This window comes from Agelaius phoeniceus, chromosome 1 (assembly GCF_051311805.1).
Source record: "Agelaius phoeniceus isolate bAgePho1 chromosome 1, bAgePho1.hap1, whole genome shotgun sequence".
NCBI classification, from domain to species: Eukaryota; Metazoa; Chordata; class Aves; order Passeriformes; family Icteridae; genus Agelaius; species Agelaius phoeniceus.
In genome coordinates this window covers 79,335,019-79,453,330 of record NC_135265.1, presented here as the reverse complement: position 1 = coordinate 79,453,330, position 118,312 = coordinate 79,335,019, and the positions used below count along the sequence as shown (strand labels likewise).

The 118,312-nt window shown below is 39.6% G+C and overlaps 2 protein-coding genes across 3 annotated transcripts; both read right to left on the bottom strand.

The window, feature by feature from the left end:
- Positions 1–43,692: 43,692 nt before the first annotated feature.
- Positions 43,693–51,881, bottom strand: ZNF622 (zinc finger protein 622). Its single transcript, XM_054630008.2, has 8 exons — positions 51,775–51,881; positions 51,277–51,475; positions 48,974–49,582; positions 47,291–47,551; positions 46,426–46,588; positions 45,502–45,614; positions 44,504–44,647; positions 43,693–43,919 (listed from the first exon to the last, which is right to left on the bottom strand). The coding sequence occupies exons 3-8, from the start codon at positions 49,578–49,580 to the stop codon at positions 43,792–43,794; spliced, it is 1,416 nt and encodes a 471-aa protein (XP_054485983.2). The 5' UTR covers positions 49,581–49,582; positions 51,277–51,475; positions 51,775–51,881; the 3' UTR covers positions 43,693–43,791.
- An 869-nt stretch (positions 51,882–52,750) lies between these two features.
- RETREG1 (reticulophagy regulator 1) lies at positions 52,751–117,034 on the bottom strand. 2 transcript variants are annotated; one of them, XM_054633686.2, is made up of 9 exons: positions 116,706–117,034; positions 102,826–102,932; positions 101,067–101,097; positions 66,269–66,395; positions 64,337–64,421; positions 63,009–63,146; positions 61,113–61,177; positions 59,865–59,991; positions 52,751–56,983 (listed from the first exon to the last, which is right to left on the bottom strand). In XM_054633686.2, exons 1-9 carry the CDS (start codon positions 116,933–116,935, stop codon positions 56,472–56,474), a joined length of 1,422 nt encoding a protein of 473 aa, XP_054489661.2. In that variant the 5' UTR covers positions 116,936–117,034; the 3' UTR covers positions 52,751–56,471. The 2 variants fall into 2 exon arrangements, with proteins under 2 accessions (XP_054489661.2, XP_077038153.1); XM_077182038.1 differs by lacking the exons at positions 101,067–101,097; positions 102,826–102,932; positions 116,706–117,034 and adding an exon at positions 76,032–76,206.
- Positions 117,035–118,312: the final 1,278 nt, after the last annotated feature.

The following is a 118,312-nucleotide window of genomic DNA, read 5'->3' as shown; positions in this document are numbered from 1 at the left end:
TTATTTTTTCCTTTAATTCATTACATCACCTCATTTTCAAAATTAAATCTGCTAAAAGCATAATGATCAAATACCTTCTAAAAAAATCCTCAGCAGTTGGAAATTCTTTAAAGTTTGGCTGGGGCTGCTGAAAGAAAGTAGGTGTGAATTTCAGCAGCAAGTATGACACCAGTGCACATTTGATCTCGTGAAGATGACAGCAACTGTCTGTGCAGGGAAGGAGAGAGAAATAAAACCTTTAAAAAAAAAAAAAAAAAAACAAACCAAAAACAATTGCCAAGCCATATGCTTTTCCATAGCCACATTTAGATCCAAAGAGTGATGAAATCACACGCCTTCCTCATTGGCCACTTATCTGTAGTCTCAAGATGAGGGAGTACCTGATGAGCTCAGCCAGTGCCTTCACTGGCTGTGTTGTGATCGTAGTGGCTTTCTTGGTGTAGATATTTTATCAGAAGACTGAAGCAGCACACAGAACCAAAGCAGCACTCCTCAGCCCACGATCTCACGGCATCGCGTGGCTCTCGAGCTCTTCAGAGAGGCTTGCAGAGTATATTCCAAACACCTGGTCCAACCTTTCGGCCTGGCTGGAGACAAGCTCAGCAATGTGCTGTTGGCAGAAAAGCATCAGACCCATATTGCAGGAGAGTGACATTCAAACCAGTTGGGGCAAAGTGCTGTTAAAGCAATTTCAGTCCCCCTAGAGTCTGCATCTATTATGGAGGCCATGCAACAGATATATTAAGGACAAAAAACAACAATGCTATTTACAGTATTGCTCTAAAAAATGCATATGCAGAGGTTGACTTCTCAAGAAGTATCATTATAACTTTTCTCATCAGCCACTAATTCTGATTGTCATGAAACTCTCTTTTTCTGGCAGCTCTACATCAGCCAAGTCAGTGGTGGCCATTTAGCTTGGCGTTAGAGCAAGATGCTTCAATCCTAAAATTACATTTGTTCACAAGGTGGTTGTTAAGTAGGTAAATAACATGGATTTGTCCAGATTTGGTAATGTAAAGCCAAAAATAATGGCACATTGACAGAGACATTTTAATGAGCCGCAGATGCTGTGGAGTTAGGAAATTCTCTACATATAATTTTTTTCATAGCAATGTAATACCTGAAGGAGTTGGCAGAGAGGCTAAGCAAAAGTGAAGACAGAACTAATCAAATAGATTAATTCTAAAGAAGGAAGTGGTAATCACAAAAAATGATGGGGGAAAAAAAGGAAGTGTCAGAACAAACAGATGAATCAAAAATACTGGATAGAAGAGAATTAAAGCAAAACCAGAAGGAGAAGACAGTGGAACTAAAGGAGTAAAATGAGAAATGAATGCTAAAAAGTTACTCAACCATATCTGAGTAATACAGCATGCCCTTGCCATTTGCTGTATGTGGAGGTTTATGACATTTTTCTTTCTCTTCCTTTTGTTTGTCAGCAAAAGTTCAGCAAGTGACATGGCTTTTGGAAAGGCTATAAAAAGAAGATAAAAATGTCAACACAGAAATGGAATGACTTCTTTGTGACAGAAAAAGAAAGAAAAATGCGACTGTAGAGAATAATAAAGTGCTTTAAGAAGGTCAGACTTTTCTACCTAATCGTGCCTGAAATAAATGTATAACATGACTCTTAAAAGGAAATACATCTGACATGAATCAGAATAATTTTTTTTTCACACATATGTAATTATCTTGGAGAGCTGATTGTGAGTGGGTATTTCACAGACATGAGTTTTTAATACATCACCTATTTGCCTGTCTACCAACAGCTACTAGCACACTGGCTAAAACAGAATTACAAAGGCTATCGATCCCTGTGCTTCAGAGAGCATTGGAGTTGTTTGGCATGCTGAGGGTGGGAGGAGATGCCAACAAAAGAGCAGAAGGGGTGGAGAACATTCTGTAACACAGCCTCCAACCAAAGCAGCGTTCAGCCTTCTGCTGAGCGAGAGAGGAGGACCGGAGCCAAAATCAAAGATTGAAACAGAAAGAAGAAAAATTTAAAGCAAGAAAGGATAATTCACTTCATAACAGCAGTAGTGTAGGTGGTTGGGAGAAAGTAAAAAAAAAGAGAAGCTGAAACCCGGAATAATTAATTTGTGATTAACACTAGAACTTACGGGATTTATATTGAAGCACATTTTGCTATAGATTTCTTGAAGAACCTTGAGCAAGTGATCTCAAGTGGGCTGAACGGAGGATCTGGTTGCCTAAAGACAGGCAGCTCTTTGCACTCCCAGACGTGCCGTGTCCAACAGCCTCCAGAGGACTGTGGCTGTCACTTCTGCCATCTCTTTTGGGAACAGTAGGACACACATTCAGACCAGCTTTAGACTCCCAGATGCAGGAACATCTCCCTTAGATTGGTTTTTTCTCTACATAAAACTGAAACAATAATGTTCACTTTCTGTTTTCTTGTTCCTACCTCTTCCACTTCAATATGCGACATTTTACTGGCAGAAAATGTGGCAGATTCAGGCCACATTTGTACAGTCTTGATCTTGGCAGAAGTATCTAGGTATTATAACAAGACAAATAATAAGGAACAGTGATATGGATAAAAATAACACTGAAGTAATAATAAGACTGTGGGACAGTGAAATGAATTGCATTTCCAGCAGGCAATGGAACAGGCAGGAGATGTACAACCCCTGAGGGAGCAGGTACATTCTTTTCTCCACAACACTGGCTCAGCACTGTGCAATATTTTCCTCCAAATAAAATAATGGAAGCTCATACCAATTCTTTTACCTGAGGAGAATCAGCTGTAGGTTGAACATCCAGGAACAAAAAAAAAAATGAGGAAGGTATTTGAATGAATGGGGGAGAAATGTTCAGGGAATAAACAGAATAGGGGGTATTATTTGGTTGTTGTTTGGTTTTTGTGGGTTTTTTGTTTGTTTGTTTTAATTGTATATCAAGATGAATACTTTATGCAAATCTTTATTTGCATAAAGTATTCATCTTGATACAGAAGAGATTACACTGGAATAAGGTGTGCAGGTAACAAACTACTCAGGGGATTATAGGAATGGAAGCACTGTGTTACCACATGCTGAAAAGCCAAACACTGCTCTTCTTTTTTTTCTCAAAAGATTTCCGTAACACATTGACCTGTACCATAAATAGAGGAACAAAACAGCTCAATAATGAGTTTCTTCCTTTTGGCTGCTTCCTGTACCTCTGAGGAAAACATGATGATACAGTCCTAAAATATTAATAAGGGAGCAAAGGGAGTAATTGCCAGTGTATTGCATTCAAAACAAAATACTAATGAGACAGTAGAAAGTTAAATCTACTTAGATAATAATACAGGCACATCATTCTATTTGCTGAATACCACATGTATACCCCTTTCACAATGACACTCAGATTGGTGGAGATCACCTGTAAACAAAAATGAGGTATTTTGTCTCTAAGAAGATGTTTAATTTTAAATAAATTTTGCATGTTTAATGCAACATGCACTTCCAAGTAATAAGGCAGTTTGCCACATTTCCATGTCCAGCTTTATTATACTAAAAGATCCCTGCAGATGGTTAATAGCCCTGCTAGTGACAGTGGATTATTTGCTGGTTCACTGAGCGTGCCTGATTTTTGTTATGAGCACACACACATCCTGTGGTGGAAGATTTTACAGTTATGTCAACTAATTCAAATCTCATGCAGGCAGAAATCACTTGTCCAATGAAAATCTTTATTTTCACACTGCTCTCTTGCATTTTTGGAAATGCATACCTAGTTTCCTATCCAACCCAGTATTGCTCAACACTGATACATCCCTATATAGGCAGAAGCATCCATTCTCAGCAGAAGACTGAGGCATTTCTCAAACTTCTGTACTTGTTGGGGCTCTGAGTGCATTTCCCCATCATGGAGGAAACATGGAAATTTTTGGAAATATGAAAACATCCCTTTCCTTCTGCGGCTGGGGATGCTGGGGAAGCCGCAGCCCCTTTTTGTGGGAGCTGCTTTTAAGATGAGCCTCTGCTGTTGGCCCTGACGTGAGCCACAGCTCCCACCATGCCTGGCCAGCGCCAGCCTCACCCCAGGGCTGTGGCTGCTCCAGTGCCCAAGGGATGCCCTGACAGCAGATCCTACCATCACACACCTGGGGACCTCTCAGAACTCCTGGAACAGGTGCCCTGACAGATCTCTGTTGGGCTTTTTGTTTGCATTGTTTAAGAAATGGTGGTTGGCATTCTTTTCCTTTCCTTCCCTAATTATGTCAGCATGCTTTCAGATGCTTACATGGATGATGACATGAAAGTTCTGATTTTTCATTAAAATACATTTTTCTTCTTGAAATGCTATAAAACCATCCACAATTGCTATGTTTTTCTGCTGAAATTCCTGTCTTAATTGCTAGTATACTGTTTTTTATCAAAGGTGCTGATTTTTTTTTTAAACTTTTGAAACTACCTATGATTAATTTTTCTCAACCATGATCTTCCTGGGACATATAATCTCCCTTTTGATCTTTAACTGTTCTAAACATTTTCTCTTATACTGGTTGATGAGGACAGAAAAAAGGTTTAGCATGTATTCCAGAATGAGGTAATCTTTGTTTGCAAATAAATTTAGTTACTTGGTTTATTTTGGAAATAGATCAGCTGTCACGAATTCTAGAGGGCGGCATCAGTGAGTTCAGTTAATTGAAACAGAAATGACAGAATGTCAATTAGCTTTTCCATTAGATGTTATATGAGCAAAAGCTACTGTACAAGGCCAAAGTTAATTTATTTTAGTATCAGCTGGTCAGATCCTTTTATATATGTTTAAAAAAAAAAAAAACTTAAAAAAAAAAAAAAACAAAAAACATTTTCTTTGTATTTCCTTGTCTATAAGAGTCAGAATGACTGTAATATGCAGTACAGGCATCTATAATATGCAGTACAAACATCGAACCTTGAGAAGTAGTGGCAAGACATCAAAAATAATGTAACAGCTTCCCAAATCCTGATAGTTGTCCTTTACTCCATTCAATATGCCTCCAGCCTATGTCTGACAATTTGGAAAACTGCAAACTGACCAATGTTTGCAGCAAGGCAGTGAAATGCAGCATATTCTATGGAAACACCTTCTGGGGGATCCCACCATGAGCTGAACTCTGGCGTGGTCAGCTCCTCAGTACACACACAGGGCAGGGTGAGAACTTCACAACAGAAACTTTGTGATGGTGGGGAACTGGAGCTTGTCATAATTATACTGTGGTGTCAAAACTCAAGTCTAAATACCCATTAAGTGAGAATGGAAATTTTTCTTGATAAACCAAACCACAAAGGGCAACTAAATAGTTATTTTGCTGACATACTTTACTGGTATTTACGTGGTGAAAGGAAAAGGACATCCACTCGGGTCTGAGATGTTCATTCCTGGTTGAAGAGCACTGCTTTGGTTATTTCTCACACCACAGGTAGGTCTGTTTTGTCTACAAGGGATTAGTCTCAATTAAAAATTAAAAATACAAGCCCCTGTTATTTGAACAAAGGACCAAGTCCTCCACCCTTGATGCAGCAGCAGTTGTTTCAGCCTGTGTGATCCCAGCCACAGGACGTGCCACAGTTAAGATGAATCAGCACAACTTACAGAATTACCTAATCTAGCATTTTCTGAGAAACTGTGGCAGAAAAAATGCAAGCTGACAGATTTTGCTCTGGCTGGACTGAGAGTTTTCCAGCTCTGCCAGAAGTGACCTGAGGAAGTTGTCAGTTATCTGTTATTAAACTCCTAAAAAAGAGACCAGCTCCTCCAGATATGAGACTTTCCCTCCTAAAAATTCCAAAACATTAGTGAGATTCAATAGAAGAGCTGGAGATAGACATTATCATTTCAAAGTTGCAGCTTGAACGTGTTTTTCTATGAAATAATTTCTTGTCCTCTTTATCTTTCTACCCACCAGCCCCCCCAAAAATTTAAAAAAAAAGAAGAAAATGCTGTCTCATGAGATTGCAAGATTGCCCATGTGTATTGGGAGTCAAAGTTCTCCTTCTTGTGATAAATTTGCAGGAAAATATGTAAAAGTCACTACGGGCCACATTGGATTAGATTAGGAAGGTGTTACATCACTGAAGAGGACCTAGTTCTTACAAAATCCACTGTATTTGCTAATTAAATGATCTTATTTCAGGAAGGCTTGTTTTGGGAAGTTATATAAACCAGAAGTTACATCTTTTGTGCTTCTTAAAGGGGAAACAGCATTTTCTTACTCCATTCTCACTGGTCCCAGATTCCTACCAGATGAATGAGATGTTGGCTAAGTTGGTTATTTAGGGATTTTTTTAGTTCATTTTCTTCCCCTGAAGACCCTTGCAAAAATGCTAGGTAATGCAGGACTGTGTTATCTGGTGTGGGAAAGGAAAAGAAAATGGTTGGTGGAAGCTCATGAGTGTTAAATCAAGGTCTGAAATCTGTAGTAAAGGAAATGAGAGATTTTCTGTACCTTGTTAGGAGGTGATTCCTGGAGGTGGGAGTTGCGCGGGGGTTTATGCAACTCAAGGATAGTTTTTAGGAAAGTTTCTCTATTTATGGCTGTGATACTTTGCAAGCAAGGTAGGACAAGGCAGGAACAGAAAAGGAAACCATGGAAATTCCTACAGTGCAGTAAAATCCAGGGCTGGCCTGTGGCAAGGATCACTGTCTTTCATTGCCATGACATCCCAACACAACAAGTACACAAAGGGTTGAGCACAAATCCATGGGGTACCTGCTTCCTTTGCTGCACACTCTGTTCACTACAGGAAGGCATGTCAGTGATGAGTGCTCTCACTGCCAAATGTAGCTTCACACTTAGAGCTTGCAAGGCCACTGAGCTCGCTGCAAACTTGAACCTGAACACTCAGTTGAATAAAATCTCCTGGAGAGATGAAGGCATGTGTTACTGACATGTGACCCTTTTGAAGAATGGCTGCAGGAAAAGGATAAACTGTGGGATTGTCTTGCAACCAGTTTGAATAGTCTCCAACTGTTAAAACTGCAAAATATAACTTGCCTGAGTTATTCTGGACAGTGTGGAGGCACTGGAGCAGGAGTGGCTTCAGCCTTGGTGGCAGACATTTCAGTGAAAATTTTAAGTTTGCTCATCTGAAATCTGTGTCCTCTGGATGCAAGCTATAATTGCATTCACACTGAGCTTGCAGATATGCCATAGGACCTGTAGGAAATCTGTGCCTTTTTAGGGTAGCATCTGGAGATGTGGAGATCAGACAGGGTACCTAAGGGCATTCAAAGTGGCACGAAATGTGTATGCAACTACATAAAAGCTTAACCAGTCACCTCAGAAATAGGACTGGGGCAAAGTCAGACTGCATTTAAGTGCATCTCAGCCTCTCACTTTTTCTCTAGACTTCTGAAGAACTAAAGCTTTACCACTCCCACTTCTGTTTTGTCACAATTCCTCTTCTACCTCCGTCATTTGGAGTGGTGATGGTGGAGAAAGAGATACATGGAAAATGCTAACTTGGATGAACAGATCCTGGATACAGTTTCAACATTTTCCTAGATTAGGCCTACTGCTAATCATGAATATAAAATTAGTGAATTTGACCCTTGTTCTCCTGGTAACAAACTCTTCTTTCTGGAACAATTGCTTAGAACAGCAAGCAATTACTTTCTTCTGTACATTTGATTACTAATTTCTTATGAGAACAATAAAAAACAAGTAACTTCTGTTCCAGTCCTCACATTATAATTTTATTCCTGCTGCCAAAGCATCCCTGGCTGCTGCTTTGTATATTTGATGTGCAGCTGTGGTAGGAAGCCACAAATAGCATGGCATCTTGAAGAGCTCTGCTGCCAAGGGTGAAAGGATCCTGCGGGGCATCTCTCCTCAAGGATCCATCCTATTTGGAAAATAGCAAGTCATGTTGTGGTGTGGAAGATGCAGAATCAACTAAAAAAGTGTTCTTTTTCCAGCCTTCTCCATTGCAGGAAAGAAAGTGGCTTTTGGCCAGCACACTCTAAAGAAATGGGTACCCTTTCTCACTGGCTTGAAAGGCTGCCACCAGCTGCTGTGCCTGTGTTACATATTTATGGAGGCATGGCACAGGAGGGAAGTATTTTACTGTAGATGGCTGTTTGGGTTTTTTTCACCTGCTGGAGTAGATGAGGGATACTTACAAAGCAATCAATCTGTAGGATGCCTCAGGATCAACTAAATGCTTTTTTTCATCATTTATGGTAAGCATGTGCCTTTTACACTCAAGAGAGGAAGGGGAGCATCCTGAAATTGTGCACACTATAAACTAATAAATTGCACACAGTATAAACTATATAACAGTATAAACATCCTGAAATTGTGCACAGTATAAACTAACCTTTTATTGAATTAAAATGCATGAATATGCATGGGTGGCTGTGTCTGTCTTCAGGTGAAATAGGGCAGTCTTTATAAAGCTTCCATGACTGGCTGTGAATTTTTCAAACTCTGCATGTCCCAGAGACTCCTAGCTCTTTTTAGCCAAATGCTGGAAACAGCACTACTTGAAAGATAAACCTGGGTGCTTAATTAAAATCTGAATAAAGATATTTGAATATGTTACCTTAAATTTCATCCCTGTATCTATTTTGTTCTCATAGATGCTTTTCCTGATAGCATCACCTCTTTTGAAATTGGTCTGTCCTTTATTTATAATACACATTCCCAGCTGTCTCTTGATAATATTGCAATGAATCATTCAGAGAGTGGGGTGAGTTAGATGATCTTGTCCAAAGTAAAAAGTAATAGTCGATGATTTTTATATTTTTATGTCTGGATCATGTTCCTCTGAATCATAGGGAAAAGGAGTTTTACCATCTTTAATAAGAAATGTTCCCTTGCAAAGCATACCCAATTTGCAATGTTACACAGATGATGCACATATGAGAAGTTACCAGCTAACATTAATTAGCATTTTAAAGCTGTACGTCCTGGGAGCAAAGTTCAGCAGTCTACCTAACTGATCTTTCTGCCTATCTTCTCATGCCCATATACATTCACTAGCAACTTTGATATCAAACAAACAAAAATAAAACATGCATCCATTCTTGTCCAATTGAATGCCGTTATTGAATTTTTATCAAATTTGACATTGTGTTCTGAATAAACATGAAACTGCAGCATAAAAAATCCCTAGGGGATTCTGAGGCAAGAAGATGAACAGAAGCGTGTGGTAACTTCAGATGTTCATAGGAACATAGGTCTCACCAAGCCAGAAAAGATCACGAGTCTAAATGATGAAATGTCCTGCCTCCTGCAATGGTCTGTAATCAACTTTAAAAGAGAGTTCACATGGCCTATTTCCATGCTGAGTAAAGCTTACCTGAAATTTATGCTTCAAATCCTAGTTGCAGGGGTGTTCAGCTTGTGCCCTAAAGCATTTGATTTGCTTTCCTAAACCATTCTAGTATGAGTTTGCTCTTCTTATTGCCCCCACACACTGCTCCTTTAATCTCATCTTTGATACTTAGGAGAGACGTCAATCCAAAAAATGAGATTCCTTTAGCTAAGTTTTTCCATATTATTTCCCCATATTTTTTTTTTCTTTTCATTAATACACTGGTTTTGCTATAGGACATGAAAAATTTTAATGACATAGAGCTTAATTTCTGTACTTTATCTCAAGGGATCTTCATTGTAATCTGTATCACTACTATTACTGCCTTAAGTAATAACTAAAAGAGGTCATGTTCTAGGTTAATAGCCTGCAGCTGCAATAGAGAGAAGTCTGCAGTACTAAATGCAGCTATCCAAATAAACTAGATGTAGCTAAAAGTGCTATCCAATGATAGGAAGTATTTTCACACAGATGTTGACATTAATCTGAAGTGCCAGTTCATTTCACTCTGCTTGAGTTTATTGTATTTGCAGCTACACTGAAAAAAAGAAATAGGCTTTGGAAACAAGTTGACCAAATAATTCTTTCAAGCTGAGGAGTTTCTGAAGGTGTCCAGCTGGAGAGAAAGGTGTCCAAAGCAATAATTTACAGGGGGTTTCAGTCATCTTGCCAGTCTTCACTTCAGATACTTTTATACTCACTGTCGAAACTGACTTTGTGAAGACTTCTTCACCTGTGTTTGATGGAAAATAAATCACAAATCCTACATTGACTTCAACAATACTTTCAGATTTTTAATAGGGACATTGACAGTGTTATGTTCAGTACTTGCAGAGTTCAGTAGCCAGCTTCAAGTCCCTTTCCTGTCAAACCTAATAGTCAAATTTCTGCATACTCAGCTATTCTCAGCTAGGAGGGGGCTTACAGTGAGAACTTGATGGATACAAGAGATTGTCCTCCTATATCTAACATCCTCAGTCCAAACAGTCTCACAATCCCTAGCTTGCACCTCCACAATTCATTACTAAGACTCAAATACTGTTTGCAGCCAGCTGACAAGTCTGTCTTGCTCTTTTTATTTCCTTACAGAAATTATTTAAGAGACACAAAAATATTATTGTCTTTCACCAAAAAAATATATCGAAAATGATCCCAATTTTGAAATTGGCATTATCCCCTTTGGCAAATGTTGGTAAGGAGCAAACACTACAAGAGCCTGTTTTTGTGGCATGCTGAGTAATCAAGCAAGCAAGGATGGAGACACAATAGATGAGATTTTATTCAAGTACGCATGAGCATTCCCATTGTCTGAGAAGCTCAGAAATGCTGCAGAGAGAATAAGATATCAAGAGTATCATTTTCCTGGGCAAAGCACATACAATTGCATACAATAGTGGATTAAAATCATTTTATCTGGCACAGAAATTAACACATATGGCATTGTAAATTCCCCTTGCCCCCAAGATCCTAGTGTAATCTTATTTATGTGAGTACATTCTGGTTGTACAAATTAGTCTGTCAATCTCCAGGACTTTCACCATATGGAAAGAATCACTTAGAACTACAGATGTTGCACAGAGCACAGATGATGAGCACAGCAGAGTGCACAGTTTGAAAGTTAAAGGTACAATGGTGGCATTTTCAAAGTACCCTCTGTTTGGTATGCCTCAGTCCATGGATAAATGAAACTCAGTGTGGCTCCATGGACCTTCTCCGTCCTCAGACAGCTGATTGACTTACCACCATTAATTAGCTTGGTTAGTGGAGTGGTCAGTGCCAAGGAGAGGATGGCACCTTTATGTCCTAGGACACATCTTCAACTGGCTGATGAAATTTCAGAGCTGTTAAAAATCACTTTTGACAATTTATGGATAATAGGTGGCATTTCATCCAATGGGAAGAGTAAACATGTTGAACACTTCAACAAGACAAGAAGAAAACGTAACCAATCAGCAAAGCTTCTGTTTCTGGAAACAGAAGTAGTGGAACAAGTAATTATCAAACTATCTGCAGGATAACACACAGAGAGTAAAAAACCATGTAACTTTGTGGGTGTTTGAGAATGGATTATATCAGAATAATCTACTTTTATTCTATAATGGATAACAGATGCTGCATACAAAGGAAAAGCAATTGCTATTGTATTATTTTACTTTAGAAAGGCTGTTGATGGTGGTGGTCATGACATTCATCTTAGCAAATTAGAGCACATGATGTAGATGAGTCTAGAAGAGAGCAGTCACAACCCACATCAGAAAGAGAGACAAAGAGATTGCTGGGGTGCACAGACAGTGTGGGTGTTTGTTTGGAGTGGGTTCTACAAAGGTCCAGCAGTGTTCAAGTGGTACTCTGCAGCAAGATACTGCAAATCAATTCTCTGGAAAATCTTTCCTGGTAAGGTTGAGAATAAAGATTCTAAAGGCTTCTCAGGCTAATGACATTCTCCTTAACTGAGTTTTTAAATAACAAACTAGGGAAAAAAAAGCATGCTGAAAGTATACAGGTAAGACACTGACTATGGTAATCTCTCAAAATCCATTTGGAGTATCTGCTTTGATACTCACAGATGTGAACAAATACATCTCAGACACTCTTCAAGGTTCATTAACTCAATGCTCTGACTAACCATAAAAACAAGACAAATATAAACCAATGTGAAGTCCCTGCACATGCCTCTGTTTCAGTTTTCCAATTTCTATGAGCTGTTTAAGGTCTCTTTAAGAGTTTCTAGAGCTGACACCTTCTAATGCACTCATGGATTTTCCAAGGCTCTCATCAACCCATTTGCAGTCTTAAGCTGACACCAAGCAGCATTACTGAAATCTACAGTGTAGTCATGTGTAAAAAAGTATTTCTTTTTGCTTAATTTTAAACCTTTTGCCAATACTTTCACTGAAATAATTAAAACCTTCTCATACAGAGTGAGTAATAGAAGCATGACTTACCTCAGGCAGAGGCACTGGAGTTACTGTTACTTACCCAGACTGGCAAGGAGAGATCATCCTTCGTGTTGTTTTTGTTCAACCTTTCTAGAAACCCAAGTGCACACATGATGGCAAATGTCTCAGTATCAGCTAAAATTAGCCCTAAGTTTTCAATCTCACTGTTTGCATTTCTTAGTTTTGTGTCTCACAGTTCTTGGTCCAGTGTTTGTTCAGATGAAGGAGTTACTGTTCTATGGTGCAGCTCCCTTCCTGCCTGCACTCCTGGGTCTTTGCAAAGGAAATCAGACATACAGGACAGGAAAGATATCACCCATGGCTCATCCTGATAGGGAATGGGGTTACTCCTGAGGAGTTCACCTTGTATACCTGCCCCACATTGTCAGCACCAGCCTTTGTGAGGTGATGTAAGCACTACTTGCCACATGAGACAGCACAGTCTTTATGGCTGGAAGCCTTCTATCAGCTACAGAGACCCGTACCTACAGTGTAGCCAGAGCCATAGCTTTTGCTCACAACACATAGGTTTGCCACATCTACCAGGATCTCTTCGCATGTTTTGTGCCTTGGCTTCATTGTACATCTAGATTAAACCATTGTGTCTCACAATGGCACAAATACTTCTGTACATCCCCTGGGAATGCCCTGTTTCACAATGCTGAGCTGGTGCACAAAGAGTGACTGTGCAGCTGCACATTATCATGTCTTGCAAGTAATTTCAGCAGAGCTATACAATGGACTTTGGGCCGAGCCTCAGCCCAGTGTTTTGCTGCTGTGCCAGACTACGTGAGGCAGACATTCAATCAGTAATGCTTTGCCAGAAGCTGATATCACTCAATGTACTTTCATAAACCTTGAATTATGACAATACATGGCAGATGTAGGATTGGTCCTCTTTATATTTGCCATAACTTTTAGCTAAGTGCTAACAAGCCACCATCATAATATCAAAATTTTACATTCCAGAAATTCTTTCCTGCTTGTAGGAATATGGTGTTATAATAATTATAAAATATGCAATAATGCATAATAATATTTATTTCTTTTTAAAAAGCTAAATTTTGCCACTACTTAAATGAGTAGATGCTTGTCTAGCAGTGGTCCTCTTTGGCTTTATTTTTATGATTTTTTGTTAATACTGACAGAAAAAAAATATGACTCAACAAGCTTAGGAATATAAGATCACCTGGATCACTATAATTGGTAAGAAACCTAAGTTTATTGGAAAAACTAAAATCAGGATTTGGTATTGATATAGAATTTCTCCAAGCTAATATACACTGACAATTTCAATGCTACTGACATTAAGAAAAATTACATCTTTCATTGTTGCTGCATCCTTAGACACTAGTTTTGTGAAAGGGTCCTTTATAGGTAGAAGAGGTTTTTCTACACACGTGTAACATGGCTGGGTGGAGTGCTGAAGATCCTGTGGTGTTGGATGGACACCCAACTCTTAGGCATTATGCCATAAAACCAGGTATTTCAGCCTAGCAGCATGAAATCATTAAAAAGACATTACATTACATTACATTACATTAGTTCAATTGTTTTGGGTCAGCTCTCCTTGTTAATCATCATCTGAGTAAACCAGGACTATCCATGTAAGAGTCTGCAGGATCTGCTTTACACAGCTCCTGCAGGACTAACCCTTTGAAGACTGCTGTTGTCAAATGGTGTTCCGAGACAACATGGAATAATTCAGGGGGAAATTATGGATGAATGCCAGATGACATAAACATGAAGTATCAATGTTTTTTTATTTCAGTATTTGGACCATGTGTTAATTGCAAAAAGATGTGTAAAACTGGTGAAAATATGGAAAATGCAGTCTGATGGGCTATTCTGTACACTGATAAAATCTATATAGAACTAAGATATGTGTCTCCGTTTAATCTTCTAATTGCCAAAGACAGTTCATAGACCCTATCCAATTCTCTTCACTCCTCTCCCAAAATTCATGGGCTGAAAAATTTGGCATGCTTTCTCTTCTGTCAGTTAGAGAAAGACTTGTGGAACTTTCATGTTATGACTAGCAATATAATCTCACGTTACACCAAGCTACAACAGTTATTAATGCTAGAAGAATGTTCTACTGTCAAATTTTGTCCTAATTGAACTACAAATGTTGGTATGTCAAAGTGCAAGGATGAGTTCTCCCCATTTGACACATTTGTATCAGAAGACTTGGATTTAAAAGCTACCATTCTGGCCTGGCAGTATTTTACACAGGCATCAAGGACTGAGGTAAGCTGGATCTGTACTCTGCATTCATAAGTCTTTCACCTGGGAAGTTTTCTCCCAGTTTTAGGATAACTGGAAATTAATATGGTAATGAAGATAAAATCAGCTATCTAAGTCCAACCAGAGCAGAACAAGGTGCAAAGCAGGCAATATCTGTAGCAAAATCAAAAAAATTCTTTTTCTTCTCCATTTATTATTATCTCTTAATTATCTCATTGGAAAAGATCTTCTCACATCTGCAGGATTTTTTTCTTTAAACCCCTGTACCACTGACCCTTTGAAATCCGTGGTTGTTAAATATGGTTTCAGATGAGTATGAAGGATTTGCCTGGGCAAACACCAGGGGCTTTTTAATAAAAAACACCCCAAACCTTGCATCTCACTCATCTTGTGATAAAGTTCTAAGACCTGCTTCCACCTTGTCTAGTGCTGCTTCTACAGCATGACCCACAAGTCTTTCTTTTCTCTGGAACTTGCTGCTTCCTTTAATACGCTTTTGTAGTCAATATAGTGAAGAAATGGCCAGTCTGAAGGCAGTGAGCCCCAGGAGATCATAAAGCATTCAGACAGTGCTGTTTGGGAAGGTGTAGAGAAGTGGCATCTGAGCTCATGAAACCATCCACATGAGAAATAGTTCTCAGTAGTCCTTGTGGATAGGCTCTATCCAGTTCTTTTTGTCTCCCTTTAAAGCTGCTGACAGTAATTTTGACCTCTCACAGGCTCCTACACTTTTCATTTTCACTCCAAGAACCAGGTGATTTAGTGTCTGGAACACATAGTCTTGCAGTCTTAGATCCTTCCCATTCTGCCTCCCTTGATGGGCCCTCAAGCACAATTCACTTGCTCAAATGATATGGAAACCAAGGGACTGTTTTGGAATCCTAACTATGACTCTGTCAACCTGGCCTGGGATTCTCACTGAGTCACTGAATGGCTGAGGTTGGAAGGGTCCTCTGCAGGTCCTTTGATCACATCCCTGTTGCTCAAGCAAGTGACACACAGAGCTGGCTGCCCAGGACTATGTCCAGACAGCTTTTGAGTATCTCCAAGGATGGAGACTCCAGAACCTTCCAGTGCTTGGTCACCTTCACAGTGAAAAAGTGTTTCTTGATTTTAGAGTGAAACTCCTGTATTTTAGTAGATGCCCATTGCCTCTGGATCTCTCTCTGGGCACCACTGAAGAGAGCCTGGCTCTGTCCTCTGTGCGCCCTCCCTCTGGGTACTTACCACATTGATAAAATCCCCCTGAGCCTTCTCTTTTCCAGGCTGAACAGCCATAGCTCTCTCATCTTTTCCTTCTAGAGAGATAGTCCAGTCCCTCTGTCATATTTGTGGCCCTTCATTAGATTCTCCCCAGTATGTTTAGGGCTTCTTGCACTGGGGATCCACAGACCTGGAAGAGCCCACAAGGTAAGGCCTTCCCAGTGCTAAGCAGAGGGGCAATCACTTCCCTGCTGGCAGCACTTTTCCTGATGCAGTCCAGAATACCATTAGCTGCCCCAGTGGCAAGGACACACTGCTGGCTTGTGTTCAACCCAGGTCCTGTTCTGCAAAGCATCTTTTCAGACAGGCATCCCCTAGCATGCATTGGTGCCTGGGGCTGCTCTTTCCCAGATACAGGACTTTACACTTCCCCTTGCTGAACTTCATGATGTTTCCATCAACCCATTTCTCCAGCCTGCTCAGATCCCTCTGGATGGCAACACAGCCCTCTGGGTGTGTCAGCCACTCTTCCCAGTTTGTGTCATCAACAAACTGGCTGAGGGTGCACTCTTGAGAGCATGCCCTTCTGGGTACTCTTCACCTTATCCAGAGATGATAAAAGAAGATGAAAGATATCAGAGTCCTTGAAACTGCGTGCCGTTCCCTGGCGTACATGTAATTTTGCAGCTGCTTTGATCAGTAGTTATCCTTCCTCATATTACAGCTCATTCAATCCTGACCATGGTTCTTCAAATGGAGAAAGAAATTGAGTACTCTTTTATTACATTCTTTCATTCCCATCCAGTTTATTTAAAATGCAAAAAATACTTTTATCTACAAAAGCACAGACAGGAATCTATATTGATGTATCTGTCTAAAAACTCAGTATGTAAACATGCTCTCTGAAACATACAGGAGTAACTTCTAAAAGCTTAAGAGACGGTGTCAGGGCCTCTGCTAAAGCACTTTAATTTCAGCATGCAAGATTAGAAGAATAACTGTAGTGATGGTGAAAATTAGTAAATCATATGACTATTCCTATGTATTTGCTATATGTCACCCTGCTTAATTCAGTCTAAGAGCAACATAAATACTTCTGTTAAGCACAGTTTAGCAGATGTCCAATATTTTTTCTCAGAGCAATGCTTTGTAGAGGGGCTGTGTGTTCCAGAAAGGAAAATCAATATTATTAGTTTAAGATCTGTAACTCTCTCTGCTTCCTGGCTTTAAATTGTCACAATTTACTGAAGAAATGAAAGCATGTGGGGCTTCCTCAGCTTTTCTTCCAAGTTTTCCTCACCCAGAGGGAGAGACCATCATCGTGATCAGTTTACCCACATCCCAAGACATGGCATCATCCTTCCAGGAAGCAAACAATTTCACATTAATTATGACTGATCCCATAATTCAGATAATAAAATCTCAAGTACTTTTCTGCAACTACTCCAAGACCAATAGGAGGAAGTAGGAAACAGTGTAATGGACAACTCTCTCTGGATGTGACCTCTGATGGAGCTGGTCACTCAAAGCTGTCCTCAAAGGTGGCTTTTTCATGGTTAGCAATGGGTGAAACACCCCCATAGGGAAACCAGTCACTTTGAGAGGATGAGTCTAAATTAATCTAGCTTGTAAGCATTAATTATAAATAATTTGCTCTGGTCAAACCATGGTTTTACTGGTGCCTTTTGTTAAATCTACTAGAATACTGAGTTGATTAGTGCAGCATAGAGAGGAAGCAATATGCCTGGTTTTGTTTGTAAAATAAATGCTTTCCAAAGCTCCGTATGTGAATCCTGGAAAAGAATGGTTTTGATTTTCCCTTGAGAAATGGGCTGATGCATTTTTGTCAATAGGCATCCATTTCAAATATAAACCAAATTCATTATGTCCTTGCTGAATGGTTTCAGAGCCATATACCCTGGCACCAACAATACTGTCAGCTTTCTCTTATATTAAATTCACACTTGAGGAGCTGTAGATGATGAATTTTAGATTTTGTTAATCTTTGATGCTGCTTTCAGGTTTTGAGCAAACTAATGCAAAATCTGCTAGCCAAAAAAATGAATAAAGAGTCTGTAAATAAGGATCTGAGCCTTGAGGTCGTACAGTGAAACATTTAAAAAAGTTACCTTTTTTTATATATGTATTTCAGAAATCCTGTAAGAGAGATGATATTAGGATCGATTAAATAAGCCAAGTAGAGATCAAGACAACTAAGGTATTGAAGTAAAATTCAGTTATAACTGTAAATTTTAGAAAAACTGTGTCTTTCTCTAGTCTGGTATGTATTGATCTTAGGAGGTAAGGCGAGAGGCAGACAATTTTAGTGCTATGCATGTTTTTACAATATCATGAACATTTAAAGATGATATGCCCATTCAAGATGCAAACATAATTGCTTTACACAGTGGCCTTGAGCTCTGCATTTAGTTTTATGGAGAGAGCATCAGAATGAAAATCAACAAACAGAGGCTTATGATACAAGTAGGAACTAGCATGGGAAGCACAGCATTTCTGGAAGGAGACAGAAAAGCAAAGAAGGGGCAATTCTGGAGAAAAAAAAAAAAATGCTCAAGTCCAGTTCAGAAAAAGATATTTCAGAGAACAACTGGCATCCTGTTTAATTTTTTTTCTAGTGAGTATTGGCATGGCACTACTAGTCTGTACACAGCCTTTCTAGCTCAGCTCATACAAATACTCTCTCTTGAGTATTTCACTAGGATGTGAAAACAGATAATTCCATTCACCAAGTCAAACAGAAAGACACATTGAGAACATATGGTTACTTTAGGTCCTGCTCAGCAATGTGTTTCTGTGTCCATTCTCAACACATGCCACAAGCTCTCCCAAACATGTACTATATGACTTCAGCTCATCTGTCCACAAGAGATTTTTTTAGAATTAAGCATTGCAATTCATTACTGGGGAACAAACTTCCCATCCTTGCCTCAACATAGGAACATAGCTGGATCTCAAGCAGGTTCTACCTAGATGTTTTACTTTCCTCCTTAGGCTTCTTTCTTTTCCTAGAGCTGTTCTCTGTTCCTGATTTACTGGATCCAGAATTTAGGCAGAGTACACTTTAAAGTCATTATGATGAATGGCAAAAAAATGGTAGGCTTCAGATTGCCAATTAAGTCTAAATTGGAAAGCCTTATAATAGCCACTATTTAATATGGCTTGTACAAGAGAAGATAAAAATAATTATGACAACATCACTGCAGCATGATTGTGTAGAGAGTTATGATTTGTTTCAGTTTTGAGGAAATTAGACTCAGTGGGAGAAGAAAAAAGCATCAGGCATAAGAACCAGCTGTAGCACTAAAACATAGACAATAATATTAAATCCTGATTTAAAAAATATCCTGAAGTATGTGGGGAAATGTTCCTTTGTCATTCAGTAAGGGAGAGTTCTACATCTTCATTTGTATATCAGGAACTCCTCTGAAACTATCCATTTTGAACCTGAAATAGGCAGAGTGGAATCTTCACATGATGCTCTGGACATCAGTCTGTATCTTTCCTTTTACCATACTCAGTCCAAGGTATGTTGCTACCTCCAGAGTCACAAATCCAACATGTATCTACCTATTTTAGCCCTGACAACACAGAACCTGGCTCCTCACCAGGGTGTCAGAAATATCTGCAAGTATTGCTGGAAGATACAATGATTATTTGTGTAACACATTAAAATGGAAAACATTGCAATTCACTCAGTAGAATGTAAAAAGTACATAGAGGAGACTTTCCTCAAAACACCAGATTCAGGTAACCCCAAGCTAACCCCAAGCACTGAAGAATGTCTTAAATGTGGTAGCAGCCAGGTTCTCTATACACCACAGGTGTAAATATGCAGAGAGTAGAATCAGGTAGTCGTGTACATGCTGCACTTACAAATCCAATAGAAGTCCTTCCCACACCCAATAAGGAAAAAGTTGCAGGGGAAAAGAAACCACAAAAGAAAAAACCACAACAGGTTTCTGTACACTGAGATGGCCCCAAGCAGCACCAAATGTAGGGAACTTTCAAATTCATTTTCACACTTGAGTGCTCAGGTTTGTCACTGGTATTTTTATATTTAGACATCAAAAAGATGAAAGAATTTCCTGTCACTGAAATAATTCTAGCTCATGGATGTTTGAGGTACTCCTAAGAAGCAGTGACATATGGATACCCTGGACTAAACTGGTGAAATGCAGCATTCCAGGATCAGCCATCACCACTGCACAGTGATAAAGAGTACAAACACATTGTAGCTCCTGCTGGGCATTTTACAACATGATCACTCACTCCCTCTTCTCAGCCTGTCTAGAGACAGACATGGAGCAGTATCAGGACAATACTAACACAACAGTTGGCTCTTGTTTTGTGGTTTTCTCCCTCTCCACATTTTAGCAATATGTGGCTGTTTCTATTATTTCCTGATCTGAGTCTTGTGTGTGTGTGGAGATTTTGCTAATGGCTAATTGTAGTCATGAAATTCTAGAAGGGAATCCATTTCAGCATGAAACACACTGTATATCCTGCATTTATTCTTAATCAGGAAGCTCAGCTTCTAAGGAAGTGTGCTGATACATCTCCTTTATTTTTATGTCTGGCACCTTAAAAAAAAAGAAAAAAAAAAAGAAAAGATTGGCAACACCACAATCTTTACTAGATTGAGGATTTAACTCCTTCAGAGCCTTGTGTTAAGAGAGGATGAATGAGTCTGAATAGGAGAGGCATCCTCATCCTTCATGCTGTACTTGTGGAGAAATCTGGTAGCTCTCTGGAGGTGGAATTTCAGAGCGATGTTATTCCTGATTTCAAATGCTAGCAGGAATTTGAAAATGCAGATAGCACCAGCCCACTCAAAACTGAAAGCCTGTATTGAAAGATTTTGTAATGTGCCAGCTAGATTCCTGATCACAGGAACGTCAGTTGCCACACTGAATTTGATCCAATCTCTACATCTCTTGGGGTAGAGTGATGCACATGAGAGAGATGCACATGAACTGAGAAAACCCATTTAACTGCCTTCTCAAGTCATTGAATCTTAAGAATTTCACCAAAACTATGCCATCATATCCCAGTCTGGAGGCATCTGCTGAGAGGAGTGTTTCAATACCAGCAGATGTTGTTATGGATGATGATATTGCGTGTCATTGTTGCCTGGTAAATAACTTAAAAACAAGTGAAGAAATAGCCAAGCATGTACAAAAATGTACCCTGCATCCAGAGTTAAAACAAACACTTAACTCATCCTGATCACAAAGAATGTTTCATCAGAGTGAATTTCTTAAGGTTACTCTATTGCTTATCAAGTAACCAGTTACCAAAGAGGGGCCAAGAGGTAAAAATGTAAATTAGACTAGAGGGTCACAAATATTAGGCTGAAAAACCTGAAGAGTCTTGTGTATGTTTCTCAGAGAGGAAAATTCTCATTCCATAAAATCATGTACAGTAGCAGGCAAAACGGTTTTCAGAAAAAGGTACTAATAATATATGCTAATTTTTAAGACTTTCTTTAATAAATTATGGAAAATGATCCTTTCAAAGCTTGCATACACTACATTTAAATTCCAAGCAAAATGGTTTGGGACCAGTAACTTTCTGCAGAATGATGGAGACAACTCAGAAAATGGCCTAGTTTGGTCTATAGTTCAAACTGTAAATCAGACCTGGAATGTGTATGGGAATACATATGAAACTCTACATGTACACAGAACTGTATATAGTGCTGACCCAGAGATGCAAGCTGACTGAAAACCTCTAGGGACTGAAAAGGGGGAGCTGGAACATAGAGTGTTCCAGTGGAGCCACTCCCTCAGCTGACAAAATGCATGAAGGACACCAAGGCTCTGTCTGCCCCAGAAAGACCTGACACAACTTATTACCCTGAGATCTTTCAACACTTAGAAGAAAATATTGGGAGATGTAGGAACCAACAGCTACTTCCCTTCCACTCAATTATGGCAGGAGAATATCTGAGCTGTTCCCTTCTGACTACCCAACAGTGCCATTTCCACTGGGTGATTTGTCACGCTCCAGTAAAGCAGTAACCTTGGCTGACAATGATGAAGATTGTCACCAGCTTTTCTCAAGGCACAGATTTTGGGGTGGTAGGCAGGGGGAACATATAGACTGGACAAGTACCTGCACACAGTACAAACTGTTCTCATAGCTGCTTCTTAAAGACAAACACAGCTCAAGATAATCTATGCTTTGGCTGATAGTCTCAGTAGTATTTATGGGAATTGCTGTGTAAAGTTACACATGGTGTTCCTTGCCAAAGGATCAATTTAATGTTCTGCCCTGAAGGTGCATCAGTTGTCTGAATAGTTTCCTCTTTATGGATTTAGGCAATATGAGACTGCATTTTCAGATACTCCTGGCTGGGATCCAATCCACAATTCACAAATAACATTGCTTCAGAGAAGGAAATGAAGGAGATGGGGAGGAACGGGGGTACAGACCTTGATAGTCTGTGTCAGACAGACTGAATCACTCTTCTATTACCTGCATTGGAGGGATTGTATAAAGCAAAGATTGGTTTAAGAAATGGCTGTGAATCACTGAGCTCTGTTTCTAAGTAACCAAGAAGCTTACATTTTTGTGATGTTCATTGACCTTTTCAAATTCTTCTTTAGAAACATGATTGTGTTTACTACTCACCAGATTAGCACTTGTCAAAGTGACTCTAGTTTGGTATTGGAGCAGGCTCCTTTCTTCTCCCTATCCTACCCTTTCCAGGTATTGGTTTAATTCCTTAGTATTTTGGATCTGTTAATGTATTTGTAACTTCTTCCTCAGGATCTGGAATGCTGGTTTTTACAACTGCTCTACCTGAGGTGGTGCCAAGTTTGCATGTCCCCACTGAAGCCAATTTACCATCTTCAGTTTTCCCCTGTAAGTCTTTATTTAGCTAAGGTTGGGATATCCACTCTGATTTCCAACATTTGCACACAAAGCTGAAACAAGAACAACAAGAACAACAAAATTATTGGCAAATTAATAAAAGGAGGAGATATGCTGTTATGTGCAAGATAGTGGCAGGAATGGGAGACAATTAAGAGCTGCTAGACCATAAACAAGTCCAACTAGGTGTTCTTAGAGGAAGACATGATTTTATCAGACTTGTTTATTCTTTCAGATAGAAATAATTTCTGCAGATTATTTCACTGGAATTTGTTAGGAATTCTGCTAGAAACCTGTCTAATTTCTCACTGTTCTCTTGCCCAGCTTCTGTCAGCCTCTTTGTCAGTAGGCATGGGAAGAATGGAAATGCCTGATTCTCAGTGTCCTGTGATCCAGAGTAAATTTTGTGTCCACGAATCTAGCTTTCCTCTCACAAAAGGAGAAGCAGCATTTAATGAAGGGATATTGATGATGTTCGCCTCTGCACAGGACCACTCAGATTCTCTGTAACTCAGATCCCCATCAGATGCAGAAAGTAATTCTCTCAGCTCAGTTCCCCACTGTCTCATGTCTAGCTCTTCAAAATGTGGGGAAAAAAGAAGAATTGGATGCCTTTGGCTTAGAAAGATGGGAATTCACAGCCAACCCACTCAAGAATTTTGTATTAGTAAGGGAGAAAAAAAGAAAAAAAAAATCCAACATGCCAGCTGTTGCGAAGTGGCATGGGGAAAAATGAAACCTTAAGACATGTTTGTGAGATGCAATTCAGCTATCTGTAATATATACTACACACTGCCTGACATGGTGTCAAGGTTTTAAGGAGTCCTCTGAAAATGCAACATGATGCTTTTCTGTTTTCCTAATTCTTTTCTCACCATGTTTCATAGCAGATCAGGTGTCATAGCAGATCAGTTACTTAACTTTATCCACAGTATTTGCTCCCTTGCATCTACTTACTTCTGTGTTGATGTTGCTTCACTAAGAAAAGGCGCCTTGCAGATGAACACGTGCATATTTCTTCTCTGAGTAACTGTTGTTTCCACCAGAGCAGTATATCCACCTTCTGGAAACTGAATTGTTTCCACTTTCTGGAAACTGAACTGTCATTAGATTTAATCTTATGGCACTTAATCCGCACTATGGCTTCTGGGAGGAAAGAAACAGCTGTAGGGTGGAAAGGAGAGTACAATGATAAATAAAAATACTTATAAACTCAAGGTCTACCTTCAGCCAGATGAGCACAAAGCAGAAAGAAAGTGTTCTTCTTTCAGAAAATAAATTACAGAATCCTCTCTTTGAATGTGTTTGTTACATGTATCTGCCATCAACTGGAATTAGCAGAATGGGAAGAGTTACATAAATTCTGTGTACTGATTGCACAGCAGCCCAGAAGCCACTGGGGTGGAAAAGCTGGCAGGGGGTGTGGGTGGAGCGTGGGGAAATGTGGTAAAGGAGAAAAAGAACTAGAAAAGTTATTCTTGATTAAAAAGTGTTCCTATCTGCTGTTGGAGGCTTCATTTCTGGCCTGTTGTTACTGAATTTCATGAATGTAAATGTGTACTTCCACATGTTGCTGAGTGTCCTGTCTGTCAGTCCAAAGGTTCCCTGGTTCCCTCAGGGATGATGGGCAGTCTCAGGGAGACTGCAATACTTCGGTGCTAATCTCTTTAGTAAGTAATAAGCTCTACTCAAGACATTTGAAACCTATCTCTGAAACTGCCAATAATTTAGTGATTCACTAACTTGGCCACATTGTCAGTGATAGTTCCATCCTCTAAAGCATCTGATAATGTCTTCAGGGTGAGCAAACGCTTTCAGGTTTGTTTCAACTAGCAGCACTACTGCATGCAGAAATGCTTTCTGGGCTATTTTCCTATTCCCAGCCATCTGTTACAATGGCATCCAGGCAGCTTGGAAATCCTTCAGTTTGTTTCATTGATGCATACATGCCAATGTAATACTAATAACACACAGGCAGGCTGTCAAAATCCTTCAAGGGCCACTTCTGTTGAAAGTCTTAAGGAAAAGACTGCCAACCACCTGCTTTATTTCTCTGTAAGGCACTTTGGTACCATGGTGATGAATGCACACAGAGGATTAAACATTGCTTTGTTATCAGATGAGAAATCAGAATTCTTTAAAGAAGGGAAAATGAAAGTTCCATATTATTAAAACACTTATAAAGTGCAAGAACATCTTTTTATTGCACAGTCTGACTATGAAGCCCATTTACTCTTATTCCTTGTTTTATTTGCCAGATTAACTTCTCTAAAATCTATAGTTGCAGTAAAAAACTCACAAAACTCCTGCCAACACTCCTCTGCATGAGCAGGATATCAAGAACAATGATAACAGGAAAAGCATTTAATAAAAGTATCAGTCAAAGAGTACTTTTTATGTACTGTGTCAGTGAAATAAAATAAAACCTGTGCAGGTTAGGAACACTAAACAGTGGAAACACCTCTGTGTTTCCAGCCAAACCAGAAAGCCTGCACAGAGCCCTTTATTCAAAGAGAGTCAGCTCTCATCACCTGGACATGAAAGACAATGGGTGGTCTGTGCTGGTTGTTTGTTAATTGTAGGACTGATAAAGATGCTCTCTCTTCACTCTCCTGCACACCTCGCGTCTGGTCAGGATTTTTAGAAATTTTTCCAGGAAGACCATTGTCACTGATGAGATTTGGATTCCAGCTCATATTAGTGTCCTGCACCAAATCCATTGGTAAAGGGGAACTTCAAGAACGGGAGGAAGAAGGTGGTGGTAGTGGGTTTCTGACTGAAAACAAGCAGCTGGGTTTGTGGTGGCTGAGAGGGCAGCATGGACACCAAGGGCACCAAGGCAGTGAAGTTTGACACCAAGGGAGGGTACTTAAAGGTACCAGAATGAGACCCCAGCTGTGCAGGAATGCTGGCACCAAATGGTAGGAAGGGTTGGATGGTAAGCTTAAGATAAGGTCTGCTGTTAAGAATGAGACTGTAGTCCAAGACCTCTATCCTGACCTTTTCAGAATACTTCTAACTTCTTGTGAGAAACCATGGGAGCAAGTAGACGTCCTGAGTTCCAGTAGGTGGATGAGTCTTTGGGTACAAAGGAGGGATTTATACCTGCTAAGACCAGGAGACAGGAATAATCTGTAAAGACTGGATGCAATATATGTTAACTGAAGCCAATACTTAAAAATGGTAATGTTCAAATGAGAACAAGAATGGCCATAGAGTAATTTGGGACAGCTGTAAACACGAAACTAAGAGGGCAAAATGAGAACTAGAGGAGCATTTTGGGATGGATGCTTATGCTGACAGCAAGAATGTTATGTAAATACTCAAAGGCAGGAAGGAGTAGGAATTGTGAGATGGTTGGATAACCAAGGTGCAGAAAGGATATTCAGGAATAAAAAAATAATAGCAGAGTACCTCAATTAGATCTTTTATTTTCTTTTTGCTGATGAAGATGATGGGGAGACATCTGCTCCCAGCCCAGTGGAAATGTGGCTGTGCAACATATCCCATAGCTTGGCCAGCAATGCTGCAACATCACAGCAGCACATACACAGTGCTGCCTGCCAGGGTTGGTCCCATCCCAAAGTACAGCTCAGAGGATGTTCTGGGAACCAGACTTGTGACTGTCCCTCCCACCCCTGGTAAGAAGGACTCTGCTTTATAAAATAAGTTTCTCGGAGCACAGGATGAACACAACCAGCTGGGAAAGAACCAGCAAAGCTTCCATAATTAATAAGCTTCCATAAAAAGAAGCTTTCCAAGGAAAACCCTCCAGTCCAGCCTTCTGGACATCTGTGTCTAAATGTGTCAATAAGCACATGAATATAGGAGATCCAGTAAGTCTCATTCACCTTTGAAACAATTCAAATATTGTTTCATAATGTTCTATGTGGATGGTACTCATGGGTGTCCTGAAGAAAAGTTCCTTCCTTGGATTTAAAGGCTAGAAAGCAGATGGTTGGCTTAATGGTGACTTCTTAGGATGTGGACTACTGCAGGGCTCACCTAAGAAATGGTCCTAAGATCAGGAGATTTCAATGTCTTAATGAATTCCCTGGAAAAGGAACACTGAAATCTCCACAATGGTGGATGTAGTCGTAATCTTTCCAGCAGCAAAATGCCCACCTGATGTCAAGGAACTTGTAAAAATGTGTGTCTGTGTGGTGGAAGTGGGAACAGATGAGCTCCAGGATCAGAAAATATATCTTATGCATTTTGGAGGGAAAAAATCTAATCCTACATGTACATGATGCTGAAATTAGAACCTGCAGTTATAACTCAAGAGGGGTTTTGGAGTTACCACTAACAGCTCACTGAAACTGTTTTTCACTGACTGCTGCACATTTTGCCAGCAAGATGTGGGGAATCATCACGAAAGAACAAGACTTTTGGCCCTAAAAAGACTTTGCACAAACACAATGATCTTACGTACTGTCTACAGGCCTGTTCATTGCATCTAAAGAAAGGGAGTAAAGCTGGAGAAGGTTTAGTAAAAAGTCAAGTCAATAAGAACCTGCCTTTGTAAGAAAGCATTGACAGAGCTGTGGCTTCACATTCTCTGAAAAAAATTCCTTTGCCAGGTTTTTTCTCCTGGGAAGCTGAGAAGCCTCAGAGAAAAGGGAAACAATTCTTATCTCATTTGCTTCTCCTGTGTTGTGCTTGTCTGGAATGTGTTTGGAGATTGTTTACCCAAAGATGATTGCCTGATTGGATTCTGGTGTGAGTTGTTTCACTCTTTGGCCAGTCAGTGCCAAGCTGCGTCGGGATTCTGGAAAGAGTAATGAGTTTTCATTATTATCTTTTTAGCATTCAGTAAGTATCTTTTCTGTATTCTTTAGTATAGTATAGTATTCTTTAATGTAATATAGTACAATAAAGTAATAAATTAGCCTTCTGAGAACATGGAGTCAGATGCATCATTCCCGCCTTTGTTGGGGCATCCCTGCTAATACAATACAGAGCCTGGACCTTCAGTTTGGAGATGTGGAAGTTATTCCCAGGTAACCTCTGGAACTCACTACAGGCAGCTTTTGGAGGCATACAGTAGACTCAAGGACAAACTCATTGACCATGGAGAGATGCTAAAGGAAATAAGCAGGAACGCATCTTCAGTGCTGCTATTAAAAGAGGCATGACTGCCCAGGATAGATGAGGAGGGATAATTGAAAATGGCCAAGTTTAGACTCCTGATAGTGTCTCCTTTTGCCTTTGCAGGCTCTATGGGCCATTTGTTCAAGTGGATTTTCCTCAGCACTGTGGCTGCTACTGGAAACAGGATATTAGACTAAATGCCTTTTCGTATGACCTGGTACAGATATTCTCATGCTCCTAGAGAGCTGGAAAATCAGGAAAAAACATGTAAGAGCCAGGTAAGACAGACTGGAACAAATCCAAGGGTTTCTTTCTGAGGATTCCCAGAAAGAAATGCTGTGGTTTACTGCTCTTAGAAGAGGAGCTGAAGAAAAAATCAGCAGAGGAGAATGTAGACTGTTTGTTTGTGAGACACTAATTCTACAGCCAACCTCATTGAGTAAAGCCAGGTTGGAGGGCAGACCCCAAAAAACCAGCAGTGGATAAAACAATTGCCCCAGCTTTATGAAGACACCTGCAAAGAGTCAAACTCAACTTGACCACAGTTAGACAATGGAGGATGTTACACCTGAATCCTCTGCCTAAGGCCATCATCATTATTCAGCTGCTTCTACTTCAGACTTTGGACACTGAGGTAAGGTGCTGAGGAAGGGAAGGTCACTCACAGGTCTGGTCTGCATTACAGAGTGTGAACTAAATGACTGCCTTTGCTGGAGTCTAAAACAGTAAGCAGGAGTCTAAAACAAGACACAGCAGGAAGCAAAACAGGGGCTGTAGTCTAGCACTAGCAGCTGGCCTTAGAAAACCAGCCTTAGAAGCCTCAAAAAAATTGTCCTTGGAAATGTAACCTGATTATAGGATACAACCTAAACTTCTGGGCTGGGGGAAGGGAAATCTGTGCTGAGCAGCTACAGGGGAATTCACTTTCTTGAAAACAAAACAAGAAAAGTATATGAAGTACACTTAAGAAGATGAAGTCAAAGACAACTGGAGTCTAGTGATGCTCAAGGCTTGTGGGACACTAGGGAAGGAAGGCTGGTGAGGATCTGGCAATGCTAATATGGGAGTAGGATAAGGCAAAATGAGTCAAACTCATATACAAAGACTGCATGTTTATACTAACAACTGCTCAGCTTTTTTGTGGTACCCATGGAGCAGTGCTGCCAGAGTTCAAAGACTTGAGGCTTTTAAAAGGTTTTCCATTAGTTCTGTTCTCTCCTTCAATGTCTTGTGGAGTCTGTCCTTACCTTACAGATGATGCCATTTCCAGTTATAAACTTTGGGACTGAGGAGGAAAGCTGGAAAAACTAATACAGTCAGCTGTTAGAGCTTTGGGAGGGCATGGGGGTAGGGAGAGAAGAGAACAGGGTCTGTTCCTTAGCTGCTCCTTAAAGCTGAAGATTCATGGACTGTTTCAGCACCAGGAAAACATCAGTATCTTCACAGAATCATAAAATACCAGGTTGGAAGGGATCTCAAGGATCATCTGGTCCAAACTTTCTTGGCAAAAGCAGAGTCAAGACAGCCCAGCAACCTGTCCAGCTGGATCTTAAAAGTGTCCAGTCCTGGGGAATCCACTGCTTTCCTGGGGGAATTATTCCAATGGTTGATTGTTCTCATCATGAAAAATGTTTGTGTCCAACTGGAATCTCCCAGGAGTGACTTGTACCCATTATCTCTTGTGTTTTCCATATGACTACTTGTAAAAAGAGAGTCTCAATCTTCTTTGTAGCCACCCTGTAAATACAGGAATATGGTGATAAAGTCTCCCCTGAGCCTTCTTTCCTCAGGGCTAAACAAACCCAACTCAGCCTTTCCTCACATGGCACACATGGCCCTTCTCTGGACCCTCTCCATGCTGTCCACAGCTTATTGCATAGTGAGGACCAAAACCAAGCAGTATTCCAAGTGTGGCCTGACAAGCACTGAGTAGAGTAGGACAATGACTTCTTTATTTCTGCTGGAGGTGTCCTTGTTGATGCAACCCAGCATCCTGTGGGCTTGCTTTGCTTCAGCAGCACACTGCTCACTCATGCTGAACTTGTTCACCAGGACCCCCAGGTCCATTTGCACTGAGCTGCTCCCTAGCCAGGTCCCAGCCTGTGCTGCACTCCTGGATTATGTTCTCCCAGGTGCAAGATCTTACTCTTGCCCTTGTTGAACATCATAAGGGTCTTATCAGGCCACTCTTTCAGCCTATCCAGGTCTTCCTGCAGTGTGGCTCTCTGGAAGTGTTCACTTCTCCTCTCAGTTTGATTTCATTGTCAGACTTCATCAGAAAATGCTTGATCCCATCTTCCAGATCACTTTTGAAGATATTAAACACTCTTGGGCCCAATATTGATCCCAATATGGGATCAATCTCCATGTGTGCCAGGTTGCCAGTCTGAAGAGAAGCTCTTTCCCACCCCCCTCTGTGAGCAGCCCATCAGAGCGTTCCCCACCACACAGCCCAGCACAGGAGGTGGCCGTGGGAAACTGTACTGAAAACTTTGGAAAAATCCAGGTAGACACATCCACCACTTAACCCACATCAACAGAGGAGGTTACTTGGGTAACCTGCAAGTCCAGCTCTGCAGTTATGTGTGCAGACAGATTAGTCCATTAAGACAAAAGCATGGAGTTCTTCCCACTAAAAGCAATCAAAACCTGAATTTTGGATGCATCATTCAAGCTGCAATACCAAAGCATGTTCAAGTGGATTCTAATAAGAAAATTATTATCTTTGGGCAGCAGGGAGTGAGGGACAGTTAATAAAAGCTCTTACTTCTCTGCAGAGAAGCTTAAAAAAAAAATTCATATGCTCCCTAGAAGTCCATACTGAGGAAGCATATGAGGGTTGGGTTTGCCACTTTTTGCGGTAGGGGAGAGTTTGTTACTCCACACAGAAGAGACTGAGGTAAGACTCATAATTCCTATGAAAACCTGCTTCTGTGGCACTGGAGCCTCTTCTGTTCTTCATGGCTCTTTTCTTCAGTGTGTTGTAAAAGGAAAGAAGTTAATCCAACTATGCATGAAAATATTTTAAAGGGTTCTTGCAACTTTCTCCTAATTTACAAAATGGGATTTGGGGGTGGAGAAAGTGCTACAGAGCTGCTATTGCCAGTACACACCTTGAGCCCACTGCCACCAAGACAGGGAACTGCACCAGGCACACCTTTGGTCTGTGCAATATCAATGTTTATTAGTCTCCACAGTGATGTGAGGAAGATGAAAGCAATTTTTTGTAGTCTCTCTTTTGAAAGGATTGAATCTCTTCCAGTACTGCAGTGATGTTTTTCAAAACATACAAAGTTCAAGGATGAATTAGTACATTAAGACAAGAGCATGGAGTTCTTCCCATTAAAAAGGAAAACAATCAAAACCTAAAGTTTGGACTCATCATTTAAGATGCATTACCAATGCACTTTAAAGTGGACTATAGCAAGAAAAATTATATTCCTCACCCTTGCAGTGACACACCTCCAATTGCATGGTGGACTTGTAAAAAACAGACTTTCCACAGAAATCCACATCACACTTTGTGAGGCTGATTCTTTCAGGTAATTTAGCCCCATTGATCAATAACCATCTCTCTTTCCACTCCTCATTATCTGTTACTCTCCCAGGGATGTTTATCTGCCAAAGCAGACATCAGTGAGCAAAATACTGCTGAAATGCTGCAAAATGTCTTGGACTTTTTTTCTTGAATTCAGCCCAGACCACAGAGGAGGAAATGTTTCAGTGGAGTTGAGGGGACTTCCTGTAGATACTAAGGACAACCAAGTCCTGTGCTGAATGGAGTAATTTCTCCAGTACTTCTTGGTTTCCACTCCCCAGAAAGAGTCCCCATACTGTCCTACATCTCTAGGAATGATGCAGAGGAAAAGCTTAGGCAGTAGACAAAGTTCTATAGCTGAGTATGGAGCTATGGAGCCTTCTTATCTGCTGAGGTAATGGAAGGTACCATCAATAATAGCAAGTGCTGTACAAATGAAGTGGCACTGGCAAAAGGGAACACCTGAGCATTCAGTCGACAATATTCTGCTTATTCTATTCAGATACTTAGCACAATTCCCATTCACAAATAATACATGCTTATCAGCTGGATCAGCATCACTATTGATATTCTGCATACTGCTCCTCCATTCAGTCATTAACTTCTTTAGGGTTGTTTAACCAAGCTAAGAATATGCAAAAAAGATTTTGATTAACAGGGCTATCTTTTCAATGCAGCCCATTTTAAGGTTCATGTTAACTTAAAGAATGTGGCTCCAAGTGAAATAAAAAGTCCAGGTCATGAATACTGTAAATAGAGCTCGGTATGCTGATGAGTTTGCTCCTGCCATTAGGAGCCAAATAAAACCCAGGCCTAGGTAAATTAGCATATGCTGTACTACTGAGCTATCTACATCTCACACAGTGACACTATGGACCCCCATTTAATCAGAGAAGATGACTATTAAAGGAGATAAAAAAGTGAAAAGGGAAGCTGTGAGCTGGCATCAAATTTAGAAGAAGTTGGGAGGCTGGCAAGGTGTGCTGGACAGAGGCTGCCATTTTCTTTAAGATTACACAGAATTTATGACTATTGAATTAGAACCACAAGGCCTGGTTTGTTATTTCTCTGACCCTGCATGCAGGTCTGCTCGGAATGCAAAGGCTAACCCTTGTTTTCTCTTGGCTGGAAACCCTGGCGGCTTGCCACGGAGCTGGGGCTGAAGTGTGGCTGTGGATGGGCCATGGGGCAGAAGTGGAGTGGGGCAGATGGAGACATGGTGCCTGAAAGCAGGAGAGTGCAGGGGCAGCAGTGGGGAGAGAGCTTCATGGCTGTGGAAGGTTCCACAGAGCAGGTGCCAGAGGGAACACAGGAGCCACCTAAGGCATGTTCCTCCAGGTCCCAGCAGGAAGACTCCACACTTCCCACCCATATGGTGCCTGAGCTAACATTAGAAGCATTCAGCTTGAGTGAAGTACCAGCTCAGGGAAAGGTAACAAGGCTGCTCCTAACAAATGTGAAACTCTTCATCCACATGCCCCCACATGCCATCTGCCCAGTTCATCACCCAAGCAAGGGAAAGCTGGAAGAACTTCCAGGATGAATAGCCTAGTGAAAGCAGAGGGAACAGAGGGCAGACTGTGTCTTCAGGAGTCCTGCCAGCACTATTTGCCATGGTGCCTGTATTTTCTGGAACACCCATAGTGACACTATTTATCGAAGACTGGTTTTCTGCTATGGTGGCAAATAGTTCGGTCTGTAAGTGGAGCTACAACAGGTAGTGCAAATGGACAGAAATCCTGGCTGTGTCTCTCTGCTAGGCAGAAATGCAATTGCCTTAGGTGAATAAAGGTGAAGTGGTCTTAACTGCAGTGCACAGACTTGTTATTTTCTGGCTGTGATTGTTTCTTTGCAACTTTTGCTCCATTCTTTTTTTTTTTTAACCTGCTTACCTCAGGGCTCTGAGGGAAAAATTTCCCTTCTTAAAATATTTGCTCATGACTGTCTTAGGTTGAAAATGGTGTGTGTATTCTACTCCTATCTGATGGGCCAGTTATCTTCTGTTAATTGGGCAGCTTTCTTTATCTCTTCCACAACCCATCCTCCCTTTGGAGAGATATCTTCTGTTAATGGGCCATTGAGTCTCACTGCATGACTGATAAAACTACATCACCCTCTTGTGAGAAGTTCCGCCCAGAGGGAGGAGCCAAGCATTCTTAACTGGTTATAATCAGAGATTTAGAAGACCACAGCAGCCTTTTCCACTGGATTCTTAGAGGAGCCAGCCTTTTCCCACCGGATTCTGAGGAAAACCAGGTCCATCTACACCACCACTTCAGAGGAAGACTACACCCTTCTACAGGACCACTGCTTCAACAGAACCACATCTGCCACTCCAGGAAGACTGCTGCCAGCACCCTCACCAACAGTGTCATCAGGTTGTATTCTGACTCTGCTGACTGTCAGTGTTGTTTTGTATTACTGCATTGTGGTTTTTTTGTTGGTTTTTTTGGGGTTTTTTTTTGTTTGTTTGTTTGTTTTGGTTTTTTGTTTGTTTTTTTTTTCTGGTTGTTTTTGTTTTTTCTTCCCTAATAAAGAACTGTTTTTCCAGCTCCCATATCTTTGCCTGAGAGCCCCCTTAACTATGAAATTATAACATTTCAGAGGGAGGGTTTTACATTTTTCATTTCAGTAGAGGCTGCTGCCTTCTGTAGCAGACACCTGTCTTTTCAAACCACGACAATGACTCAGTGCTGTCTCCAAGCACAGGTTCAGGGAAGTCAGTTCTGTTCTTTTCTCCTTTCAGCACCAAGAACTGAGACCAAACAGATTGAGTATTATGCCACAGCCTCCACTGGACTGTCAATGCACATGCCAGCTGGGAAGCAGAGGCGGGATCTCCTATGCAAGAACCTTAATTCCACAGGATGCATCAGGTTTTCTCCAGGGCTATAGGAGACAGCATTTCCCCTCTCAGGCAGACACTGCAGTGTAAGGGGCTCTGATGAATCTGGATTGTGGTGAAAGCTGTCAAGGTACAGCACAGGAGCCCTTACACTCCCAGTAGCTGGAGCCAGTTGCTTCCAGTCAGCTGGCTGAGGTTCACACTGTGGTGGTTTCCTTCTGGAGGCAACTTCTCCCTGCATCAGAAATAGTTTTGCTTTTTAATGGATGTACTACAGCAACTGTATCACTAGAAGTAATTGCCTGCCCTGTCCTCTTGTGGCTAGTATGGGCTACATTTCACTCCAAGGCAATTTGTGCTTGCTACTGAATGTGGACAACAGTTTGCATTTCTGATCAGGCTGGTGTGCTATCTGTAAAGTTCTACACCTCTGGTGAAGACTATAACAAACTCGTGGTGTAAGACAGCAAGTTCTGTCTCCAAAGACAGAAGAAACCACATCCAATGGTTTGTCCTGTTTGATTCTGAATCTGCTGGATCTTTGCAAAGATGAGTGTTTTCCACATCCAATGGTTTATCCTGTTTGATTCTGAATCTGATGGGTCCTTGCAAAGATGAGTGTTTTCCACAAGTGACTGGATAGGAGACATTGCTGGAAGGAAGCTTAGAGATCACTGCCCAGGGGGCTGATCTGATGACTGAATCAGCAGCATTTTCTGTATTTTAGTCTCAAAATTCAGGACAAGCAGACATCAGACAGCAGGAAGAGGAAAGCAATGAGGTTAACACATCCCACATTAGCCAAAGAAACTGAACAACTAAAATCATGTTTGTAAATAATGCAAATTATGTTATGCCAAAACCTCAGCTGGATTCAGAGCCCTTACAAAAAGCTGTTTTGCGGGAGAACATCCCCAATGTTGTGTGGCTCTCCATAGAAGAGACCTTGGTGACTACTGCAAGATTTCCTTTTCCTTCTGTCTGAATCTTCCTTGCTGTAACCTTGATCTGTATTTGTACTCCAGATAGGGCACATCACAGAGAAAGATGAACAGATGTGTAGGAATGCTGAGGCATTTTGCAATATCATCACCTTGGCCAAGGAGGAAGATGGCCTTTCAAAACCTGCTGGGTACTCATTCACAAATTGATTCTGTTGCATTAATGAAGGAATTCCTGTTCAGTCTTCAATGGATCCAAAAAATCATAAATTGTAGCACATTACAGAGAAAAAAGCAAAAGCTCTGTGTACATGACTAAAAATAAAATGAGAGGCAAAAATGTTAAAATGGAACTAAATCAAATAAATTACATCTACCCGAGAACCAGTCACCTATTCCATATCTGGAAAATGCTGAAATGGCTATACTTCATATTTTTCTGAAGCATTTGGCTAGTTTATAAGAACAGCTCACCTACTTCTTCAATGGACTTTTAAAACATTAAGTAACTACTCTGCAAATACTATCCTCTAAAAGTCCATTGAGATTCCTTTATTGCAGGCTGCAAACTTTTACACATTCAGTATGCAGAGGTCTTGGACTGCACAAACCCTTTTCCCCTTATCATACTACTTTATTCTTTTCCTCCAAACCCTTTAAGCTGTGCTGCTGATTTCATTTTTTGCTCGGATAACCTTGACAGTTGCTGGTAGGTGACTAATGAATTAAAACAGGGAAGCTCAAGGTGCATATATTCAGAATTGTCAAGAGTTTGCCTCTGAGATAATATCTAATAGGAATGCATGCCTTGGTCACACAAGAAGACCCCACAAGCACTTAAGATATAACTGGTACATAGTAAAACCCTGGGAAGCAAAGATTTATTAAAGGTGTAAGGTCTGGAATGCTAAGGAGGGAAGAAAGCCCATAAAATGCTCTCATAATGATTTTACACAAAAACACTGAGAAGGATCTGATTAAATACATCAAGGCAACCAGCTATGACATTTTTTTGTGTGTGTGTGAAGGTTTGAAAGGCCTATGGTAAAACTGCTCATAAGAGCTACTGACCATATGGGCAGATGGGGCACAGTTTACCTGGATGCTCCTGATACATGACTTAATGCATTTGTATGACCTTCAGTCCAAGGCATGGCTTCTTCTTGCACTTTCCACTGGACATCAAACCATCCCCTAGCCAGTCAGAAGGGGATTATGTCCCCACAACCAGTGAGCCAGTAAAATATTAGACAGAATAAGAGAGGATTTATTTATTTATTCTCTCTGCTTGACTGATTTGCTGTTAATATCTGCTGCTGTCACAGATAGGCATATAAATGGGCTTGGAAGTTCAGGAGCCTTCATACTGGAATGCCTTGCTTAGGTGAGCATGGGAGCTGTGATCTGCTCCTGCTGACACAAACTGCAGGAAGAAAAAAATGTAAAACTTTATTTTGCTGTCAGAGTTCCTTTGGTTGTTTGCTAGAGTTACCAAGCAGCTTCTTTTGCTTTACTCAGAGGTCAAATTCCTAATTGAAAGCTGATGTAAAGGAACAAAGCACGGATTTGGGGCTACTCTACTGAGCAGAGCTCCCAGCCAGCTTGAGACGACTCAGGAACAAGAGGAACAGCAGCAAAACAAGGACACAGTGCAAGGGTATCTAACCATGGAAAGAACAGGTGGATTTCCAAATGATTCAATGCTTCGTGACCTTCTGAGTCTGGGAGATCTCACAGCTGGGACATGATAAATGTTTAAGGTGGGCTGACTGCAGTTTCTGGCACTGATTCCTGACCCTGAGTAACTTCAGAGCGCACGTACAGCTTTGGCTGTAATCCTGCCCAAAGTACCTCAGCTATTCTTAATGGCTGTGCTGGGATTGCTTCCTGGAGCCATGCCACAGTACAGAAAAAAAAAATGGATGATTCATGGGGCCAAAAGACCAAGTCATTTAATATAAAACTTCAAAGGCATCTGGCTGATTTCTATATTTAGCTGCTTAGTAATGAGAATTTGAACAGCTGGCCTATTAATTAAGAAGAGGGCACCCTCCTGCAAGCACTTAAACCTTTAAGTCAGTCCTGGTCAGCTATCTGAAAAGCATCTGCCCTCAGGAGAGGACTCTCTGCTTCAGATTACAACTCAACACAAGGGGGAAGGCAAGATGTTGCATTAGATCCTGCTGATTAATTCCTGATAGCTCTTTGCTAGAGAACTGTGTGGGCACAGCAGAGCCACCTAATCCTCTCTTGTGCTCTGTAAATGGCTATGAAACTGTGCCATGATTGTACTGCTCCTCTCCTCTTCTGTAAAAGGCCATTCTTCTGTCAGGAACTGTGTTGCAGGAAGAACCACGATGGCTTTAGGTGGAAAAGAGTCAAGGACAAACCTAAGCACAATGTGTTCTCTCATGCAGCTATGTTAGGCATAGCTGAGTTCAACAGACAAGGAAGGAAACCAGGACAGACTCTATGATGAATTATGGGGCTTCTACTGACACCTGTTGGCAAAACTCTCAAATATCCAAGGGTGATGGACACAGCTCCACACCTCACAGGTCACTCTTCCCTTCTCTGTGGGTCAATGAACCTTCCACTGGCAGGAAAGCAGAGGCAACTGCCACATCTTGTACTGAAGATGAAGAAAGACAATGCCATTTACTAGTCATTTACTTGGATGTGGATCAATTATTAGAGCAAAAGTAAGTCTGGGTTTATTGCTGGTCTATGGCCATTTTAAGGTAATATCAGTTGGTAATGCTCAGCACTTAGTGGGAAAAACCCCTTGAAACAATTCTTCATTTTGAAATGCCATATTTTGAAAGCCTGCACAGTATAGTTTAGTTAAAATATGGCAACTTGAATGGCAGGATCTACTGAAACACTGTGATTGCAAGGAATTAAGTAAACTAGGTATGACTGCTCCTATGAAAGATGTCAGAAAATATCTGGATTTTGGAAAAATTCAGTGAATATTTTATCAAGATTTCACTGTATATATCATGAACAAACACAAAGCTGCCCCACCTGTTAAGGCACTAATGTTAGTGCAGCAGAACAGGGAAAGACCAAATGCAGATCTTGCCTAGGAAAGCCAGGCTGCTTTCATGTCTGTAAAGTGCAGAAATTTAAGGGTGGAAAGCTACCCAAGCCAGAAAAAGAGAAGCCAACATATCTGTAGATGACTGTATAAACCTTGCAAACCATTAACAGGCATTGGCAAGGGTAGGAAATGTGAAATTGTTTTTGCATGGGAGGATTTGGTTGAGGTGCAGCAATGCAAGGCAAATTGGCCCTGAGGTTTAAAAGCATGCCCTCTTTTCTAGCTTAAAAGAAACACAAATAACAGAGGAAGCTGAGGCAGAGACAGCATACTCTGGCTTCAGCTGGTGTTGAGGGCTGCACCTCCATGTGCTGCAGGGCCTGATGTGAGTGTGCTGCAGAGGCCAAAGGCTCTGGAGCACTGCAGCCCATGTGACAGAGGGAGAATGCTCAGGAAGACTCCTTCCACCTCAGCTTGCTGGAAAATATCACCAAAGCTGGGTAACAAGTTATCCTGCTGCACTGCTCTTACACATCTGAAGTCCTTGGTTTACCCATTTGTTGCAGAAATGCAACTTCTGTTGGTCTTGTGACTATTTACTGAGCCACTCAGTTTTGCAAACTTCTCTCTGGGTCTTCCTGGCATGCTTTAAATATTAAAGTTCTCATTGAGCTGGCAGCATAAACAAAGAAGTGTTCCAAGGAGAAGTGTATATTGCTACAAATTTCATTTTGTAAAACATCATGTTATTCTTTGTGGCCTCTTGAGCTCATACAAAATGTAAAGATTTTCCTTTTCCCCTTCTGTAATCAATAGCATTTGCTGCTGCTAAGTCTGTTATTTGGCTTATTGATTGCCAGTCATTCCTACCCAGACCTGTTTCCTGAAGATCCTTCAGGAAAGGAATATTAAGATATGAGGTTACCTGAGTGAACATGCAGCTCCTCTGAGTCCTGGTACACATTCCCTTTTGCTTATTAACATGATGCAGGAGGAGCAAGCCTCTTACTTCCACATGAAACATTATGGAATTTATCACTGTAAATTGCTGGCAAATATTGAATATATAAATACAGTAAAGTAAAAAACAAATAAGGTTCCAAGACAACAAATATAAGAAATAACAATAAATATGTCTCAATGTTAGACAGCTCTTTTCCTTGCATCAGAGAACTGTATGAAGACATACATGCTTGGTAATGTCATTATTAAAAAACCTGCTTACAGATCGCTTTTGCTTTTGGGAAGAGTCATCTAACTTTACACTGGGAAGAACTTTCAGAGTGATTGTGATTCTCTTCCTGGCCCAGCTAGAATTTATCACTCTGCCTTTTAGTCTGGTACAATAGATGTGCAGAAATCCTTAACACAAAACCAGTTACAGGTGTCCTGCCACCACTTCTACAGCTCCTGAAATGCCTGGCTGCTGCATCTTACACAGTTTGGAATGCAGTGGGAGACAACAGAAATTTCCTTTGGGTCAGAAGTGCCTTTAGATGGCCATTTTAAACATCCAAGCTCTGCCAGCTGCTGAGGATTTGATGATAATCTGGTGACTGCTATTCTGCAACTGCAGCATGGTAGACTGTTGGATTAAAGCAATTAAACATTAAGACTCAAGGAGTTAAAGATGTATTTTTAATTTTCAGTCAGATGTGTCCTATAGCTTATTTATAACCTTCCATCCATTGTGGTCATGATAGTATAAACCCACTTTAGTCCCTGCAGTGCAGTGTCCCACCAGCAGCACTGAGCTGACAGTGTGGAGGAGGATGACCAAGGCCCATTAGCACAGGATGCCACAGTTTTAATAGATCAAAACTTTTAAGAGCTGCAGTGGAGAATCTCCCTGAGATGCCTCCCCCAGCCGTCAGCTGGGTAACAGTCCAACACCTTCACATGTCAGGCCATTTACACTGAAGAAATCAATCAGGGATCAGCAGTGGACTCTTAAAGGGGCTGCTTACTTTAAATACTTGTTAACTTGCAGCTTCAGCATAATTAGCTGTTAATTTGTGTTACATTTCTGAGTCCCCTGTGTCTCTGCCACACTAAATCCATATGCTTCTCTCTCATTCTTAGCTCCCTCCTTCCAGATGACAGGTACATGCTTTTCCCTCTAATAGCATTTTGTTGTTTTTAGGTAATTAAAGTGTACAAAACAGAAGTACTACTTCCAAAAGGAGATGTCAGATGTACAGACGTGCTCCACCAGCTTCACCAGTTCTTTCATTCTTCTGCTTCATTCTGCAGAATCAGATGCAGCACAGGAATCACTTCAATACCCAGGTGTTAATGGACAGGCAGGGAGAACCCCAACCTTGTCCAAAATGAGGTACCTTTGCTATGCTTATTACCAGCCTTCCTACCATGAATGCCCTCCCTGAGAAGGGGTGATCTCCTGCTCTGGGAACAGCATGGCCACTGAATTACAATCATACCAGGACATTCTTGCTCCAGAGTACCCACTGTAGTCTGACACAGTCTCAAAAAATCTACTGATCGTAGGAGCCAGAAAATGCAAGGTTAGAGCAGGGGAGCACAGGCTGGATCATAGCTGGAAACACAGCTCCCTGATAGGAACAAATGTAATTTGGAATTCTCTTTGGAAACAAAAAATTGCCCTCAGCTATCCTTTGTACAGGGAGGTAAAAGACTAAACACTGAGAAGTGAGTTTAATAAAAATACTCTCAAATACTTTGACATAGCTGGAATTACCTACAAGTTGTGCAGATTGTAGCATTGTTGCTGACAATCCCCATGTACTTGCTCCAGCCATCCTGTGCCAGCAATGCTCTCCCAGGACCTACATAAAGATATTAATAGCAATTCATCTCACAGAAGCCTGGTAGTGGTGAGCTTTGCAGTCTCACCCTACCTCTGTGCTGCATGAACGCACTCTTACTCGGCTTTATTTATTTTCATAGTAAACACAACTCCAGGAAAAGCTTTCCTACGCCCTCTGCTGGTTTTCCAAGACAGCCATTTTCACCCGAGTATTACAACTCTTCCTGTAAAATACCAGTAGGTTCCCATACCTCTCTTCCATTTTCTTCTGACTAAACTTCTTTAAGATGTATAGGACAGACTCATAGGTGCAAATTATACCAATTACTTCCTCCTGCTTCCCTGTGACCTGCAAAATGGCTACCAATTTTCATAATTACTTACCAGCATTTTTTCTGAACTAGACTGTTCAGGAAATTCAGGCAATCCCCATCTCCTCATAAACAGCAGGCTTCCCTGAGCAAGTCAGCACAGAGGACAGGAGCTGCCTTTGGCTCCCTTTCATGCTGAGGAGAGTGGCAAACTCCATGCACCTTCAGCCTGAACCTTATGGCCACAAAGTAAGTTGTCAGTGGATCAATTATCTCCTTGTATTTCTGCCTTCACTGCCAAGCCTCCTTAAACACCTAACCACTAAGATAGAAGCAATTGTACTAGGTTATTCTCAAAACTCTTCCAGAATGATTCTTTAGTCTTTAGTGTAAGTTTTGTATATTCCATGAATGTTTACCAAAAGCTCAAGACTGCATACTGCTCTGATTCTCACTGGTGATTTAATTCTGGTATTCAAAGCCAGCTCTGCAGGTTTCAATACTCACTCAGGTTAGTAAGTCTTAACACTTCTACTTCTGTATTTTTGTGTATTTATGTATTAAGACAATCTAACTTACCCATAAACCTAAGACCCTTTGATAGTAATTCTCGAAAGAAAAAGACACGACCAGCTCCCAATGGCCAGATGGTGAGACTTGTCAAATACAAGCAGGGTATATCCTCAGTGCCAGAAATCCATACATAATCACAGGCTGGGCCAGGTCATGACTGTAATATGGGATATGGTGCCTGATGATTCACACAGCTTGAGTCACAGAGCTGAGACCAGGTGTCTTACCTCTGACTTTGAGAGTGAATAACCCAGAGCGAACTCTCTACAATAAATTCAAATGTGCACCAGATCCAGCTAGGGATATACAATGGCACTAACTCTATCTTGTCAGGAAAAAGGAGATACTCATTAATCAATCCAACTTTAGTTTAAGGTTTTGGATGTGAACACAGCCTTTCTCGAAAATTCTCTCTGCTTCCGTTTTCCTTTCACTCTAATTTAGTCCTTTCTAAATGCATTAGCCAGTTTACTTACTAAATGTTGTGCAAACCTGTAGCCTCCATTACTGCTCAAGCTCTTTGTTCTTGGTAAATCCAGGAACAGCAAAAAAAATTTCCAAGGCAGTAGAATTTTCACTAAAGAAACAAAAAACCACTAATGAGCAAAACATCACAGACAAATCCACAAAACCAAAACCCCCACACAGCATGCACCTCCACTACGAAATTATCACTTTCCTAGGAATCCCATAAATACACTGCTCTCTCAGAAGTGCTGACACAATGATGGTGCTGCTTCTTCAGAACTTACCTCTTAGGGAGACTAGGGAACTACTTTAAGTCAAAATACAGCATTAACAGACAAATCTCTCTCTGTTATTCTCAGTGATATCACACACACACCATTCACAAGAAAGAAAGAAAGAAAACTTTTATCAAAACCACACAGTGAAAGCCACTCCTTGGGAACCCAGAGCAATCCTAAATGCAGCAGGGACACCTGGCTGTAGCCAGCTGCCTTCCCAATGAACTGATAGGCAAGGAAACAGCCATGTTTCTGTGGCACATGCTCAGTGTCCAGCACACTACAGCTCGGGGCATCAGGAGCCAGCTCATGACTTTGAAGGTGCCTGCCTCCTTAAAGGAAGGTCAAAACTGGTAAAGTCATGGAAATATTTAACATCTCCACCAGCAGGACCATCACAGCACTTCTGCCTCAGCTCTAACATGCAGGTTTTCTCTGCACCAGCCTGCAACAGTTCACCTGCTTAAGTGGGAGAGCCTACCTGTTCCACCCAATACATGTCTTAGGTCACTGCATGATGATAACCAAACACCAGTACTGAGTGGGAACAACAAACACTGTCATCCATAGTATCTTCAGAGTTTCAAGCAGGAAATGCAAAATTTTGACTGACATTCATCTAAATGTTAGGATAATGTTGAGCAGTTTTCAGGAAATGAAAATTCATTACATGCAATGTAAAACAACTATGCTGCAGATTATTACTCCAGCCCTGAGCTGGAGCATTAGGCAGGTAAAGTCAGCTTCTGAGGACAGTATTAATCCTGGAGTTATGTTTTCCATCAGTGCATTTCTTTAAAGAATTATTACTTAACCTTCCATGAAACTTTGCTCTCAAATTTTCACCTCAATAGTGCCAGCTAGAACTCCAAAATGCCCAGCTGATATGTCTGGCATGACAACTGAAAACATTCAATACACTCCATCTTAAGCATTTAGATCTAGGATCTTCTCTTGGCTTCAACCAGTTAGTAGAACTGGAAACAGAAGATATTCAGACAAATGACAATGTCAACTGGCCCCTAGAAATGGGCTGCACAAAGATGGGCAGCAAGACTATGCATGTACCTTCAGTCATAGCCATGACTACTCTGCCACATGTCCCACTGAAGATATTTTATTTATAAGTTAAGCCCAGCATTATTTCAGAAGAGACAAGTTCTCTGCCGTTCTTCTTTTTACAGAGGAAGACACACCAGCAAACACATCAGCATTTGATAGGTACCAAGTCCATTTTAATAGGAGAATCCACGACCCAGAAACCATTAAATCCCCCTTCCCATAACCAGCTGTAGGGAGTTCTCTTTGGAACTCAGAATCTGACTTGCATCCGGAAATGCATCTGCTTTGTAGCATTGTTACTCATTCCTGTCTTCAGCATCCATTTTGCCTTCATCCTCTGCAGGTATTGCATGTCACGCTGCTGGGCAGAGATGGCCCCTGCAGGGAGAGAGAAGGAAGAGAGATGGATCAATGTCTGCCACCTTACTTACAACTTGTATGCAAACCAGCTGACCTGCCCACGTACTTCAGCAGTTACCTACAGGTTTTCCAGCCCATACTGGTATATTTCTTTCCCCTTTTCTCTGGAGAAAGCCCAGTTCCCTCTACAAATACCCATGACTGTGATTAAGGCAAAAGGTTGTTTTGCATTCCAAGCGCGATTCTTGTATTTCAAAAGTGGATATAGACCACAACTCTGTTCCCCTACTGGAAAAGCATTCTGTCAAAGCATGACTTATATTATTAAATAGCAAGAGTAGTGACTTGGACAGGCAGAAACCAAGAAATCTCAGAAGTCACCAAGTATCACAAAGAATGGAATGAAAAGCTTACACAGAAGCTGCACTGGAGTTTAGAAACAAACTTCCTGTATCTGCTTGGATGTCAGGAATCAAAATGAATTGAGTGGAAGACAAACTACTGCATAAACCCCACATTTAAAGCAAAGTCAGCCTCTGGAACTGTAGAGTGATGCCATCCCAGAGCCTCCTCCTCTGCAAAGCCCCCCCACTGTCACTCACCTGCCTGCCCTGTCCAGCCCAGGGCTCGGTACTGCTGCAGCACCCGGCCCACGGCTTTCCTGTTCTTCACAACAGCCACGTCTCTTGTCACACCAAAACGCTGCCTGTAGTACCTCATCAAGGAACGGTGACCCACCCTGGCACCTGCTCACAGGAGGGGACATCTTATTGGTCATCATGAAACAGCTTCTGAAATGGAGTACTCAAGCACATTGTGAGAACTATGGAAAACCCTTCTGCTGAGAAATGGTATTAAAGGGTCCAGAACCTTAAAAATTTTAGGATTATTAGGGAACCTAATGTAATTACTGTAAGAGTTTGAAGAAAAAATACATAATGTACTGCTATTCAAGAGGGCCTTAGCTCAGATAATAAACACATGGTTATCAGAAAAGAAAATCTTAATTAGTGCAATGAGCAGAGAGGCAATGCTGTTTCAAGTAAACAGTGAAGCCACTTGCTGACATTCAGGAAAACTTGTGCAACTGAAGAGTTGGCAGCACTTTTCAGAATTAAAGGGCTGAGGTCCCCTCATACAAAACCACCAAACAAAAAAAGAAGTGAGAGTGCCAAATGCCAAACTAGAGAAAGGCTTTTTAATAATTTAATTTACTGAACTAGTTTACTGAGTTAGGTCGGAGCTGGCTCTCTACAAAAAACTCCTACATTAGATAAGTTAAGTTATAGCCTCTCCAAGCTGCACTCAAACAAATATGGAAACTCTTTTTGGAGTAAACCATAAGAGTCACATGATAATGAAGATGTAAAATGGGCAAAGCAACCCACTGCCCCAGTCCAATATCCATCAGTGCTGGAGAAGCTGAACTACTTGGCAATGAAAATAATGGAAGGTGAGGACATATCCCCAAAGATACTTAAATGCTAAACTACCTTCTCCCTTCCCAGAGGAAAACACAACAATGGCCTGTGCTGCAGGTACTGGAGGCAGATACGGGAAGTGCAGAGAAAGTGAGCGGTGACACAAACCCTGTGCCCACCTGAAGGAAGGATTAGCTCCATGGTGTCATCATCATAATCCAACTCTTTCTCTGCTGAGTGCTTTCCAAGACCCTCCACATCTTTCCCATCCTCGTGATCAGGATAACTGCTCCTGTGGAAGAGCACAATACATGGTTTAAACACGGGGAGCAGCCACAACTATCCAGACCCACTCTACAAAAGAACCACGATGCACAGCTACAGCAAGGCACAAACATTGTCACGTTTCACCTGCCTTACTCTGAGAGTTCCTAACAGCAGAACTTGGTCCTGAACAGAGCCTGGAGACAAGGAACCCTTTTCCTCCCCCCTGTTCTGCACCTCAGCACAGTTCTGCTGCTGCACACTTAACAGTGACTTATGGTGAAAAGCCACCACAGTGCAGATCACCAGTTCTGCACAGCTGCTGAACAAGTGCTCCCAGAAGCTGCACCTGTCACCATAATATGAGGTATTTCTGACCAAAATGAACACAGCTTAGGATTTGTTGCAGGAAGTTCAACAAGAGGCCTCTAAATCACAGCAGTCCTGATCAACTCCAGCTACACAATGAAACTTATGTAAGAAACCCGCAGTAGATCTTAAGTCCACAATCTGTTTAAAAGGTAGTGGGAAAGTTATGACCTTTTTATGGCCTTTGCTGGTGTGCTGAAATCTCAATTCAGTAACAGCAAACATACAAAACAGAATTCAAAATGAAACTTTTGAATTTTGATGTAGGACTGGTAATCATGGTCACAGAAGAAGACAACCAATCTTGTTGTTACCATTATCTAAAAGAGTGGGGAACCAACAATGCAAAATAAGTACTGGAACCTGAAACACCATCAAATTTTAAGAATTAATAATAGTTTCTAATGTAATATTTAACTGTTCTTTTGTCTGTTCCCACCTGTGTCCCACTCAAAGACAAATGACCTCACCTAAAATCATAGAAATCTGCAAATTCCAGGGCAGCATCTCCATCTGTGAAGAGTTTGCAGTGGCTTTTATCATTCATGTGAGCCTGGACCGCTTCCGTAGAGTAGAAGGATTTCCCCTTTTCATTGCACCAGATGCAGATTTTCCCAACACCAACTTTCTCTCCTGCAGAAAACATTGGCATTTCTAATGGTCTGAACAAAATCTCCCTAGCCAGTAATTAACACTTCTGTGACAAAGCCTTTCCAGCTTGCAGGCAGAGAGATTTGAGAGGAGCCTCAAGACCTTAATTTCCAGGACAGCCCTGCTGTTCCTATGCCTTGACCATATGGCCCCCCCCAGAGACAAGTCTGGCCATTTAAAGATTTCTTGTGACAAGGTATGGGTCATTCAGAATTCTCAATAACAAACTTCACACTTCCAATACATTTTTCTATCCAATACTCCAAAATTATTTTATTCTCATCATTATTTTTAGACTTGAAGGATGACAGAGTTTTTCCTTTTAGCTCTCTCACAAGCATTGTAAACCAAAGAGAGAAATACTTGTGACTCACTGGTAGGACAACACAGTTCATATGCACACTTTAGCAACAGAATTCTGTCCCAAATTTCACGTTATCTAAACAACTTTCTCAAAATCAGAAAACTATGTGAGACCTGCTGGGTACATGACCATTTTTGCTCATCAAAATTTTCTCTCATTCTCCCTGGAAAGCCTGTGGTCCTGCTCATGATCAAAATACTGACAGCACTCAGACAAAAAAGCAACCCAAACCAAAACATTTGGTGTCATATCCAAACAAAAATAAGCACTATCAGAATATAATTATTCTTACAAAAAGATTAGAGAACATTCAGTCATACCAAGATACTTGATTAGTCCTCTGAGATCCACAAGGTACTCTATGTCTGGAATGAAGAAGCTGTGGATTTTTGTCATATGTGCCACATTTTTTGTGAGAGATCTTGAGTGATGGGAACAGAACAAGCAGTCTGTGACTGGTATGGCCCCAACAGCAGGAATGCTTTCAGCCTCTGCCTGCTGTTCCTCTTCTTCTTCTTCCTCCACACTTTCCATCTCTTCATCAGAGCCAATGTCTTCATCAGAATCCATATCTTCCCAGTCTTTTAAAGGAAGTTGAAAAAGAAAGTACTTATTTTATACTTTTCCCAAGCAAAATAAGTCTCAAATAAGTTAGAAAAAGCCATCGTAGAACACATTGCATTTTTTGTTCTTACAGCTAAGTGCCACACTGTCACTTCCAGGTGCAAGAATTTACCACCACCAGTAAAAGATATTTCTTTTCAAGATGCACAGCAAAGCACAAGGTCACTCATAAAAACCACTGGCAGATCTGATACTTCCTCCCTCCATTTTCTCAACTATTAACACTTTACTCCTGTTTCTAGGCCTTAAATTTAATTCACCACAGTGCAAGAACACAAGCATGGCTCATTGAAAACAAGACAACTCTGGTGACATCAGGAAAATACTCATTTCCAGCAGTTGGGAAAACACACTCCTGTTCACACACTTAAAAGAACAGTTAACATTCAGAAACCTACTAAGATTTTTGCAATACAATCTATGACTAACACATTAACACCAGACAGGGGCAAGCTGGCTTCTTCTTTAGCTGTTACAATGTATGTTCAATGTTTCTTGTCACCCAGAGCAGATTCACTGAACTGCAACTGAAATTTCAAGAGCACAAAACTGCTGTAACAGATGCAGTAACGTAACACGGGGGTTTCAGAAATGAAGTTCTACCTCATTCATTCCTGTCCCCTTACTACAGCTCAATCATCCCATTCAGCTGTTCTGATAGATGTGTTTGGAGCTGCACTGTCAACTACAGCACTGAAAGCATCCAGGTTAAAAATAACTCTTTTCTGGAATTCTGAAGCTCTGATCTTTTCAGCTGTCTGCTTTCCAGGCTGACCTCCAACACAGACCTGTATTCATAGGAAAAGGCCACTAGGGTGGCAACTCTTTAACCCATTTTAACACAGACATCAAAATGCTGATAGGTGACGTTACACTGTCAGGCTAAAGAGCAAATTTTCTCCTCCAGTCTTGGTCGGCAGAGGGCAACAAAACCAACTATAGCCCCACCTCCCTTCAACAGATCAGGAAATGAGTTGGGACAATAGCAAATAATCATAACTGGATTCCTGTAATTTATTTTTTCAGAAGTAGTTTTAAGGTAACCTGTTACATTAGCATTCTTTAAAGGAAACTTCCTTTGACATTTTATGTGGGAAATAGTGCTCTATTACATGGATATACTGGTGACTATTTATAGTCAATTTTTACATGCATTGGTGTCTGTCTGTAAGTTGAACAGCTGGCAGTTCAGACACTAACACAGAGTCCTTGGCTGCAAACATGGGCCAACTTTAACTCCTTTGTTAAACTGAAAATTTAAACAACAGCAAGACCTTCTGTGATGAAAAAAGCTGCACTGATACAGAAGTAGAAGAAAACTTTTGCTCAAACCATAGCTCACTCCAAGATATTTTCTGTCAGTTTGTTTACTACCTTACCTTCCTCATTATCCCCTTCTTCCTCTGCTTGTTGCTTGGCCAGTTTCCTTGCTTGCTGTTCAAACCACTGCAGCCGTGGAGGAATTTCTGGTCGTTCTCTGCTCTGGGACAAGCTGGCACTTTCCCTGGACACTGGAGAGCCACTCGCATTACTGGGAGGTAGAGGTGTCTTCTTTGGAGATGAAGATGGCTGGGCTCTGATGGCTTGCTGAATAGCTGTGTTCATTTCATCCTTATTTACACTCTCTGGGGCCAGCCCCTTTTCCAGATTCTTCTCATTTAATATTTTCACCTTCTTGCTGACAGCTTGGACAGCTTTCTTCTCCAGCTCCAGGTGCTTCTTGGACTTGAGGTGATTCTCATAGGCATTGAAGGTGGAGAACCTCTTGCTGCACACTGTGCAGTAAGTGGCAGTGATTTTGTTCTGCTCCTCTGCTACTGCTCTCTGTGCCAGGACTCTCTCTTGGAAATTCTCAGCAGTAACAGGAGGCATGTCAGCAACCTTACGCTTCAGGTTGTACCTGTGCCAGTCGGTTTTGTAATGGGCACGCTGAATGTCACCATCCTTGAAAGCCACACGGCAAGTGATGCAAGTGTAGGTGGCCATTACTAGAAAATGGAAAAAAAATAAAATTATGTTAAAAAAAATTAAGTAACAGACACAAAAAAGCCCCAACACCTTCATCTTGACAACCTTCTCTTAAGGCAATGTTCTTGCACAGAATTAAATTTATTAAACACCAGCATCAGCAATGAGTGCAGTATTCATGGGCAGCAGCAAGAGAGGAAACTTATAAATAAAAGACTTTGAGACCTTGAGTTTACTTGTAGCACAACAGCAGTTGAGCATCCCAGCTCTGGATGCAGAACCTGCTGTGCCTGTTGGGATTGGGATGCATGAGAGGGCCCCCAGTCACAGCACCAGTATTTCAAAAGTTCCACACTTTTCAATGAAGATCAGTGACTAGAGGTTCTGAACAAGCTCATCTTCTGCCAGCTGTAAGACTTTGAGGAGACGAGTGATTCCTCAGAAACAAGGTTAAAAAGGGAAAACCTGCTGACAGGCCTATTTCGTATCTTCCACAGCTTTAATAAATGGCCAAGAAAAAAAAAATGGTACTGCCTTTAAAAATAAAGCCTTCTTAGCTGCTTTGGAGCAGCATGTGTAGTGCTGACAACACTTTACTCTGCAGAGCTGTTCACCTGGAGATGGAGTCAGTCATGGCTAGATCTAGTCATGACCACTAACAAACCCTGGTCTCCCTTCACTTCCCACCATCCAGCCAATCCATGTTACTAGGGCTGGGACAGGACAACTGCAGAGCAGTGACCTCCCACTCATGCTGTCCTTTCCAAATCCATACATTTCCTTCCTTCTCAGTGCTTAATGAAACTTTTCTTTTTTTTTTTTTTTTTTAACTAAGTTGATGCAATCTCTTGAATGCTGCAAAAGCAAAGAGCAAAAAAAGTGTCATCTGGAGATCACAGAAAGCACCTTCATTGTTTAACTGATTTAGAAAAACTATGGCTTAATCTGGAGAAAAAAGAAATAATACATCAGGATGAGGGGGTCTGAAAGCAGGGAGAGGAAGAGCAGCCCCTCCCTGAAGTTACTAACAGGGAGAAGCAGTGGTAGAAGTCAAAACACGTTATGAAATGCTCATTTCCTGGAACCACTGGGATCCTTACTTATTATTGCTTGTCCTATCTACAGTGTGATAGTGACAGGGGGGATGCAGCAAATGAAGGCCATATCATCTGGAGTACTATAAGCATCTACTCAGTATAACAGCAGCTTTTCTTTTTTTGTTTCAGAGAAAAACGTGGTCTCTGCCCACTGAGAGATCCACTGAGTATTCTCTGAGGCGTTCCCCTGCCACCTGCAGAGCTCCCTGCCCTTCTCCCCGCCCAGGCACCAACCTTTGCCATGAAACACTGACTCAGAGTCACGCTGGCTGTTAGTGACACAGTGCTTGCAGCACCCTGAGGCAGAACACTCTGCTCTGGTCCGTGACGAACAGACAGAAACTACAGAGACAGAAGCTACATGCTACATTACCACGGGGCTATTTAAAAACACTCAACCTCCTCCCGCTCCGCCCCACCCAAAAGAAAGCAGCTCAGAGGTTTGTAACTAAGAGAAGCTAAAGCCATAAACCTTCACCTCTGACTATTACGTGGAGATGCGTTTACACCACAAGCTGCACAAAACAGAAATCCCGTGTAGTTACACAACACCTTCCCACGACCCGCCTGCATTTCCCTCCCGTTTTAAGCCCCAGGACCGAAGTCCCGAGTCCTACCTTGTGTGGGGCTCAGGAAAACCAAACCCGGGGCACTCGCAGCACAGCCGAGCCCTTCCAGGCAAACCGCGATCTCCCTGAGGGTCTTTAGTACGGCTGATTTTCAGCTGCCTTCGGTGTGATTTAAACTGAGGCCGTGTCCCTAATCCTGGCACAAGGCAGGCGTTTATTACACGGACAACAAAAATTCGGGCAAAACCTAGAGATAAATAAATAATAAGAAAAAATAAACCCAAAAACCAAAAAACCCCCAAGAGATAAGGCGGGGTGCAGGCGGCAGCCGGAAGCCACCAGGCCAGGCGTGGAGCAGGCCGGGATCACAGGGAGCCGGCATCCCAAGGGAGCGCATCCGGCTCGGCCGGGCCACGCCGCCTGCCCCCTGCCCCAGCTATCCTCGCTGGCGCGGGCCGGGCCGGGCCGGTCCATCCAATTCAATTCCATTCCATCCCATTCCATCCCATCCCGCCCCATCCCGTCCCTCATTCCCGGGACACGCACCTCCGGCCGGCAGAGCTGGCGGTGCCGGGCGCGGGGCGGGGCGCGCGGGCAGGAAGCGGCCGCGCGGCGTCCGGCGGGAGCGGCCCGCGCGCGCCCCCTGGTGACCGGAGGGCGCGGGGCACGGGCGGCGCCCGGAAGGGACCCGGCGGCGGCGGCGGGAGCGGGAGCGGCGCCTCACGGGCCGTGCCTGCCCGTGGTGGGGGTGTGTTCGCCTTCGGTTGGTTGGGTTTGGTTTTGTTTCGTTTCTTTTTGGTTTGTTTGTTTTATTGTTTGCACGGAATCCGTTAGTTTGGGAAAGATGTCTCCGATCATCGAGTCCAACCTGTGGCCGAACAGCGCCGTGTCAACTCATGTCACTCTTGCGCCGAGAATGACACAGGAACATGCGGGAGGCGGAATTGTAGAAAGAGCAAAAGGAAAGCTTTATTCAAGAGAACCGTGTGGTTTCTATAGAGTGATACGATAGATTATATTTGATTGGCTAACTTATAAAAACACCTTCCTCATACACCGTCTTTGAGAAGAACAGAAAGACGAAGTAGAAAAACACCACCTGCAGATTGTTTATACTTAACAAGTTATCACATCCTTACAACACCCCAAAAATTCTCACAAGCTTCTGTAAGAAACGGTAGCCATTTCTCTCTCTCTGTCCCATGGCATCCACAAACTAGCCCATGGCACTAAATGCCACGCCCCGTCCTTCCTGAAACACCTCCAGGGACGGTGACTCCGCCACTCCCTGAGCAGCCCATTCCAGTACCTTATCACCCTTTCCGTGAAGAAAATCTTCCCGATGTCCAACCTAAACCTCCCCGGTTGCAGCTTACGACTGTCTTCTTGTCCTGTCACTGGGGGAAGAGGCCGAGCCCCACCTGGCTAGAACCTCCTTTCAGGAAGTTGTAGTGATAAGGTCACCCCGTTTGTTGTTATAGGGTTTATTTCCATTTCTTGGAGCAAAGACACAATGAGATGATTTAAGATAAAAACTAACACATATTTATTAAAACAATCAATATAATAGTTCCATGTTTACAAAACAGTGATCAGGCAGGTAAAGTGCTGCAGAATACTTAAATACGGACATTTTGTAATTCTCCAGTTTCTGGTTGCCCGCGTGGGGGTTACTCACAGACTGCGACGCTGCTCATGTGCTGAGAACAGACGTGGAGACTACAGGGATTTATTTGTTCAGAAGGCTGGGACAGCCTGGAAAAAGTGCAGAATGAACACAGAACAAGTAGAACGAGTATCTCTTCAGATCCTGTTACTTTGGGTTACAATTATTTAACCTCCTCTGCATAGAATAGTATTTTTTTTCCACTAACAAACAGAAGAATAGTCAGTAGGGGCGTGGTACGTATGCATGGAAACCCCCTGTGCTGGGAACGGGTGGCTTTGCACTGGATTTGACACACTAAAGGCCACCAATCTGATGGTGATGCTGTCACTCATGTACTGACACAAGGGGAAATTTTCTGAGTACAAAAGAGTGACCTGCATCCCTGCCCTGACATATGTCCTTTTCTTAAATCAGGATGCATGAAGAAGCCACTGCAAGGCACAGGAGGGTGAGCCCTTTGCTGCCAGGTACGAGCACACACACACAACAGAAGCAGCACCGATCCCAGGGCAGGATCACACACTCTTACCCCATGGCACTGGCTCACACTATGCCCTCTATGCTGCCTGTGTGCCTTCTGACTGGAAATGACATGCAGGGAAGCTTTCCATGGAAAAGCTGTATGTTTCAAAGCTATGTATTGCCTTATACCCCCTTGCCTGTCTTCCTGCCCTGGCATTCCATTTGAAGGATGGGAAGGTGACAAGAGTGCTCAGTAGAAAAGACACTGTAGACCATTGTGACAGGCATTTTTAAGGAACTGTTATTTCTTGGCTGCTGCTATAATACAGTAAAATGTAGTTTTCTCAAGGGATTTCCAGCTGAGGGCGGTGTGGAGAGGATCCACAAAGGAGAGAAACATTTTCTTTGTGTTTTGCTGGCGAACTGCTGCCAGTGGAATGTATTGTGTCCACGCAAAGTGTTTCTTACATGTGGTTGTGTGGAAGAGAAGAGATAATTTCTTGCAGAAAATTAGATATCTTTTTTACTACCTGAGGAAGAATATTAAATGTTACAGAATTACATCCTTCCCATTACACAGTATTTAGGGGCTTGAATGTAATTGACTATCATGACAGCAGGAAAAAAAATTAGAATTTTTTTTCTCTAAAGACTCTCAGATAAGCAACTATGTCCTTAACTTTAAAGATTTACTCCTTCAAGTTTTGGTTGGTTTTTTCTTTCTGAAAAAAAAAAATAAATGAGAGTCTTACTGGAGAAAAATCAATGTATTTACCTATCTTGAAACCAGAAAATGGGTAATTTACAAAAAGTCTGAGAAACTCCTCCAACTGCTTTTCTTTCTGATCTAATCTATTATTCTAGAAGAGTGCCCCTGTGTTACATACTTTCATAACCACAAGTATTTTCCATAAAACAACAATAAAGTGCACGCTGTTACAATGCCACCATTGACAGCCAGCTAGCCTGTCCTGCCAATCTGCTCCAGAACAGCCTGTGAAGGACTGCTCCCTCCCTGCTGCCTCTCCTGTCCCACAGCCTGTTTCCCCTTCTGGCACCAGTAACCCTGGACAAGGGAGCACACAGTTGTTTGGCATCCTACAAAGCTTCATCAGCAACTTGGATTTGTACTCTTTTAACTCTACCGATTATCCTAAACGTGCGACAAGGATGAGGCTTTTAAGTCTTCTGAGAACTTTTTAAACTCACTGATTTTCCAACAAAAGCATTTTTAAATTTTGGTTGGGTATTTGATCTCTTGCTTAATTTGTTTTTGCCAAATGAGAGGAACAACCTGGTGAAAGCTAAAGAAGAAACTTAGCAACTAATGCTGTGGATGTGATGTGGGCCATGTTTTCTAATGATTTCCAGAAACTCAGGTGTTGAGATATTGTAATTTGAAAGCTGCGTCTTGTGGGATCTATATCCAGCATCCACTTATTTCATAATGTATTTGATAATGAAGGCACAGGCTTACCCTTGTACTGGTGAAGGACAGCAAACACAGTCAATATGCATTACTGACACAAAAAGCACAAGCAACAATAAAGCTAGTGTCAAAACATCTCGGCATCCTTCCTTTTGCTGAACTCTTTTTGGCTATCTGCCTATTCTTCCACCTCAAAAGGAAAAAAAATACAAAATATAGTTAATTTCAAACACAGGTTTACCTACACATATATGTTAGTGGAAGATTTTTATCATCTGTTGCTGTACTTTTTGAGGGTCCTAGATGACAGTATTTACCTCTTCAAATGCCAGCAAATGGAAATTTACTTGAGTAGTAGTAGCAGCTGACATGGTCCCTCAACTTTGCTAATGGTTTACATCACATTAAAAAAACTAGCTTTATTTCTTCCTATTTCTTGGATTACTATTGCTTGGTATTGCAATGCAGTTTTGTCACAGGTGAACAAAAAAGCCCTAGAAAAATAAGTTATCTGCTTGAGATCCCATGCCACTCACTCAGCAAGTGTGGACTTTAAACTGGCAATTAATTTAAACAAGTCCTTTTTTTGTTTTAAATTATATGCCAAGAAGAAGATTCTGAGTGTCTTCTCTAGCAACTGACCTCACCAAATGCTTCTAAGTATATTAAAATCATCACATTGCAACACAACTTTTGTTGCAAGTGGAAGCAGCTATCATGGGAAAAAAAGCCAAACCAAAACCTACAGAATCTCAAATTAAGGAAGTGGCACCTAAAAAGCCTTTTTGCTTTGTTTTTTTTAATCTCTAATCTCTACTCCAAACAATAACTACCCTCACCTGCTCCCAAACAGGTTATTCAGTTTACACAATATTACCTTTTAAACATAAAGACTTATTGGCTGACTTCACATGGGCAATACTGCCAAGGACTAGACTCCATCAAGGAACACGGTGGTCAGTCATATAACATGCCACTTCACAACTCTACAAGCCTATAACAGCAAAAAACTTGGAAATGCATTACCATATCCAAAATAATTCAAAGGTTTTAAGTATGAAATCTAGGGGGTTTTATAGTGTTGCACACATAATTAAACTTGAGTTGTGCCAGTTCATGTGTTTCATATACAGTAGGTGCACTACACATAATGCTAACTGCAGGGATCCATACTTTTTGGTAGGATTGAAGGAGGTGAGATGCAGTTAATCTCACCATAGCCCTCTGATAACTTGCCCTCACAATATGAGTCATTAATTGTATTACATGATTGGAAAACTAGAGTAAATAAACTGCCAATATTGGAAATTTGGCTCAGGACCCCAAAATAGATGGTTGGCAAAAAGGTAAAAGAAACCTTGCCCCCAACTATTTTGAACAACTGACTTTCACCACGCATCTGCAACCAAACAGTGGATAGAGAATTCATCTCCATGCTATTACATTGAGGTATAACTACCAGAAACATTAAACTATCAGTATTAGCTGATACTTATCCAGTTAATTCACTTTGCATAAGGGAAATTATTACAACACATCTAAAGGGATAGTTAAAGCTTACAGCTCAGAATTTTCTTCTTTTTTTTTTCCTTTTTTTTTTTTGTTTGTTTTGTAGTATTTGATGGGGTTTTTTTTTGTGTTTTATGTTTAGTTTCTTCTGTGTTGCCAGCCATAACTTCAAGGTTAATGACTTCCAAGCAGATTTGAAAGGAAGCCTGAAGACTTTTTCTTTTCCTGGGATTCTGTTTCTTGACCTTGTGAAAGTCCCAATTCTTTCTCAATCTGCTCTAGCTCAGACTGGTCAAGCAGTTCAAAATCATCAGCTTCCTCTGTGTCTGTCTCCTCGCTCAAGCTGGGCGCTGCCTGTGAGGGAGCTTGCTGTAGGGACTGTAGCTGGTCTTTGATGGCAGCAGACACTGCAGCCGTGATGACATCGCCAGCAATTCCACTCATTAAATTAAAGGTTTGGTCACTGGTCAAAGGCAAGGACAGCCCTGCAGTGGATGGTCTCTCTTTACCCTGTCTGGAAGCGTGATCCACCTTGACATCAGTTTGCTCTTTCCTTCGTTTTTGCTGGGTGGGCAAACCGATGCTGGAGTCATCGTCATCGTTTGTGCCGGCACCATTGTCTAAAGTGGGAAACTCTAAAAGATCTCGAGCGAAAGCTTCTTCATGATCACTAGGTCGGTCAAAATCTATTACAGGGTTAACAGAAGAAAACAGTGTTAGCACTCACAAAAGTTTTCCCAAAAAGGCAGCCAGATGTAACAATGCGAGTAGCAAGTGTTCCTCTGAATACATTTACTAATCCCTACTCCAGTAGTTCTCTACTGGAAGGAGATTTGTGTGACATCTAAAACAAAATCGTTTTGAGGTCATAATTCTAGTGCCACAAATCAGCTGGTATCAACCTAACTATTTGAACAAAATAACTTTTTAAAGCTAACTAGCTAACTTTTTTAGGTATGTATCTGTTATGAAACAACCCATACAAATCCTAAGCACAGCTATTTCAAAATATGCCAACCACATGAAGTCCTAAAATTTATTTCTCTTCACAATATATACAAACTACAAATATGTAAACATGGAAGGATGTGTTACAAACTTTTAACATGCATATGGAGTAATAAAAAGAATGTTTATCTGTTTAAAGAAAAAAGATATAAAACCAATGTAAAGACTAATTTCTTTTTCCTTTATTGGCCAATGCTTGTATTAAAAAGGAAACAGAAAATGGAAATTCTGCAGATGATCAGAATTTTTTCATGTCAAGAGGATAAAAAGCAAGATGTAATCAACATTAGATTTGAATGGCTGCATTAGTGAATGACACAATATTTGTTATTAGAAATGTGTAAAACATACCATGGAATACATGGCTTGTGGAAGAGGCCTAAATCAGCACAAGTGAATACTTTCATCAAGTATTTGAATGAGAAGGTAAAAAGCTTGAACTTACTTTCTATGAAAACAAGCAATAGAAGCTTGTTGTAGGAGCATTCATAAGGGTTAAGGAAAAAAATTCTAAAAATGACTCATAGGTCATTTTCTCCATTTTCTTTAGGAAAGACAGGCTGGGAAGGTGAGGAGGAAGGGTTGTACTGCATGCAGAGTGGTGGCTTGAATGCACAGAGCTTTGACAGGAGATGAGCCAGTCCTTGAATGCATCCCATTAGGTCTTGTACTTCTGTGTGTGTCCCATTTGCTGAAATGCTCCATGGAGAAGAAGAGCTGATGTTATTTTTCACTTAGCAAGGCTATGAATAGAGTTTCCCACATGATCCTTACAGCCAAGCGGATGAGCAAACAGGGTAAGGGAACTGTAAGGTGGGTGGAAAAGTGGCGAGACTGCTGGGGTCAAAGGCTTCATCAGTGACACAAGGTGCAGCTGGAGGCTGGTTATTGGTGTCTGTCACAGGGACTGGAACCAGCACTGTTCAAGGGTTTTATTAATGACTTGGATGACAGGCTGGAGTGCACTCTGCAAGTTCATGGGCAGAAAGGAATTGCTGCGGGACAGGTGTATTTGATATTCTGGAGGTGAGGATGCCTTCAGAGGGACCTCAATAGGCTGGAGAAAGGAACAGGCTGAAAAGGAACATCATGACATTCAACAAAACCAAATGTGAAGTCTTGCATCTAGGATGAAATACCCTGTGCAGCAGTACAGGCCAAGGGCAACAAGAAAAGCAGCTTTCCAGAAAAAGATCTGTGGGCAGCAGGTCAGTGGTATGCCCTTGCAGCAAGGAAGGCCAACCACACACTGAGCCATAGTAGCAAAATTGAAGGCAGAAAGTCAGTGGAAGGGATTTTCCTCCTCTATTCAGCAACTGAGAGTACCCAATGAAGTACTTTGCCTGGTTTTGACCTCTCCACTCCTAGACAGACAATGGCATACAGGACTGAACCCCCTGGAGGGCCAGCATGATTATTTAGGGGGCTAGAGAAAGGATGTATGTAGATGCTGAGAGAAGGGGCCTTGTTTGGCCCAAGAGAAGGTGGCAAAGAGGGATCAGTTTAACTACTGAATGGGAAGGTAGAGAGAAGATGGGCCTGACTCTTCTAGAAAGTGCACAGTGAAAGGATCAGAGTAAATTGACACAAACTGGAACATCGGATATTTTGACTCAGTGTAAGAAAAAAACTTCTTCATCGTGAGGGTAAGCAAATATTGAAAAAGGCTTTCCAGGGAAGTTGCTGAATCTCTACCACTAGAGATGTTCAGAATTCAAGAGGTCACAGCCCTGAGAAACTTCATAAAGCTTTAATGAAGAGCTTTGAACCTGCTTTAGATAGGAAGATAGATGAGATGAATGACAATTGCTTTTTACAACTTATGGTTCTGTGATCATACAATGCTATTTACAACTTAAAATATTAGGAAAATAACTGAAATTATTAATTTGGCCTGTAGTATCATCCTGCTTGTCATTTACAGGGAGCTTTTCCTAGGAGAAATGCAAGATGAGCAGAGCAACAGATCCACAGGTGAGATAACACCAAACTACTGCTGTTCTTAATCTTTATTCCAGCAAAGTGTTTACTGATAAAAAGTAAGAATTTTTTTCTGGTCAAGATCAAGCCAAGTGCTTGAGAATCTTTTCCTAGTCTAAGTCTTCATAGGCTCATTGCTGGCTGTCTTCATGTCTAGTAGTAAAACTTGATAATACTTTCTTTAATTGGCTGTTTAACAAGTCAGTGTATTCACTGTTTCTTTCTCAGCTTTTATTTGCTTAGCTTACCCACAAAGGCATTAGTAGTAATTTTAAAAGGTTTACTTGCTTGAAAGGTTTGGTGGAAGAGAGTGCTACATCTAGCACTTATTGAATGTGTTGGTTTTACCCAGTACTACTTATTTATTTAGACACTTGCTGATGTATTTTAACATTTTTAAGATGAGGACAGTTCTTACACAAGATGTATCCAAAACTACACAAAACACTAAGATTAACCTTAAATTAGTTTCAGAGAGAAAAGTAACAACGCCAAAACCTGTCCTCAAATTGTCTAATAATTTTGAGGTACCTTGCACATCTGGAGTCCAGTGATGATATAGATGAAGCTGTTACATACCATCAGATGTGTCTGTCTGTGGAGAATACCCCTCAGATAAGTTAAAGGTCCCATTATCGGTCCAGGATACTTCTGAGACATCTGTGTCAGACACTGACAGCTCTTTGGCAACAATTGCAGGACTAACCTACACAGAAAATAGTCCCATACATGGTATTATTATATTTTAAAAAAATCACACTGCAGAAAGCCAATGCTTAGAGACTGAAAAAAACCCCTCTTGTATGTCATAGCAACATAAATCACCTCCTATTTTAGCCTTAATTGAAGAAACATGAAAATACTATACAATGCTTATAAGTGAAACATGCCTCTTTGTAATAACTAAAGGCTGTATTATACTAAAGAAGCATAGAAAATTCCAGTTACTGTAATAAAAGCAAAATGGGCCTGCAAATACCAAATGTGCATAATGTAACAAAATGAGTAAACTTGGACCAGAAAAAACAGCCCAATATCTATAAGACCATCAAAAATTAGCTGAACAAAAAACCTATTATCCGTTACCAATTTATTGAACAGTATTTACTTATGTCAGATACAAATTTTTATCCCATGGGATATTTTTTTCCCAACACAAAATCACCTCCAAAGCAATCCCTGTCAAAGTCAGGCTTTATATACCACGGATCAAATACTACATAATAATTCCTATTAAAATTATTTTTAAAATACCAACTGGTATTTTGATTATAGCAGAAAAACCTTTGCCATACAGTCATTTAGAATACTAGAAGAAAAATGGGAAATTTGAGTGTTCTCATACATATCTAGAAAGATTTTATATACCTATTTGCACCATCATTGAAAATAATTAGACAAGGGATTACAAAAATATCTGACAAATTACATAGAACCACAACAGTTTCCTATTAATGTTTCCCTTTTGTATTTTAATTTGATAAAAATCAACTGCAATTTCAGTGTTGGAAATAAAAGTAACCACCTTTGCTTTTAAATATTAACACAATCATTCTACAGCCAATACAAAATAAACACATTCTTAGCTCAGTAGGCCAATGAAACCATTACCTTGAAGGCCAGGAGTCACAAATGCAGTAGGTTGGTTAGTATAAGGCTAAAGGTGGAGACTATGAATCACTTCTAAAGCATACTGCTTAGTTCAGGAACACAGCCTCCTGGGGAGGGCAAAGTCTTCCACAGAAGAACAGAGACAGCAATCTAGATAGCCTCCCATTATCTATATAGATTCTAAAAGCAAGACAGGGCTGACTGAAAAAAAGTCACCTTAGGACACAGAGCTGATATGTCTAATTCACTGTCATCTTCTGTGGCTTTTGTTTTTGCTGTTTCTGAAAGAAAAAAGATATATTTTTTTATCCTACTCATGACAATGGATTTCCAGGTTCAGTGTGTGTTCTCTGTCACACAGCTTGTGTACACAATAACTCTCCACCTGCTGACACAGTGCACCATTTATGTGCTATGCTACCAGGGAAACAAGCCTGACTGAGAGACTGGCTGCTTATCAAAATACAGCAACCACAGTGGGGGAAAGAATGTTATTCTGAATACATTCCAGTAGATCTATTTACCTGCACTGTACTTCCTTCTGGAGTCTCTGTTGCTCACTAGAAAGTCATCTGCCCTGGCAAATAGATATCTCTCTTTTAGACTACACTGCTGGTAAAATGCACAGGTGTAACATGTTGGTAGAACAGGCTGTGTAGTTATCCAACCACATTACTTTTACATGAGAACGTGCAATTTTCTTGATAATTGCATGTAATCTTGATTTACAAACCCCTTCTTCTACCAACACCCAGCTACCCTGCATTCACAGTCATATGCAAATATGCATACAAAGCATCCTCTGAAGTCTGGTAGAATGTTGCTCTTTACAGATAAGCAGAGATAAAAATTTTGCCTCCTCTGTCTGAGAATCTTTTAAACCAATATAAAATGAAAAACACAGCCAAAGTGCCCTTGGTTGCTTCTTCCTGCAACTTGCTCTTTCCTCTCTTGTGCCAACACAAGGTTTGTGAGCCCATGCGGTGAACCCAAGAAGCAAAGCAAGGTAGGGAACTTGTCAGTGTTAAATTAAACTGGAGGATGAAATGCAGTTAAGGATGCATCTAACCTCAACCATTTTCCCAGTGCTGGCTTATGAAGTTTATGAAACTATAGTCTGATCTTTGTCTCTGCCAGTTTCACTTAAAAACTTAACAGGCAGAATAATGCATGAAAGAAAATTTCCAATGCATTATTCCTTATTTTCAATTACTATCACATTAAATGTAAGAGAAGGGGAAAAGACACACGGTGGTTCTCCTTGGGTCTAGGAACAGCACATTGTATAATGAATTGTATAATGGTTACAAGAAATGCACGTTTTAAAGCAGATATTAAGTCTACTGATGTAGCACTAATTTAAAAGGGTAGAATACCTGCAAAGTAGTGTGACTACACTGCACAGGTTTAATTACCAAAACTGGAGCATGCAGAAGAAACAAACTAACACTGTTCATATACAGATTTTCCTTGAAATAGGTTTATTGCTTAAAATCTAAAAGTTCCCAGTATTAGAAAGATATTGGGCGAGATAGGCAAGATTTTGTTTAAAAATGATTCCTCCCCTTTCCACATAGAAATTTGGATTAATTTGTAGCTGCTATCCTGTGGCAATTCTTACATGCTTTTGGAATATTTGGAGAAGAAAACAGTTTTTTTTTTGCTGGAAGGAGTGAAACCAAGGCAGATTTAGATAAAGGAACAGAGTTTTGTCTCTTACTGAAAATTCTGTTGTGTACTTATTTTGAGACTCTTGAGTGACTCTCTCTGCTAGGAAAGTTTGCCTTATCTGAAGAGAGATAAGCATTGCAAGCTTACAGCAAGTATTTTTTTTTTCTGAAAACTTATAAGCAGTACATCTAATCACATAAAAAGAGCTTGCCTTGTTTCTTTCCATGAAGTAATAATTTCTTTATTATCAAACCCAGATATTTGACATACATTGTTACTCCTTATAAAGCTAATAACAGTAGCCAGGTTCAAAGCAAGAAATATCTCTACAGCTGGCTTCTCAGGACAAACCAAACTTTCTGCAAGGTGAATGAAATGCTCTGCATACAGAAACACAATAATATTATATAATAATATATGGGACTATAATTAACTACTCACCAGATCTCTCTTTTTTCTTCTGGTTGATATATTCCACTATTCCAAAATCTACTTTCATCAAAACAGCCTTTATTTTGCTGCACAGTTTCTGTCCAAATTCATTGCACTTAAGGAAGGGACATAAAAAGGCACACAATACTGTGATAAAAATGAAGACAGAGAAAAAAATGGTATTGAAATATTGCTGTACAAGAAGCTACTAAAAATTTAAACAATGCCTTTGCATAAGATAACTAGTAACTTTACATAATACAGTTAGTTTTACATAAAAATGCATTGTGGAATGCCCATGTCAGACACTTTTAAGGTAAAATCCAGTTTTGAGAAGCCATTCTTACTTATTACAGAAAATATCATTATATTCATACCAATTGACATATTTTTGACTATCAGTAAGACACAATTTATGGTCATTATAACATCTATCATTACCTTAACTTAGTCTGATTTTGATATATCAACTTTGACAGAAGTGACTATGCAACATTGTGCCAGAATCAACACACTGAAAACACTTGTAAACTGACTTCTGAATGACAAAAAACTGCAAACAAATTCTTTCTTATATCTAACCTAAATTGACCCTCCTTCAGTTTAAAACCATCAACTCTTGTGCTATTGCAGCAGGCACTGCTCAGATGTTTGTCCCCAGCTTTCTTGAAAGCCCCCCTTAGGAACTGAAAGGCCTCTCCCCAGAGTGTTCTCTTCTCCAGGCTAAACATCCCCAGCTTGCTCACTTTTCACAGGACAGGTGCTAGGGCCCTCTGATAATCTCCATGTCCCCTCCTTTGGACTCAACAGGTCCATGTCCTTCCTGTGCTGGGGACCCCCAGGACTGCAGGTGGGGTGTCACTAGAGCAGAGTAGGGGGGCAGAATCCCCTCCCTCCCTCCCCTGCTGGCTACACTGCTTTGGCTGCAGCCCAGGACACAGTTGGATTTCTGAGCTGTGAGTGCTCATGGCTGGGTCATGTCCAGCCATTCCAGCACCCCCAAATCCTTCTGGGCAGGGCTGCTCTGGATTTGTTCATCCTCCAGCCTGGGTTCATACCAGGGTTTACCCTGATCCAGGAGCAGCACCTTGCACTTGGTCTAGCTAAACGTCATGAGGTTCTCATGGGCCCACTTCTTGAGCTTGTCGAGGTCCCTCTGGATGCTATCCTGTCCCTCAGACTTGTCAACTGCACCACAGAGATTGGTGTCTTCTGCAAACTTGCACGAGTGTGTAAACAGGTATATAGACAAATAAATAAACAGTCCCTACACAGAGACCAAATAATGAACAGTACACACATACACAAATCAGGACTGGAAAAGAGACCATACTTACACAAGACATAGGAGAGGACAACTCCAGGAATGTAACTTCCCAAGACAGTGAAAAATGTACATATGCTGCAGACTAGTAGGCAAAACTGGCAAAAACATTAAAATACACCATTAATACTTTCACTGAAATGACTTGATCATTTTGCAAAAGGAAGATGTTGCATGCTAATGAAATCTAGAATGCAGTGCAAAATTGAAGATTGTTTTTTAAAACTGGGAATTACCTTTAACACTTCTGGTGAAAATAAGCATCAAACAGTCAATTTTGGCTAATTAGGGATGCATCCCCTCTTCTACCATAAAAACATGCTATTTTTATTCATTTACTGTAAAGCTTTAACAAGCTCATGTTTATTGATAATATCACTAGAAATTATACCTTCATTGCATGAAAATAGGCTGGACAATTTATATGCAGGAAAAAGCCCAACTCACTAATTGCAATATTACAGTGCATGCTTGCTGCATGTTTACAAAAGCAAAACATCCTTCCTCCAGCTACAGCTCTCTCCCCTGTTGTGTTACTTTGTGAAACTGTTTTCTCTCATATGCTGGCAAGCAATCTCTTGATGCTTGTTGGCTGCTCTAATACCTCTGTTGACGACACGGCTGAGCCAAAATTTCACCATAAAATTTGAGATTTGGCCTTTGTGGTGACTGAGAAATAACAGTGCATTTTTCACCACTGCACAGTGCTCAACTGATCTGTTGAAAGTTTGCAGAAAGGATCCATTTGCTTTTGGAGCTGAATTCAATAAAATGGTTAATTCAAAGAAATTTTGCACACAGCATTACTGTCTAATTTGCTTCTAATTATACCAGTAAAATAATGGCATGGCTTAGAGAATGAGGTCAGGGAAAAGAAGGAAAAACGTGCTATCAACATTATAATTTCTAAATTAGTATTAGATATCTCTTAACATACAGTTACAGTCATGTCACCACAATACTGCTACCACATTTCTTTACTTCACTATGAACTTCTTTTAAATATAACTTTATTGTCTAGACATACAACTGCTCTTTATATAATTTAGTAATTTTTTCTCCATAATTTTCATTCTTCTATAACTTTCTTTTTTTTTCATCCAGCTGCTCCTCTGTATTTTCAATCTTAACTGCTAATATTTGAGTGTGGTACTACATACTTTCTATTTGCTAATTCTGAATGGCTTGTTTTTAGGAAAGACCTTCTGGCAACTAAGAGATTAAAAGAGGAGAAGAAATCCTGTAGTCTTCTTTTAACTTGTATTTAGCAATACAAATATAAAAATTTCATCTATTGTTATCATAATATAAATTTACTTATTTATATTTCTCTTTGGGAAAAAAACCCCTGCTTCACGTTTTACTAGAACTAAATAATGGTATCCTTCCAACCTGGAGGAAAAAAAAGCCTTACTTTTGCTTGCCTCTTCATGAGCTGGGTTCTCCAGCTCAGTCTTTCTAGTAAAAAAAGGGAAAATCACCAACTGTTAGTGTATAGATGAAAAATTGCCACAATAAAGTATGAGAAACTCTCTTCATGCAGCTGTTTCTGGAAACTACATTTATTTGAGTTAAAAAAAGTTTATGTTTAAGAACATGCCTATTTACTTTTTTGCTTTTTCAAGTTCTTAATAAATTGTAGTTAAACTGTGGTGTTTTAAATTTCCTTTAAAAAGTTCATGGAATAACTGGTGAAGTTCTAATAGCTGTAAAGGGATGGACTGTATTGCTATAAAGTTTACTGTGAACAGCTTTTCCCACTGACTACCTACCCATGTTCTTCACAGAAAAAAAAAATAGCAGAAACTCATGACTATGTGTCAGAAGGTACAGTTTTCTCTTTTGTTTTTTGCTTGTTCATTTGTTTTTTTTTTCTAAGTCTATCTCACCTTTTTATTAAATCATATAGATTTATTAACCATTAATCTTACTGGGGAGTGCTTACCTTGCCAGGGTTTTGTTCCTTAAAGTGGGACATTTCTTGAAGAAATACAAATAAACTCATCAGCGTTTCTGAAATGCACTGATTTATTCTGAGTCTGTAGTCTTGACTGGAATCGGTGACTTTCCAGCTGAGTAAAACAAAAAAAACAAAAATACCTGACTTTGGTTACAGCTCATATGGAAGTTGAAACTGGTTGAAAACATCATGTAAAATGGTTGTTGCTATGCTAGAGACACCTGTGCTTGTTTCTTTGTATTTTATATTGAGCTAATTGGATCTTTTTAACTAAAAAAATATTAATCTGTCCAGTAGTAGCAGTTTTCAGTCCGTAAAAAATTATTCATTCTTGTCATATGAAGACATTGAGTTGAAGGCACAGTTGTCATCCAAATGAAGCAACTGATCCCAAACCTCTTTTTAAATACTATTTTTTCTTTTAAAAAATACCACAGTACTTTTTATTGCCACAAGATGGCCACACATATTAATAAATTTCATTTTATATATTTAATCCTTGTGCTTTTTCTTTTCTATTTTTTTTACTTTGTTCTGCAAACTATGATGATGAAATTGCTACTCAACCTAGAGAAAAAGAAACTGCTCTTGGAGTCTTGATGTTTACATTAATTTTCCTATTGAATTTACGTTTTTCTATTATACTGAAAGGACTGTTTCTAAAGCTATCTTATGACTGTTCAGTGCTTTTAATAAAATAACAATCCCCCCCCCCCAAAAAACCTGTACCAAAGAATTTTTGGAAAACCATGGGACAGCGGCATATGTGTCTATCACATTTGGGGGCTGATCAGTTTATCCCATATCGAGCTTAAATGGTCACATCATATACCTTTGTGGAGTAAACAGAGCGTCTACAACAAAGCTGGTTTATGAAACAACAAATAATAATAAAGACATGCACAGGCTAGTCAGTGTCAAGTCAAACTGGTACAAAGAATGGACAACCCACCGTGCAAACACTGAGAATCTGAAGTCAATTCTACACCAGCTTTTACTAAGTTACTTTTCACATAACACACCGCTGAGTACACACAGCTTTGATCACAGCGAATGCAAGCCAGCCATGAGCAACTCTGGTCATTTCACAGAGATAAATAACCCATTACATGACTAATGCATTAACAGTAAACATTTTGTCCCAGGTAGATCGAATTACAAGATAAATAATCTACATGATGAAAAAATGGCTGTACACGGGTCGGTGCACAGCCATCGGGGGACACACAGACGGTCAGGTCAAACTCCCGACTCCTATCAGCTGCACACGGTCGCTTTTGTAAAAAGGCACGATTTCGGTCAAAAATGCTCCGCGGAGAGCCTTCCCTGCCTCCCGGCTGTCCTCGTTCGCCACGAGGTGGTGGCACAGCCGCGGGGACCAGCCAGGGACGGGAGGGGCGGAGGGGACACGGCGGGGACAGGACCGCACTGCCCGGGCACCGCCACCTGCATGGAACTGCGGCTTCAGCCCCGGGGTAAAGCTCATTAAAGTCCGAACCTCAAAACTGGTGCCCTATTCCTGACTGCATTATAGTATTTATAGTCTTGTAGTGGTGAGATTTCCTCTTACATTACAAAATAGGCAGGGTGAGGGGTTTTTCCTCCCTTTTGAGGAAAACAAACATTGAACTATTTAAACAGCACACCTGAAATGCATAGGATAAGAGCCCTGTGTCTTGGACTAGGTGACTTTGGCGATTTCCCAACCATGCAAGGCATTGAATGCAGATATTTGTCTGTGACAGAGGATGCAAATAAAACCATAACATAACTCATAGAGATCACTGCAGGAACCCAGCTGGATGGATGAGCAATGTTACACAGAACTGTCTGCATCCCACCCACAGTAGAGATTTCATTTTCCATCATCTGTGATAATTAGTGGCTTCAGGAAAGTACTATACAAGCATTTTGGCCTACAGGAACTGCAATTCTTATGGATAGGCTACTTCCCCTAAAGAAACACTGCTTCCAACTTCTGTAAACCATTTTATAGCATTAATAATAAGTACTTTAAGAGCTGCCTATTTATTCCATTACTGAAAGCTACTATGATGACAGTGCTCTGAATAATAAAATCCTTTCACAGACTTTTATTCCTACCCTTTATTTGAAATTGTTGACAATCAAAGTAGAACTTTGTGGAAGCACAAAGAAAAAATGAACAGGCCTGATGCCTGCTATCAAATTAGACCTTTGAAATACCTGCGACAACTGTAAATACCTAGGACAACTGTAGATACTCAGTTTAATAATTTAAAGCTGATAGTAAAAACAGAGGGGGGAAATACAAAAGCAGAAAGTACAATAAAAATGCAAACTATACCACTAATATAAAGACAATATAGATTAAAGAGAAGAAGCTATAACAAGTCAATCATAACTAGTAACAATTCAAAAACAAAAATGCAAATTATGACAAAAAAGTGCACATTTGCAGGGAAAGTTCTCTGCAGTAGCCTTGCTTGGTGATAGTGATGCTTTCTTTAGCCAAGTTTTTGAAAGCATGAGCTGCAGTGCAGATAAAATATCTTGCCATATGCTTTGGCCCTGTGGTCCACATGTGGTGCATAGACAAGAAGACAAGCAAGGGGAGTGGATGAGTGGATGGTATAGGTGAAATTTGCTTCAAAACTTTGCAAACACACTACTGAACTCCACAAAAGAGTACTTGGCAGTCGCTTCTAGGCCACAAGAAATCGTAAGACAACACAATTTTCTATTTTACAAGGAACACCAGGGACTATTTGGAAGCCTTACTCTGATCTTAGGCAATTAGAGGTGTAAGAAAGTCAGCTTGCTGATCTTCGGTGTGACCACCAGATGCACATGCTGCCTCCAATTGTTCACACCTCCCAACAACCACCAGCCTTAGTGATATCTATCTTTCCTGTCTTTTTACCCTGAGCTGACTCAAATAGTAGTGTTACACACAGTCCAGAGGTTGGAACAAAGGGGAAGCAACAGATCCTGGTGAAGGGGGAGTGAAAAAGAAAGGAGGTACATCATATAGTTGAATGTACAATGTATAATGTATGTACACAAAGACAGAGGGGTTATGTCATGGCCCTGTAAAAACAAAGGTAACTATGAAGCCTGCATTAGATCAAAAGGAAACAAGCACACAGTGATGCATACTCCAGAGAATTTAATTTTCCAATGGTCACATTTAAAGATAAAAAGGGAAAAAGAAGACACGTGAAGTGATGTAGATGATGAATGTGGAGTGCCTGACTATGACATAAGTCAACCAAGAATATAAATCTATTTCAGCATAATATTAGTACATTACTTAAATGTGAACCCTATACTTGCTGCCAAAACAGCTCTGGGGACTGCTGCCCAGGTGCTCCTTTGGGGATAATCAGCCAACTCTGAATACTTTCAAAGGCTTTTGTGGGTAATTTAGAAAGAATAATAGTTTATGCTCCCATCACTTATTATTAGTTTGATATGCAGTGCTACACTTCCATTCTAAAACTACCATCAATAGGGTTGAGGGTGTTCAGAAAAAATAAATTACTCACATCCTTCTGACTGCCTATTGCATCATTTCTATAACTGAGCAAATATATAAACTGTTGCCTAGTAATTGTTAAAAAAACCTACCCAAAACACTCTACCACCCAGACGCTCCCACTGATCACAGTCACAAACCCTGGCCAGAAGAGACAGTGGCATTATGTTTGCTAAAAATGACTGATGGTGTCATGCTCCCATTTCATAGCTAGACATCTGTTCAAGCAAAGCCCCATCACATTTCTCTCAGAAAGGTCAGCAGATCTCATGTTACTGGTTTAAAGATCTCTTCGTGATGTGCTGGATTGTTTTGAATTTTGTGCACACACTTTTCTATGTATCTTCATGCAGATATGCTACTCAGAACTGCAGCAGTGACAAGAGAACACCATGATGTGGTGGATCAGAAGGACTGCACCCACATAAACATAGAGTTTGTAATTATAGAGCTTCTAAACCCTCCTGATTTCCCAGCTGTAACCACATACATTTGAAGCCTGTGCACTCTGTAATTTTCGGGTAACTTGGAATGTAGTAGTCAAGGTGGAAGAATCAAAAGTTACATTCCCAAAGATATGTACATCAAAATATAGGTAATATGGCTATTTGGTAATTTTTAAAAAGGTAATATATAGAACCTGTAGGATGGTGCAACTGTAAGGGATCTGGATATCAAAGGACAAACAGGCAACCAGGAGTTCATAATGAAACTCAAAGGAAATCCAGGCTGCAAACTGTTGGCAAACCCCAGTCAAGCAGGTCTACCTTTTCAGAGCTTTCACAGGTTTCTGCTGTAAGAAAGAAGTCACTGCAGTGCAAAAGGGAGTTATTATAATGGTACAGTTTTTCTCTGAAGCAATCACTTTATACCTGAAGACTTACACAAAAAAATTAGGTTTTAAAATTTTTCTTCTAAATTATTAAGGTACAGAGATAAGGGATTTAAAATAGTATCTAGACTAAAAAGTTTTGTGTAAATTTTTTATTTTACATAGCAATTTCAGGAGGACATATACTGAAAATGAAAATAAACACCCCTTTTTCTTTCCAAAATATAAAATAGTGATAAAAGGAAATTTCACAGTTAAGTATATTAAAGTACAAATGGCAAAAGCTCTAAAAGCTACTATTGAACTTTGTTGGACACAATGCACTATTGATTAGCCTTATGGACACAAAATGTAACACATTTGTGAATGTTATGTGCACTATGTGGAAAGACAGAATGGCCAGCACTACTAAACTCACAGCACAGCATCCTAATGACCCATGTGGCTAATTTTAAAGGTGACTAGGTAGAACTGGGCTCTATCCTGTGCCACTTTTGGATCCTATGCAATCATTAAGTATACTAAAATAATTGTATTTGTGTCATGTGGCCATGACCAAGTTAACAAGACCTGCAATTTAAATGAATCACTGGGATACCATGTAAAATTGTCCTTGCATCAAAGACTTCCACAAAAAAAAAAAAAAAAAAAAAAAACCCAAAACCAAACCAAACAAAAAAAAAACAAAAAAAACCAAAAAAACAAAAAACAAAAAAACCCCCACCAAACCAAACCAAACCAAAAACAAACAAAACCAGGATGCATCTACAAATACACTCCATTCTTAGACTTTGGGGAGAATTTTCATCTTCCACCTTTTTGCTCCAAATATTGCAGTTTTTCTAACAGAAACCTCTTCAGCTTGTAGATATCCATATGCACCCTATTTCCCATTGCCAATCCACAGGTGCTGCACAGATTTAGGCTCACTAACATGTGGTACTGTGGCTTACATCCTTTAACAGATCACACTTGACCATCCCTTCAATGTTGAGGCTTTGGGACTCTTTGAATCTCTACAATATAGAGACAGATCTTGTTTTTAAATGGAAGCTGGAAAATGTAGTTATCCCCCTCAAAGAGTAGCTAACATTTCCCATCCAAAAATCACCTTTAATTATCACACCTCCAGTACTTCAAATACATTGTTTATAAGAACTAAATGAATTGTGTTATACTGTGTAACATTGCTTTTCAAACTCTTGAAGTCTTTTCTTCCCAGCCTCGTCTATTTGCATCTGACACTTCAATTTTGTGCTTTTTATTAACAGTGCATCTGTCCACTTTGCTGTTCCTGTTTTGGTTTTTTTCCCAAGGGAAGGTGGGGAATAAAAAACTGAAAAAAAAATCTTATTTCACAGCTTTCCCCCTTTTATTTCTGACCAAGATGATGTTTTGTAATATTACTGTACAAGAAATATGTTTAAATCATCAGCATTTGATGAGGCTGGATGAGCCTTTCCCACTGGACTGCATAGCAGAATGGTGGGGCCATGTGACAGATAAGCAACCTTTCATCCCTAACTCTATATACTCCTTGCACAGAGAGTTAAACCAAAGCTGTAATTATATTTTCTTCTCTTCAACTGACATGGGAACATTTTACCACTGATGTCCTGCTAAACAATATCAATCCAATAAATTAAAGTAGTTTTTTTTGCTTATTGTACTAGTTGAGAATAAAGTTTTCTGAAAATGAAAGCAAACTTACTTTTATAAAAATACACTGAAGTGTTCTGCAAAGAGACAGGGGGAATTCATCTTATCCAACAATTTGCTTAAATGAAAAAAACAACCCATTACTAACAAGATTTTATTCTGGAGGGCATGTGTTCATCTCTTCTATTCAGGTATAATACATCAGTCATCTTAGGAAGTCTTAATAAGGAGCTGCATTGTATTTCTTCAGCTGACCAAAAACAAACTGGTTAATTCCAGCTTTTTTCGAAGGTGATTCCAGTATACGAGTTCCTCAATACAGCAGACAGTATTAAATGTTGTCACTTTTTGCTGGATGTCCTGCTAAGACAAACAAAATATAGTCCAGCTAAACTGGGGCATTTCAGGGCTTAGCTCCTGTGGGCAGACTCTGGTGAGCAGACTGGCAGCTCCTACAGGAAACCCTTCCTCTGACCTGTACTCCTCCTGCCCAGCCCCCCTGAGGAGAACACCAGCGACTACTGCAGCTCCAGGTCATTCAAAGCATCATCTGACAGTCAAGTGCCATTAGTCCAAATTCATGACTTCTGCCATTAAGATTTTTTTAAACGTCTCTTTGCATGAGAATGGAGTGTTATGTAAATACAATTACTGAGTTGCTTTCTCTTTAGCAAAGACTATAATGCTGTTTACTATGTGCTGTTGCCCTTTTTACCAAGATGGTCCAAGGGCTGGGATCTTTCAGGTCATGTTCCCATTTGTAACTGTTACAAACACAAAAGAGATATTTTAGTTCAGAAAAATAAGGAAACTCCTTACTAAGCAACAAGATCATCATAAAGTTCCCTTTGCAGACCTTTAAACAGGTCTGCCCAGCTGTTGGAAGCAATTCTTTTGGAATTATTTTTCTCTTGCAAAGACAACTCTTTTAGTGCTTTTTCACAAAATCAATTTATTTTCCTCCTTCACAGCCTCCTCATTCTTCAGCTGGGATATTCCTAGCTCAAGGCCTTTCAAAGTCAAACAGCTAAGAAAGATGAGCTTAGTATTCCCTGAAGTGCAGAAAAACTGCACAGAAAAAAAAAGGAAAACTGTATTTTCAAGTGTCAAAGAATATTTTTTTAAATTACTTTATGTTTTACCTAACAAGATGACTTTAACTTTTTCTGTGCAAAACTTCATTTTGACTCTTTTCCATGGGTTTTAATGTATTTTGTACAAGTAGACTATCACTTACTACTCTGATGCATTAGTGAGAGTTCCTAAAGCCATATATTTCCACCATTTCAGGACCAATGTTCACAATGTCTTTTATACATTCTTGACTATCATTAGATTCCTCACAAAATGTCAATTAAAAAAAATATATATACAGTCTTACACCAAAACTGCAGTGGACCTGACGATAAAGAATTCCTGAGGGAAAATATCTCCTTATGCTAAATTGTTTTAAATCCTCTACCTGTGGCCATGTATTTCCTCACTGTTCTTCATCTGCTACCAGCCATGATCATGTGCCAAAACACAACAGAAGATTCAAGTGGGTACCTGCTCTTCACAACTCTTCACTTTTTGGCTAGCCTTACTAAGAAGTATTTGTGCCTCTGTTCCTTTGCTTTTCGTTATAATTTGCATTATGACTAACAGAGTATTGACCAATGCCACATACTTAACTATGATGTAACCATGTTCATGAAATACACTTGTGACACAATATTACATATTTTCTGAAGTAGGACATGAACTTGGAGAGAGGATATAAGGAGTATTTGCATCTGAACAGGGCCTACAAGGAGGGCAGTGCACTGAAACCAATCAGGGATCAAAGCTCATTCTGCACCTTTCACAAAAATACTACTGCTCTCCTTCTTTAAATGCATACAAGCTGAAGCTTTGATTCAGTGTGCCCTTAAAATTACACCATTATCTGTTAATTTACATTACAATTTCTTCCTTTGCAATTCTAAGATTAATTGCTCCTGTACAGCACCCATAGCTCCTCCTTCTATTCCCTCTTGTTTAACTTGGACGAAAATATTCTGACCTCCACCAGGCCTCATTAGCACTTCTTCAGCAATGTTCTCCAGTTATATCCTATTTGTTATGACCGAGACAAAAAGGCAAATTAATTTCAGAAAAAGAAATTGGAAGACACAAAAGAATGAAGGATGAACATCAGGGTCAGTTAATTTAACGGCAGCTTCAAAAATGATAAATGGGCAGAGCGGGCTCTGTTATGTTTTTCCAGGTTACTGCTTTAGAAAAGCTCATCTTTTTTCTTCCAAAACAAAAACTCCCAACTTTGATAGAAAAAGAGGTCTTAGAGTCTTAGGCCTTCTGTTTAGCTGCCAAATTTTGCTGCAAGCCTTTATAGAGAAAGAATTATGAACAAAATAAATTCGATATTATTACAAAGCTGAAAACTTTTTTTAAAGGGTCACACATATTTCCATTTTTCTTTATTGAAAAATAAACAATTGAACAAAGTGGAGATCTCACCAAACATTTTTTGAAGAGCAGCAATTAACGCTTTGGTGGTTATCAGTAATGAGTCAACATTTCCTTAAGAGAAGAAAAAACACTACCTGCCACTACAATTAATTGTAATCTATGTCATATATATACAGGGCACAACCCAGATATCCCTGCAAACGGAAATGTGTAGGTGACCCCACCCCTGCAGAGACCCAATTGTCCCTGGGGATCCATTCACCCACGCTCATCCAGTTTGGAGGCTATGCTTCAATGTGCTGCTCTACAACAGACAACCAGAACCATCTCCTGCGTTTCATCTTGCAACACACTGACAGACATACTGGAAAAACATCCACATACATTTAAATTTTAGATTTAAATTTAACTAGAAGAAATCAAACCCAAAGCCATAATGAAATGCCGAATTATGATCCCTGTAGTTGCTTAATTTCTTAGATTTGCCTCTGTATTCTGGCATTTGTTCACTAACTTCTAAAAAAAAGAAGCATCTCTTTCTATATATATGACAAATACTCTTTTTACAACATCAAATATTTCATTAACACCATTTTAGAGCCAACATTTTGATTCCTATCAAGACTATGGAAAAACCATATGGACTTTAGGAAATCTAGATTATAAACTCTGCCATAGCCAAACATCAATAACATCTACTTTTCAAATACCTATTTTAAAAAGTATTTGGCTAAATTTAATTAGGGCATTTATTTCATAGGAATGTGCTGGATCATATTTGAGAAAAACAGTATTTTGAAAATTATTATCAAGTTTTGTATCCAATAACTTTTTTTTTGTCCTGTTGGTTTTATCAGCTAATTGAAATAAAAGCTGAACTTCAGAAAGACAGGCATACCTCAAAGGGACCCAGTGCCCTATCTCACAGAAACGAGTTACTGTTCTGTCAGTAGCATGGCTCCAACTAAACTATTTCCATGCCTGACATATTGTGGCTTTGAAGGAAAAAGTGACCCAGTAGAAACCACACAGTATTTTCTTCCCTTCACCTTCGGTTTAAGAGGTGCTTCAGAGCTGTTCCATTTACCCTCTATCAGACATTAAGACTCACACTTCCCTCCTGAGAAGGTTAGCATGAGAGGCAAAGCCCCCAAGAAGCAGAAGATCGGTTACAATGCAGAGATAACTGATCTCAGGCTGAGCACCCAGGAGCACACACAGATTAATTACATGGAGCCTCAGTCCTTGCTGCACTGCACGGGAGGGCCAGCACAAGCAAAGTACAGTACCTGTCATCTTGTCCCAGATCCTCACTGTCTGGCATTTCAGATGTAAAAGGGAATTCTCAGTCTCTCTCTACCAATCTAGATAATCCAGGCAATGATCTTCTAGTCTGTTTTGTGTTTTAGGAGCCACCAGCCAGGCACCTGTGCTGCTCTCCGCCAGGAAGAATGCTCCTTGCTCAGAGAGCAAATGTTTACAAGACATCCTAAGAGCTGCTGGTCTTGAATGAAGTTCAGAGCGGTCGCCTTTGATTGGCCGTGGCTATAAATAAACAAGTCGTGACTCACCTCACACACTATGACAGGGTGTTTAGTAGCAAGCACGGTCAAAAGCCAAACAGTTTGTTTTCCTTCTGGTCATGTGAGGGAGAATCACCACCCATTTAGTACTTTTATTTTTCTGCTTCTACTGGAAATCTTCCTCAATATCTCCCATTTTTCTCAGGTGTAAGCAGCAACCCAAATGATGAGAAGCTAAATCACTCAAACTTCAATAAAGTGAAAGGCTTGAAAATATGACAGCAAAGAGTTTATTCTTAAAACCTTAAAAAATCCTTTTTTTCCTCTGTGCAAAGCATCAGTCACAAGCTGTCAGAAGAAGCCAAATTATTCTCCAATGACTACATTCACAGATGAAAAAAATCCACAAAAACTTAATAATTTTTTTTAATAAGGAATAGGAAGACAAGTTTTCAACAATGATTAATTGCATTGCATTTAAGTTCTGATTCTAATCTCATCTGCCACAACTAATCTTAGACAGGAATACTAGAACATTGTGCTGAAAGAGTCCTCAAAAACTAAAGTGTGCTGGCAGGAGGAAGCTTTCTGCCAAAATACTTTGATTGCTTCTGTAAAGGTGAATTGAATATGGATTTCCTCCTACGGCTTTTCCTCCTATTGCTGCATGCATGACAAGGATTCTGTCACTCCAGCTACACCAGCTACGTCTCTATTAATTTTCAACACCCCCGCAACCTTATCTATGCTGGTGAAGCTTTATCACACAGCCCAAGACTCCAAGGATCCCTATGTCTGTCGTTCAGCACATGGCTCAGCACTGCTCCTTCACACAGCTCCCTTCCTTCACTGAACAGGCTGACCTGTTGTTCTTAATATATTTTCAAATCCACATTATATCCAGAGACCTTCACGTAAGAAATCTCTTTTCCTAGGAAGGAACCTAAATTATGTAATGCAATATATAAATAAGGATTAATAAATGTTATGCCTACAACCAAGACTTTCCATGGTCACCGATACCTCCATACTCCAATGTAATAATTTTTTCTTTTCTTTTCTTTCCTTTTCTTTTTTCTTTTCTTACTTCTGATAGTTATAGATGAAATAATTAAAAGTTGAATTTCTTCAAATTTAATCTGAAACAACAGAGCTGCTAAATTCAAAAATCTTAATTAATGAAATGATTCTGTGTAACAGTTTCATGTTCAGATTGAAGTTGTGATGTCTTCTAATTAGAAAATGAAGCAAAAGAAGTAACTGAAATCTGCAAACACGAAGGAGCATCATTCAAAATTTAAATGTAGCATCAAAAATGAAAGCAAACAAATCTGAACCCCTTATGCAACTTGGGCTGCTTCAGTTTCCATGCACTGCAATATACTCTTACACAACCACCTAAATTTACTATGTCAAATGCCTTTTTATATATTCCATTTTAATGCTGATGATCACACTCAGAAGCTGAAAAGCTTTCAGTATCAAGTCTATCCCTGTATTTCAGCCTTAGGACTTGATGTACTTTAAACTCCTCAAGTGCAACTTTGGACTGTTCATTTCTTGGTCACACTCTGTACCCAGAACTTATTGCTACAGCAGAAAAACTGTTTACAATTCCTTACAACTCTTTCCAACTCACACTGAGGCAAGGAGGATAATATCACCTTATTTACTTATTCATAAGGAAGACCTGGAAAAATTAGGTTCAAAAATGTCTACTAAATGAGTACCTATATAAAATGTCAAGGACCTGTTAGGTTGGAATTAGAACATTTATAAAACACTTCAGTACTCTAGTATTGAAGTGGTATTCTAGTGGTATCACTGCTCATCACTTTTGAAAATCATACTTGACAACAGCATGAGTGCATAATTAGTGGAACTGCAATCACACTGAAGTATTTTGCTTGATATCACAAAGACGATCTAGAAAAATCATCTCTTTTTTTTTATCATTCTGAATTCTTCTGCACCCAAGGGAATTGGAGTTTGTATTGGCCCTTCTGGAGGTTTCCTGCAGAACAGGTTCCAGATTATTTCACAGCAGCATGAGATGGACTGACCTCTCCAAGAACACTTGGGTGGAAGCAGCAGGTAAACAGAAGTACTGTACTGAATCAGGCCAAAGGGCTTTGGCATCTTTTATTGTGTCCAAAAGGAACAGCCAAGGAAAAAATACATTGCTTCCTTCTACAGATAGTCTTCCAGACTCCAGCTTGTGGAGATTTGTGCCACCAGTGATGCCTATTTTTTAGCTCTGAGTGGATTTCTATCCTCGGGTGACACCTACAACATCTTGTGGCAAGAGCATCTGCAGGTTAACTGCATACTATTTGGGAACAAAAAACCAGCAAACCCCCACCCAATACTGTTTGCTCTAGTCTAGCCACTTCAACTGGCTTCCAGGATGTTTTATACTGGAACATGCAGATGACAGTTAACTCTCTGCAGCTTTTCACAGTGATTTATTTTTTTTTGCAGACCATTATAGTTTGGGGTTTTTTTTGATGGGACTGCAAAATTGAAAGACAAAGCTGTTTAGAAAAGAGTTTACAGTTTTTTATCATTGCTAAAAATCAGTTTTAAACTTCTCTAATATTGAAAACTCAGAGCAACTAGAAATGACAGAATGAGGAAGGAAAGTATTTTCCTACCCATGTTATTTTTCAAGGAGATCCTTATTTCCTTGCTTAGCCGCAGCTAAGCTGTGTATTAACTGCACTGGACTTGAGTCACTCTTCTCTGTCCTTCTAAGTTCCTTCTTGCCACTTCTGAGGCCTCAACTTACATGACTAATCTGTGCTTCTCTGAGCAACTTCTTTGTCTGAGCTGCTACATTCCAGCCTTGCCATGTCCCTCTCAGTTCTTGCAGCGTGTTCTGAAATTCTCCCTCCCCTTGGCTCTGTTGGTTCTTCAACAGAAAGAACAACCCCTTCCACCTTACACTGAATTCCTCCTCCTTGTGCTATTACTTCTGAAAGGAAAATGGGAGCCCTTGGTATCGTAATCAAGAGGAAGAAGATTGTATCTACAATATCCTCCTCTTGCTCAGCTCATTCCGCTTTGAAAGCCCTATTTTGCTCACCTGTTTCATTCATGTAAGCTCTTGCATGCCCTCAAACATCCTCACTATTCTTTTGTAAATTCTTCCTGTGTTTACCATAACCAATTTAAGGTAGGAGAGACCAGAATTGTAGTTATTCCCAGTGAGAGCATACTATTATTTACACATGTTGGCCTCTTTTCTAAGTTGTTCCTTGTGCTCTGTTGGCTGTCATTACCACATTTTTACACAGAGCTTTCCAGAGTACCTGATCTTCTTTATGTTACTTGGATAACTTTAAGAATAAATTCTTCTTACTTCTGCTTCTCTCCATTATCCTGTTTTCCACTACGCTGACCTCATCTAGACCTTTCTGAAAACTTCCTTGAGAGCTGTTGAGTAACAGCTCTTTACTGTCAAATATGAAAACACCCCAAAAGATGTGCTGGTATGCAGATCAGATTGACAGTCTGCCTGACATAGTGCTTGACCAGGGAATCTTACCAGTTTTGCTTGTTGAGTACAGATTTGGACTGAACATGTACCATAATTATCAAGTAAATGGCCTTTTCCCCAAATAGTATTGATATTTATGCAAAATTTTCCTTTTACCAGCAGGCACCAAAGATTGCACAAGTCTTCAGCAGAAGAAGGGAAATAAAAGCTATATTCTTGCTAGAGACAAGGAAGCAGCCTCACTGAAAAGCTAAAAAGGATTGGAAATAGTATCAGATACATTGTTTTACACACTCAAGATAGATACTGACGATGCTCAAGTGTTTTAGGAGGTAGGTGGTGTGTCCCACCGAGGCTGCAAGCTTTCAAAGGTTTTAATTAATCAGCCTGTGGCATACTTTAGCCAGACAACCAGCTCCAGAACTAGTCACAACTATTGCTGCCTTCTATGTCTCTCCTCATCTAAAACGAAACACAGTGCTTTCAATGTATAAACCTGTTCTAATTATTCAGCTATGAATGAGTCTCACTTCCAATAATGTGAATGAAAAAAAAAATTATATATATTATATATATAACCCCACTCCCAAAAGAACATCTAGTTTAGTTTGCATTTTCAGAAGTAATGGAAAAGTCTAGCATTTTACTTTTTTTTACTTTAAGTAGATGGTTTGTACTGATGTTATCTTCAGCAAAAGCATGGGTTTAAAAATAACCATTATTGTCAAATACATGTTTAGGATGAAAATTAAGGTGTAATGACTTTGAATGCTATTGAAAAAAAATCATATTATTAACATACATGAAGTCCCCCAAAATGGACTGCTTCCCCTCTTTTTCAATTTAGGAAACTGAATAAAATGATCATATTTGTGTGTGTGTGCAGGCATGCGTACATTTATATATTTATAAGCACACACATATGCAAGTATATGTTTTACCATATTTCATCTTTTTGATGGGTGTGCCTGATTTTCCCATATTTTCAACCAAAATTTGCTAAAAGTTTCCTGTCCTGATTCTTCTATGTAAAGCTGAATTCAAACTGCAAATACTTATTATATTTACTTAACTTTGAGGTCTCTCCATACACTGTGAGATAAACAAAGGAAGCTGGTTTTAAAAGAGAAAAAACCTTTCATACAAGCATAAATTAAAAACCCTCAAACTGGACCTGCTGAACCTGCTCAGTTCTTTGCTGGGGTATTATACCAGGTGTAACCACAAGCAGAAAGCAGTGTGCTAAAAAAGATGAAGACACCTATTACACACAAAACATAGTCTGGCATTTAGCTGTACCAAGGCTCAAGATTGGAAAAAAAATAAAAAGAAAAAAAAACCTTTTAACAGTTGAAGACCAATAAAAACAAAGAATAAAAGTGCTAAAAGAAATAAATAAAAGAAAATTTTTCTTTCTTCATGGAATTCTGCATTTTGTGCAGGATTCTTATTTGTACCTGGATGGAATAATTCATTGTTAAACATTTTTTAGATCACAAGCTGCATTTTCAGAAAAAAACACCCCAAACAAAAAGCATTCCCTTTTGACAAAAAAAAAGTAGTGCGACATTCAAAAAGCTCAACAAGATACCACATGCAAGAAATATTCACTGGGCAGAACAAAGCACATGAATATGTATTTTTAGAGAATCATAAAAAATTGAGTATGAAAGCAGACTGACTATCAACAGACACCAAAACCTGAGCAACAATGAATTGTCACTATGAGATTTAAGTGTTTCTCACAAAGCACACATAATAATGCTCCCTGGTGCATGACAGTATTTCCAAGTTTCAAACACAAGCAGAAAAAGGAGTTAAAGGAAGTAAGAGACACTTCAACTGCAGTTTTAAAAGCAGATTATTACATTTTAGTCACATGAAGACAGCAAATCTTGCTGTTTACAAATATGACAGATCATGCTGGATTTGTGTGACAAACAGAAAGGAGCTGGAGACAGGAAGGTAGATCTTACCACTAAGGGTGAAAATCTCAACTGCTCTGTGACTTTTTGGCCATGGAATCTTGTTAAACAGCTATAAAAGAAACAAATATTTGGAGGGAAAAAAAAAAGACTAAACAAAAACCCTAAACCCACATAGCAATGATCTCAACCATTTCTGAAGATAACGGAGTATTTTTTCAAAATTTTCAAGAAACCTTTCACATATTGTTTCATGAAATTATTTGATTTATTATACTGCATTTCTACAAAGGTACTAGTTTTCTCCTAGTTCTCATGATCTGTAATTCAGTCAAATCATATTAAAATGCATTTTTTTTCCCTAGGCATACATGCTACTCAAGATTCTGAGTAGCCCTGCCCATCTCCCTCTCTCTTTGTTTGTAGCACTCTGAATCTGTTTCTTCTCAGCAGTTGTTTTCTTTTTCTATTGACAAAAAGATCTGTATGAAAGGCAGACCATACAGCAAGATACTCAGACCACATACTGAGTGCACCTATGTCTAAAAGATGTTGCTGGTATGCTCACAATTTGCTTAGATGACACACCATTACTTCAATGCTGCAATCATCCTATGAACATGAGGAGAGGAGCCAGTTTTCCACCTAATTATATAATTTATTCTTTGGTGCAGCATAAGAAAATCTCTCCAGAGAGAGATTAGTGCAACTGCAAGCCATAACTAGATCCAAGTCCAGGTCACCAGTTCTGAATTAGACCTTAGAAGCTTAAGGATGAATAACTGCAGGACTTCAAGTACATTATAATGTAAGCACAGCACACAGTTATATATCATTCCTCATTTTCACTGACACCAACCCTATTCTCCCGTCCCAGCACAAAGAGCCAAAGTTTTGATTGATATTCAGAATTGCTAGCCTAACATTTTTATAGTAGGTATGATTCATTTTGATTCTTTAAGCTTCACAGCCTTTTTCAATGCCTGTATACTGGAAGTGAGACAGATGACTAAATGACTGCAAATTTATCAACTTACTAGCATCAACTTATCTATTTGTTTGCTTACTATGAGACCAGACATGAACTCTCCAGTGTTTACATGTCCGATGATAAAATTGCATTCATATTCTCTCCCTTTAAAAAGAGCTTTTTTCATTAGAATTGTCTTTCTTCAGTCTCAGTGTGGTAGTTTATAAAACTGTGCAGCTGTGGCAAAAGAAAAGATTATTAAATTATCACTAACATGACTCAGTTTCGAGGCCATATTTTCACATGATGGAGAAACTGGTAATCTGAATGCTACATCTGTATGCTACTTTCCAACTCCAACACTTGTAACAGCAAGTTAGCAAATCTGATATACTATATGAAAAACAGTAACATGCACATTTATATAAGCAAATTTTTAAGTATTTACAAACTAAAATCAGGGAGAAAATGTCAGAATGCATGCCACTTTAGTATTTGTGTATGCTGATGAATAGGCTGGTTTAAAAAAAAAATAGGACCCTGTCACCACAGTTCATATTACGTTTTTACCTCACATTATAGCCCTACCAGCTGAAGAGAGAAAACAGACATAAACTTCTTAAATGCTAACATCAAAACTTAAAGAAAATAGTTCTACCTAGTATCCCTTGTGACAAAATAGAAGGGTAAGATAGGTAATAATGAGAAGCAGCAGCACGAAATACATTATATAAAGCAACAGCATGTTTCACATGATGGCAATTCATACACATATACAATTAGAAGCTGGGTAAGATGGCAAATTCTGAGTGCACTGATTAAAACAAAGCTAACTTGATCCTGAAGTGACTGGGTAAACCAATTTCTTCACAGAGCTTCTCTAAAGTGAATACTTGTCAAGCCCAACCATTCTGCTCTTTTAATATCTAGCCCTCCATGAAACATGTGCAAATTTAAAGCAATGGGAGGCAAATGCAACACGACACAGCTCCATGGAAAAGGCAGAGAGGAAGCCAAGACTGCAAGAGAGAACTCAGCTCTCCCACAACCACACCCACCCCCAAAAAAACTACAGTCAAGTGGCGCCTGGGCTAGTAGAAGTCAAGAAGGGTTTAGACGAGGGATGATGATTAATGAGGAGCTGCAGCCTGACCCATTTGTCAGCAAGGGCACCTGCTGAGCTGTGGCTGAGAGGAATCCCCCGCGCTGGCCAGGCCAGCGCTGCCAGAGCGCTCAGCCAGAAGGGCAGAGCACCCGATAACCTTCACCCTGCCTGGAGAGGGTGACAGGACCCAGGGCATTCTCCTCAGGGGCTGGGAGAACCCCTGGGAAGTCAAAACTCACTTCAGTTAGCTAGGCTTTTGTCCCAGAGACAAATTTGCCATTCCCTATTCCTTTACTATTAATTTTTATTTAAATTCAGGGCATTTCAGAAGGTGGTTTAGAACGCAGGTATAGACCATTTGTATTATACAGCATGACAGCCGCTCCTGTCATTGCTAAAACTGCCTTTTCCCTCATCTTTAAAGGGACATCAAAAAATGTATAAAGAATCCTTTTTCATTAAGCTGTATGAAATACATTTTAAAAGTACAATTTGCTGCTAGAAGACTGAAAAATTAAGCTTTCAATTTAGAAGTTACTTATTTATAGATTTGTACATATCTATATAAATCTGTAAAACACATAATATTTTATCACAGCTTTTGCTTTTTCCTTGAGAATCTTGAATAAAAATCATTGAACCCATCTCCCTGGATGTTCTTATAGATGTTCCTATAAAGAAGAGAAGTAGGAGGATGGAAAAAACCCCTCTCAACTCAGATTTTTACTTTAATGCAGTGAGGTGATTTTTCATATCAAAAAACCCACCAAAAAAACCACAAAAAAAAACCCCTATATAAAAACTAAAATGAAATAAACCCACCCAAAATATTTTATTTGGGAAACATTCAGAGCACTTTAAATACATAATTTTTCAACTGTTTTTCAGGTAACCTCCAGTGCTTTTTGCCTCCTTTCAGTGACTAAGAAAGACTCAAAAGACTAATTTCCATCTGCTAAAAGTATTTGTTATAAAAGAAAAGCACCTCTTCAGTATGTTTTAAGTTTGATTACTGATTGAAGAAGTAAGTATTCTCCAAGATACATCTGCAGGGATTTTGGTTGAAGTATTTGAAACTTTAACCAAAAAATTCTATTTATATGTCATTTTCAGAAACTTCTGTTTCTGTGTATCATCATATTGAGTTTCTAGCTGAATTCCCACACTTTGAGACTTTGATTATTATAAAAAATATCTGATTCAGCTAACCAGTTAGGACAGAAGTTGTCAAGGTACGCATTCTAAGAAAATTGTCTGCTTATGCTGAATACAATGGCAACACCTTGTACAGTCCTGACATGAGAACTCCATACATAATTGTTCAAACACATCTCAGTTTGTCTTCTAAGGCAAGCTATATGTGTTTAGAAGAGTACTTTTTTAAAGATCAGACATGCAAACCTCAGATTAATTGTTGCTCTGATTAATTATATGACTCTGATCTCATGCCTAAATGTACAAAAGCGTGATGTTAAGGTACACACTGACCTTGCAACTTCCTTGGAATGTGATGGTAGCAACAGACACTCCATGTAAAACTGAGCAACAGCTATCTCACGTGCCCTTCTCAGATTTCTCAGAGCTTAACATTTATATACAATTCATATACAAATGCAGATATAAATAGCTACATTTATTTCAGTCTTACTGTGTCACTTAACTGAATAAAAAGTCAATGTTTGGGTATTACCACAACCAGCTAGACTGGGCCTGCCAAAGGCCCATCTAGCCCTGTGCCCTGTCTTCAACTCTGGCCAAAACTGAATACTTGGGGACACCTAAGCAACAGAATAAAAGTATGGGATAATGCATAATGATAGCTCCATAAAATACAATAGAGCTTCCAACAATTTGCAGCTTGGGGACTTCCAAAGTCAGAGTCGTGATTTTCTATTTAAAAGCCTTCAGTTAATTTTCTTTTAAAAAACTGTCATGTAATTTATATTTAAAATCCATGTATAGTTCTAATATTCACAACAATCATGTGTCAAGGATTTCTGAAACTTATTACATATTTTTATTTTTCCTCACCTTTCTGCCTGCTATTTTGATGCCTTCTCATTCCAGAAGTGAGAGAGAAAGCATGTTCTGTGCGGTATTTTGAGAGACCTCTATTGTATTTCTCTTTAATTATTCATTTCCTCTTTTTAAAAGACCTACCTCATTTACTTGTTCTTTATAAGGAAATAGTTCTGTGTATTTTTTCTACCTTGTTGCTGTGCTCTGGATTATTTTTTCTCCTGTACTGTTTTCTGAAAGGTAGGAGATCAGTCCCACATAGAGTATTAAGGATTTGGACATACAATAGGTTTACGAGAGTGGCACGTGACTGTCATTGCTTTTTCCTTTCATGTCTTTTTTACTGATACTTAACAGTAGATTTAGTCTGTTGACCAATGCTGGTTTTGTGTGACCACATCTTATTCATGAGTGGTTATAGTCACCTTCAGACACTATTATTTTATATGTGAATTTGGTACTGGTATTTCTGCAGAACTTCACAGTTATCTACACTGAATTTCAGATGCTATTTTACTGAGAAAGAATCCTGTAACGATCTTCTGAAATTCTTCATAATTAGTCCTTGTCTTAATTTTCTTGAATAATTTGGTACCTGGTCATCCCACTACTCACTGCCTTTTCAAACCCCTTATGAATACATTTGTCAGAATAGTTCCAGCACAAATAGCAGATTTTTTTTTTCACTATGAAATTCTCTTTAGCATTACCTCTCACTATGAACTGACCTACAGTAACCTCAATGGCCACAACTACATCAGTGATCTATTAATCATACTACTAATCCAAGCACTCGGTAAAAAAAGGCTGAACTTCTGAAAGAGGAGCTAGGGAAAATCTAAGCTAAGGAAAATCTAAGCTAGGGAAAGGAAATGTATGTCATATGGTGCTGTGGCCATAACATACACATTCTCCCATGTCAACCATGGGAGAACGTGGTTTTCTGCTACAGCAAATATTTATCTCTGAAAATTTTAATTAAACTGGCCACCTTAATATGTCTGATCATCTGTATTCATGGAGTGGCCTGCAGAATACGAGCATATGTTACTTTCTGTTTCCCTTAGTGTAAAAATAAAATATTTACAGCTGTCTAGAATTTATCTTCAGTGTTATTTAGACTCTAAAACATTTGGAATAATAATTTTAAAAGTGTTAAAAGCATGAAATATATATTTAGTAGTAAATATGTAACGTCTCTTATGTCAATAAGAAATAAGAGACAAAAAGGAGACTTGGAAGGAATATCATGATGTTTGCTGAAAAACAGCTGAGCTGTTTTACTCAACTGTATGTTGAAACACCTAAAAGAGTATAATATGTTATTCTGCTGATAGGCTCACATGCTTCAACAAAACTGTGCCAGGACATTCCTTCCTAAATTAGTGACTAATCAGATGCTGGGCTGGGAAGCACACCCTCACATGTTACTACCACCCAGACGTCTGCAGCATTAAAAAACAAAAAACAAAAAAACCCCAACTACAACTATATGTTCTTGCGTCCCCTATAAATAATTTCCATCATGCGTTTTGTAATCTAATGCTTGCATTTGGCAAAGCAGATGCAATTAAAGGTCAAAACCTGACTACTATAGAAAGTACCTGACTACTCTACTACTTCTGATCTTTCTCATGACTATTACCATTCTAAATATTCTAAGCAAAGATGTCCTCCTCCCTCCATACCAATAACTAGTATATATTTCTAAATACTAGTATATATTTTTTGTTTCATTGATCACAAAAGTTTCTTGCTTCTTTTATCAAGTTCTCAAATTAATCAAAATTGCTTGCTTCTTTTTCTTTCTTATTACCCTCAGATTTCCATTGTCCTTTAAAAATTGTTTAGAATTTGAAAACTTGACAGAAATTAAGTCAATAGGCTTTTAGAAGACCAGCACTTTTTTGTTGTTGTTTTTGCGGAACAAACCCTACTCCTTAAAAAAAATATGTATATAGCAAAAGCAGTATTTCTGCCTACAGGAAACAGTTAATACAGGGCAATATTAAAAGAGGATAAAAGCTACTTGTATTTTCAGGAGAAATACATTTTTTTCTCATGTTTAGCAGAAGACATTCCATTTGCTTTTCATGTAGTCTTTAATGATAATATAAAAGTACAGAATATGGTTAACCTTGCTACCTATTTTTATGGAGCTTTTAATCAACCATCATTAGCCTTACATTTAAGAGAAGCCATTCCAAAATGAAACAGTCCCATTTTCTTCTTAATCCTAAAGGAGTCTCTCTATTTAAGGTAACACTGGGGGCTCCCTAAATGCTATAGTTTATAAATACCCTTTAAGATGACAAGTCAAATGACTTCAGGATTGCAAGTTATCTCTCACAGTTGTTCAACTGTTAAAATGGAAAGTGGTAAGAATAGAATAAAAACACCGATGGCAAAAATATTACATGTGCAATGGAACAAACATAGCGCACAGGACATGACCATTTTAACATTACTCTTTTCACTTAAATTTACTCTCTACCCTTTGAAAAGGTCAGCTTTGTGAATTTCTCTCCCGATGAGCAATTTGAGGTCTGTCATTCCATTCACACTCTCACACTCATCAAAAATGCAATCATCCTTTATTTACGATCAGTCTGGTACTTGTTGCAACAATATTGTTCTAGTTTAAGTACTAATTTGATGCAATCCACCTAATTCTATAATGATCTACATTTTAAAATACATAAAAAATGCGAAAAATAGCAACATTACGTTTGCAAGCAAAACGAATCTCTGAGGCAGGCAAACACATCCAGCAGCTCTGTGGCAATCCAACAGGCTGCTTCCGGACTAGGCAGTAGTTACATTTATTTTATGGTGTAAGCCTACAAAGTGGTAGAAAAAGGATCTTTCAGCTGTTTGTCAGGTTATGTTCTCTTTTGCAATGCTTGGTACTAAAAAAGTACTATTGCCTGTTAACCAATTCAAACTTACAAACACAACGTGCAGCTAAGGTCTGACTGTCTAGACATCTAACTGTGTCTGCCTAAGCTCTTTGAAGTCTTTGAACTAGAAGAGAGAGCCTTGCTAACTCGGAGAATTGCCCTAGAAAACAGATGTCCTTAACAAGGAATTGACTTTTGCCAGTTTATGCTGTCTGCAAAGCCTTGGAGTACAGTATCTCCACTTGAAGACTGCACTCTGGTCAGTAATTTAGTGTCAGTTCTGCTGTATTGATATCAAGCTACTTCTGCATAATCACAAATTGCAAGACACATGAATTCCCACCAAAAATTAGAAAATCCCGGAACATGGAATATTTGTTCATAAATCTTTATGTATTAGGGATAAATACTGAGGGTGAGACCTGACAGGGGCAGTGACCAGTTGTTCTGTTCAAAATGATGTGACTGAATCCAAGTCATCTCCTTTCCCTGTCTGAGCTGGTTGGGAAGGCTGTTGCCACCCGTCAAGAGGCAGTTCTTGTAACTTGAACCTAGTAAGTTCAACACATGAGTTAAAGTACATGACATTATTTTTTGGCTGACATTTTGTAAGACTATGTCCAAGTCTCTTGGAGCCTTCAAATGGAAGGATCTTTACTTAAGATATGAGGGGTCTTTGTCACTTTCTACTGCATACACACAATTCCAAGTTTCACTTTCTTATTGACAACATGCCTGTCAATCACACCCCTGGACAGGTTCTCCTGTAATGCTACTTAGGCTGGCAACCAAATTAAGAGTGTATCCTTCTACACCCTGTGCTGAAGCATTCTATTTATATAAACAATTTGTAAATAGAAACAAGTTTAAAAAAAACCAAAACAAAACCCAAAGCAAAGTATTTATGCTGAAAGTGCAGTAATATTCACAACTGACAACAATATGTAAATGTGCCTGCCATACTGACAATTTCCAAGCAGCTTTGAAAAAAAAAAAAGGGGGAAAGAATAACAGATGCCATGGTTAGCGTAAAAAAGCTGACCTGCTCAAGAACAGCCAGAAAACAACATTTCATTAGATTCAGGAAGTAACCAGATATTGCCCTTTTAATTCATTTGATACTCTCTGTGGGGTGTTGCACTCCACAACAAGATTAATTGCTTGCTTCACAAGAAGTCACTGAAAACAGAAAAAGTAATCTGAGATGGATGGTACCAGCACAATTCCTCTGCAGTTTTTCAGATAGATTTTTCTCTAAAGAGATGTTCACAGACTTAAGTCTGTGAAGTCCCATGAAGATGGGATAGGCAAGGATTTTAAGAGAAGCTTGTAGCTTTCAATGTATGACCAAAGTGTGGCCCACATCTCAAAACAGAAGTGAGTATGGTTTATTTTCCCTGTAATTAAGATTTTTAAAGTTTTAGCTCAGTTGATAACAATACTGGTGTCAATATTGCTGTACAAGTAAGAAATATGAACGTATTCAAAAGTGAAGGACACCTCCAGACTCTCTTGCTGAAAGCTGGGAAAACTTGCCAAGCAGCAGGTGACCACAGCTGTTTGCAGACACAAGTCTGCAAATTCAAAAGCAGCACTTGCCATCCTTGCTGCTGTCTAAGATGGAAGAGTAGATCTAAACACTCCTTACTGAGAAAGCACAAAGCTGAGACAGGGACAAGTGGTATGGGGGAGCTTCAGAGTAACACTAACTCTTTTAGCAATTTTCGCCTTGTGAATCCCTTGTTTGTTTCTCCACTCACCTCCCTCTCTGCCATTGCCATTTTCTGTATTCACTTTATAACTTTCCTTTCAACTCCATCAATTTTAAGAAGTTCTTTTACTTTCAAGGTGCTAGGAAAAAATGGAATTAAAAAAACCCTCAAATACCTTCAATTCTACGAATCTTCTACCTAATATTTGGTTAGTGCTGTGACCAAAATAAACATTCTATCATTACAATAAACACAGTGACAAAAAAAAAAAAAAAAACCAAAAAAAAAAACCAACTATGTGAGAAAGCTGAGATGATGGCAGGCAGCAGAGGGGAGGGTGCATTTTTTCCCCAGTGATGACAATATGGGTGGCACATGACATGCCAGTGAGTATGTCAGAACTGGGTCAGCTCAGAATTAGCAGCTCAGGTTGTCCACAATGGGCAAATCCACCTGCCTGTGCTCACAGATGCCTTTAACAGAACTGCATTTTAGACAAAGTGAGCCTGGAGCAAAACACTCACAAATAACTGAACAGTGACTGCAGCTCCATACTTAAAAATATCAAACATGGAATAGAGCTGGCTTTACTATATGTTGAAAATTGCTGAAGAAAAAATGCACTATCTTTAAACAAAAAAATGATGAACAAAGGCTGTGTATCCATCCTCCTCCCATCACCACAGGCTATGATCACATTTTCCAACTGAGTGCAGCAGTTCATTTTTACCAATGTGTAACAAAGGAAATTAACTACTGAGCCACTTTTGCACAGGTTGCAGCACACCATGCAGTTTGCACAGACTGCACTTATGTCAGGTATTTATTTCACACATCTAATCATGGACGCAGAATTATTATTTTGTAATACTTTCATGAACAAATTATTACAAAATTTAAAAAAAGAAGTATTTAAAACTTAACTTATTTAAGTATAGTAAAAATACACATCTCACAGTACCCAGATGAACTTTTTTCTCAGCATGGAGGCAAACTGGCAAAATCACAGAACCATTTAGTTTGAAAAAGGCTTTCAAGATTATCCAGTCCAACCACAAAGCTAGATATAAGGATCTTTTGAAACCTCCACATAAAATTGCCTTATGTTTTTTCATTAAATTAATCCTTCTGGCTTAATAGAGGAATAATATTTGTTTATCCCTGAGAAGATACAAACAGAACACACACACCCCCCAAAAGGCTTTGAAACAATATGCTTAGAAATTATAACAGAAATCACCTGTTTGTGAGATTAGCAAGACCAAAAAACAACTGTCAAATCTGACTATGTAAGGTGCTCTTTTGAAGCTTAAAATTTTAATTAAATATTTGTGTAAGAACACCTCTGTTACCAGAACAGAAGAAAAAAATTTCCCAGAAGGACACTACAATAGTCTTCCAAATGATTCCTTCGTATCTCAGTACTGGAACCCCAAAATAAACAATATGAAATGCTTTCAGAGCTCTCTAAATAGAACTAAAAGTTTAAAACAATTCTGAATAATTTTGCTTACAACTAGCCAGTGGGGGTACAGGAAAGGACAGGATTGTGGGACAAAGAAGTAGAGTAATAAATTTCTCTAGGAATTACAGTTTATGAAGTAAAACTACAAAAAAAAAGGGCTATCCAAGCAATTTTAGATCAACTGCTCTCACTTGGATATTAGAAAGACACTGAGCAAGTAAGTAACAAAGCTAAGAAGCTGTTAAAGCAGTCAAAGAGGATTATTCAGCATCCAAAAAAGTAAAAATAATTTCTTTTTAATAAGTACACAGCCTGTCTGGAAGATGAAAGCATACATCTCAACTGCTACAATGCTTTTGAAATTCTGCTATATGACACTTAAAAGCAAACTGGAAAAAAAAACACCATATATGCAAACCCCATAACTTCACATTCAATTGAAAAGTTATACCAAAGGGCAAGGGCAGGGTATTAGAAGTGCCTTGTTATTTGAGACTGGTATGTCCTTAACATTTTCATTCAGTATTTGCCTTAATCTTTCAGATGAGTGAGTTGCAGTAGCCCAGAAAGTGTGGCAGACACAGCAAAGGACAGAATCAGGGTTCAAAATATATAGCAGCTCAGATTGAGAAGTGGCATAAAATCAACTACCCTGGACTCATCAGGAACTTTAGTTGACAAGGCAAGTGCATAAATGCAAAAGGGGAAACAACTTATTATACAAGCACTGCAGTGGAAAAGGACAATGTTTCTACTTGAGTTATTTACAAGTTCTTAGAAAAAAAAACCAACTATGCCTGAGATGCATTCACAAGACATTTACCATACACAGCACCAGTCATGTCTTTTACCTGATACTGCTAAGTGTTTACTGATGTTGCTCAGTTTGAGCATCATGCTCAGAGCAATACAGATACTGACACACGAATAATGCCATTTTCTGTAAATATAACTGGGTTAGAATATATTCCTGTATAAAAACAGTTAAAGTAGCTCCAGTACAATTCTGCTGGGCCTTTGTTTCTGCCCTTGCTTCTTCAGAAGTTGCACTTCTTGCAGCTAAGATAATGTTTTACCTTTATGTTTAACTAATAGGGACAGAAGACAAGCAAGGCTTACAGAAAGAGGAATGAAGTATTCTTTTTGTAATTGTAAAGAAACGTGACAATTCCAACACTTTCTCCTCTTCTGTGCATCCTCCATAATGAAAGGTGAGCTGAGCTTCTGGGGACAAGGAAGAGAGGAAAATGCCTCGTGATGGCTAAGACAGAACTGAGATATAACCAAATTACTAGAGAACCACAGAGAGAAGGCTTGACTTCAAAAGTTTGCAAACCGCTCTATGTGAGAAGATGTTGGTTATGTGCACTACATATAATTTCTGCAAATATAAGAAAAATAACAAACCAAACAAGCCAACTATATCTACCAGTGAGATACATGGCACCTATAAATGCTGTGCAACATCCCTCATTTCCCCTCCCCTTAATGAAAAAAAGAACCAACCAACCACCAAACTTTTCCTGCAATTGGATAGAAAAAGGTATTAAACAGTTTTCAGACTAAGTGTGACACTTTTGCCAAAGTTACAGCATTTCTACTGAATTATTGGTTTTTGCTCCTGTAAGAAAAACTTTACCAGTATGTTTATTTTATCATGTATCAATATAAAGCAAACAAACCCAGCAGAATACATTACTTGGGAAGGTAGCTAACAACTTGGAAATAACTATCAAGAAAGAAGAAATAAGGTCACATAATATTAAAAAAAAACAAAAAAATGAAGCATCAAGAGGTTTTTGCAATGTAGACAATTCTTTCTGCAATCTGCAGAAGGTTTGATCATTCATGTGTAAAGTGCCTTTAGAAAAAAACCCCCAGACATATTGCTGCCTATCTGAGTTGTAGCAACAGATTCTATAAAACAAAGGACAATTACAATCTGGTATTTGAACAGTAAAGTGGTTACTGAAAAAGTATGGGTTTAGGCTGCAAATAAAACTCAATTTCCATTTGCTTTCCACAAGTATGCATTCACTTCCTGAAGGACTGCAACAGCTTTTATATATTAAGAACATTTGGGAGAACCATATTTGAAGCAGAATTGTTTGATGTATGTTATCCAGCCATCTATATCTTCCAACACAAACTCATGCAAATATATGAGGCAAAATGAACAGAACAGCAACCACTATGTAATACCAAGGCTGGAAGTCTTTGAATACTCCAGATGTCTTCAGACTACATTGAAATAACTGAAGAAGCAAATATTTGCTCTCTGGAGCCTATTTCTATCTATTTATCTGTTGGACTATATTCTGCCCTCTGCCTTGCTGTAGGTCAACAGGAAGTATTTTCTTCAGTCTGTTATCATATTGTGCAGTTGTGTAGGGCCATGTGAGGAATGGATCCTGTCTGGATGACCAAAGCAAGACAAAGAGACTGTGCAACAGAAACTGGAACTGATGGTGCCGTGCTTTGGTACTGACTGGCCCACATGACTGCCCTTGGCTCACATTACATTTTTTCCTATCTGTAACATCAAGGAAATGGATTAACAAGTGTATAACAGAAACACTTCTGCTACAGCCTTGATCTTGTTGGAGTTCCTAATGGAAAAAGACTTCTTATTTCCTAATCCACTCATCTGCAAAGAAATCTCTTTGCGACACCCTGAAGGACAGGACTTTTATTCTGAGATTCAGTGAAGCAGCACATCCTTGGTGTCTCAAGAGTGATCTGAATACACAATCATACTGTGCCTGAGACTCATTTCAGAGAAACTTTACATACACAAAGAGGTAAATAAACCAAGTCCCCGTGCCCTGCAGTTATTACTGCTGTGGATTGGTATTCCTGTGTTTTGTGCCAAGAGTGCAAGAGTCAGTTTCTTATTGTAGCCACAAGCAGCAGTCAATGGCATCTCCAAAACAGACAGGACTTCAGATCAACAGGGAACAATGACACAAGGGTTGTAAACACCCTTACTTGTCTCACCACCCTAGGCTTCCTGTCTATATTCAAGGGAAACAAACAGTCACCATTAAGACACAATATACCTGACCCACCTACAGACATTTGTTTGGGAAGAGGTAGATCAGGATACATATCTCAAGAAGTATTTCAAATGTTTCTCCATTGATCATGAAATCAGACTAAGCAGACTACGTCAGAAATATTTAGGCACATGACTTGCAGATTGTCTTAAGCAAACCCAGCAGGCAAAACATATGTAAATCAGAGGTATGTAAAGCCTCTGACATAATAAACAAAGCATGGTAATTAGATGAAAGGGGCAACTGTCTCATTTATATTTCGGGACAACACAAAGAGTTTTTTCATTGCTCTCAGTGACATATTAGGAATAATTTTGCACAATTGCGTTACGGAGTTATTAGAGTTATGGAGTTATTAGATTCAGAAGATTATTTTTTCTTCTTCTTGGAAAAAAGCCCAATAGCCACACATTACATGAAATCTGTCAAGCTCTGAATGGTGCTAGCTCAGAATATTGTTCTTCAGAGCACACTGACCATTGTAATGCATACCAATGTCTATGAGCTGGGCTGATGCAAGTGTGAAACCAGTGTAGATCAAAAGATGAATTCAGATCCAGAAAAGCTATGACCTGAATTTGAAGCTGATCTGTCACATCAGCTGACCCAGAAATGGATGTTGTTACCTACCAAACAGTAACGCTCGCCTGCAAGCGGGCAGCAATTTTGATGGCTCTGGGAGTCCACAAGTATCACCACAGCTAACTCTCATAAAAGGAATCCACAAAGAAGGGACTGGAGGAGGGAGGAGGACTGGTGAGAAACAGGAATATCCTGGGCTTAGAAAATAACCCCTCTGTGTCAGTTTGTAACCTTCTATCAGTGAAGGCTATTATTTCAGAAATATCTCAGTCAGCTAACTACAGAGCTTCAGGAGCACTTCAATATTAACCATGGTTTTCAACATCAAGTCCTAAAGTGCTTCAATAAAGACAACTGCCCGTTAAAATCTTCCACCAAGAAGAGTCCTTTTTCTCTTGCAAATGTTACTGTTTCTTCTTAGGGAATTCCAAATCTTCATTGACCCAAAAACACGAGCGGCAGTGGATCAGACATGCTGTTCATGGTGCTGCACGCTTATTTTTTCCTCCTCTCGGGAGCAGAGAAGAAAATGTGCTTTGGGAATTAAAAAAACTTTATTTCAACCTACAGGGTCAGGAGAACCCTTTCAGGATTTATTTTCATAGTCTAAAGGATTATATCCACAACATTCAACGTTCAATAATACAGTAAGTACTACACACCTACTGCAGTCTGTGGCTGAAGCAGCCATTAGTGCAGTAGGGAGCTTAACACCATGACTGGTCAGGCAAGGCTCTTCCCAGAAGTCCCAGGTAGCTTTGATCTGAGAAAATGATAAAACATAACAGGGGACTGAAAACACACTATGCAGAGCTGCTTGTCTTCAGAGCATTAACTCCTTTTTTTCTGGCTTATTATTTTCAGTCATTCACTGATGGCCTTTTAAAAGGACTGTTGCTCAGTCCCTTCTCAGGCTGCAACTAGGGTTTTTTAGGCTTGCTATAAAATAATAATTCTGCATTAATATTAATTTCATCTTCTTAAGTTTGACCACTCAAGAAATGAAGGTGTGCTACAATTCCTGTGGATATTCTAATACATCTACTGACCTAAACATAACACCGCACTGACTAGACAAGCTCCAGATTTCAAAGAAATCTCTCTAGGATAGGAAGAAATAAAACAGCTTTATAATAAGGAAGAGTAATTTAACAAGTGACCTTTTCCAGTGCTCCTTTAAAAGCTGTCACCCATTTTTAAAAAAGGCAAGATACCTTTACAGCAGTTCCTCAGAAACAGAACTAGATTTGGGGGAAAAAATGTGCTAAAATGCTACCATTCCTAAGGAAGGTTTAGCTTATCTTCAGTTTGAAATTTTAAAATTAAAATAGTACTAAATGACTCCATTAGAAATACAATCACAGGTCTTCTTACATAGACACATTTTACATGTGAGACAACAAGCATTCTGCATTTAAGTTATGGCCATGAAAAAAGTAATGCTATGCTTGTTTTGACTAGTCAGCAATGTTCAACAAAGATGAAGGAGGACCAAAAACAAGTGCCACAAATTAACAGCATTTTCATTGAAGTACTTCAGTCTCTGATACTTGGAATGTACATGCAGCAGACAAAATACACAATGCATGTGAATGTTGAAAAAATGCAAGTTTCAGAACAGTCACAATCATTAATTCACCCTCCAACTACCAAAAGTTTACCATTTCACTATAAAACTCATCAGAAATCAGTGCCGCCTTTTATGAAATATTCGACTGAGCTTGTGACTGACTGATACTAATTTTCAAAACCAGAATGACACAACAAAAAGGTAGGGCAGGAAACGAGTCTGTTCTGATAATTTTGGTACCACCTACATCTGTTTCAATAAACCAAACTGAGTGTGGCAGTTCTGTCAGGCACTAGAATTGGTCAGTTCTGCAGTTAAATCATTAAAATAGCTCTCAGCACATTTTTGGCGGATGCCAACTAGCACTTGCCAAAACAATCCAGAGGAATTTCAAAGCTGGCACAGACTAGAAATCCTTTCCTGCCTGCATACAGCCATTCTGCATGGACCTTAAGGCAAACTACAGATGCAGGGCTGTAGGGCCATCATGCCAAAGAAAAATCATGCACACATGTTATTTATTAGAATAGACATTTATTAAATAGGCATTGTCTCTCACTGAAAGTATCACCACAAAGATCTACCACATTTTTTTCTCTGCAAGTTATTTAAGAGCCAGTGATTCTTTGCTGGATATGGGGATATATTTGGCACATCTTGCTCATATATGATAACATGAAAACAGTTTTTCATATCCAATTTTGAGTAAAATGAAAAGGAACCATGCACCCAGCCTCAACATTTTACAGAATTCTTTCAATTTCAATACAATCAACAGGCACATTTATAGGAGCATTCAGAAAAAGAAAAGACCACCCACAGTGCAAACAAACGCAAAGTCATTTTGTGAACTTATAAAAGCTATAAATGAAAGGCTGGGTGCACCAGTTGAAATTTCATTTCAGTTAAACAGCGTCTCTTAAAGCTGCCTTAAGGCAGAGGACTGTGAAGTGTCTAAAGCAATATCTATTTTTAGGGAAGGCACACAAGAGCCAGAGAACTGCAAACCACTAAACACTCATCTCTGCTCTGTGCAAACTGTCAGGAAAACTAACAAAGGGCATGCATGCCTGTCCCAATGTAAGCTGTAAAGGACATCGTATCTCAAACCTTCCGTCCTTTCCAAAAGTGAACCTGCTTTTAGATGAACACTGATGTCCATAAAAAATTACCTGGATTTCTGAGAAAGCTTTCAACAAGGTCTCTCATCAAATGCTTTTATGGAGCATAAGAAGCCATGACAAATGAGAGGAATTATTCTGGTAAGGACAGAGACCAGCTGCAAGGATTAGCAGAATTTAATCAAGTATCACATGATTTTCTTGCAAAAAGGCAGATGAAATGTAAAGAAATTAAAAGATAAAAAAACCCCATAACTCTTAAAGTCATATAGGCTTTAAGCTGATCTTTACTACTCAAGACATTACCTTGAGGTGATTATCCATGACAACATGGATCCATGAAAACACCATTTCAGAGCTCAGCAGAGGTTGAAAAAGCCCCAATCAAATGTTGGGATTTATTATGAAAAGAAGAGAGGGACAATGTATAGTCCTAGGATCTCCCTGAATGCTATTTGTAATTCTGTCTCCCCAGCAAAAAGGGGCACAGAAACAGAAGAAAAATGCAGAAAAGCACAATGAAGACATCAAAACTCAGAGAATCTCTATTTTAGAAACAATTAAGCAGTCATGAACTGAAGAGAACAGGTCGGGACAGAAGTTTATGGAAGTCACAGCTTGCTGGAGAATACTAATAGAGAGCAATTGCTCAATATTTCTTCCAACAGGAAAAAATGTAGGAAGAGCTTACGAACTATCATAGGGCAGTAAACGAACAGAAGACTGTTCACAAAGCACGTGGTTCAGCTGTGGATCTCTGTGTACAGGGTGTTGCCAACAGCAAAAGTTTCTAAGAACAAAAGCAACAAGACAAATTCATGGTAGGTCCACCTAGAATAGCTTGGGAGGGGGGTAGGGGTAAGGTTCAATTGGAAGCTGCTGGGAAAGTACACCAAGAGAACCCCGCTTTAATGCAGGACATTACCCAAGGTCATGTTTCTCCTGGCTGGATCCCTTCAGAGAGCAGAGTCTGGGCTCGATGGACACATACAATGCTTGTATTATATTACCCAAAGGCATGAGCTATGGTGAGCTCATCAAATTCTCTTTTTCGCTCCCTGCATTGTCTCCCCACAGAACAGCAAACCAAGTCCAGCATTCTGAACAAATGAAAACCTGAATCCAAGATATTTAAAGTACTATTTATAATATTTTAATTAAAATCAACTATTCTAGTTTGGTGACCTGATGAACTGAGTAAGAGAAGAAAAATTTATCAGACTGCAGAATTATTTTTCAGGGAAACAAAAGGCAGCCAAAAACCTATGCTTCCTTTCACTTCACAAGCAATTTGGTTTTCTTTGCCTTCCTCTTCTGTAATGTAAACAGACAGGTAAAGTCAGATTCAAAACCCTGAAAGACAGCAAATTTTATGTAAATTTCTCTGGCAAATAACAGGAAGGAGAAATGAAATATAAATCATACTAATCTACTGTGCCACAGGAATAGCTTCTCAATTAAAACTTTTAAAGCACTGCCACTCTACACAGATACATGAAGTAGCACTAGCTATGGTAAAAGCATTTTACTCTGCTCAGATTAGAAACTAAGCTGTCATCAATTCCATATAGCTCCATTTTATGCTTATGAGATTTCATACCTGTGGAAGTTAAGAGGTATGAAACTGAACAGGGGCTGCACATCTGAACTGCCTTCTGTAATTGCTATGACATTGATATCTGTCTCTAGACAACGAAAAGAACAAAACCCAGCATCTTCGCTTTATCAACTCTGCATTACTGTTTCTTCAGTGCCACGCTATAGTACTAATGGATATGCTTTCAAATTATGCCAGATATATAATAAATCCTGTGGTCTGTTTAGAAGAATAATGCCTTAAATATGCAGCCTTTTGTTCTGAAAATGGATTGTCTGCAAATCGTTTAGACATTGATTATACTGCTGTTGTGCTGAAGGAATGGTGTTCCCCAGGTCAGTGTTCCCACTGAAACACTCCAAACCACACACTCCCCATCACCCCTTCCCCTGTGGAGGGCTGGACAGGAGAACTGGAGACAAAAAAGGTAAAGATCACGGGTTGAAATAAGAACAATTTATGGGAACAGCAATGAGAAAGAACAATAAACAGTAACAGCGACAATATCAGTGTACGTGGGAGGTGAATGATTCACACACCAGGTGTAAACTCCCGACCACACCTGACCGTGCTGTCACACTATGGGACCTGGAAGGGACTCCTTCCCCCATCCCTGGAAAATGAGGAGAGGTGCTAGAGAATAAAAAGTCCTTTGAGTCCTGGCCACGCCCCTTCTGGATACTGCAAAAATCTGTCTTGGCTGGAACCAGGACAACTGCCAACAAATTAAATAAATTATATACTCTACAGTAATAGGACATAAACATTTTTCTAAGACAGGCAGGTCAATAGGCTTCAAAATTATTAATTTCTATTCATATGGATATCAACTGATATTTATTCGCATTTATAACAATCAATTACTTATGTTGACTTAAAGAGAAACCCCAGCCATCTTACCTACTTCTATTCAGCAGCACTGGTATAAGTTCTAAAAGTTCTATAAGTTCTAAAAGTTACCTCTTTGACCAACACAGTATTATTCTGCTTTTCAAAGAAAGCACTAGTTCTCAGAAAACACAAAGCATGATAATCCCAGTGTAGCAAAAAGCATTTCTAGAGGTATTCTGATATGTTACTATATACTTTAATATAACTCAAATCAGAAGAAAGAATTTATTAAAAATCATGAACAAGCACTAATAAACTTAGAAAATATTTTAAGATCAAAATAATTCAGCAATTTATTAGAAGAAAACAGACTTTAAAGAAAAAAATTCCAGGCCAACTATAAAAAAATAAAGTAATAAATAACCATGCATTAAAAATAAAATACCTACTTGCCAGTGATGGTCCTCCAAAGCTGCGCACCTGCAATTTTAAGAATGTAAGATGAAACACAATGCACTAAATCAGAAAGAATTTTATTATTTATTCATAGAACATATTCAGAATTGGGACAAAATGACTAAGGAGTTCTCTGTATCAGTCAAACAGGAAAGCTGTATCATCTTACAGTAACAGTTCTTGAATTGCTTTCTGTAAACTTAACATACAGTTAAAATCATTAACAGAAAAAGTCAGGATCCTCTGTGGCTACATTTCCACATGGAAGGATGTCATAAAGATGATAACATAACTTTAACATGAACATACCTTCTACTTCTACACACTGACAACCTCTCTGCATTCCTCATGAATCTGTAATAGTCTTGCCATCTAGTGGCTGGCTGGAAGCGGGAAGCAGCTACATGGACGTGATACATTGGGAAGAATTTTTTCTGCTTCTTGGAGTGGCATTTCATTGATTTCTATTCATTACCACAAGACTCCTGCAGTATTACTTCAAGGGCCTGATTTTTCTTGAACATTGTCCACAATGGCATCAAAGACAATAGTAGAATAAATTAATTTACTACAGTAAATAATTATTCTATAAGCTAGGAAGCAGGTCTTCCTAGCCTCACCTCTAAAATGAATCGTTAAATAATCAGACAAACATGAGATTGGTACATCCTGAATTTGGTCATTACAAAAATATTATTTACAGGTATGAGTGAATTTACCTAAGTCATTGCCCTCCAGCTAGCAAGTATTCAATGTTTGTGGAGATTTATACAGCACAGAACTTAAAAAATGAAATTCTGCTTAGCTTTAAAAGTTGGCCTCTGGGCTTGCAATACTCAAGCAGGAAACAGAACGGTAACCAAGACTCCCAGAAAAGGGAATGATAGTAAATCATCCTTCAGAAAAGGTAGCAAATACCTGTTGTAACTAAGCAGGGAACAACTGGCTTTGGCAGTCAGAAATTAAGTGTTAGTACATCACAGAGGAATACCATGCTTCTCTGACATCTATTTCCTGCTTCTGTACTATGTTCAGATGTTTTTTCAAACACTTTGCATGGGCTTTAACAATAAATAAAAGGCAAAATAAGAATCTTGAAAAAAACAATCTTCATGGCAAAGAAAACAGAAAACCTATAATGAGCATTTTGTCCAAGAATTTTTAAGATGGTAATGAAGTACAGGACAGGAATTGAAAAAAAAAATTCCAAACCACCAGACCAGCCAACAAACTCAAAATCCCTTTAAAAATTGCTTGAATTCACATAAGACTTTATACACTCTGGAAAATATATGCTATACAAAGTAAAAAGAAAATACTGTTCACTTCTTATTTCAACTGTGCTAAGATAGGTAATTTCTCTGTCTATTTAAAAATTTCACTGATATATATTGGATGTCCCAAACTTTCCAAAACTTACATGATTAATGTTGGAAGAAGTACGAATGTCTAGGAAAACTTTGTATTTTAGAAAAGAATGCATTTTCAGACCTAGCAGTTAAGAAACAAGAATGACTGTCCACTCCTAACAATTACACTCATCTAAATGGTAAAACAAATCTCCTAAAGCCCTCCCTATAAAACATAGCAAAACTTAATTGAAAATGGCAACAGACCATCGCAGATCTACTATCCCTCTCTAATATTAGCTGATACTTTTACAATAATCATAATATTGGCCTGGCTCTAGTAATGAATTAGCATGCTCCAAAGTGCAGGGGTTTAAGCACAGAATTCTATCAGTACACTTACCTTTTATTTTTGAGAATACCAAATCCTTCATTATCTGAAGAATTAACACTCCAAGTATTATAAGGGAAGTCAGATGATATACTCTCCAAGGGGTCAATGCAACAAACCTAGAATATCAAGAAGAAATAAATGTTGAATACTTCAAAACTCATTGGAAGCATGCAAAAACTAACAGCTGCTACTGATACTGAAAATAAATAGGAAGAAATACACTCAGATTGCAATAATTGAGTTCAGATTCTCCCCACAACCTTTGCATGAGAAGTAAATACTGAGCTCCAAGCATTGCATTTAAAGATACAAAGATTAAACACTGAGTTTGTAGTAGATTTTTGTCCATACTTTTACTTACGCACAGAGAAAATAAAGAAAAAAAATAATTATTGCATAGAAAGCACTACTTTTAAATTAATTGTGGTTTCATTAAAACTGTCTTGGCACAATGCACAAAAAAGGTAACAATTTTTCTTTTGCTTTCTTCAGAACCTATGTTTAAGCAAGATTTTTGTACAAATCATTCTTTCAAACACAAAGATGAGGTAAATCTATATAATGGCATAACACTAAAACTTGTCTTCATAACAAGACTTCATGAATTTTGTTTTTAATTACATAATTTTTTTAGAACGTGTCTAGTCAAGTCAAACAGACCTAGACTCAGAAAGTATGAATTACAATCTCATGCATTGCTGACTTTGCTATCCAGGTGTGTTTGGAGATAAGCTCTTCTACCTGTTTTACTGGCAAATATTTTAACTCACAAAAAAGGGTGTGAAGTAAAAAGAATTAAAATTCAACTAAGTAAATTTAAAAAACGAAAGTATTTTAATAGTTAGTTTTGAGCACTTTAAATAAGTGATCTGAACAGAAACAGTGAACAAGTTTTCAAAGTAAAAGTAATTAACTTTAAAAAGTTCAGGTTAGCCAAGACCAGTAAGAAGCCACTGTCCAAGGCACTGGATCAAATAAGAATACCAACAGAAACAAAATCATACAAAGCTGAGATGTGTTCAAGAAACCTCTCAGAGCTGAAAACAGGGCAGCTGGCTACTCAGCTTCTACCCAGTTTCTGCTGCAGAGCTTTTCTGCAAGAAAGAGGGGGAAGGGGAGTGAAAATAGCAGCAAACATGGCCACTGCAGGAAGCCAAGAGGTACCCTTTGAGCACTGGATTTTTAGAAAGTAAACTGACTTCACAATGTTTCTAACAAGCTCAGGACACACTGTTGTAGTAGCAAACTGCTTCAGTATTCCTTGAAAACCTCAAAAAGAAAATCTCCATTAAGCCACTAATTTTCACATTTAACACGAACTCATAATACCAATCACCCTGAGCAGACCAGTATATGAATTCCAATACAAACACATAAGCTCACTCTTATGGTTTTATCCAAATATAACGGGTTTTTATATCTGTAGAGAATTTGAATTATAAGATTATCCTATAAAATAAATGTATAAAATCAGCACCTTTGTATAATTCAGCCAGCTCAAGAAAACTCACAGAGAAGTGTAGAGAAAAATTATTACAGGGCAACCTCTATCAAAACTGCCCAATCATAGCTTGATAATGCAAAACTTGTAACAGCTTTGCATCATGTTGTCCTACTATTTTCCTTGGCAATATTATTCAGCATTAAAAATCTTTGATTAAGTGTTAAGTTCCACTGCACGGAAGACTTTGTTTAGCCTACTTACTTAATTTACTGATAACAGGCTGGGGGAGAGATATGATGCTGTATTAAAAAAATCAAATGAAGAATTTTTCATCCAACTTCTATGCAACAGAAGTTTATAACAAATGCAAACCTTCAAACTGTTTGGGCTTCATACCATGTCTATTTGACAGGGTCTTCATGGTGCTTGTGCATGAACGTTTATAGAATCACACAGAATGCCCTGACTTAGCAATTACCACTGGCCACTTTTTGATGGTCTCAAACACATGCATCAATACCAGAATTTATATTCAAGTGTGTGCATGTGTGTACATACACACACATCTTACTAGCTTTTCAAGGTAAGATCAGATGCTTACTAAGATGGCTAGTGTGTCTTTCAAAAAATGCACAGAACATGTTTGACCTACTTTATGCTCCCAACTAAACCACACTGTTAGTTTCACTGCAATCACAGCTGTCACCTGCTGTTAAAGACAATTGCTCTAATGAGGACTAGGATTAGCAAACAAGGATTAACAAGGTAGCATCCTCTCTGAAAGATGCTTCCAAGTCATGTCATTCCACCTTCTCAATACTGCAGTGTCCCTGCTCCAATGTTTGAGGGAAAAAACTGTAATCCAGTTGAAGCAGCCAATGTAGTCACCAAACAAGGACTCTTAACTTCTTTGGAGAACTTTGCATCATTCTGACTGAACTTCCCATGTCTTAACATTATTAGCTCTTTATCTAGACCGTGATGTTTGCAAGAAAGACCATCCCTTGTGAATTCACTCAGCCAGCTTGTGTCAGCCCTCAGGTGCCAGAGCCACAGAGATTAGAAAAACTATATGTGAGCCATATGTCAGAGATCTGCGTCCTTGAAGCCCTTCCTAGTGGAAAGCTGATAAGGCACCCTTGCACTCTTTTGGCATATATCTATCAAATATAAGCTTATCAAACAGTTAGTTCAACGTGCAGGGATCTGAAAACCACTTATTATGCTACTGCCACTGTTAGGATTCAGAATTATTCTAGGAATTACCAACATGATGTATAGCAACCAGACTCATAGTTTCTGTGGTACTTCTGCTTATTAATAAAAGTTAGGGCATTTTTGCCCCTTTTTTTTTAAAAAAGTAAGAGATTGTACTCTTAAGCATTTCTGACACACACATATCTGACAAAAATGCAAGGCTCCAGAATGAAATCCTCATATAGTGCACTCCTTCTGTATTGTAGAAGAATGCTATGTAAGAAAAGCTTACTGAACATGCTCTGTTTTTTAAGCAATAAACAAACCATGCTAAAGTTCAAATTGTTTAATTTCTTCTACAAGTGGTGCAGAAGTAAAAACCATTCCTGGAGACATAACCAAGATTTGTTCCCCCTTGAATTCTGCAGTGTTTTGTGAATGTTTTTTGAGGGGAATGGAGGGGTTAAGAAACAATGTACAGAATAATGCATTCCAGATAACTACTTCAGCAGTTAATAGGACAGCTTGCACAACAAGGGGACAAAAAATTCTGCTGTAGGCAGTGCAGGACTGCAAAAAAACCCAGTCATGAGGTGCCCAAGACTCAGTCCCTGTCAGTGGCTGAAACAGGCACTCCCTGCACAGGAAAGGCCCTCACTCAGACACAGCCCCAGGGGTGGGATACAGCCACCTGGCTTGGAGGCTGCAAGAAGGAACAGTGGCCTCACTGTGAAGGATGTCCTCTGGTCCAGAGCACTCAAGTGAAAGAGCCAATGGAGGTGCTAACCAGGTGGCAGACCACTGCAGAGTAGGACTTTCCAAAGCTTAGCTGTGTGAGAACCTGAGCAATGTGCTCCAAGTGGAGATCATTTGAGCAAGCCAGACCAGCTGACCTCCAGCGTTCTTCCATCCTATGTCCTTCTATGTAGGAAGAATGTAAGTGTGATGGAGCCAGCCTGCCACTCAACTCCACTGTGGAAGACTGAGAAACCATTTTTGTAAAATGAAATAGGAGCAATATCAATGGATAATTAAGCAGTGGCTGTCCACAAAGGTTGAGGAATTTCCAAACTTGATGAGTATGAAGACAAAACCCTGAGCAATCTCATCTGAATTAAGTACTGATCTTATTTTGAGCTGCAAGCCATACTAGAGACCTCATGAAGCCCCTACCAACCTGAATGATATTTTCCTTCTGTGACTATTGTAGGCTATTAGAATTGGTTGGCAAATATTTTTTGGTAAGATGCTGACCTTAGAACTCAAAGCCATAACAGTTTCTGTTTCTGGGCCTGGTTAAATTGCAGCTGCTCTGAATAATTCTAAACTGCACAAGTAAGAATCAAAACTCAACAACTTCCACAATTAAAAGTGGAAATTATTCAACTGCATGATGGTGGACCTAAAGATAGAAAAGTAGCCTAAAGTACTTTCTTCTTGTCTTTTCTCCAGTTGTTTAAAGTATGGATGGTCATTTGTCAATACTGTCAATTTGTTGTATCACAAAGCAGTATCTCACAGTACACCAAAATTGTCCCAGAGCACCTGGGACAATGAACTGCACAAAATGGATTGTACAAAGTTATTCAAGTGCCATGAGTCAGCGAGGAAATTTTGACGGTTAACAATATCATACAATATTGCAGTCAGTAAACATAATAAAATTTACAGGGCATGACAAGAACTATTTTTAATTGTATCATGAGATACAGGGAAGGTGCAGACCTACCAAATTGTTTCAAATGTTAAATAAACCATTTTGATTCTTTCATTTCAGCTGTTAAGGATTTGAGTTTTTTACAACACATTCTACAGCTATGAATGAGTTGCACTTTGTAAACACAAACATAAGAAAACATTTAATAAAAAATTAAATTATTTAGACTATCAGCAGCCAGTGCTAGTTATTTCTAGAAAGCCTTAGCAGGTACATTTTTAATAGCCATCTATCCCTAGATGAAATCCAGAGATAGTCACATAAATAAATGAAAGCTGTCAATGACACAGATGTGAGCATGGAGCTTTGCTTCACCATTAGCTTTTATGACACATTTATTGGCTGCATGAGTGACTTGTGGACTTCAGTTCTGTGTTCCACAAACTCATATTTACATCTTAAAACCAGAGGCCAAACTCTCCAGAGCAATTCCAAGGAGTTCTAAGGAGTGAAGGTTGGTATATAACTGTTTCCTCATAAAATGTTTAGGTGAAAATCTACCGACACCTTTCAGCCCAAGCTTTCCATAGAACTGGTCTTCTTCCAATCAGGCACTGATAAGCAAGCATGGCCTATGACATAAACCACACAGAGAACAGAGAATATTTCCTCCCTGTGGAGAGGAAATATTTCTAGTGCACTTTGAGAATACTGAACTGCTAATTTCAAAGCTACGTGTACTTTGCTCCTACAGGGGACCACCTAACGCTGTTTCAGACAAACATCTACAGAGAAGGCATCTGGGTAAGGAAAAGATGTGGTAGTGACTGTTTCCTGGTGGCAACTGCTTCCTGCTTGGAGCTGAATGTAGACCATTCTTCCACACTTACTGCTGGAGCAATCAACACCTGTGTGGTTGCAATAAATTCTGATGACTGTCTCAAGCAAGAATTTTGGGGAAGGGGAAGAGGGCTTGTTTTCTTCTAATTACAGCATGAAGCACACTGCCTGAACAATATTTTTGAAATACATGGTAAAGGTAGTATCAGAAAACTTGTGCCCTTACTGATCAGAGGGTCAATCATTTTCTTTGCTCTCCTGTGAATCAAGAAGGAAAAATATATATTCAACACTATTTTATTTACAGGTAATTTGATGCTTAAACTCTCCTCACTGAAAAACCATCCCAAAGCAGGTTTGCAAATCCTGCTTTTTATGTCTAATAAATTTACAACTTTTATGTGAATTGCTCTTCTATAGAACTGATTTTCATACTAAACCTCTGTAAATATCAAAATCCTTTATCTACATATACAGAAATCCAAGCCTCGAGTATTCAAAACACTGGAAGTCAGATCTCAAAAATCCAGTATTTTTCCCATTGTTCCTTTAGTACATCTTGGTGTTGTGGTATAACACTAGCCGACAATTAATGTTGCTCACTTTTCTCCTGCCCTGTTGAGATGGGAAGGAGAATGGAAAGAAGTAAAAGCCAGGGCTTAAGAACACTTTAATAATTGAAATAAAGTTCATAAGAGTAACAATAATAATAAATGAAATGTGATACAACAAAAAGAGAGAAAAATAAAGACCAGTGATGCACGGCGCCACTGCTCATCACCTGCTGACCAGTGCTCAGCCCAGCCTGATCAGTGATGGGCAGCTCCTGGCCAGCTCCTCCCACACTGTGGTCTGGAATATCCCTTTGGCCAGTTCAGGTCAGCTGTCCTGGCTGTGCTCCTTCCTGGTTTCTTGCACACCTGCTTGCTGGCAGAGCATGGAAAACTGGAAAGTCCTTGACTTAGGGTAAACACCGATCAGCAACAACTGAAATATCAGTTTGTTATCAACTTTGTTCTCATACTGAATCCAAAATACAGCACTGCAACACTGTATCAGGAAGAAAAATAATTCCATCCCAGCTGAAACCAAGACACCTGGTCTGAGCCAAAGTATTTAGGTAACTGTTCAAGAATTATAATGCAAAAATCCCTTCCCAATTCCTACACAAAAAGTGTAGATTTTCACTTAAGTCAGAGTAAGTTATGCACACTTTTTTGGTGGAATCTCTTTATAGAATATAATTTGGTAAAATATTATTATATTTATATGATATTTAGCTTGCATATCTGAAAAATACACAAAAACTGGAACAGCAGATTCCATATTGAAGAGAGGGAATTACATGTAAAAAACCACATCTGTATATGTTCTGTCAAAAATTTTAGAAAGAACAAAGGCTTATATTCTGTTTAAAAAACCTCCCTACCCTTCCAAAAAGCACAATTTGTTGACTAAAATAATTTCAAAAGCGTTTATTCCGCATCTAATGCTAATTAAAATTTAAAATATACATACTAGCGCTCTGGGTGTCTGGCATTTTGAACCTAGAAAGCTGTATATCTGTTTAGCTGAAAACCTGTGAAATGTTGTAATGGAATGCTTCTTAAAAATAAGTACATTAAAAATGTTTTAGATCATGTCTAATTTAGTTGAGAAAAACCTTCCATGAAGACATAAATTAGAAAGAAGCACCATTTTTCACTTCAAGTTTTTCTCTAAATAAGAGAGAAAATTAGGTACTTAAGATATTTCAAACAGAGTAAAATGAAGCATGGAAAAGCATGCTTCATTTTACTAACCTATGTGCCAGCTAGCAAAGAGTGTTCCATTGGATAGCACCCAGAAATCTAAAAATTCTAACACTAGGTACAGAAAAATAAACAAATAATTAAAAAAAAATAACCCTCAAGCAGAAAAGGCATGCTTATTATTCTAAAACTTGGATCATTTAAAAAAAATTCTTTCTTTGTTAAGACTAAGAAAACTCAAGCACAACTCTTTTATTCAAAGAGCTTATTTGTCAGGTTTCATTGAAAAGATTAGGATCATATTTATTCAGCCAGAAAGCACAGACCAAATCAGTTTTTCTTTAGAAAACCTTCTAGAACTTATTAGAATTCAAAAACTTTTGAATAATAAATAACCCTCTTGTCCTAAGAAACAGACTCCTAGAAATTTAAATTACTGTTACAGGCATCTGTAGAAGGGGTAGTTCTCTGGAAGGTCTGTGCACAGATCTCAGGGCAAAAGCAAGGACAGATGGACAATGCTAACTTAACACACAGGATGGGAATTCAAATTGTGTATGTTCTCGACCCCAACTCAAGAAACTAGCTCTTAACCTTAAAATAAGTCTAAATAAAACCAAAAATACTCTAAGCCCCTAAGAAAAAACACTAGAAAAATTGTTCCAGTGTTTTGCATTTAATCACTAAAGATAAAATTTGCTTATAAACTAGTACACTGGAAGTATATTGGTGGTCTGGGAAATAGGATTAAGTTAATAATTTCACATTGCAAAATTATCTCGCACTGTTTGCAAGGAAACCTCCTGAGAAATGCAGCAGTTAGAATCAAGTTTCAATATCTGTGCTTTTGGATCAGATTTACTGCAACCTGTTGCATTCAGACAGGCACATAAAAAGCATTTGAAAAGGAGAAAGTTTAAATGACCTGAACTACATACCTTCTGGGTCTACCATAACATCAAATTCTACTGTTATGTCAGTGAAAAGAGGGGATGATATGGAAGTTAAAATTATTTTGATTTAAACACATAACATCAAATAACCTTGCTGCCTTTGTTTTTTCAGACAAATGCCCAGATGACCTTAATTAACCTGTGCTCTGGCAAAGTACAGAAGAAATCTTAATCCCATTTTCTCATACAGTAGCAGCAGTTTGAGCAGTAGCACCTCTACTGTGCTGCCCTAAATCTCCTTTTCTTTAATGCTCTCATTAGTCCTGTAACATCTACCATGGAGCAGAGCATATCCCCCTAAAACATCCATTGTTCTCAAAATTCTACTTACTATTTGAAAGGTCTCATTATTTTGAAGCCATACATGAAGAAATTATAATTTCTCTCTTGAAACAGCTGCTTTAGACACAGCATATGTACGTTTCAGCAAGACAGAATAAACACAAGCCATGCTGCAATTAATTTCTGTTCTCCTTTGTTCTGGATTTCCATCTTCCATCATGTTCTCATCCTAGATTTGATCCTAAATTTTTCAGTAATGCTTACTTTTCCTCAATTATGCCACTTCATTTCTTTTCTGACTGATCCTGATTTCATCTTATTGGTTGAAAAATGCCGTCAGCTGTCCAGGTTTTTATGTAACACTGTCTGGCTCTTAAACAATGTCAATTTTCATTCCTGTAAACTACTCTCTCAGCCAAAAGTATGAAAACTGTCACTAAAAAGCTGTTAATGGCTTTTAATAATTTTTGTTAAGTAAATCAAAAGAATTTAACTTTCTGTTCCACTTTTCTACCTCCAAAGCCTTCAAAAGTTTTCATAATTTGTATTGGAAAAGTGACTATAAGCCTAAAACTGCCTGGGTAAAAACAAGTAGACCCTAAAATTATATCACAACTTGTGCTGAAGTTGGAATTTTAGCTTTACTTGAGGAAGAGTATTTTGGCATACCACCTTCTCAGAAGCAAAAAGCAACAAACCACAAACATCAACAATTTGCTGTACTACAGCTAGGTGAAATAAAATAAATTCCAATACCAATAAGTTACAAAGACTTAGCAAAAGGGAGCAAATTAAATAAGTTAAGGACTATCAGACTAGAAGAAACAAACTAGCGACCATATAAGAAATCCATTCATGTGAATGCACAGTGAATTTCAAAACTCCCTATGCCAGAATTTTTTTTCTATTTTTTGATAATGAAGGTATTATCATTACAAAATAATAATGTCAATACTTAACCTACTCTCCTATTCCTACTTGAGTCATCAGAGACATAAACTCTTACTAGAATTTAAGGGAGGAGTATTCACTTGCGTGCTGTCCTGATACTTTGGATTTTGGGAAAGTAATCCCAAGACAGCTATGAATGTAGCTCTAAGATTTCCTGTAGCAAACACAGCCAAAGACCAAAATTTCCCACATTCAAAACCATATTTAGCATCTGGGTGCTATAAGGAAAAATCCATACATGTTCTCCTGGCTTGGAAGATATTACAAATTTAATTAAGTGACCTGAAGACCAGCATACTACAAACTGGCCTCCGAATACCAATATCCTGCCTTACCCCAACTCAGTTAATTTTCATGTATTTCCTTTATGTTTTGGTTTCAAAGATTTCTTTTATTGACATTTATTTAATTTGACATTTTATCACCAAGAATGTCTGAGTAGGTTCCCTAGACTATATTTCCAGTGATAGCCAGTCAGTGCCGACAGTGAACAAAAACCTAAGTCCACAAACACATAAAACAGGGCTGCTGCATGTCTTTCTTCTTGTAACAAAGAACAAAAATGCAAGCATACATTGTGCATGCACACTGCTCTCTAAATGGGCAGAAATCTTGATTTATAGACAAGTGAGGTATAGTAGTGGTAGCATTTACAAGTTATGTGCAAATACATGAAAGAAATGCTTAGCTTAGTACTGCTTTCTTACATTGAAAGAATTAATGAATGAAAAGTACTCTGAGATGTCTTCATGGTATACTTTTTCATTGACAAGCAGAGATTTCAAGTAAGAAACACTTTAGAACAAATGTTAAAGCGAACTGGATACTTTAAAACAAAACAAACATTTCAGTAACAACTCCTAAAACAAATTGGACACTTAAAAACAAAACACACCAAGCCGCTAAACTCTGAATGTGTGTTTTGTTACTAATATTTAAAGAGCAACTAGATTTTCTGTCAGGAAAATACACAATCTTTACCTGATGCAATGCACACAGACAATTCAGATATAAGCAATACTGTTTTCTCTCTTGATTGTTTCTCTCAGACAATGGAAATATTCACTAGATCTGAGACCAAACAAACAAAAAGTATGAGTACGGATGGTGACACTAGACTATTTTTAATGGAAACTTAGGCCTGCACACCTGTTTTAATCAAGGACTGATACTTGTATTTTACAAAGTTGGTCAGTTACTTTGTTGAGTCAGTACAATAACATCATGTAACGTTTCAATATACCTTCTGAGGTCAGAAGTAAAATGTGGATTTGGGTTGGTGAAGAGAATAGCAAATAGGGCAATGCAATAAATTTGTTCCACAAGATGGGAAAAGAGAAAAGGTGTATTATATCTTAGTTTTTCTGCTGCCTCCCTTCACAAAAAATCCGAGGGAAATCAGGAAATTGGGCAATTGGTGAACAGATGCAACTGGTGTATATAGGGATGACCTTGCAGACATGAATGTACTTGAGTCTGAAACATTTATTTGCAGATAGAAAACATGTATTTGAAATAGATATCTGCAAACTACAAAACACATGGAACAGTACAGAATTACTGAAAATAAACTTCTCCCTCTGACCTTGTAGAAATTTAAAATTACAGATTGGGAGAACAAAATGCTGCCACTATCCCCTCTATTCCATACAAGCAGAGAATAGTAATTAGGATAGAATTCTATCTTAAAAATCTAGGACTGAATGTTAACATTTGGATAAGATTAAACCCAAGACTGAAAGTTATCAGTCAACAGCCTAACACTCAGAACACCTGGAGTGAACTTCTGGCACCAGCACAGAGTTTCTCTGGTTTTGGCCCAATCACTCACTTTTTCAGTACAACGGGGGTAAAACAGGGGGGAAAAATAGCCTTGTTTTCCTGTGTTATTTTGACTTCAGTCTGCAAACAAGAATTCAAATCATATTTCAGATGGTTAGGTGCAAAATAATATATATATTTAACCCCTGTTCATTTTAAAGATTTTTGGTCAGGTTCATTTGGGGCAAGAGGCTTAAAGCTGTTCACGGTGAAAAAATAATGGAGGTGGTAACTGAAAAATGCTTTTTCAGTAGCCAGATTGTGTCTACTGTCACTCTTCTCTCATTAAAGAGTCCACAAAAAATTGTCAGGAATATTAAGAAAATCAAGGAAATCAGAATGAGATTAAGTTAGTAAATTTCTTGTACTTACAAGAACAATATTTTAGTAGTAACCATCAAAAAATGTATCTATATACAGTACAATGGCTAAGAGGTTTTTTTTTAACACAAAAGAGGCTATAATGGAATATATTAAAAAAAAAAAAGAAAATACTGTGACACCAGAGAAACAGTTCACTCTCAGCAGCTCCTACTGCGACAGTTTACACATGAAATATTTTGATGGGTGAACATACAAGAACTCAACTAACCATGAGGAAAACAGTCCCAACAAAATTAGATGGATGGGAGGAAGGACCTGGTGATGCTTTTCCAAAATTCAGAAAACTGTAAAATTAAACCTCACCTCCCCTTTCTCCTTCTTCCACCAATTGCTGCTCTAGTGGGAGACGTCTCCCATCCAGCAATACACACTTCTGAGCTCTGAGATATCCTGATTAGAGGCTGCATGCACTGGGGGTCCCCTATGGGGCACAGATACTTGTAGGCACATGAGACAGCAACTAGGAAATGTTCCTTCTACCTACAGGCTCCAGCCAGCACAAAGCTTGGGAGAGACTTCACAGGCAGCAGGGGTGGACACTTGTTCCCAGTCCTGAAGCAGTTTGTGACTGTGTGAGTCATCACAAACCGGGCTGACCAGCTGGATCTCAAACAGGAAAAGGAGAAGCAGCAAACACACTGTGCTGCAAACACTGACAATCCCAACACCAAAGCAGGGAAATGTGACCTCAGATTTAAATGACTGTTTAATTTTCAAAGTGTCAGATTTCATAGGTTTGTTACCGAGATCTTTCCTTATGTTCTCAAACCACAGAAGTTTACTGGTCATCATTCCTGCTTCTACACATTTCCTTGTTTGTCTACACCTCTCAAAACTCCCTGGCACTAGGATAGCGAGCTTCCTTCTGAGGTACAATACCACCAAATTAAAATGAGCAATCCGTGCCCTGACTTTTGCTGTTCCAACTCATCCTCAAAGGAACACAGTAGAGTGAGCTATGAATTTTGGTAAAATAACTTCAAATACTGATCACCATAACAAGTTGCCAGTAAGACTACCAAAGGAGACTTCTTACAGGCATTGAATAGTGCAGGCATTTTATACCTTGCTTGGGTCAAATCTGGAGAAAAAACAGCCAACGGGTTGCCCAGCACCTACTACTCCTTAAGACATGGAAATGTATTCTGCTAGATGTTGTCCCTGAAAATTTTATCAGAGCCACACTGAAAAGAAATATAAGTCATTCTGACTCTTCCAAATGGCTGAAAGAACAGGTGACCTCTGAAGTATGCAGAAAACGAGAGCAAAACCACATAACTTATTCAATGAAAGGATTTACCATAGACACCTAAGAGCAAGACGGATAATAAAAGTCAACCTAAAATAGACGTCATGCACATTCTGCTTCTGGGATCAAAAAGGATAAAATGATTTTGAAAATATTTGCTGAGATTTTCTTGTGCAGCACAAAGGTCCAGAAAGTCTTCTTTCTATGACTTGGATCTCATGTTAAAACATCACACTGTTAGGGTTATAGAGAATCAAGAGGAGTTTGATATTAAGCCACTGCACCACTTGTTTACCTCTTATTTGCTTAAGAGGAAAGGAGGCAGTTCTAGCCACAGGAAAAGAAACACTATTCAGTCCTAAGAGCCTCTGCAGTATTAGGGAGTGCACTAATTTATAAATTGCTTTACATCATCAAGCAGGCATACAACAATATTGTAGATCAGAAAGCAAAAAAACATAGGCATTGGCAAAACCTAAGATCACGGGAAAGCCCTGAAGAAGTTTCACATAGACAACTTTTTTCCTACAGAAATTAACAAAAGAGACATGACAAACTCAACAATGAACATATCCCTATGTTAATCTCTGGGGCTTATTCAGCTAAACTGCCTCCAACTACAAAAAGCTTAGTCCGAAAAGAGAACTGGTGCACTGCAGTAACATTCCGGCTGTGCCCACTTCACAAAGGCTCCACTAAGTAGGCCACCAATTTGGAAAAGCACATATACCCAAAGTGAACTCTAAAGTACTGGACCAGGGCATCAGCACAGCACAACCGATGGGCTCGGGACCCGATTTCAGCAGGTTTCAAAACTCTGCACAGAAATGCGGGCCCGCGGCTCCTCTCGGCTGTGCCAAATGCGAGTTCTCGGCGGGGTGTCCTGCAGCCGCCCTGCTCAGCTTCCACCTGAGACTCATCATCATCATCATCACGCATCATGCTGTGGGATATGGGGGCAGAACGTGTGTGTGTGCGAGGCTGGGGCAGAAACCGAGGGTGAAAGAACCCGACCAGGCAGATGCACTCAGCGTGAGGGCCGTGGTCAACCCCGGAGCGGCGGCTGGGGCCAGGGAATGCCGGGGGCCATGGAATGCCGGGGGGCAGGTGGAGCGCAGAGCAGGACCTCCCTTCGCTGGGGGCGCGGGTCAGCTCCCCGCTGGGGCGTCGGGAGGGGAGGGCAGGGCACGGGGCAGACGCTCCTCCTGGAGGCCGGGGCAAATGCGGGGCGGGGGGAGGAAGCGCCCGCTGCGGGCGGGGCGGCCGGGCCGGGCCGGGCCGGGCGGAGGCTTTCCCATCCCGGGGGGCGGTCCCGACCCCAGCCTCGGCCCCGGCGCCCACCCCGGCCCGGCTGGCTCACCAGAAGAGCAGGTTGGCGCAGACGAAGCCGCCCAGGCTGCGGAGGGGCCGCTCCCAGCTGAGCGCTGCCGCGATGCAGCAGCCCACGGCCAGCCCGGTCTCTCCCAGCACCGCCGCCGCCCCGGCCCCGCCTGACACCTCCGCCGGCTCCGGCTCCCTGGGTGCCGCCGCGCCTCGCTCCTGCGGGGCCTCCGCTTCCTGGGGCTGCGCGGGGAGCGCCGCGCTCGCCATGGCTCGGTGCGGCCGCCGGGCTGCGGCTCGGCCGGGCGGAGCCGGGGCTGGGGCCGGGCCGGGCCGGGGCGGCAGGGGCGGGCCCGGGGCGGAGCGCGGCGCTGCCCCCGCGTTACCCCGCACCGCCTCCGCGCAGGTGCCGCGGGGCGGGCCCGGCCGGCGGGACGGGGGAGGCGCCGGGAGCGGGCGGGAGGGGCCGAGGCTGCCGCTCCTGGCGGGAGTGTCCCCGGCCTCCGGGAGAGACCGGTTCTCTGCCCGGGGAAAGCCGTGCAACCCAGTTGCTTTCTAGATTTGGGAAGGTGAAGCCCGCTGGAAGGTGTTGCCAGTGTGACTCGTCCTTCCTTCATCTGCTCCTCGCAGAGCTGCGGCATGTCCAGAGGAGTGCTTATCAACTTGCCACCAACTTGATAAGAGCACTGGAGCACCTCCCCTATGAAGATGGCCTGAGGAAATCGGGGCTGGTCAGCTTGGATAAGAGGAGATGGTGTGCAGACCTTATAGAAACCTCCCTGTGTATGAAGGGAGCCTGTAGGGAAGCTGGAGAGGGACTCTTTGTCAGGGACTACAGTGATAGGACAAGGGGTAATGGGCTCAAATTAAAAGAGGGGAAATTTAGGTTAGACATTAGGAAGAAATTCTTTGCTGTAAGGGTGGTGAGACACTGGAAGGCGTGTCCCAGGGACGCTGTGGATGCCCCATCCCTGGCAGCATTCAAAGCCAGGCTGGATAAAGCGTGGAGCAGCTTGGTTTAGTGGGAGGTATCCCTGCCCAAGGCAGGAGAGGTGAGAATAGGTGATCTTTAAGGTCTATTCTAATTCCTTGACATTCTGTGATTCCATGATTCTAAGATAACAGTCCCCAAAATCCTGAAAAAAACAAATGGAAGTAAATTGCTATTATCATAATACTGGTAGCTTCTAAGACCACTAAGGAGCCTATGGGAGTTTGATGGCTTACATCTGCATCTTAAATATCCAAGAGACATAAAATCTATACCGTGCTGTCCTGTCATCTGCACTGCTACCTATCTGGCCAGCCCCAGGCTCCAGATGGAAACATGGCACTATGTTCGAGCTGGTGATGTGTGTAATAGCTGATGTGACTGTTGGGAATCTGAATTCTGGGGAGCATGCCTGGTGAGAATTGTCACTTGAGCATCTGTTACTGAATAAGAAGAGCCAAAAATTTGAATTGTTGAAGGTGTTTCACAGGATAAAGTGTGTAAAATAAAATATTTTTTACTGCAAGAGCAAGAATAATCATTTCGGATTGGCAATTGACATCTGTTTCAAGCTTGAGCTACCCCATTAGAATGTTTTTTTAATGGGAAAAGGAGTCACACTCCCTTGAAGGTCAATGTGTCATTTTTTTTCTCTG

Bases quoted from the DNA above. Each gene is read 5' to 3' on its own strand.
- ZNF622 (XM_054630008.2), bottom strand. From the start codon at position 49,580: ATGGCCACCTACACTTGCATCACTTGCCGTGTGGCTTTCAAGGATGGT. The intron at 46,589-47,290 runs GTATGACTGAAT...TGTTTTCTGCAG, and splicing joins AGGACTAATCAAGTATCTTG to GAGAGAAAGTTGGTGTTGGG. The intron at 44,648-45,501 runs GTGGGCACAGGG...TCCTGTGAGCAG, and splicing joins GGAGCTAATCCTTCCTTCAG to GTGCCAGGGTGGGTCACCGT.
- RETREG1 (XM_054633686.2), bottom strand. From the start codon at position 116,935: ATGGCGAGCGCGGCGCTCCCCGCGCAGCCCCAGGAAGCGGAGGCCCCG. The intron at 59,992-61,112 runs GTGACTTTTTTT...TTTTCTGTGTAG, and splicing joins TATCAGCTCTGTGTCCTAAG to GTTAGTCCTGCAATTGTTGC. The intron at 56,984-59,864 runs GTATGTAACAGC...ACCCTGTAATAG, and splicing joins ACAGACAGACACATCTGATG to ATTTTGACCGACCTAGTGAT.